General features: G+C 35.0%; 8 protein-coding genes and 3 long non-coding RNA genes across 18 annotated transcripts; 5 read left to right on the forward strand and 6 right to left on the reverse strand.

The window, feature by feature from the left end:
- The first annotated feature begins 4,182 nt into the window (after positions 1-4,182).
- LOC123880638 (period circadian protein) lies at positions 4,183-40,722 on the forward strand. 6 transcript variants are annotated; one of them, XM_045928854.1, is made up of 28 exons: positions 4,183-4,418; positions 6,941-7,043; positions 8,829-8,912; positions 9,148-9,323; positions 10,025-10,113; positions 10,701-10,775; positions 10,978-11,109; positions 11,617-11,692; positions 13,066-13,269; positions 14,188-14,416; positions 15,889-16,000; positions 16,540-16,659; positions 16,955-17,104; positions 18,000-18,118; positions 18,323-18,427; positions 19,407-19,550; positions 19,636-19,807; positions 19,973-20,108; positions 20,463-20,567; positions 20,710-20,811; positions 21,214-21,384; positions 22,096-22,250; positions 26,125-26,268; positions 35,447-35,626; positions 36,047-36,160; positions 36,960-37,061; positions 37,612-37,749; positions 38,205-40,722. In XM_045928854.1, the coding sequence occupies exons 2-28, from the start codon at positions 6,955-6,957 to the stop codon at positions 38,304-38,306; spliced, it is 3,525 nt and encodes a 1,174-aa protein (XP_045784810.1). In that variant the 5' UTR covers positions 4,183-4,418; positions 6,941-6,954; the 3' UTR covers positions 38,307-40,722. The 6 variants fall into 6 exon arrangements, with proteins under 6 accessions (XP_045784810.1, XP_045784811.1, XP_045784812.1 ...); XM_045928855.1 differs by having other exon boundaries at positions 19,410-19,550; XM_045928856.1 differs by having other exon boundaries at positions 11,617-11,677.
- A 1,253-nt stretch (positions 40,723-41,975) lies between these two features.
- LOC123880665 (protein grindelwald) lies at positions 41,976-66,319 on the forward strand. The gene is made up of 5 exons (XM_045928909.1): positions 41,976-42,132; positions 51,731-51,940; positions 59,466-59,531; positions 62,664-62,797; positions 63,497-66,319. Exons 2-5 carry the CDS (start codon positions 51,739-51,741, stop codon positions 63,809-63,811), a joined length of 717 nt encoding a protein of 238 aa, XP_045784865.1. The 5' UTR covers positions 41,976-42,132; positions 51,731-51,738; the 3' UTR covers positions 63,812-66,319.
- Positions 66,320-71,752: 5,433 nt separating this feature from the next.
- Positions 71,753-74,564, reverse strand: LOC123880664 (proline-rich extensin-like protein EPR1). Its single transcript, XM_045928908.1, has 2 exons — positions 74,460-74,564; positions 71,753-73,525 (listed from the first exon to the last, which is right to left on the reverse strand). The coding sequence occupies exons 1-2, from the start codon at positions 74,490-74,492 to the stop codon at positions 72,842-72,844; spliced, it is 717 nt and encodes a 238-aa protein (XP_045784864.1). The 5' UTR covers positions 74,493-74,564; the 3' UTR covers positions 71,753-72,841.
- A 3,409-nt stretch (positions 74,565-77,973) lies between these two features.
- LOC123880667 lies at positions 77,974-79,543 on the reverse strand. Its single transcript, XM_045928911.1, has 2 exons — positions 79,125-79,543; positions 77,974-78,668 (listed from the first exon to the last, which is right to left on the reverse strand). Exons 1-2 carry the CDS (start codon positions 79,130-79,132, stop codon positions 77,978-77,980), a joined length of 699 nt encoding a protein of 232 aa, XP_045784867.1. The 5' UTR covers positions 79,133-79,543; the 3' UTR covers positions 77,974-77,977.
- A 1,828-nt stretch (positions 79,544-81,371) lies between these two features.
- Positions 81,372-82,157, forward strand: LOC123880679. Its single transcript, XR_006799313.1, has 2 exons — positions 81,372-81,460; positions 81,676-82,157. It is a non-coding gene; the product is annotated as an uncharacterized LOC123880679 (long non-coding RNA).
- Positions 81,932-85,482, reverse strand: LOC123880675. Its single transcript, XR_006799309.1, has 3 exons — positions 85,301-85,482; positions 83,333-83,534; positions 81,932-82,239 (listed from the first exon to the last, which is right to left on the reverse strand). It is a non-coding gene; the product is annotated as an uncharacterized LOC123880675 (long non-coding RNA).
- Positions 85,483-85,941: 459 nt separating this feature from the next.
- Positions 85,942-101,986, forward strand: LOC123880674. Its single transcript, XR_006799308.1, has 3 exons — positions 85,942-85,952; positions 97,021-97,027; positions 101,947-101,986. It is a non-coding gene; the product is annotated as an uncharacterized LOC123880674 (long non-coding RNA).
- On the reverse strand, positions 92,785-94,898 carry LOC123880672 (flightin). Of its 2 annotated transcripts, none has more exons than XM_045928917.1 (3): positions 94,715-94,898; positions 94,471-94,648; positions 92,785-93,305 (listed from the first exon to the last, which is right to left on the reverse strand). In XM_045928917.1, the coding sequence occupies exons 2-3, from the start codon at positions 94,632-94,634 to the stop codon at positions 92,999-93,001; spliced, it is 471 nt and encodes a 156-aa protein (XP_045784873.1). In that variant the 5' UTR covers positions 94,635-94,648; positions 94,715-94,898; the 3' UTR covers positions 92,785-92,998. The 2 variants fall into 2 exon arrangements, with proteins under 2 accessions (XP_045784873.1, XP_045784872.1); XM_045928916.1 differs by having other exon boundaries at positions 94,742-94,896.
- Positions 101,602-112,843, reverse strand: LOC123880663. Of its 2 annotated transcripts, none has more exons than XM_045928905.1 (3): positions 112,706-112,843; positions 109,590-109,889; positions 101,602-102,637 (listed from the first exon to the last, which is right to left on the reverse strand). In XM_045928905.1, exons 2-3 carry the CDS (start codon positions 109,869-109,871, stop codon positions 102,143-102,145), a joined length of 777 nt encoding a protein of 258 aa, XP_045784861.1. In that variant the 5' UTR covers positions 109,872-109,889; positions 112,706-112,843; the 3' UTR covers positions 101,602-102,142. The 2 variants fall into 2 exon arrangements, with proteins under 2 accessions (XP_045784861.1, XP_045784862.1); XM_045928906.1 differs by lacking the exon at positions 112,706-112,843 and adding an exon at positions 111,525-111,646.
- Positions 112,844-117,555: 4,712 nt separating this feature from the next.
- LOC123880642 (V-type proton ATPase 116 kDa subunit a1-like) lies at positions 117,556-131,564 on the forward strand. Its single transcript, XM_045928864.1, has 15 exons — positions 117,556-117,783; positions 119,162-119,341; positions 119,687-119,847; positions 122,894-123,059; positions 124,817-124,993; positions 125,445-125,657; positions 126,694-126,844; positions 127,074-127,235; positions 127,491-127,699; positions 128,075-128,184; positions 128,383-128,507; positions 128,676-128,911; positions 129,117-129,324; positions 130,545-130,719; positions 130,980-131,564. Exons 1-15 carry the CDS (start codon positions 117,667-117,669, stop codon positions 131,113-131,115), a joined length of 2,526 nt encoding a protein of 841 aa, XP_045784820.1. The 5' UTR covers positions 117,556-117,666; the 3' UTR covers positions 131,116-131,564.
- Positions 131,565-135,024: 3,460 nt separating this feature from the next.
- On the reverse strand, positions 135,025-137,716 carry LOC123880657. The gene is made up of 7 exons (XM_045928895.1): positions 137,480-137,716; positions 136,954-137,115; positions 136,314-136,494; positions 135,974-136,225; positions 135,815-135,889; positions 135,505-135,620; positions 135,025-135,159 (listed from the first exon to the last, which is right to left on the reverse strand). Exons 1-7 carry the CDS (start codon positions 137,645-137,647, stop codon positions 135,040-135,042), a joined length of 1,074 nt encoding a protein of 357 aa, XP_045784851.1. The 5' UTR covers positions 137,648-137,716; the 3' UTR covers positions 135,025-135,039.
- Positions 137,717-144,179: the final 6,463 nt, after the last annotated feature.

Genomic DNA, 144,179 nt, shown 5'->3' on the forward strand with positions numbered 1-144,179 from the left:
AAAATAGCGAAACCCGACTCGCACTTGAGCGGTTTTTAGGTACCTACTCGTGGTATTTATTGTTATAAATGCTGAATGCAGATTTCGTAATTTCACACTGCTGCTGTATATAAATAAAATAACACGTGCAAGATTTTTTTTTCCATACACGTGAAACCTATTTATTACTAAAAAGGCTGAATGTGCGTTTCTTTTCAATTAGTGTAGAAGTTTTTATTTTAACACAATACTTTTCAATTTGTTTTGTAAAAATCAGCCATTAGTACAGGTAAAATACCTTATTTGGGAGGTAAAAATTGTGTTTTCATTAATGAAACATTGTCCATAACTTTATCTTGGCACTAGAAATGAGGATCGTTCTTGACAGACACGATAGACAGACAGACAACGAAATGATCCTATAAGGGTTCTTTTTTTCCTTTTAAGGTACGGAACTCTAAAAATGAGTAGGTATTTACCTACTAGGTACTCAGTTCGTTAAAAGAATAATTATTGAATTTCCTTTGAATTTCATGACAAGTAGGTACCTATTCAATTTATAACAGCTGTGTACATTGCAATTTAACATTTTTCTTGAATTCATATTTTATATTGTTTCCGCGCAAATGAGGGAAAAGTAGGTATATATACAATAATCTCGGCTGAAATAGAGATTAACCTTCGACCTGGTTTGGTTTATAAGGGTCTTCAGCCTGAGCCTTTTAAAATCACTTTGGAAGTACTCGGCTTCGCCTCGTCCTTCCATTGTTGCCATGCCCATGGTCATGGTACATGGTCTAGGTTATGTAGAGTTATTATAAATCGGTCTGTTTTGACATCAAAATACCTACGGTATAGATTTCAGCCTAAGTAGGTAATAATATACGCTTGAAATATTTTCAACTTGCAAATCAAACTCTAACTTTATAGCTAGAATCCAAAAAAAATTAATGAAAATAAACTTATATACCTGTATTCGTTTTAAGACAGCAGTTGAACTACTGGGACAAAAGTCTCACTAGTTCAAAAGTTGAACTAATCCGTTGTACCAGTGGGAATGAGCGATATCTTAAGCCTACGCGTTTTTATCATATTTATATTTTGTACAAAAAGATTTTGTTTTGTTACCATTCCAATGTATTTAATTTTATAAAGATTATGGTTACCAATTATTATAAATTAATATTATCATCTACCTAGAATGTAAAGCGCAGAAAAAATTCCTTAGAAATTATAATGTTTTATTTGAAGATTAGAAATTAAGTGAAATTTATTAAATTGGTATATAATAATATATTATGAGTGTTAGGGCAAAAAAATGCCACAAGATGTTTCAAATTACCGGTGTACAAATGTATTTGTAGATTGATAAACTAATAAAGCAAAATAAATTCATTGATCTCCTGGATTTTTATTACAGTATCTTGCAACACGTTTATCATAATTTTATTATCATGGATATGCAGCTATTTCGACTTGTGTGACATCATTAATTACTATTTTTACCAATTTGGTACAAGGAAAATGACCAGCATCAAAATCGGTCCACGGGTTTTCATTTTTGTCCACGGGTGAATCGTGTTTTTAATCGTTTTGTTCTATCTCATGAATGTCATCCTTCATCTCTCAATATATCCAGATTTTGACCAAATGGGACTAACTTGACGGTTATAATAAATTCTTTCAAATAAAGAAATAAGTTATAAGTAGAGGGAGGATGGCCAATTAATTACTTATCGAAAAAAATCGTCTATTGAGAATGAAGGTAAGGTACCTACCTACCTGCCAACTTAGGCACTAAATAGGTAAAGACTAAGAACTTCGGTTACCAACTCCGTATAATCCTGATACTCGGTGTTGTTAACTACCTACCCATGATTCAGAGCAGAGCCCTAAAAACTTCAAGTTCCTTCAAGTCAAGAGTGAAAAGGCTTAGACTCCATCTTAAGGCCGATTCACACCAATTGCGTATGCAGCACGTACACGTGACACGTGCGTAATGACGCGCGTGAACCCGTAGACATAACTGCACGTATTACTTCTACGTGAACGTTCACGCCACGCAAGCGGTATGCCATGTCTCATACAGTTCCATACATTACAACGCAATGGTACGCGCTACGTCTACGCTTACGTAGCCTGTGTGAACGAGCTCTTGGACTGCGTCATCACTTACCAGCAAGTTTGATTGCAGCCATTTGGCTGGTCTATAATTTATAATTTTTAAAAAAGAGAGAATTTAAAAAAGGAAGAGCTTCTCAATTGGAATGGGAAATGAGTTTCAGCCCTTCACTAGTGTCAGCTTTACTGACCGCTGGTAATAATACTGTGAATTATCCTCTATAACGTTATCATATACCGGAACCACAACTGGACACTGCTTAAATGCAGCGGCGTATCTGTCAACGAAAAGACTATAATAATTATTGGCTTCCGAGCAACACTTCCTAAAGTCCTCACCGACCTGGGTGGCCAGCTTGGATTAGGGGTCTCACTTTATCGGCCAACTTCGTCTAAGTTCGGTAAAGAAACCCGGGTTAAAGAAGAGGAACGCCTGCGTTAAATTACAGAGCAATGACTTGGTAAAATTTTGGCACGTGCCCTAAAAAGCATGATTTTTTTCTGACAAAAGGACTGTATGCTACGTATCATAACACCTTCCAAAAGTGTGTCTGGTTAGATTGTTTTTTATTTATAGACTCCTATTATATCTACCTACTAAGTGTTTTGAGCCTGAACTATCTAGTACTTAACCGTATTAAACGAAATGCACAAAAACCAAAGAAGTAAATAGGATACTTTGTGTTCCTAGAAAATAAAGCGTTTCCGTGGAAATTATTTTCACGCGGTGGGACCTTATAAATTTCTTTGTGGTATTGCTCTCTCTTTCTGACGCCACGTGCTGGGCCGCGGGGTTGAGCGTTCACATTAAGCTAACAACGACGCTCACGTGTTTAGGAGTGTGAATCTTAGTGATGTGTCATCACCTTGCAATTTACCGATATATAGATCGCAGTTACATAATAATAACCTTAGATATTAAGGTTCATCATTATCATCTCATAAACCCATTACCAGCTCACTGCTGAGCATGAGTTTTCTATCAGGATGAGAAAGGTTTAAGTCACAGTCTACCACGTTGGTCAAGTGCGGATAAACAGACTTCAGACACCTTTGAGAACATTATGGAGAACTCTCAGGCATATAGACAGTTTACACAAGTAACTATAACCATTACTTCAATTTATTTGTTGATATAATCAGGCATCCAATCCTGGCAGGGGTTGGCACTTTACAATTTCTAAATTTCTGGTCTGGTCTGGTGGGAGGCTTCGGCCGTGGCTAGTAGTCCACCCCACTGGCAAATGATACCGCCAAGCTACTTAGCGTTCCGATACGACGCCGTGTAGAAACCAAAAGAGTATGGGTTTAATGAAAACTGCCATACCCCTTCCAGGTTAGCCCGCTTCCATCTCAGACTGCATCATCACTTACCACCAGGTGAGATTGCAATAAAGGGCTAACTTGTACTGAATAAAAAATAAAAAATAAATTAATAATGAGAAATTCGCGTGTACAGTTCTGGAATGAAAAGCCTTGACATAGACTTTTCTTTCACCGTTATAGCGAGTGATATTTAATTGCCAAAAACGCATTAACTCCGAAAAGTTAGAGGTACGTGCCTTGGCTCATGTCCCGAAACTCCAAAATAGGAGGTTGAAGTCTTAAGAGCCTAGTGACTACCACCGCTTCTAACCTGAGTTTCATCATCGCAACAATTAACAGGTCACTGTCTCCTCTCAAAATAGGGAAGGTTTGGCCATAATACAAACCTTTACACATTGAATCATCATCTTCATCATGATTAATTCACTGCCGGCCTACTACTGAGTACGGGTCTCCTCTCAGAATGAGAAGGGTTTAGGTCATAACCTGTTACGCAGACCCAGTATAGTTCGGCAGACTTTACACAATTTTGCAAACATTATGGAGAACTCTCAGCCCTAAGGTTAGTTACATGAAAACCGTATTCTTATACTATAAAGTTTACAATATTAATAATATTTTACTTCTAATAATATTTCTCTCTTCTCTGTGTATTGTAAATAGAATACACATGTGAATTCACTCAACACGTGAAGTAGTTTATCGAGTATCGATACTCGAGCCTCAGTAGCACATCCCTAATATACGTCTGACATGATCGAGGGAACAAAATTAACCAATCGTATAACTCCCGACAAGCAGAGAAGTCGAGTTAAATGTTTACTAACATCAAGTGATTGATTAAAAGATAAAAACTAAATATAATTTTGGTGTTTACTTAATAAAAGTTTAGTATTCCTTAAGTTATAAACGTTTTCCAAATAGCAGTAGAGTAATTTGAGATTACAAAATTAGTGTGGTGAAAGGAGAATGGACTAAAAATTCCAACGCAGGTAAATACTTGATTTTTATTTTTATGAAGTGGCAGTTATCAAGTAAGTAATAGAATAAAATAGTACTTATATACTAAAGATAAGTCATCCAAAGATACACAAAACTGCAATCGAGACGGGTACAGTAGAGACAGGTAACATTAGTAAACTTAGGTAGTAACGCCGATTTTTAGGATACTATCAAAAAGTTTTGTGTAAATATGGTTTATTTCGTAAAATAAGTGATCCTAAAGGTATGTAATTTTGCAACAAAATAATATGAAAAATCGTAGAGGTTTCCAACTTTTATGCTTTGACAAAGTTACCCTAATGTTATGGGTATTTAGCAATAAAAGTTAGTTCTCATCCCACCACTGCCACCATGTCAATTTTGGGATAACTTTGTGAATGGAACATTTTATAATATTATGGTACCTAATTTGTTATATGGGTTTTCCTGGACTTTTGAAAAAAATAATTGCTGTATTTTTTTTAAATTCACTATAGGCAAGCGCTTGACCACCCGCGTCTTCATTCGCGTGGATATAGGTTTTTAAAAATCCCGTGGGAACTCCTTTGTTTTCCGGGATAAAAAGAAGCGCTGTGTTCATCCATGGTATAATCAACCTGCATCCTAAATTTCAGCCAAATCCGTCTAGTAGTTTTTGCGTGAAAGCGTAACAAACATACTAACATACATACACACAAACTTTCGCCTTTATTTATAATATTGGTGTGAAGTGTGATAAGAACCAAGATATTACAAAACTGGCCAAGCGCGTGTCAGAAAGCGCATATTATTATGGTAGAGCTTCGTGCCATACTTGCTAAAAACTTTCATCGTCATGGTCAAGATATAGAGTTACACATAAGTAGGTCTCTTGTGGGTACGAAAAAAATTGTAAGTCTATGAACCAAACTTATTTTTGACTCACCCTTGTCGTATTTAAGAGGTATAAGTTGCCTACCTTGTGTGTGTGTGTGTGTGTGTGTGGACAGGTGGACAGGTGGACAAAGTTATTAAATAACCTTGTCCTTTAAAACTCGAGATGGAGATCTGAGAAAACCTATATACAAATTGGCTATGATGAGGCTTGTACTTGGCTTTGTATGTTGAGAAATATTATCACGTTTTTCAATTTATTGATGTAATTTTTCCGAGAAAAAATCATGTAAAGTAGGTGGCATTTAATAAATAAATAAACACATTTTGAAATACCGACTTATAAAGCTCTTACTCGCATCTAGTAAAAGTTAAGAGGACGTGTGGTTACCACCAGCACGGGACCTCGTTCGTGTTTTCTATAAAATGTATAAAAACTGGTCAAGTGTTAGTCGAACTCACACACGAAGGGTTCCGTATTCCCATTTTGTTTGTATTATTTAATGTTGTACCTGCAAATTGCAATAGATATACATACATATTGTGTGAAAATTTCAAGTCTCTACCTATAACGGTTCACGAGATACAGCCCGCTGGCAGACAGACGGACAGTGGAGGCTTAGTAATAGGGACCCGTTATCACGCTTTGAGTACGGAACCTTAAAAAAATAGTATTTTTTTGGATTACGCGTGCGACTCGTTAGCAATCGATCTTTCCCTGCGTTGTGGCATTGGGCACGTGTTCTTGCTGCCCAAACGTGATTCAAACTTGTACAGATTCTTACTTCAAACTTCAGTGGTGAAAACTCAGACTATAAAAAAAAACTTTCACCTTAGGTAGGTAATTAATTGTACGAAAGAAGTTAACCGGTGGGTCGGAACTTCGTGAGGTTTTTAGTCGAGAAGTCTGACAAAACCACTATGCTCCCCCGTGGCGGGGTGGTATCCATGACGGATTTTTGGCCGGAACAATGGTAGAGGTAATGGTTTTCCGTCTCATGAATAAAGTTAAATTTTTTCTTGCTCTCCTAAGCCTAGGCTTGGTTTCCCTCGTTAGGGAGGAAGTTCCTTACCCTATCTATTCAGACAACATGCAAGAATAGTGCCATCCTGGCCATTGGGTTAGTGGTATAACTGTATAATCTATGACCTAGGTAATGGATAAGGAGATAGATTGTCAATTAGTTTTATTCTGAGTCTTTGCTAATTATAATTAGCAACCTTCACCGTCGTCGTTAGATGGGCATAGGTCTTTACAGGGACTTGGCCATGGTCTTGCGCTGACTAAAACCCGCGGGTCCCTACAACTTATTTGATGTTAACTGTTATGGAGTATATCAATGCTGCCCTTTCTGGATGGTAGTTCCCATTCCAGCACCTTGGAACCCCAGCGCCCATAGGTTCATCGAATTATGTGTTTTGCCTATTGCCACTTTAATATTCTCAACTAGCACTTAAGCTATGTCAGCTAATTAACTTATTAGGTTAGTAAAATATAAATATATAAAGGTAAATAGTACCTTTTCGCTGAAATACAATAAAGTTTCAGACTCCGAAGGCATTGAACTCGGCGCTGCAATTACATGACACTTGTATGTCGATATCTATAAGTAAGTTTAGTTTGTAAGCAACACTTAATTAATGATAATTATGTTTTCAGAAAAAATCACTAATATGGATAACCTGGATGAATCAGAGAATAATGCGAAAGTATCGGATTCCGCTTACTCCAACAGCTGTAGTAACAGCCAATCTAGAAGAAGGTAAGTTTGTGTCGATTATTACTATGAAAGAATGGGTATTACTCAAAGAGATATATACCCATACTTTCGCATAGATATTATGTCTACTCTATAGTTACTAGAGTATTGTAAGTTAGTTTTTGAGTTTGTATATAGGGGATTATTTCCAGCACTACGTGATCTTATGATCTTCACTGAAAAAAAAAATAGGTATCACTTTACATACATAAATTTATTTCACTGATAGATAAGTAGTTACATTTCGTTAAATAGCATCGACTCTACTCACCGCAGAGGTTAAGATTATAACGTTTAGTCATCGATATAGAGTCAAAGTAACAAGTCAATAAAACAAGTGTAAATTAAAAATTTATAACACCCCCGACAAAGTATTTGAGTTTTCCAAAACATCATTTTCAAATAAATAATTATGTATCTAGGCAACGTCCATCTTGACAGCTTGACATTTGTCAATTGACATAATATTATGAACTTAACGGTTATCTAACCTTTTTTTCTTCAAGAAAACTAGAAAAGAGCTGATAGCTCTTACACGGCTGAACCAATTTTTTTGGATTATATCTAAGAACACTCTCGATCAAGCCACCTTTCAAACAAAAAAAAGTAAATTAAAATCGGTTCATTCGTTTAGGCGCTACGATGCCACAGACAGATACACAGATACACAGACACACAGATACACAGATACACAGATACACACGTCAAACTTATAACACCCCTCTTTTTGGGTCGGGGGTTAAAAAAGAACACTATTACATAATCTACGCATTGCGAGCATCGTGGACTCTAACTCTACAAGGAAGAACCCACCATTGGGTTCGGATTCTCTGCACCAACTTTGTACAGTGTACAAGTCAAATCCAAAAATAAAACACAATTTCGATTATGGTTATCTCAACCAGTTTTTAACTGTGCAAGAAAAACTTGCACATGTCCGATATTCTCGCTGAAGGCGAGCGTAATCCAGTTACCGCCTGTTACTAGTTACATACTACTTACCAGTTACCTACTATCCCAAATTATAACTTGAACATAACTATTATTAGAAAAGGAGTATCTACACGTGAAATTGGTCTGTAGATGATTCTATACATAGATTATACACTTCGTCGCTGCCGCGTGACTGAAAACGTGTGCGTGGGTTGAAAAACAGAGCCTCAGTTTTCAGTCTAAAAACCAGCCAAGTATAAGTCAGTTTCGCAAGGGTTTTGCAGCTTGGAAAGAAACATTGAATAGTTGTTTGGTCAAATTAATCTACCATCTCAAAAACAAATCTTTTTTATTTTGAATCTCTTTTACTTTTATTCGCATTGCTGATTAAAAAAACTAGGTAGAGTTGTCGTAACGACAAGGTAACGACATTTTTTTTAACTACGCCAACTGATCACTGTCATTAATTATATTAATTGTTAATCCTCGACCCTAAAAGAGGGGTGTTATAAGTTTGACGTGTGTATCTGTGTATTTGTGTATCTGTCTGTGGCATCGTAGGTCTTAAACTTGCTTGGTCTTAGGCTTGATCGAGAGTGTTCTTTGCTATAATCCAAGAAAATTGGTTCGGCCGTTTGAAAGCTCTTTTCTAGTTACTGTAACCTTCACTTGTCGGGGGTGTTACAAATTTTTAATTAACACTCCTAGCACAAGCTTTACGCTTAGTTGGAAGGGAAAGGGGAATGTTAGTCATGATTCAAATGGCTATGATTCTTTTTTTTTTTTTAAAAAAACACCTTCCGGTACTGGTATATTCCCATTTCAGTGATTTTAACAGTTTTAACTTCTTTTTAGTCGTAGCTCGAAATCGACACATTCTGGCAGCAATTCAAGTGGGAGCAGTGGATATGGTGGAAAGCCTTCCACTTCTGGATACAGGTTTGAAAAATCTTTATATTTACTTAATACAAGGATAATAAGTTAGATGAGATTTAAAAAAAAAAATACCATCTTTTTTGACTTATCCGGTGGTCTCCAAAAGAATTAGACTAATTGGTCGGGCCTTTCTCAAGTGATGATATTTCGTACATGCGGCATTTGAATTTTATTTACATAAAATACTGCTATGGGTGTTCTTTGTATCCGTGTTTATTCTACCAATTGGTTTCTCTAGCATCAACAATGAAAGTCAACCACCAGAAAAAAGATCCAAAGATAAAGACGCAAAGAAGAAAATACCCCTACAGGGTCTCCAAACGGATTTAAAAGTTACTGAGGTCATAAATGAAAATGAATGCGTTCCCGAAATCGCGCCGATCTTTGAATCGTCTAAGGAAGACATCAGTGATGGTAATAAAAGTTTCTTTTCTTTCTAATTTTTTATTATATTCTCTATATTAAGTATGATATGAGTCTAATTGGGAACTTATTTTCAACGGATTTCAAAAAAAGGAGGTTATGTTTTTAAAATCAAGCTTTTTCGACATTTTAAAATTCTTCGCTTTTAATCTGCGCTATTTTATGACGAAAACTTGTTACTGCAATTTGAGATATTATTTTTCAACTCTAATTTATTATAGCTAGGTCTCATAATCAAAATTAGGAATTATACAAATACCTATGTGGAATCAGGGAACAGTTAGGCCAGCCACGTCTTCAAGGCCAACTGGTAATAAAATAAGATACACAATAAGCACATTCATAATAATTTTATAAGTAATTAAACTAGCCCTAGCTACCAACTTAATTCAAAATAATAACGCTATCATCTCTAATAATAAAAAAATTTAAAACAATTATTATTATTACAGAAGTCCAAGGGCCTGCTTATTTGAATATTTCTTCCTGCAAACAGTTTTGTAATATTCACCGGTATATCTACTCGTAAGTTAAGGTAACACACATGATCTAAACAGCTCAGTATTCACAAGTGCACAGGTAATATTACTTTTTGTTCGAGTGACTGTGATTTTTTTTCAGCTAATAATGAACACTCTCTTTCATTTAATTTTCAAGTTTAATTTTATAATGGTATAATTTTTTTCGTGCAGTTGCGCAAACGCAATCGCCCGGGTTGGTGCAGCCAGAGAAGGGGCCTGAGACGATGGAAGTATCTGATAGGACGAGTGGAAAAGACGAGGTACTCCATTATTAGAATAAAGCTGCAATTCGTCCAAGGATGTGATTTCGTTCCCTTTGTTACTAAAACCCTAAACTATACAGGATGTTTGGTGATTAGTATATAATGACGACACGTACCCATGCTACTTTGATCTGATGAATACAATGCTGAAGTATAATGACGAAATAAAGTTACAAAAATTTCCATACAAATTAAAAAAAAAATATGTCCAAGTTTTCATGACCCTAACGTGCTCTAACTCACTGAGATTCCTCCGCCTATTTAAAGGAGGCCAAGGCTCTCAGTGAGTTAGGGCACGTAAGGGTCATGAAAATCTTGACATAATTTTTTAAAATTTTGTATGGAAATTTTTATAATTTTATTTCGTCATTATACTTCAGCATGGTATTTATCAGATCAAAGTAGCGTGGGTACGTGTCGTCATTATATAGTTACTAATTACCAAACACCCTGTATAATGAATCTCACTCGTTTGTGAGTTTTTCTTATATCTCTCGCTTTTCTCATGTCCATGAAGGCAGCCTTTATCGTATTAAAAATTGACGCAGAACGCATCTAAAATTATTTCTGGTTTATCATTCTAGCCCGTTGTGTGCGATACGCCAGTTGGTACTCCAGTAATGTTTGTTACCAGCGATCCAAATTCTACCCAAACTTATGTGAGTATAAAAGATTAATCTATATTTTGTAAGAGGTAGGTTGCTAGCATCGTCACAAATAAGTACTCTTGAGCTCTAGCGTTTCACATGATAGGCCTTTTGCAGGTTTGTCACGTACTGTTTTTTATACTGCAATACCTACCAAAAATATAATGAATTTTGAAGCTAATACACGTATTTTTAATTATTGTTTACCCTCCAGGATGGATTTTCTTGTGTGATATCCTTGCAAGATGGAATCGTAATGTATACGACGTCATCCATCACGACTGCGCTTGGTTTTCCTAAAGACATGTGGATTGGCCGATCTTTTATAGATTTTGTTCACCAAAGGGTAAGACGATTTTCTGGTTATTATTTTGATTAACTGTTTTTGAAGTGAAAACTTCTTTAGATGCGTTGGGTGATTTTGTGATGGGCAAGCACTTCAAGGTTGGGTCACCGACATGTTAGTAGTTGCTCGGAGTGCCGATAAATTAATGTTAGTGGTGGTAAGGTAGTAGCATCTAATTTAATTAAATTAATGCTAGTATTAAAAATTTTAATTGCATATTTGAGAAATTAAAATTCTTGATACTATTAATAATCATTATGTATTTATACGACAACCACGCCTTTATAACTGAATTTATTTTACTTGACCATAAGTTAGCCCTTGACCGTGATATAATATCACCTGGTGCTAGGTGCAGTCAAAGACGGAAACGGGTTAACATGGAAGAGGTCTTTCCATTCAATTAAACCTATACTCCGAATCCATTTCAACGTGGCTACGTGGCATAGACACAGCAGAAAATCTTTGGCAGGAAAGTTTAACTTAAATTCATTTATATTTTCGCAGGATCGCAATACATTTGCATCTCAAATTACTAACGGACTAGCGGCCCCAAAAAGTGTAAATGGTACGCAAACTAAAGGTAATTTTTTTTTTAAATGATCCATGCTGCCAATAGATACAAATTGCTCGCTGCTTATAATATGTGTGCTGCATTATTTGTCTCAACACCATTATCAAACATGATTTACATACGAGCATACTGCTCCTGCAAGTACCTATGTATATTAAACCTACTATTATAATTAGTATGATAAAGTTAATGGTTTTATGGTACAAAGTTTACAGGGTTTTCTGATTTGAATGTGGGTTTCAATCGGCTACAAACTTGATTTCCTGTTGTGAGGTAAAAAATTAGTTCTTTTCAAGTTTTTCATTTATAGTTGCTTTTATGAATTTTGCCGTTGGCAGAACTTAAGTTTCTAATATTTATGTTTCAAATAATAAGTCGTAGTTTAGATTTTGCAGAATGAGTGAAATATATCTACCTATTGTTCGATGTTTGTTTTCAGTGGGATGTGGTTGTTCGTATGTAATTTATTGCAGCGAATATGGATATCGTTAATACTGTTCGTCGTTATACATTATTATGATTGGCACATGGATGACGAAAGAGAACGCTGGTATCATTTTATACCCGATGTTAAACTATTCACATGATTTTTAAATCATCCAGTATATATTAGTTTCATTAGTTTTCCAGATTAATTAAATATATTGAATGGAGAAATTGTATTTCATACGAGATACAGGTAAACTAAATACTAAATAAGTAGTCTTGAATAGGTCCCCCTTGAGCAATAATATAATTGCCAATATTGTTAGAAGTAATGAGTAAAAGTGCTCAAACAATTTTCCTGTAATATGGTCCTTAGTTTAAGATGTCCGATTCTCCGACACATAAACTGCATCTTGTATGGGTATAAGTATAGGCTTGCGTTGATCTTTACATTAAAAAGATTTTACTTGTTTAAAAAATTAATTAAAGCGAAAGTCGAACAAAGTGTAGGCACTTGAGCGATCGATCTCCGCGGTTAGCAACTGATTTTAACGAGAAAATCCAATGACCTAAACAAACAGCACAATCCAAAATAGTCATTAAATAAATAAGTCGTTGTTTCGTGATCATAAAAAAAGGAGACATATTTTTAAGGATTGGAGAGGTATATTATTTGTACCCTATTGACCTTTTTAGTATATTTAAATATTTTAATATGTCGTTTAATATTTTATATAATACTTATAAATTATAAAAATGATCCATCCTATGAAGATTGAAAGAGATTCTAATAATGTTATACCAGTAAAATCAATCTCTTAGATGAATGTCTCGAGGGAAATACTTTTTAACATAATTTTGCAGAACTCATTGTATACTATGATACTAGGTACGATTTTGTGTTATCATTTTAATGCCTAACCTCATTTTTCTATTTAAACGATATTTTTCAACAGCCCCTGATCTTGGGGACCACGTATCAACAATGGTCTGTCGCATAAGACGATACAAAGGATTGAACACTGGTTTTGGAATCAAAGATAGAGTTGTTACGTACATGCCGTTCTTGTTGAAATTCTTCTTTAAAAATATGAACGAAGATGAGGGACAAGTTATGTATTTGGTTATTCAAGCTTCACCCTTCTTCTCCGCCTTCAAAAGTAAGTTACTAAAGTTATTTTAGTTTTATGGTATTTATTAAACAACTATTAAGTTTTATTAGACTTCGACAAATGCTCAACGTGAGCAACCTTTAACATTATTTCACAATATTATGATGGAACTCTATCGATAATACTTACCTACTGCGCTAAAATTAATTATTACTGTTTTGAAAAAAATTTTATGTTCCTCGATGAGACTGGCTAAAATGAAAAACTGCGAAATATATATTATCAAAAATACGGCGAAACACTTCGAGAAAAAGGTACGTAGCGCCACGCCCCGGCCGCCTTTTGGCTCGTCTTGGCGGAGGCACTGCCGTGCCCCCTGATTATACCTACTATCTAAAAATGCTAAGAAAACATGGCACAAACTTTTGACGGGCTTTCTTTATGACTAAACGAACAGTTTTATAGGCTTCTCTTCGCCGATTTTTAACCGACTTCAAAAACGGAGCAGGTTCTCAATTCGTCGGAATCTTTTTTTTTATGTATGTTCCCCGATTACTCAAAGACCCTGGACCGATTTGGATTTTTTTTTGTTTGAAAGGGTATACCGTGCAGGTGGTCCCATTTGATGAATTTGGTGAAGATCTGATGAATATCTTCGGAGATGGAGAACAGAACTCCTCAATGGATAAGAGCAAATTGCTCGCGATCAGTGTAATAGCTTAGTAAACAATATACAGTGGGGCCACTAAAAAATGTGAAATAAAAAAATTTCAAAAGGAAAATAAAACTGACTTTAAAAACCACAAGTTTTAAGTATCGTATCGTAGAGCCAACACCACGTGAGATCTCCGAAACCTTAGAAGTACTGAAATTTACCAAACTGCTTTCCGGAAAATAGTCACGTGCGTGATACTTATAGCTTTCGTGAACACCGATTCTGATTAATTTACTTACATAATTTTGCAGCGCCCAACGAAATAGTTACCAACCCAAAACCTTTTGTTATGAGGCACTCACCCAGTGGAAGGCTCGATTATATTGATCCAGAATCTGTGCCATATCTTGGATACCTGCCACAGGATATCATAGAAAAAGATGTTTTGCTACTGTACCATCCCAGCGATCTTTTTTATCTGCGTCAGGTGTATGAAACTATTGTGAAGGAGGGTGGAGAACAGCGCTCTAAACCTTACAGGTGGGTCTCTAATCACACTAATATTATAAAGGTGAAAGTTTGTGTGTATGTGTGTGTGTGTGTATGTTTGTTACTTCTTCACGCAAAAACTACTTGCCGGATTTGGCTGAAATTTGGAATGGAGATAGATTATATCCTGGACTAGCACATAGGCTACTTTTTATCCCGGAAAATCAAAGAATTCCCACGGGATTTTGAAAAACCTAAATCCACGCGGGTGAAGTCCCGGGCATCCTATTACTAGAGGATTGTATATAAAAACAGACAGTAAAATAAACTACAAGTTGGCAGTTTCTTTTACTGTAAGTTTGCACCGCCGAAACATTTACATACAAACATGTTGAAGATTGTATTTATTTTGCTATCGAAACATGTTGGCATTGCTTTGTATCTACGTTTGTAAATTTTTTGTGTTTATTTAATCAGTATAAACGTGACCAAAACCAAAATTATGTTTAATCAATAAATAATTTGTCCAGTTTAATGCCGTGCGAAATATAAAAATCAATAAGATAACTTATGAGATTTGCATCGTACGACAAGTAGCCAAACAATGTTTTTAGTTTCTATTAGTTAGTGGTCGTATCGCTTTGCAGAATCGCGCAATTTTCAGCGATTGCCAATATTTGTGATTTAAAGCGATTTTCTTAAAACTGCCTGTGTTTTAAAGCGACTGATTTATGCTTTTCTGTGATATAATTGCTTAAATTTCATATATTATAATGAATGAAAATATAGTGATCAACTTTTCGTTGAGTCATAATATCTAAGATAGAATGCTCTGGTCTAGAAGATGACTATTTAGAGCCGATTCACACCAAGCACTTACACGTGACCACGCTCGTAGTGATGCGCGTGAGTCCATAGACATGACAGCACGCTTAACGTCTACGCGAACGTTCACGTCACGCAAGCGGTATGCCATATCTAATGCAGTTCCATACATTACAACGTCATGGTACGCGCTACGTCTACGCTTACGTGCTGCATACGCGTTTGGTGTGTCCCAGTTTTTACTCATGTTTTGAATACTTGTGTCACTAACGTCGAACAGAAAAGTTTCGTGCGAAACCTAAAACCTAAACCGTCTATATATTTTTACTAACCGTTTAATTTGATTTTGATCTATTTGATTTCACTATGAGATGCTTTAAAGCGAATGTATTTTATCATATTTTGCCCACAAATAAATATATTTTAATTAACTATGGTCGACTTGATTCAACTTTTTAATAACTTATTAATGTTTCTATCCCTGTCAATCCTGGAATGAACTCAAAACGTAGAAGCAGTACAATATTTGCTAAAACAGTTTGGTGCAAGTGGGCCTTAGTCATTGAAATCATATTGCCTGCGTTTTATGTTTGTATATAAAATAATTAATCTTTATTTTATATTTATATATTGTATATTTACTAATAATAATAAATGCTAAACTTTTGTGGTTCAATTCTGGTTCATTGTTTATTTAGGATGATGGCGCAAAATGGAGATTACTTGAAACTGGAGACTGAATGGACTTCTTTCATTAATCCATGGTCAAGGAAGCTCGAATTCGTGATTGGAAAACATTTTATAATTGAGGTTCGTGTTATATTAGGTATACCTAATGTACATTGTACATATAACAGGGAGACTAGCACGAAAGTTGTGGTTATCATACTATTGTAACAATCGCCAAATTTGTAATTCACTGAACTTATTGTATTCGTGCTAATGTTAGCCAATAATGAAGCCTAGCAAACATTTTGAACGCGATTGGTTTGTAAGTAAGGGATGCACGTGAATTTGCTTTGCTACTTATCCAATTTTTTTCCCACTACAGACTACACAGCTTTTTGGAAAGTGATATATTATTTTGACAATTCAAAAGTACTTGTGAAAGTTTACTTGAATAAAAATACATTCGTTTCTAATCTATTCTACTTGCTCAAAATATTTGCCGGGCACTAAGAAAGTACCTATCAGTTGATTGAAAGTGTATCACATCATCACAATGTAATTTTCTTTAGTGCTGGGCTGGGATTAATTTAGCTAGCTAGCTAAATTAATCTGGACTGAATGAATGAGTAATGAGTTGATTTTATGCAAAATTGCGATTAATCTTTTTTCTTATATATCAGGGCCCAACAAATCCTGATGTTTTCCAGACTCCAGAGCCTGACAAATTTTTCAAAAAATATACAGAAGAAGAAACAAAGGCTCAAGCTATAAGAGAAAATATGATCAGAATTATGAATGAGGTAGGAAGATTTTTATGTACCTAGACACAATGTTTCTGTTACGTTTTCATAGCTTGTTTCGGGCTAAGATTACATTCTTAAAGGGTAAAAGCGCGCCTTATTAGACAAAAAGTATAACAGAGTCTGGCGGGTATTCATTTTTGCCGATTAAGTAAACCCCTTTGCGTAACGACTTGTTACTCTAACCCATTATTTACCAAAAAAACTTACCATTATGTGATACATGGAAATGTGTCAAGATAGTTAGGAGGTATACAACGCTAAGAGTGCAAGTTAACCTTTTAATGAAATTCAGGTATTGACTAAGCCTGCGGAAGCAGCGAAGCAACAGATGAGCAAGCGATGCCAAGACTTGGCGTCTTTCATGGAAAGTTTGATAGAGGAAGCACCTAAGCCTGAAGAGGAATTGCGTCTCGTCATACAAGACGCAGACCACAGTTGTTATGTAAGTTAACGAACGTAATTGAAAAATGCGACTTTTGGGCACCATTAGTTGAAACTATGAAAACAATATGGCTAATAAAAAAGATCTGTTAATTTGATTTAGTTGAGAGATTCTGTACCATATAAATAGTAACATTGACTTTTAAATAAGTACATTTTATCCAATGGTACATTACATGATGCTTTTTTTTTTTGGTTTCTTATTAAAATTCAGTATAATGCGTAAAAAAAAACTAAATTAAAATCGGTTCATTCGTTTAGGCGCTACGATGCCACAGACAGATACACAGATACACACGTCAAACTTCTAACACCCCTGTTTTTGGGTCGGGGGTTAAAAATGAGTTCTCACACGCCATTTAACTTTATATGTCAAATATTTTGTCGAAAGTGTCATGAATTTAACAGGGCTCTCTCCGTCACTCGTTTCATACAAACATAGTTCCAAATTCATTTGAATACTAAGCAGACAATGTCCATGAAATTTTGCAGATATATTCTAGAAACTAATATCTGTGTCTGTGGTATTTTAGATTTTTCTAGAAATATGTAGTTAAATTACAAGGGCTCAAAGATTTGTATGTGAATTTTTAAGACCGCGTAACTTTGAAAGCGAATATTTTAACAGAAATCTGGAAAACCACAGACATAGATATTAGTTTTTAGAATATCTCTGCAAAATTTCATGGACATTGGTTGCTTAGTATTCAAATGAATTTGGAACTACGTTTGTATGAAACGAGTGGTGGAGAGAGCCCTCTTAAATATAGTTTTTCCAGTTTTTTATAAAATTTCTATTTATGTAGTTATTTTGATTCTTTTACTTCCTCAAAAGCAGTAATATTATATAGTCTATGGTGCTCTATTATTTTATTACCCTAGTTTTATTTTTACAGGAGCGAGATTCAGTGATGCTAGGTGGTATTTCCCCTCATCATGACTACAATGATAGTCATACAAGCTCCGAGACAACTCTGAGCTACAACCAACTTAACTACAATGAAAACTTGCAAAGGTAAATATTTTTTTAAGACACCACCACCCCGACATACAATATTGGTACCTACTGATTCTGTTGGCAACTAAATTTTAGGAAATTTGCCTCCCCTTTATCATTTTAAAATGGCACCCGTACCTATTTTGAACAATAATATTGTTGCAATGCACGTAACTATGGAAATAGAGTTAATTTTTTTCGGTGTATTTTCTCTATTTTCAGATATTTTGATAGCCACGAGCCTTATAACGTCGAAAAAACTGACGCTTTAGCAATTTGCGATCATGCGAACACATCGGAAATGCAAGAACCTGTAGCGGGTACTAGGTAAACAATTTTTTTTACCTAATCATCATCATCATCAGCCTGTGGACGTCCACTGTTGGACATAGGGCCTTCCCTAAAGAGCGCCACCACAACCGGTCCTCAGCCTTCCTCATCCAGCCACTTCCCGCCAGCCGCTTTATATCGTCGGTCCATCGTGCTGGAGGGCGTCCTACACTACGCTTGCTTAAACGCGGTCTCCACTCAAGGACTTTCCGGCTCCAACGGCCATCGCCCCTACGACAGGCATGGTCTGCCCACTGCCACTTCAGCTTGCTAATAGTTTGGGCTATGTCAGTGACCTTGGTTCTCCTGCGGATCTCCTCGTTTCGGATCTTATCCCTCAGGGAAACTCCTAACATAGCCCTCTCCATAGCTCGCTGAGCAACTTTTTACCTAATAAAAATACCAAAACATTCAACTTTATCTAAAGATAACTCGCACTCCATTAGACCAAAGTTTATTACTCGATAACTCACTTTTGGGCACCAACTGTCTATTATAGAAAGTGGCAGTTGTCCTTTAATTTATCACTCAATTTCGTTTATATGTTTTGGTTGCTATAAAAAAAAAATTTCTTTGACCAATAAGATATCGTATTGGGAGTGCAATAGATTTCTAAATCGCTTGTTATTGCTATCAATTTCTTTGGACCCTACGTCGCGATAATCATGGGGAATACCCATATTCTGTCCCTACACTCTGCATGACCGGGGTTATGAGCGGTTATTTCATCTCATCGACTCAGTTTCATCCAACTACTGACCTGGATCAATATTGCTTAACAAGCGTTATTGACTGGGACAATAATTTTTTTAACTTAATGGCGGCTGAAAGATTGGACTTAAAGGTCACTGTCCTTCTGTCCTGTACTAGTGCGAATCCTTTTTCGAAACTCATGTTCAGCATGAACAAATTACATAATATAAGTATTAGGTGCTGATGCAACTAAGCAAGTCTATTTATTTCTTTGTACTTTCAGCAGATGTATTTTGTCAAACCCTGGTGAATTGGACGAAAGAGCAAGCACGTCTGATTCTAATGCAGCCGCAGGCGCCAGTACCAGCCGCGCGGGAACTTCAATTGAATATCCAGCCTTGAGACTGACGGAGTCGCTACTGAACAAGTCAGTATTAATAGTGTAAAAAAATTAACAAAAATAACATCTAACTCTTGGAGTGTTCACAAGTATTGTAATTTTTTATCAACAGGCACAACATTGATATGGAGAAAGAATTATTAAAGAAGCACCGTGAAACTCGGTCTAGCAGCAAGGGCGAGAGAGAGAAAGCTTCAAATGAGAGCAGACAGAAAAAGAAGGAGCATCTAGCACGATGCAATGCTCTATATCAGCCAACCACCGCTGGCTTATCCGCTGATAAGGTATTTTTTGAGAAATAGAAAATTTTGTACGGATTCTTGCCTGTATGTCAGGGTGTAATATGGACTAAAACAATATCCCTCTCAATTTATCAAAGTTTTTAAATAAAAATCCTTTCGAGTAGAGTAAGAAATACATAGAAAATCCATACCGAATTCTCTTTATAGGCTCATGGGCTGAAACGAGCCTCAAAGCAGACGGAAGACGGGACTACACATAAACACCGCTGCTCTTCGCCCAGGAACCGTCGCAGATTTAGCCAGAAAGTCACTAATAGTCCTCCCTTGCAGGCTACCAACAATGGTGAATACTACAGTATTTTATTTAATCTAAAACTCAGCTTTACATATTTCAACGCACGGTTAAAATTTGTATAATGAAAACAAAAGGAAAATGGTGCCATAGAATATACCTACTGATCGTACTTACATTGTACCACCAAATATATCGATAAATCACCCTCTGCGCAGTATAATGGTCAGAGTAATGTTTGCCTAACGCAATCATAAAATTCTAAATTTCACCAAGTCTGTCCGTGTCCATAAAGCAAAGCTGTTATTTTTATGGCTCCCAGTTATATTCTATGGCACTCATTAGAAGTATGTAACTGTCACACCATATTATATTAAAAGTTGATACCAAATATTTACTTTTCAGTACCCTCACCATGGCCACCCAATCCTGTGAATAATATGAACGCATTTATACTTGGTTTGGGCATTCCGCCCCAGATGTCTGTTATGAGTCCTATGACCGTGCCTGGTGAGAAAAATCGTAAAAAACATGTTTTTTTCTGGATCTCATCGCAAAAAGTCATGTTTTAATAAAAATCTTGAAGCTGTCGTGTGCAAGTTCTACTTTATGAAAAAAAAACATATTAGTAATACTAGTTTCATATTTTCAGGAGCCTTACCGATGTATTATACTCCGACGTCGACCCAGCAAATGCCGTCTAGATTTAATCCAAATACCAATCTTCCTCATGCACACTATCATAGATATCAAAGTGAGTAACATTTAAACTTTTTTTTACACACACACACACAGACACACACACAACACACACACACACACACACACACGCACACACACACACACACACAAACACACACACACACACACACACACACACTTTCGCATTTATTATAGCTTTGTAATGACATACAGACATAACGGTTACCTTAGTAGGTCCTTAGTTGACTCGATAACCCGTTTTGAAATTAGGAGACCATAGAGGAAGTCGCCTGAATATCATCTTTATTTACAATTTAACATTATTTATAGCTAGCATAGGTAATCTATTAGTTACTGTACAAATCATACCCGCGTGAAATGTTGCTAGAATACTGGTTTGACCGGTTTTATTGAATCGAAGCATTTCGAAAGTAACATTATTCTACTATTTCAGATGTAAGCACCGTAAATCCCCATATGCAGTATATGCAACAAGGACAAATTAATGAGTCTGATGTGGTATTTCAAATGAACTCTGTATTTGCCACGAGTGGGGAAGCGAATAGAGTCCACCCTAATAACATCCCACCTACTCATTATCAGCAGATACATCAAAGTAATCAATGTGAGTTATACAAAGATTTGTAATAATTTATTTAAGCTAAGACAAGAAAAAAATTATAACCAGAGCGCAATTGTTTTGTTAAACTGGTCCGAGCCCCAACGATTAGAAAAGAGTTGGTGTACAACGAGAAGCAATTGTGTAGTTGAAATATAGTTTTGGTCACTGATCTATGAGCGAGTATGCGAGTGCGATGGGCTAGTACTCGTCCGTCATATTAAATTAATCCTTGTGCAAAGTGCACGAGTGTTCTGACCACCAACAGAGCGTTGCTGAGCGAGTTTTTCATTAATAGCTCTTGCCACTGCGACAAACTAGTGGAGAGAAAGTTCTGGCTGACAGTGTGCACAGTCAGCGATCAATATCTTTTTTTATAGTCGTGGAATCACACATAGTTTCTTGAGTGAGAAAATAGTTGATAGTAAGAGCCGATTCACACCAAGCACGTATACGTGACCACGCGCGTAGTGACGTGCGTGAATCCATAGACATGACAGCAATCATTACGTCTACGCGAACGTTCACGTCACGCAAGCGGTATGCCATATCTCATACAGTTCTATACTTTACAACGTCATGGTACGCGCTACGTCTACGCTTACTTGCTGCATACGCGTTTGGTGTGTCCCAGCTTCCGTTTTCTCTTCGGCGTTAGAACAAGTGCCTCAATAAGTGAAAGTAAGAGTAGGTCCCTAATAAAACATTGTTTTTCAGTGCAATGTATGATGTTGGGACAGACAGTCTATGGGTCTCCGTTCATGTACTCAGCCATAGATCCGCAGATGTCCTACGCATTACAACAAAGTTTTGTACCACAACAAACGCCTAATACGCAACCACTGGAATTGTCAACTAGTAACTATGAAGAGGTAAGCGAAATATTTGTAACTTTTCTAAATATTTCTTTTTATGCTTACATAATATCATTAATATCGCATAGCATAGCTACTAATAAAATTTAACAGTAAGCTATAAATAATATAATGAATTAATTTACTATACCTACAATGTTTAAAAAATTCATAATGTTAATTAAATTCAGTTATTTTGCAAAATATTAATTTGCTCGCATGTATAGAATTTTTTTACTGTTTCCCTCTATGTAAAGATGATGTTAATGTTTTATTTTAATAAGTTATACAGTATTAAGAGTTTATAATTTATGAGTATATTATGTGTGAGCATGTTACTGTTAAGTTAGCTTCATTTATTGTCATTTTATTCTTTAAACAATTAAGTACAGACTCTATGAAGACACGATTTTGTAGTGTGTATTATAGAAAATTGAAATGTTTTGTGCTTTGTGATAGTAATATTATTATGTATGATTATGTTGTAATGAATTCCGATTTGTTTAGAGTTTGGCCCGAGAGCCAGTGGGTATGTTTAAGAAGATCCTCGTAAAAGCCGAAAGTTTGTAGTATGGCAAATTAAAACTGCCACCAGCCTACTGATTACTCTAATCTATACTCTAATTTCGAACACTGAATGATAGGTCACCGAGCGCATTTGATATTAACATTTTATCCATTAAGGTTCTCTACGAAAAAATATTTTAATATCGCTCCATGAAGCAGTTGTAGAACCAACCGATGTCAAATGAGTTCGGTGGCTATCGTTCATTGTTAGACACTGGGTTAGCAAATCACACAGCGGGGTCTTCTCCATCTGACCTAGGTCAAGACGGGGGTACGGGCCTCGAGGCGTGGTCTCCTTGCCCGGGTGTGGCGCGGGGAAGAACACTTCCCCGGTAATGTCCTTTAAGCCGTTATCGGCTAAGGCCTGCCTTCTTGGCTTTGGGCCTCGAGGTCTCGGTTGTGTGTTGGATCCAGGGCCCCCGTAGTATGGGTGACGGGCTCGCCATCGCGCACAGGGGTATTGTCAAGTCCAGTAATGCTTGCGTCGTCCTCGTTGTCATCATCTTCATCAGCAAGTTGCGCTGGTGCGGGTGACTGCAGAAGCTCACGAGGTAGAGGACGCCCATTTGGTGGTCTGTATTGTAGCGGTGCTATCCCACGGAGGTGTATGTACGGTCCATGGTCCGCGCGGGCAAACATGCGCCGCGCAAGTGCGTGGACGTACTCCTCCACGGTGGGCGTCTTGGTGTCCCGATGAATGACGTCATTTCTGACGTACCTCGGAGCTCCTACAATCAGGCGCAGGCACTTGTTCTGTTGAACCTGTAGCCGGCGCTTCTGGTAAGCTGAACAAAGAGCGTACCACGCAGGGGCCGCGTACGTCAGGCGCGAACGGACATAGGCTCCGTAAATTCTAAGTTTGGTCTTCAATGTTAGTCTTGAGGTGAGGACTTGGTACAGCATCGACGTGGCCGCCTTTGCGTGGTTCACGGCGTGGTCTACCGTGGGAACCATGTTTAGGTTACAGTCGATGCGGCACCCCAAGTAGCACACCGAGGTCTGCCACTCTATGTCCTGGCCTCGAAGTTGGAGCTGGCGTAGCGGCTTTCGAACTCCGAACAGAATGGCTGCCGTTTTCCCCACGTTGACAGCCATTCTCCATTTGTCCAGCCATTCAGGAAGCAAGTTCAACAGGCGTTGCATGCGATTAGTGGCAACGATTTGGTGATAGGACGACGCAAGATACGCACTGTCGTCAGCGTAGAGTGACAACAGTACGTCTTCCTCCCCCTCGCGCAGGTGTCCGGCGAGGGTAGGGATATCGTCTGTATACACCGCGTACAGACATGGTGATAGACAGCTGCCTTGGGGTACTCCGGCACGTATTGGGCGAGGCTGGGAGTCCGCGCCTTCCACAGATACATAAAATGACCTGCCTTCCAGGTATGATGCTACCAGCCGCACGATCGCGGGTGGCAAGTTAGTGGAGAGAAGTTTCGCCAGAAGTCCGGCGTGCCACACGCGGTCGAAGGCCTTTTCAATATCGAGAAAGACCCCGACGGTGCAGTACCCTCTGTTCTTCTCACTGGCGATGACACCACATCGCCAGTGAGCAAATCACTTACCTGGTCCGTGGTGGGTTCAAAAGTTGAATGATAGGTGGCACTGCCAAATAATTCAAGGTCGCAAACTTCTATATAATGAAAAATAAGAAGGTATCTAAAAAAAATTCCGAAAAGGGTTTTCAATATAATTATCTGCTTAGTGTAGTTCACCCACATTCTCACACCTTTAAAAAACAAGCATACCAAGGCATGGTTAAAGATGCTATTATCAAGTAACCATCTATTAGAAAGATGCTCAATTTTTGCACCAGCAGAGCTGATTCCCACAAATAGATGAATTTCTTGACAATACCCACAAATTGATGAATTTCTAGTGGGCATATTATTCACTTTCAGCCTTTATCAAGTACCTTCTAGAATCTCTCAGAGGCCAGGTTATATTTAAGAATTATTAAATTTTGCGATTAAATAACTCGAGTTAAGTTTAACGAAGAAATAAATAAATTACCGGCAAAGCTGCCAAGGGATAAAGCGTTTCAGTATGGTGCTACATAGAAAGTGATTAGGTATTGCGTTTAATAATAATTAAACAGCCATACCCTGTCAACGATAGCTTGCTTCCATCTTAGACTGCATCATCACTTATATGTGAGTGATGATGCAATCTAAGATAGGAGATTTCAATAAAGCTAATTTATCATGGAGTAAAAAAAAATATCTTAATTGTATTTTAAGTCGTGGCTATAATTTTTCATTAATTATACTTATTTGCTTCATAAAATAATATTGGCTCATCGCTTCGCGCTTTTAATAACAATGTGTGCAACTTTACTGTTACGAGACTTTGTCAATAAATAAATTAATGAAATGAATCTAACAAAATAACAAGATAATAAATATAGATATACCTAATATTAATGGTACCTGTTATGCTTAGTATCTGGCTAAGTTTATTATAGCCCTCGGCGCAAAAAACGGGCGTTATCAGTGATCGATAAAGCATAGAAATATTCCATTTCTTCACCCAACTTTGGGCGTAACGACATTTTTTGTATTAGAAATCTGTCAAAATATCAAATTTACCCTCGGATTACACTTATTCTACGTAGGTTAAATCGATCCTAAGTAATCCCTCACCTGGCTAGTAACCTTAAACTGATATTGCGGACTTACCTTATGGGTAACCTTAACCAGGATAGTCTGCGGACTAAACTCCCAACTCTGATGTTACACAGCATATGACCGTATTGGGGCCTTTTGATGCGGTCTCGATCAGTATTTGGCTTACAGACAGTGACCAAAGTCTAATGATGGTTACAGGAACATAGTTACAGGAACCCTATTAAACATAGATCCAGATTTTGATCCAGACAAGTAGACATAGTCGAAGAGTAGGGGACATAAAGCGGACCATCTTGGTCTTATAGTGGAGTGGAAGATGGTGGGTAGCAGGTTAACAAGTTTATCTAACGTAAACTCCAAACTCAACAATTCACTTGTCAGTTGCAATTAAAAATTTTAATATTTATAATATATTAATTCATGGATATAGAATAGTAGTTATAATAGTTTACGACGGAAGGGCAGCGCTCAAGTGGCTAGTTTTTTATTGAGATTTTTTTTTCTTAGATAATGCTATGCAATAAGTCTATATGTCTGTGTCTCAGATAACATCCTTTTTATTGCGAAGCGCAAAAGTTAGTATACTTCTATTGTACAAATTTGCATGAATCTATGGCAGTAATGTCGCAACATTTTCGCAAACGCTACCCAAACAATACTTTTAACAAACAATAGCTTAATCAAAGAATACATCACAGGCATGTAAACTAACCATGCCACAGAAGTTGGGCAAATCATATTTTGGAAATATGAGGAGAGAGAAGATGGCCGAGGTTCGAGCAAATAAAGGTGGCCATGGGCGGAACATCATCGGTAGCTCATCTGTCGGCGCCTCAAATCGGGTATACCTTTTTAGACTAGAAAATATTAGTTCTCAATTTTGCCATAAAATAATTTTATCAAGGATAAAAAGACACTTAACATACCTGACTCAAAATTTCACCGCCTGTTGAATATTTGTGTATATTTTATTATTTCATTTTACGGCCGAATTTTAGAAAAACCAAATAAGAAGGAGAAATCAATTTGACTTTTCTGGCGAATTTATACCTCCGTTAGGTTATCTAAACGAATGAAAAATTATATATTCAGTCTTTAATCTGTCTACCTGTGTAGATATCTATACTAATAAATAAAATTGGAGTGTCTGTCTGTAATTTCGAAATAACTACCTCATATTAAGCTTATATGGTTATTTGAACGATACCATAACTGAATCACACGTTTTTAAAATTTTTGTCTGTCTGTCTGTCTGTCTGTCTGTCTGTCTGTCTGTCTGTCTGTCTGTTTGAAAAGGCTAATCTTTGGAACGGCTGAACCGATTTTGACGGGACTTTCACAGGCAAGTAGAGGATTGACCAGGGCGTAAAATAGGCTACTTTTTTAACCGACTTTCAAAAAGGGAGTTGTGTTTTTCTACCTATGTACACCGAAATCTCCGAGATTTCTGAACCGATTTGCGTCATTTCTTTTTTAATCGATAGAGGAACTTTGCGACATTGTTTCATAAAAAATTTGGAGTCCAACTCCTCAATCCTGATGCTGCAGGGGATCTGACCAATCCACGCGGGCGAAGCTGCGGGCATCAGCTAGTATTTTAATATATTTTATTCTTTAAAGTCTGCTGCAGATTGAATTTGAACTGTTGTCATGATTAGACCCGAAGCTCAGTGATCCGCTGGAATTAATCGCAAATCGAAAATAGAAAGGTTAAATAAGATTTATTAATAACTTTTAAGATAAGTACCTAAGATAAGTACTTACCTTAAATATAATATTAAACCGAGCGGCTAAATATTAAATCAGTTACTGCAGCGAAGCATTTTTTTGCAATTAACGATCAGTGTTATTTTGACCATGAATAAATTAACCCTTCAAATAACTAAAACAGCATTTTATTAGTCAGAACTAGTTAAGATTAGTTCGCAAAAATAATAACTGGACACCCAATTTTTCGGTGACAACTTGTTGGCATACAAAAATCCGTGACAATTTTTTCTCTCGTATTTCATCTCATAAAGTGTCTTTTTAAACTTGATAGTACGTAAATTATTTATTTTGAAAGCTGCATGCTGGTCGAACTGAAAGAATCATATGTATTTATTTATTGTAAAGCTTTTGTCATATCTAAAGTCTATTAAATAACTTGACCGTAACTGGAAGCTTTATATTGAGAGTAGCATTTCCGTTTCCGTCGATTTCATGCCAGTTTTCGTACTTTTATTGATGTCATATCCGGTTTTGTGGCGCCACCTGGCGGGGTCGCGCTCAAAGTTTTCGTAAATTGCTCAGCGCGGCCATGGCTTCATTGGCGTTTTGTTTGCCGTCGAAGCAACTTGCAATCAGTCAACACGAAACGTTGCAAGATATTTTATTTTATTTTATTGTGTGGTACTTTATAAAGTGAATTTGGTGAATAATTCGCAGTAAGTACTTATTTTTAATTTATATTACATTATGTAAAATGTAAAATATAATAATATGTACGTGATCAATATTTTTAACGGTTTGTCCGTTCGGATCACAGTACTTTATATTTATTTGCCAGAAGGTAGTTATTAAAAACTTTTCGTACTTGAGACGATGTAACAATTAGAAACCGATTATTAGAAATGAATTTCAAATATTTGAAATTAATATTATTTAGCTAAAATTTACCTTTTAAGTCTGTTACAATATGCTCATTTTATTTAGAGGGTACATGACGATAGTTATGACCCCGATTGCATTTTGAAATGAATCCTCTCGGATTTATACGAGAAATTCTTTTAAGATTATGATATGTCTTTTCTAGTTATTGTTATTGTTAATTCAAATTGTTACATCGAATAGTAATGAAATTACAGGTAACCTTTATAAAAATAAAAATATCACACCTGACGATCATCAGGATGAAATCGAATAACAAAGTTCGTGTTTAGATTTTACTTTCAACAGGTTCTAACCTTTTATTAACTAGGTTCCAGGTTTTTCAGGTTTAGCTAGCGCATCTTGGTTTTTACGTGTACCTACACAGTACATTAAAAAGTCTTTGATAAAACTCAAGGTTCATAGACCTAGAAACAAACAAAGAGGTAAAAAAGTATGATACCTTGCAATTTATAGCAGATAAAGCTTATGCAGCTATCATATACTGCATAAACAAAAATAAGCCTAGGTTTTCCTAAAAATTGTGCTTTCTTGACTTTATTTTTATTCGTATATAAATTAACTGAAAATCAATATTAACTTAAATAATAATATTAAATTAACTAAAATATTGACTGAAATCAATAATCAGACTTCGTCGGGTCTTTCCACAATTAGTGGGTAGCTACAGCATAGAAGGTATTGCGATGCGCTGCGAAATTATCACGAGCCAGGTGGGTCTTTTGGTTACATCCATATGGGAAAAAACGAGTGGAGTTTGTTAATATTTTTTGAGTCGAAAAGAACACATTTATTCAGTCAAAAAGCAATTATTATTAGTCCGCTGCCTCTCGCGGGGGCAAGGCATTGAAAATGTTACCGTTCCATCGCGTGGAACTATTTTGCATACACTATGGTAAATTATTTTGACGATTCAAAAGCAATTGCAAAAGTGTATTTGAATAAAGATAAGATAAATTTATTTGACCCAGCAATAAATAGAAAACACATTGAACGCGTTCGCCGCTTCACAAGCACAGAAAATTATAATTGTTGCCGTTCCATCGCGTGGAACTACTCGACATGCACATTGCTTTTCTGAAAAATGGTCACCCGCCCCTCGTAGGGGCCATGCATTTCAAATGTTACCATTTCAATACATAGAACTGCCATGACTACCTTTGCCGTGCATTGAGCCTATTCAATGATCAATATTATCCACTCTCGTGGGTTGGATACCAGTATGATCAATATCATTCAACCTTCGCAGGGTTGATCCTAACATGAGCAATATTATAACACCCTCGCGGGGTGGATACCAGTATGCTCAATATCATCCACCCTCGCGGGGTGGATGCTAGTTTGAGCAATCTCATACACCCTCACGGTGTGAATACCAGTATGATCAATATCATCCACCCTCGCGGGGTGGATGCCAACATGATCTATATCATACACCCTCGCGGGGTGGAAACGAACATACCGGTAATATCTACAAAGGTCATCTAAAAAGTTCTTATCGTTCCTCAATCAGGACTGGAGGTCCAAAAAGGTAAGTAAGCCACAGCATGATTATTTGCACCCGAATTCTCCAAGACAAATCAGAGAAACTAAACCGACCTCGTTCCAAGCAGGTTATTTAGTGCACTGTCTTTCGCAATGAAAGAAAATAGAGGCACCAGAGGTTATACAGAGGTTATTTCAATGGTATCGCATACCAACATTTAAAAAGCCACCTATTGTTTTTCCCAAGGAACTGTACGCAATAGTGCGTAAAATGAATCATGAAGCTTGCACCGCACGCCAAGCTTCCTTTTCACCTTGTTTCTGGTACCGAACTCCGAAGTGTCATCCCGACCAAGATCACATCTTAGAGTACGAAACAACTATGTATGTTATGGCAGAACATTTCATTTTGATAAACATGCAAAGTCTGTTTTCATGTAGTGAAACAGTCTTGTGTCAGTGCTTCTTATTGAGGCCATACGGGAAAGTTAGATAGATTAGATGATAACCTACCTGCCGTTCGGACTAACCACGGTGTCTATGGGTGATATTAAGAGAATGGTGAAATATGAGTCCTATTTTACTTATCAACTTGTCATAGCAAGTTAAGGCAAGTACAAGAGAACAAGATTATAAGATAAGTACAAGAGACTTAATACATGTACATTTTTTACATGCATTAAGTTAATATCTACTACAGTCGAACTTACTGTTTTTGGTATATAAAATTTGAGAATTGGTTCTTTGACCACGAAAGAGTGAGTCTAACTATTTAGAAATACTATGGAGACCCTAGAAAATGCCTCCAAAGAGGGCTGATGGATGTAAGAACAGTTAGAAACGCTAGTTAACAAACCAATGACCGCTGGATAATCCAAGATCTATCCAATACTGGTAGATCACTATTATCATTCACTCACACTAATTTTGTGGTGTACAATAAAAGTATATTCATTCTATCATTCATTCATTCATCATTCGTTAGACGTCCACGCTGGACATAGGTCTCATAAAGACGACGAAGAGAAAAACTACCACATGCCACGTAATTACACTGCATGAATCCAGCGGATCCCTGCGACTCGTTAAATGTCGTCTATCCATCAAGTGGCGATCTTCACGCTGCACTCCAAGCTGGCAGATGCGATAAATAAATTATAAGGGCTAAAGGAGAAATATTAGCTACCTCCACTAGTTCATGTTCTAGTAACGGATGCTTTGGATCAGGCTTGGGAGCATTAATAAACAATCTTCATCTATCATGCTCTTTGACATGAAAGGAACAAATGCTTTACTCTTATCAAAATGATAGTCTAATTTACCCTTCAGAAGCTTCAAGAAGGCTCACTTCTTACGCCTTAGTTCAAGTCTCATTTAAAGTAACAACGAGACGTTACTCTCTCATTTACTAAGAAAAAGAGGAATGATGTTCATTCTTTCATTCATTCATTTGTTAATAAAGCATATTTACAAGGTTTAAGGATGTTGTTATCCTTATTGAATAAAACATTCCAGATACTGGAATTATGGCTTGACAAATACACCATAGCTTACAATATTATATCCGGTATGTATAGTAATCATGTAAATAATTTGTATCTAATGTCATAGCCAACCTCCCAGAGTGGCAATACGAGCTTGCGTGGAAATAATATTTGCAAAGTGGGTAATCCTGGAGGTCGATCTATTCACCTCGGAGAAAGCATTCGAAGTACACAACTATGCACTCTTAGATTTGATGGACCATCAAGTCCTGTTTCACGATGCTGTATCTCATGAAAGTTTCCATTGGCATAGTTGGTTTACGCCATTATTTTCAATTCTTCGTCTTGACTCTTGACCCATCTCAATTGGTCAAAAGGAATATTTTTTGAATAGTTGATTTAGTTTATATAATTTACTCCGATCGAAAGTGTTTGGCGGGCCTCGACCGTTTATATAAAACACAGCCTCATTGACTCGCAATGGGTCTGTCATTGTCTTAAGAAGTCTAGAAATAATGAGTGGTCCTATACATTAGACACATAAAACCTAAGCAGTAAATCACTGCTTAATTTCAAGCGGAAATCTATCTTGAAACTATTGAATAAGCTTGAAAACGTTGATCATCATGGTCTTTAAAGAAAAATATTGATACGAACCTAAAGTATCACAATTAGCACCAGTTTTGGCACATAATATAAATGCCATAATTTAGAATTTTCATTCCTCTTACACGAATCTGTAATTGGATCAGTTATTGGATGTATGAAATAAAAGTCAAGTAATGTTTGTTAATGCGCGTGTTTTATATGTGCTATATTAATGAATAAAAGCAAATTCACTCAATTATGTATTCATGTCCAAGCATGTTTTAAAATCGATTTCTTCAGAGAGATTTGAAATCCACCCGTTTGGGGTGCTAATAATAACTTATTACTTAACTAATCATTTGTAATATCTGCGTTTTTATTACTGCTTACTATTCAGATAACTTCATATTGCATCAAAATCGTACCTTAGAACGAATGATGTGTATTTAATAAAATTTGATGATTATAAAATTAAAATCTGACATTTGCCCTAAATTCGGCTCAAAATCTGAAATAGACAACCAATCAGAAATTGCTTGTAAAGGAATAGTCATAACGGGTATCTTTACCCTCTTTTTGGATTTATATGTGTAATTGGTAATTAAATTATTGAACGACAGAGTATGATATGCTACAAAATATAATGCTCTATATTTTATAATGGTTAACGGATTAAACGTGCCTCTCGTACAGTAGGTATAGCAGACTGGGTAAAAACCTTTTTGAAAGAAGCAAGCATATCTGCTACTTCTCGTAGCATACACTCAACTCAGGGAAAATCATTCTTATGATGAGATGGCCCATGAAAATTAGCAATCAGCTAATACAATTCAAAATTTTTCTAAATGTAAAATGATTGAAGGCAATGTACTTAGTCCAGGTGGTATCGCTCAACTAACTATTCTTCAGTTCTATGACTGATAGTTAAAATTCTTTTCTTTATTGATTTTGTATTCAAATAAACAAAATTTTGTTTATGAAAAAGAACATAATATCATATAAGTATTCATTATGGTACAAGTGTTATCACATTGGCGTAGAATTCTAATATCTATTATGTGGCGTCACCAGGCGAAAACAAACAGGGTCTCAATATAAAGCTTCCAGTTACGGTCAAGTTATTTAATAGTAGCGTTTTACCTGAAAATAAAACGCATATTAAAATACTTACCTCACTGGAAGCTTTCAGTAATTCCTGCCTGGTGATATTGAGCCAATGAAGCCATGGCCGCGCTGAGCAATTTACGAAAACTTTGAGCGCGACCCCGCCAGGTGGCGCCACAAAACCGGATATGACATCAATAAAAGTACGAAAACTGGCATGAAATCGACGGAAACGGAAATGCTACTCTCAATATAAAGCTTCCAGTGAGGTAAGTATTTTAATATGCGTTTTATTTTCAGGTAAAACGCTACTATTTATTTCCAGTAAATGAAGTTAGTCGTGTCTCTATTTCAGTTTCTAACCCACCTTGACAAATTCTACCTCCACGAGCGGGGTAATTCGTTAACTCAGTGATCATCACTAACTGAAAGCCATCAAAATCATTAGACTCTGGTTGGTTGGACATTGCTGTTCCACTGAGCGATATAAATATAATTTTTTAACCCCCGACCCAAAAAGAGGGATGTTATAAGTTTGACGTGTGTATCTGTGTATCTGTGTGTCTGTGTATCTGTGTATCTGTCTGTGGCACCGTAGCGCCTAAACTAATGAACCGATTTTAATTTAGTTTTTTTGTTTGAAAGCTGGCTTGATCGAGAGTGTTCTTAGCTATAATCCAAGAAAATCGGTTCAGCCGTTTGAAAGTTATCAGCTCTTTTCTAGTTACTGTAACCTTCACTTGTCGGGGGTGTTTTAAATTTTTAATTTACACTTGTCATAGAGAAACTTCAATGGATTAAAATAATATCAAATGAGCTTGGGGACTTCCATTCCTGAAAATCTGTATACGTTAACCGCATGTGGGATTTTCCAAGGAAGCACAATTAATCTAAACTTATATTCCCTGGTCGTATACTTTTATAAAAATCATGTGGCACCATGTGGCACCGGTGATATTATCATCAAATTGTTAACTGATGAGCGTTTTATTTTATAGGCATCACATTTTAGTACAGTTTATACTACTGAAAGAATGGTGGTCAAAATAACGTAAATCCAACAGAATTGAAATAGGTATTACGAACGAAAATTCGAACTGTTCTTTCCGAACTGGCGTGGTAGAGTCGCAAACGTATAGTAGTGACACTAGTAGCCTATATGAAGTAATTAAATTATATTAATCCATTTCTAGCATTGAGTCCTAGTCTTGATACTTACTAATTATATTTTTGTTGGCCTTACGCTCAGGTTTCATATTTTTCCCATCATTCTTTCTAAAAAGCCTGCAAATTCAGACATACTTATATGGTAGGTATATAAACTACTATTACAGCTGTTATACCAGTAATTGTACTAGGTACAAATAAACTCTTCTAGGTATTTATAGAGAAGGTACGTGTGAAAAAATGTGCTAAAGAGCTGATGTCATACACGATCGAGGTAGTCTTAATTATTTTAACTACAGTTAAATATTTTGTAAAATGGTAAAGAAAATATGTCAGCCATTAGGAATTATAATATTAAATTATTTTAAGAAGGTAAGACATATTGCATGTTATTAAATAAGTGGTGTAATTTGAGGCTTAGACATTATGTTTTTTTATCAATATGAGTTTGTTTTAAAAACCTACTTCTTTTGATTTTTTATACTTACGTGAACAGAATTCACCAATTTAACTCTAGTTTGAATTTACTTCTACGTCAAGGTGTAAGTAGTACAGATGCACTGTTAATTAAATCGAGCATCGGAAGCATTGATTCAGTTGCTTCTTAAGATGCACCAAAATGCACCAAAATATTGATTGGTAATAAGTAGTAATAAAACAACAATAAGAATATTTGCAATGGGTATAAGCAAATGTCCCAATTTTTCTTTCGTAAAATTTTGTTATAATTATTGTAAAATTTTAATGTATGAGTATGGATTTTAAATGTGGCAAAGAACCTTAACAGGGCTCTCTCCGTCACTCGTTTCATACAATCGTAGTTCCAATTTCATTTGAATATTAAGCAACCAAAATCCATCAAATTTTGCAGATATATTCTAAAAACTAATATCTGTGTCTGTGGTGTTTTAGATTTTTCTAAAAATATGTAGTTTTAAAATTACAGTGGCTCAAAGATTTGTATGAAATTTTTTTAGACTGCGTAACTTTGAAACCGAATATTTTAACAGAAATCTGGAAAACCACAGACATGGATATTAGTTTCTAGAATATGTCTGCAAAATTTCACGGACTTTGGTTGCTTAATATTCAAATGAAATTGGAACTACGATTGTATGAAACGAGTAACGGAGAGAGCCCTCTTAATTTTACTAAAGTACCCAAATAAGCTGCCTTTAAAAATTTTGCTTTATATAATTATTTTATACATACCTACTTACATTTTTCATCTCATTATTCGTTCCTTACTTGACGTAACTAAACTGTTTTAAGCGTAAATAAAAATATTATAAAAGTACGAGCACATATCATTTTGAACGCTTTTTGTTTTAACATTATGTATATATTTTTTAAATAACTATTTTTATATACTTTAAGCACTATAGATAAACTTCAAGTTAACATGTATACTTAGATGCTTGCAATGTTTAGAGAGTTCCTGGTTCGGTTTTCGAATCAGTGAAATACCTCGAACGTGCCTTAATAATTTTCCACAACCGTGGATTTATTTGACGATAGGAAAATAATGATTGTTTTCCAACAGAGTACGGATACGATGACTGATGAACGTATAAAGAGAAGGCTTGATAATAGTGACAGTAATAATGATAAGACTGATGGAGAGTCGAGCTACTCGTCTTTCTATTCATCTTTCTTTAAGACTGACTCTGGAAGTGGAAGCGACACCAGACACCAAAATAATAAGGAAGATAATAAGACTCCAGTAAGTTGCATTGAAAACTAAGTAACTTAATGTTTAAGTTTTTCATGAATTAATTTGTTTTTGTTTCGTCGCAAATGGAGAAAAATACTACAAAAGCCTCGTCCGAAATAGAAATTAACAATCTCGTTTAGTTTAAAATTACTTAAAATCACCAAAAACGTATTCGGCTTCGCCTAGTCCTTCCAGCGTTACTCGGCCCGCAATTGCTTTATTTCTGGCCTGGACAGTAATGTAGCCCTTAGACAAGATAATTATTTAAATGTGAGTACGTTGGTCGTGCACATGATACCTTACTTAATACGTCTACAAATTGTATTCTCCCCGATAGGAAAAAATACTGTTTATTCCCCCTTGAGAAATAGTGTTGAAAAAATATATTAAGCTTCCATGCAGCTTACTTTAGCTTACAAATTATTACAGTACAGGCACAAAACTAATGGCAAATTCTGGCATAATTCTGACGTTTCTATGACTAATGTCGCTAATGCACGGAAAATCCCTAGAAGAAAGATGGACCCACCATGGATGGAGCAAGTGAGTTTCAAAATTTTTATGTGTATATACTTCGGTATAATGGCCAATGTCATTTACTCTATAATTTGATATAATTACTAAGCAACATCATTAGCTGATGAGTGGTGACTCATCCATCGTTAGTTGGACACAGTCTGAATTCGTTCTTGATTTAAAGATTTCGTTTGCCTTTTATTCATATTAAAAATATTTTCATTGTTGCGACTTCTTTTTCTTGACTAAACCTTTTCATCTCTTCTTAAATTTTGATTTCTAATAGCTCCTCTTTAATTATGATTTCAGAAAATTATTTATTTGATACGTCATTTAATATTTACATTCTCTGATCTCTACACATTATTTGTCCAAGGTTTCAGCAGTAGATTTTTAACGTTAACATGATCATTTCAAGAAAATTCTGTGTCCTGTGTTAGTAGTGACATGATTGTGAGAACCCTTTGAAGTCACAAGAAAAAAAATGAAGTCATCATCGTCGTCTCGAACGATCACCGTACCGGTCTACTAATGAGCACGGATCTCCGACGAATAAGAAGGGTCTATAGTAATTAGTACCATAGTCTACGCTGGCCAAATACGGATTAGCAGACTTCGAATACCCTTGACCCAGGTTTTCTCACGATGTTTTTCTTTACCATTAAAGCACTTAATCTCTAATAACTTAGTTAAATAATAAAATGGCTCCAAAAATGCAAAAATAAAATTCTTTATAATAATTAAGCTTTGAAATGTATCTTTATATTTTTTGTCACGTATTATAGCTAGAATATATTTTATTAACTAACTTTTGTATTTTTTTTAGGTGTGTGTTACGTCTGAACTCATTTATAAATACCAAATTGTTACTAAGAATATCGACGAGGTTCTATCTAGTGATAAAGAGAAACTGAAACAATTGGAGCAAGTGAGTTTATTAAATAGTCCCTATTCAGCGCCATCCACGCCATTTTGTCATTTTGTACTTCTACACCATGTCTCTACACCATGGTTTTTAATGAAAAAAGAATTTAAAATAACATCGATTGCGCCATTCTTAGGTATTATAATAATAGTAAAAACATTTGTTTCTCAATAGTGGGCTTCTTATGCTACTAGTTATATTCTATTTTGATGATTTTATGTCACAAAACTTCTCAACAACAACTGTACAAAGTTCAACTCAATTGGATGATGGATACGCGAACGCAGAGGTACCAAAAGACAGGCACACATTAATTTTTATATAATAATATTTCGGCACTGGTTAGCAATAATCTTAGTACTTAGGTATTAATTTTTATCTATGTTAATATCATAAATTATGGTATAAGTATTGTCTGTCTGTCTCTTTGTAAACTTTTAAGTGTCGTTTGGACTAATTTGCTCATTGTCATTGATATAGAATACTTTTGGACATAAGAGGCAATTTCGGGATTTTGAAATCAATATAAAGAAATTTTTTTCTTACCTTTCAGCCTTCGCTAGTCAATGAACAACTTAGTCAACTTTATTTAGACCTGCAACTAGAAGGTGTTGCCGCTAGGCTCACTTTAGAGGAAGGGATTACCAGCTCGAGCAGCTCAGGCGAAGAATCTACTGCCAAATCCTCTAAGGTATGGAAGTTTCAACTTTCAATCTTTGCGTCATATCCCTCACTGCATCGTTTTGAGGGTTGGATTTCTTTCATCACTTACATAATGCTTGAGGGGTTCAAGTAATCATATGACTTTTCTTGGGATTTCGGATCGGTGGGCTCAACTACCTCAGTTTTGTAGAGCTTTTATGGTCTTATTTAATTTATAAATAACGGTAGACTGAAACCACTCTATCCCAACTAAAAAATATGAAAGACATAATTATTGTTAATGAGATAGGGAACTCAGTCAGTCATTTTTAGGAAACCTGTAATTTCAAGTGTGTTGTGGCTGTTACTTATTAATTTTAGGATGTTTACTAAACTGCTTGTCAAACCAATGTATCGTATTTACAATTTATAGTTAGCTGCATTTGGAGAATATTCGATGTGGATATGGAGATTTTGGGAATAATTCTAGTATTTTTTCTTCAGAGTCGCCGGCGAAAACGAGAGTACAGCAGGTTGGTGATGATCTACGAAGAAGACGCTCCATTACCTCCACCAGATGATACTTGTAGTTCTTACACATCTTAGTATTTTCGTGGAGGGTCAGAACACACGCGATACCGTATGTTCTTTCCTTCTATAACCTTAGATATGATGAGGCGGTCTATGATATTCTACGTCAAACTAGTACGAGCACATCATTACTGAAGGTAGCGTAGGTGCTCTTAAAATACTTTTTAAAGGCGATAATGGACAGCCTGTTTATGAACCGCTCTGAATTTTAGTGTTGTGAGTGAATTGTGTCATAAAAACTTTATTTGTTAATTTAATAGTGCGGAATTATAGACCGACAACTCTTTCTGATGGTCGTTACGGCCTGTGGGCGACGAGGAATATTAAAAAAATACGCTTAATGCATACAGTATACATCTCTCAATGGAAAATTTAGCAATATCTACCGATTACCACTGAATTAACGATATGAAAAGAAAATTATTTCCATCCCGCAGTAGGTATTTCATCCCCCGTGGCCTAGAGACCATGCGTGCCTTCAGAAAAAGTTTGCCGTTCTACAAATATTTTGTAATTTCATGGATATTATATTTTTATACATCTTGTTTAACAAACTATATACCTGTACGTATATTACTATGAATATGAGTTGTGGCGTTTTATTAACATGAGAGCTCATTATAAAAATATTTTTAATTTGAGACAGTATAAGAATTATTTTATTTTTTAATACATTAGTTTGTAAGTTGGATTTAAAGCAAGAATATTTATTTTATGTCACCACCATAGCATAATATTTGATTTATCGTCGATTCAGGATCAAACCGAGAGTTCCCTCACTCTAGTTTCACTCTGCCACTGTCTTGTTTGCCACTGACGAATTATTTTTGTAGTAAATATTTTGATAGTATTTGTTTTTAACCCCCGACCCAGAAAGAGAGGTGTTATAAGTTTGACGTGCGTATCTGTCTGTGGCATCGTAGCTCCTAAATTAATGAACCGATTTCAAATTAGTTTTTTTTGTTTGAAAGGTTGAAAGTTATCAGCTCTTTTCTAGTTACTGTAATCACTTGTCGGGGGTATTAGTAATCTTAATTTACACTTGTAACTCTAATTAAATACTCGTAAAGTAGAAAGTGATTGTTTCTATTGAATTTGTGTTTACCAATTGTTTCCGACCAAACCAAGACAATAATACTTATTTGAATATACTTTATTAAACTTGCTGAAATGATATACTTAGTGCACGTATGTAAACAAATACAAGCACTCAATAACTCTGTTAGTAAATATTTTTATAACTATTATTCGTCAATGGTTGTGGATACAATATTTTTATTGCAAAGCGCACAGAATTTTTATTGAAATAATTTTGTATCTCCGTTATATTATTGAATAATGATTTCGTCGTGTTATTTAATATGATTATAAATTACTAAGGCCGCATCGTGACTGTCGAAGAGGCTCAGAGCTTGTTCTGTAGTTTTAAGGTCCAAACGTACTTACGCTTCGCTGCGCGACGCGGTAGTGCCTTGCTCTATATAAAGTGATATACATAAACTATATTTGCCGCGCCTCGTCACGCAGCGTCGCTCAAGTGCACTTTGCTCCGTACAAACACATATAAGCTATATTTGAAGTGCCGCGTCGCAACGCGTCGAGTCGCGCAGTGCAGTGTAAGTGCGTTTGGACCTTAATAGTTGAATAAATGTGACAGCTATTAAAAAAATATTTTTTTTTTGTTAGAACTATAGGTAATTACTAATTAGTAAAAATAAAATGATCAAAGAAATTAATCGATCAAAGATATTATATTTTATATGTCTACTAGACAATGCCCGGTATGAATTGCAATGCCACTTTGTACAAACAATACGCGCTACCTACACTGATGGTTCTATGTCAGAAAACTTCTTGCAAGTTCCAACAACCACTGTACAAAGTTCTCAAATAAACTTTATGATATTGGAACACATCATTTAGCTCTTAACTTGTATATAAAAATTGATGTGTGCGATACATACGTGTTCGCGCGTTCGTCTTATTGAGTTGAAACATTGTTGTTGTTGGCACTTCCGTTAAGGTTTCTGAGTTAGGAAAATCAACGTGCGATAGGTAGTGAGCGAGTTGAATTGCAACATGCCGGGCATTAGCAAATTTTTTATATCAAATATGTTACATGTTTTGCTTTTTAAAAGTTGTTAGTTTATTTTATGTCTTTGTTCAAATGTTGAATGTTTATAGAAATGTTTTATGTTTCGCTTATAATCTGAGCAGCCGCAGGTAGAACTGCCTTTACTGAGGCTACTCGTATGTATAAGTTTGCTTGTTCTCCATAAAACTATGATATGGACTGAGCTTCATAAGTTGCTTTAGTTGTAAGGTTACGCATTTTATTATTTTATAAATGAGACAATGATGATGATGACAATCTTGTATGAACGTTGACACGATTTGAGTATTTCGGAAATAAAATGATTGAAGTAAATGATATGATTTTTTTTATTTCTCGTAAGATTCTTAAATGAAAATGGTACTTAAATTCTAAACCTAATTCGGCTGTACAAAATCTTTAGATCTCTAAATATAGTGCCATCCATTTCCTAGTGCTCCTTGCGGAAAAGGCAACAATCAGATTAAAGCTCCGACTACACGCTCAGCCGTGCCGAGTGCTTACCTGGACGAGCCTATTTGCGCAGAGTGTGGACGGCAAGAAGGAATTCCACTCAATTTCAAAAGCTGCTAAAGATTGGACAGTCCCGGAATTGAACCGCCGACCTTTCGGAATTCAGCCCGCTCCTCAACCGTTGAGCTATCGAGGCTCTAACGAGTTTATACTGTATTTGGTAGAATATCGATTCAGGATCACACCGAAAGCTCACTCACTCTACATTAACTTTGCTGTAACACATTCGTAATAAATAAATAGGTACAATAAATAAAGCAGATAAATTCTAACGTCATATTCTTGTCCAAAGCAAGGAGATATAGATTTAATTTACCTACCAAGTAGGTATAACAATTAGCTAAGTATCTAGTAAGCGGTGATAATCTAGTAAGTGGTTAGGACATCGGCATCCTATTCAAAGGGTCCGGCGTTCCATCCTTGACACGCACCTGTATTTTTTCGTAGATAATATCCTTACTTCGTAGAACATTCCGTAGAAAATTACCTTGATGATGAAAAAAATCATAGCGAGAAAACCTGCGTGCCATGAGATTTCTCCACATTAATTCAAATGTCGTCTAAGTCTGCCAGCCCGCTCTTTGTCAACGTGCTGGACTACGACTAAAATTCTTTTCATTTTAGGGCAAACACGTGCTCAATAATAGGCTGACAATAGGTTGATAGTGATGAAGTAGGAATACAGTACGATAAAGTCTTGTAGTATTTAAAATCAACCTATTAATACCTATTACAAAGTACCTAATTAGTTTTCTCTACAGGTGTATGAGCATACAATGGTGTAACAAAAAATAGGTTATATCAAGGTATGATTTTCTATAAGAAAATAAGGAGGTAGGTACTCAGTAGGTATCTATGTAGGTAATCGTAATTGTGAACTTACCTACAATTTACAAAATAAAAATCTTCGGTATTTGCAACGAACATCAGGACGTGCTATTGTATGGACTAACTCACACATTCGAACATAAAACCAGTCAGACGTGGATACAATGTAAATAATTACATTAACGCACACAGACGAGTTGTTCACGAACACATACGTAGTTTTACCTGCGCAAGAGTCGCATTCCGTTATCCACCTCGTCGATTGGCCGCCGACGCTGCTTAGCCTCTGAAGGCTTCGAAACAGTGTAAAAATTATTTTAGAAAGTTGGTTGTGTATAGTGTGTTCAACAAAATTAAGGTTTTGGTACAAGATGAGAACGGTCTAAGGTGAGTTGATTTCTCATTTTCCCACTAAGTTTTAAGTTACCTACCTAAGTAAGCGGATTATTCAAGTTTTTATAGCCTTTCCTTATCACTTCAGGTCTCACCATACAGTAACCAGACTTTATAGCTGTTTTAATCGCTGTTTAGCGACAAGTTAAAAATATATACTTTGTTTTGTATAGGTAATTAAGTATGTAGGTGCCTACTTAGTAGGCAGGTATACTTACCTGTTTAATAATTTTTTATCCATAATAAGCAGTGTCCTTGCCTATCGTTGTAGAGGTAATTAATTATGATTAGTCATCATAATGTTATCTAAATTTAACTTATGATCTAAGATGTTTTTCTGAACATTTTTCTTCAATGAGTCATATTTTATAGGTCCATAGGAAGGGATCCACGAATTCTAACACTAGGAAAAATTAGGGTTGGTAGAGCTAATAAGGTTGGTACCTAAATCACGCATAAACCTAGATAAGTAGGAAAAATACCTTTTTTAGTTGAAAATGTTACAATAAACCTTAAAGCTAGCCTTATCTAGGTATATTATAGGTACCTTATTACTGTTCAAATCATACCCGCGATAAATGGTGCCATGCATACTGGCTGTATTTCCGTACAGAACAAAAAATAAACCAACCCTTCTGTCACCAGATGAGGCTATTAACTGAAATGATGAACTGATGAAATATTTTTTATCAATAAGCACCATGACAAACGGAACAAAAATGATACTCCAAATACATTTAATACTACTATTATAATTTCTGCTGCGGATCCTGCTGTCTCCTGAGTGACACGGGGCTAATGTGTCAACGCGTCCTACATTAGGGCCTCGACCGTCCCCTTTATAATACTATCTTGATATTTTTTTTTTTTTAATATATTTTATTTATTTAAGGACAAATTTTTACAAAATTTACAAAGCAGGTGTATTCATAAACTTGATAAGTTTTTCCGCACACCTGTTATAGGTATCGTCGACAATATGTAGTACACGTAACACAGTAATATTATAATCTAGTTAAAATACTTAAAACTAGGTATAACAATTTCTAGTAGTACTTACTACTAAACTTATAAACTAACAACATTAGGCTAAATATGGGTTATTTCTACATGTGAAGTAAATATTATAATGTTGTTAAAATAAAATTAACCACTTTAGGTATCTACTTTAACTACACTCTATCTCTATCAACTTTAACTCTATCTATCTATCTACTTTATAAATACGATAGACCGACCACGCGCTCGAATCTTTTCAGAAATAGCTGGAAAGATACCTAATTAACTAAAGATTATTATTAATTATACTTATTATGAAGAAGTTTCAAATTATAATAATTTGAAAATAACTTGAAACTTTGCAAGTTGCAGCTTGCGTAACAGATATACAGATATACTCACTTTCGCATTACCTACCTTTGCGCCGATTTGCCGCTATCGTGACGCTTCATGAAAGTGGCTTTATACAATTAATTCTATATATATTATTATTGTAATGAGTTTCAAAAGAAATAAATAGAGTATATATTATGCAAATTTAATTAAAACTGACCATCCAGCTTTTACTGTAGGTAGGTAGTTATTTTCCATATGAAAATGTATTTTGTAACGACGTTTATAATTATAAAGTGACGTTATTATTCTCCTATCCAAAATGTTCACAGGTCATTTAGGCTGGATAATTAAAAGGCGGTGCTTCTAATTAGATACGAGGACCGATTTTACAATAATAATTATATTATAGTCCTTTAAATAGAGCTAACTCTACATTTCGGTATCTATAAATTTTTTATCATCAAAGAGTAGTATGTATCAAGTACTTATGTAAAAAATGTGTGGAGTTACAAATTTCAACTGTCTACTTATTACGGTTCGCGAGATACAGCCCGCTGACAGATAGACGGACGGCGGAAGGACGGACGGACGGACGGGGCGGAAGGACGGACGGGCGACGGAGCGGAAGTAAGCTTAGTAATAGCGATCCGATGGCACCCTTCGGGTACGAAGCCCTAAAACCATTTGATAATTTAGGTTTTTCTTTGTAATGTAAGAAAGTTTAGAGTCACTCATAGAAATTTAAGAATATTAAAAAGTCTTGTAAATTTCTTGTACGATGGTACGGAACCCTCCGTGTGCCAGTCGGACTCGCAGTTGACCGATTTTTTATTTAATTGAAACGCATAGTAGCTTAATGAACTTTAAAGTTATTGATTACATTTTAAACGAGTAGGAAACCATTCTAAAATAAGTTCCTAAAGATTCTAAAAGACATGCATTATTTATATATTATTTTTTGATAGGTAATTAAAACACTTCATAGTCCGATGGGACGGCAATCCGACGTGACCGGAGAGAGATGAGACACAGGAAAAACGGCTTTAAGTCCTTTCTGACTCTTTGAGGCATGGAGTAAACACCCCTCCCTAACCCCGGGCTGCTACGGGGAATTTCTTAACAGATAATTAACAGATAATTTCCCAAATACGGAAACGATTTAACTTTTGTGATTCAGAAATATTTAAAAAGGCTGTTTATAGCTGTTAACCTAAATGATGAATCGTTCTTAATGAGCGGATACTGATAAGGTAAAAAGGTGTTGCGTCTTTTATAATTATCATAGTAGGTATCAGAATACTAATAGATAGGCATGTAGGTAGGTAACTTACATAATTTTGTACGGGTACCCTTTATATGATAATCATACATATACATAAAAGAATAGGTGATAAATAAGAACACTAGATGTACCTAGTTATCACACGATTCGTCTCTCGCGGCATTGCAGTCCCAGCGTGGCACCGACTCATGCAAATGGGTTGAAATATCGATAATTCAAAAACATTACATTAATCGTGGTCGTTATTTACATTATAACATGTCGATTATCCACGAAGTAAGCCTTAAATCATTAATTAGTTTATCACACGATGGTAATTAATAACAATAACAAAAAAGTACAACAACAAGTTATGTTGGTCCATGGAGATACCTTTGGTCACCATGGATCCTCTTATTCGCGAGGCGGTGGTCGCTTCTTTTACCTCAATATTCTTAACAACGTCATCCGAAGATCTGTTGCTCCCACTCACGTGCCACCTATACCCACTAAGTAGTACCTACTGGCTTCTCGTGTAGCGATGTTAAGAGACCCGATGGTATGACTATGACGCTCATCCCTTGGAGAATACAATGAAGGAAAGTCGCTTGTTTGCGATGCAACCTGTGCAAGATATGTCTGCATATACGGGTGTTATATGTAGCACCGAACGGGCCACGAAGCGCAAATATGAAAACCTAGTAGAAGCTTGTATTTTATGCCTTCGTGGTGGACATTCTGGGATTATGGGGCCCGGAGGTTTTTGAAGACCCTTCGTAAAGGGTTAAAACGACCACGGTGGGTTTAAAGCTGGCAGCCACCTTGCTAAATCGTTAGTTTGGCCTTCAAAAGGAATAATACTGCCAGTATCTCGGGTATATTACGAGCAGGTAAGTAGGTATGTCTCGCGGTTGGTGAAATCGACATGGTTGTAGTTTTGTAAGTCAAAGTAGTACTAGATATTAGTTTCTAGAATATGTCTGCAAAATTTCATGGACTTTGGTTGCTTAATATTCAAATGAAATTGGACCTACGATTGTATGAAACGAGTGACGGAGAGAGCCCTCTTAAGTTTTAACCTAATTCAAGTAGTATTTTTTGGTTATTTTTAATACAAAACATACAAAGGCGACCCGAGTCAGTTTGGCTCCCCTGCAGGTGCCCAATATGCAAATTTTTTTCGTATATTTTATTTACATCTTTGTAACATGAAAAGCCTACTGAATATAGTTATCATTGCGAACTTGGGAACATATTAAGAGCCTTTTTTGTGCAAGAACAAATAATATTATAACTACCTTATATGTATATTACCTATGTAGTTCTGATATCTAGACAATAGATATAGAGTTAGGCTATATTATAACTACGATAAATGTGAACTAAATAATAATATAGGTGCGTATACTAAATTAAGCCTTAGTGGCATATTATTACCTGAATATGAAACTGCACTTGTAGATAATATAATATAATATGAGCCTTTAAAACACATAAATTAGCATAATCAGGTAATTTGAATACTAGTCTCTACCTACCTATACCTATATATAATATATTATGTTTTTAGGGTTCCGTACCTCAAAAGGAAAAAAGGAACCCTTATAGGGTCACTTTGTTGTATATCTGTCTTTCGTGTCTGTCAATAATCATATGGGGTGTACTGTTGATCTAGAATCATGAAATTTGGCAGGTAGGTAGGTCTTAAGACAAATGAAGAAAACAATTCATACACCAAAAATCCATACTTATATTATAAATGCGAAAGTGTGTCTGTCTGTCTGTCTTTCTGTCTGTCTGTCTGCTACGTTTTCACGGCTCAACCACTGAACCGATTTTAATGAAATTTGGTACAGACTTGCGATACATCCCGGGAAAGGACAAAGGCTACTTTTTGCCCCGGCAAATTGAAGAGTTCCTACGGGATTCAAAAAAACCGAAACTCGAAAACGAAAAAATTAAAAATTGTTATTTTTAGTACGACGGTACGGGACCCTTCGTATGTGAGTTCGACTCGCACTTGATTGGTTTTTGTTAGCACAGATTCACCTAGAGCCTTTAGGAGCCTCAACGGCGAAGCCTCTCTCGCATACAAATAAGACAGAAACAATAAACACACCATTGGCATTCCCCTTGCCTTTGTGTCTCTAAGCTTTCCTCAACGTATCGTCATACATAGGCCAGTGATATTCTTTTAAACTTATTTATGTAGGTACCTACCGCAGCTCAATCTTAAAATTATTAATAAAAACTTATCATAAAGATGACGTCGCGGGCATTATCCATTTGGTACGGCTTGCTTCCTAAAGATGGGCTACTTTTTGTATCGGAAAATCAAAGAGTTCCCACGGAATTTTTAAAAAACTTTTGTTAAAAGTCACGGGCAAAATCTATACTTACCTAATACATATTATAAACCATAATAATATCCATATAGGATTTATTGTATATAGCACACAACTTCTTGTTCCGGAATCAAAGAGAACTCCTCGGGGAAATAAAAACTGACTCTACGTGGACAAAGTTACTATTTACCACCGGCAAAGCAGATTCATACTGAGAAGAACAACAACATCGATGCAAAACCGATTGGTTCCGTGAAACTAAGGTACACCAGCTTACTTTTAACGAATTCATTGCACACTACAATAAACATATAATCGGAGTTAACATGACCAACTGTTAATTATTACGTTACGTCCTTGTCATTAAAATTTTACGTCCATTGATTCGATGATACGTGAGGCACCTTCAGCTCAAGGTGATCAGGCGGTTAGGTCACTCTTCACATGACTCGTACCTATAACTTACATTTAACATTTTTACGTTTTATTTTTATTTTCATTCAGATAAAAGTTAGCTCTTGACTGCAATCTCACCTGGTGGTAAGTGACGATGCAGTCTAAGATGGAAGCGAGCTGACGTGAAAGTGTTATCGCAGTTATTAAATGCATACCCCTTTGGTTAAAATAATTCATTCAAAGTAAGATGCGCGCTGTGGGGTAGGTACCAAATTGGATTCCACTCAATATTTGCAGCACCTGTGGCGGGAACACGAGCACAGCACTAGCCTCCTGTGGAGCCAGAAGTTTCCTTGAGTTCTGAAAACCTACAGTTATAGTCGTATAAAGTGGTCTTGTACAGATGATAAAGACCCAATTATTTTAACTACAAAATAACTATATTTTTCTTAAAATATCAGTCTGTAAAACACTTATTATACTTCGTGATAATATCTACCTTAGGTAGGTACTAGTAACTACTGTAGTATGAATATCGTAGTAGCTTCGTTGCTTAGCAACCACAGTAAAAACTGAACAACCACCCACCGCCGGGTTCTTTAATCATTTCATTACAAAATGGTCAATAGAAATGTAATTCAAAACTCAATGTTTCCCACTTGAGTAGCTAACTGTTACGTGTATTAGTTAAAAGTTTAATATTATTGATAAAAAGTGCCACATTTAGGATGGATGGGAGTTGAAAGTAAGTACTTCCGCTTGACCCATTTAAAACGACGACGTAAGTAGTGCCTAGGTACCTACTCAAAATTTACCATAATTTCATAAATTCGATTTACTTGCTCAGTTACATAGGTATCTACGTTTTTAAAAATAGAGCTTTGATATATTACACCAAGATAGGTAGGTAAGTAATATAATTTAATCATAATAATATGTACTTATAACTATACGCTAATTGTATTATAAGCAGTGATAGGCTAGAAGGGCCCGGGACTTGATCTAGGGCACTTACCTCTAGGTGCCTCTGGTGTCTTTAACTTATCAGAATTATCAGCGTTAAAAAAATTAAATACCTAAGTCTAACCCATAAAACCGTTTAGTGGGCACGCAGGTAATTAGGTAGGTGCCTATACACCTACATTAAATTATTTATTTAAACCACTTTATTGCATATATTACAGAATAAAAGTAAGCAGAATATAATCATTTAGTAAAACAAAGGGCGACTTATCACAAAAGTGATGTCTGCAAGGCAACCCTTTCTTATTAACAGGGCTCTCTCCGTCACTCGCTTCTGCTCGCTTCATACAATCGTAGTTCCAATTTCATTTGAATATTAAGCAACCAAAGTCCATGAAATTTTGCAGACATATTCTAAAAACTAATATCTGTGTCTGTGGTGTTTTAGATTTTTCTAAAAATATGTAGTTTTAAAATTACAGGGGCTCAAAGATTTGTATGTAAATTTTTAAGACCGCGTAACTTTGAAACCGAATATTTTAAGAGAAATCTGGAAAACCACAGACATAGATATTAGTTTCTAGAATATGTCTGCAAAATTTCATGGACTTTGGTTGCTTAATATTCAAATGAAATTGGAACTGCGTTTGTATGGAGCGAGTGACGGAGAGAGCCCTCTTAATATTTTTTTAATTAGCAACTTTGAAAGTGATTTGGCCTAGGTTTGGCTTCGGAAACCGCCAATCAGTCTATTATGCTGTTTAAGCAAATCAGTGTACTGTGCCCAGTTGGACCGCCCAGGGTGACCGACTTTGAAGTCGGTAGGACCTACCTAGGCTATACTCGTACCTTTGCTTCGTGTCTCGAAGAGTCCGTTAACTTTCGTTGGTTCAAGTTTTTGCAAGACATTACACACATACGTGTTTTAAAAATCAAATTTTATTTTATTCGAGACTTATCTCTTATATTAGCTAGTACTTCTATGCAAGTCTTTTGTTCGAGCACCCATTCATTATTTTTGTAATTAATATTTTACCAGCTCTATAGACTCAATTCAATCAATACCTTTAAAGGATTCATAAGAAGACCGACTAATAGAGAGTCTAGATACTAGCATCTAAAAATTATGTTATGAAAAGCTTGAAATTTTTATATTTTTACTCAACTACTAATTAAGAATTCTATTACATGCAGAGTACCTACATTTTTTATTAATTACGGATTCTATCTCTTATTCTGATGAGAGCTTTTATAATTTTATAAATTAAATAGAAACTTAGGCTAATACCTACCTACCCCATAGGTTTTCTTGATAGTCACGACAAATGGACATACGGATAGACAGACAGACAGACAGACAACAAAGTGATCCTATAAGTGTGCCTTTTTCCTTTGCCTACGGAACCCTAAAAATTAAAGTCATATAAAGGTACTTCCTACTACTTAGTACTTACATAAAACCAAAAAATAATCCATCAAACCAAATTACTGTTACTACTACTAGGCACCTAAAGTATGTATCTCTACGTAAGTATGTACCATAAGTACCAAAATTGTATCTAGTGCATTATCTTTTGTGCATGAGATAACTCATGCACCTGTGTTAGAGACAACAATATGGCGGTGTTTATTCACGTTCAAATATTAACTGTCGACGCTACCTGCCGTATGACTCATACCATGCTACACGCACACACTAAAGAAATCCTTTAGAGAAAAAATTGTGGTCGTAAATTCTCTCGTCGAGTTGTAAGCCCCTAATCCACCTATAGTGAAAATTAGTCACGCAAGTCTATGGTCTGGGTTAAACTTTGAAAAATAATACACCTCTTTTGGGGTTATAATTACATTATCAATCAAAACTATTACATAATACCTGTATGTGTCTTTCAATTTGATTGATGCTGTTTCAGATTTCGCACGGGAACTTAGGAATTATACTGATAAACTTGGAAAATAAAACATTATCTAATACGAAATGTCATCCAAATTTTTTGGGCGTTTCCGGGAAATCATACTATCCCTGAATCCCTGAAAATGCAGGACGGGAACTCTAGAATAAAAATTGACAAAGCTACCTATCTTGATAAACTTGTATGTAGGTAAAACAAGTGGGTTGCATTGGGAGTAACTATTCTGTTTTTGTAGATTGCATAGGCCATAGATACCATTGATGTTAGAGAATAGAGACTATATCGACGTAGTTCATCTACTGACCGCTAGATGTAGTAAATAGGTATACCTATTTAACTTTACTGCTGAATTCAATATTAATATAGAAGAAGTAGGAGTAGAATCAGAGTAGAATCAGAACATGTTGCGAACTTGAAATGACAATGGGCACAAAACGTAGTTGAAAAAAACGATAAATGTTGGGGTCTCAATTTGCTAGAATAGTGATCTCGCGCAGCATTGTAGCGCAGCGTTCGCAGACCCTCCACTTCATGCTAGAATTTCTATTCGCCGATAGATGGCGTTATATTATTAACTATTATGAATTCTAAAATATTTCAGAAAAATATTGTATTTTGAAAACTAATTATTTCCATATAATAACTACTAAACTAACACAAATGCTCAAATCTTGTTCTGCACTTTTGCTAAACCTAAAATTTGACCAAGATAAGACTCAAGTCGGTATGAATAGTAAGAAAATGATTACATGTAATTTTATAATATATCACTTAAATTATTTTAGTAAAAGAAAAATGTGTTATAGATTTTATAGAAATTCATTCATCAAAGAGCGATACTTAATTTATTAAATAATTTATCAAAGTTTCACTTTTGTCACCAGAGAGCTAAATTGGCTGCTTACATTAGGCTGCTATGTCACGTCTATGTACAATTTAATGTTAAATATCTTTGGTAAAACATTATCTAAGTATAAAATTTCATCCAAATCGTTAGAACTATTTTCGAGAAATCAATTATAATAAATGCTCGTTTATAGTATTGAGATTAGGTACAATAAATATTAAGCGATAGACGAGTATAAATAATAACTAAAATTATTCCCACTTCACTCGCGTCAAAGAGTTTCAATAATTCGCTGTACCTTATGTCCCTGGCTGTATTTAAATTTTGTAAAATAGGTAAGTGGAATTTTCTGTACAGTTTGAAGGGATATTTAAAAAAAAGAAATACGTATAATGATGATTGAAGAAAGATTTAGAAAACGCGTTGAAGTTATTTAAGTTCGTATGATTTGGAGAATGAGTTCAAAAGTTTATAGGGTTTTTTTCTCTTTCGAAGAAATAGCGGTGCTTATTCATTTACTTATTTGTTGCAGGCAAGAAAATGTCTCGATTCGCTTGCTTCTTGGCCATGGCTGGCGCCACCTCAGCGCAATTAACGCTGGGAGGAATCCGGTGTGGCCAATTGACCTGCCAACTGGAAGAGTATTGTTCCCCGGAGACCAACCGCTGTGCACCATGCAACGTCGTATGCAACATAACCCATCATAATCATGACTCTGGACTCTGTGTTAAGGAATGTCAAGGTAAGTGTCCCTTTACGAGAAAACAATTCCACGATTTTCAAGATAGTTAATTATTATTATAACTTTAATTACAAAAAGTGTAAATTAAAAACTTATAACACCCACGACAAGTGAAGGTTACAGTAACTAGAAAAGAGCTGATAAATTTCAAACGGCTGAACCGATTTTCTTAGATTATAGCTAAGAATACTCTCGATCAAGGCACCGTTCAAACAAAAAAAACTAAATTAAAATCGGTTCATTAATTTACGAGCTACAATGCCACAGACAGATACACAGATACACACGTCAAACTTATAACACCCCTCTTTTTGGGTCGGGTGTAAAAATGACCAAATTTTATAAAACAGTACGTACTATATAGCCATTAAAAGTAGGACAATAGTCGATCATGCCTTTCTTTATCATTACGTTTATACAATATTAAATACACATTTTTGAAGACATGAAATGAAAAAATAGTTAACAAAGGTCATATAATCTAAAAAAAATCCCTGCATATTTTACTGGCACTTCACAATCCATAAGATATACATATTTAGAATCATAAAGTAAAGAAGTAAACATTTCCTAATAAAGATAAATAAATGGTACTCATGCATAAACAATTAAATACTAACCAAAGCTGTCTGATCTGAGCCTGGCCTTTACCAATGTCACACAAGAATAATCAAGGTATTCGTCCAAACCTTGAAGTTGCAAAAAGGCCATTGCTTAGTAGAAAAACGGCATCAAGAGTGATAAAAACTGCCTATTTTAGATAATGTTATCTGTGAATCCCTTGGTTGGCCACCTTTAGTTTTAAGGTGTCACACAATACTAACTTAATATTGCAATGGCCCTCACAATCCACATGACATCTGATAAAGTAAAATTATAATCCAATTTTCTCCAATCTGTAGTTCACCCAAGATACAATATGCTGTCAAGCTAGAGTAGAAGTTTTAGTTTATTTGATTCTGTATTATGATCGAAGATATTAAATATTACATTCTACATAGACGTGACAAAGTAGCTCAATCAGAAGCCAAAAAACCCAAAAATTTGGCCATCTAGCGGCAAGTCAGTGAGGCTTGAATTTTTTTTTTTAATTTTTCGCTCTTCTGGGAAAGACCTTTAAGTTAAGTTATCTGCACACTATATTGGAAGAAATAAAAAGTAATTAATTATACATACATTTTTATTTCATGATCATGATTCATTTAGGTGAAATTTTATTAAATTTTAAATTACTAAGACAAAAATTTTTTAAGCTGTAACTTGTACAAATTAATGACTAGGTAAATTGCTAGATTTAACGAAAGGGCAAAAAAGGATTGGATTTTTGTTAGTTCATTGGTTATTAAAATAGAATAATTAAGTAATTTTCGAAAGATTTTCTGGGACTTTTTACCTATTACCTACTGGAAAACTAGAATTCATTAACGAAAAAAAATCATGTACAACGCCATCTAGAAGCGAATAGATATTCTACATGTAGGCAGTTTAGCTGTCACAAAATAAGTGGCATCGCAGTACTTGGCCTTTGATGGTGATGATGATGCTACTCACTCTTACTACAAATACGCTTAGTTGGAGGGCAAAAGAAAATGTTAAACTCATATTGTTAAAAAATTTAAGAACAAACCACGTCATTGACACTCAATAGTAATTTTTAAAGGTTATGTTTGACTAACATTTGCATAACTTGTGATGGTTCAAGTAAGAACATATTTCGTTCATTTTTTTTAGTATCGACCTCGAATTCGTTTACGTATCTATCTAGCCATTAGGTAGGTATTTGCAGTTCTACGAACATGAGAAGCGGAGTAAAAGCAGAAAAGTTAAAAATTTTACGTAAAGTTTTTAAATATTTAACAATTTTTCGTTTGGTGCGTACTTACGTAAGAAGTAGGGTAGGTACTCAACGTAGTAGGTACCTACTTAATGCAGTAGCAATTGTTGGTTCAGAGTTGAATGATCTGACGCACTTACCTAGGGTAGGTAGGGTAGGCATGTAGGTAGCAATCGAATGAGTAAAAAATTTGAGCAAATAAGTGTAAATTAATATAACACCCCGACAAGTGAAGGTTACAGTAACTAGAAAAGAGCTGATAACTTTCAAACGGCTGAACCGATTTTCTTGGATTATAGCTAAGAACACTCTCGATCAAGCCACCTTTCAAACAGAAAAAACTAAATTAAAATCGGCTCATTAGTTTAGGAACTACTATGCCACAGACAGATACACAGATACACAGAAAAACAGATACACAGATACACACGTCAAACTTATAACACCCCTCTTTTTGGGTCGGGGGTTAAAAATAAGAAACATTATTATAGGGTTTATTCCAATTGTATGAGCTGATTCAATAAGGGTAATATGAAAAAATAAAAGTGTAAATTATAATGCAAAAGTGTATCTATCAAAGCCAACCGTTTGACTGATTTTGACGAAAGGTAGGTTGTAGGTACCTACATACCTACAGATCTCCAGGAAGGACACGTGCTAGTTTTAGTTCCAGTATACCTAAAAAGAGTTCCCACGGGAATTTTAAAAACCTAAATCGACATGAAAGAAGTTGCTGACATAAATCTTCTTGGTACAGAGATAATTTACATCCTGGACTCTGATATAGACTAGGTACCTACTGTTTATGCTAGAAAATCAATGAGTTCCAACAGAATATTTAAAAATATAGGTAATCCCACACGGAAGAAGTCGCGGAAATCAACCAGTAAATATAACCAATCACCAGATTATAGAACAGGCTTATCAATAGCGTAAATAAGTAGAGAAAATGAAAATATCATGACATGCTTTGCTGGGAAAATTCTCGAGCTATGATATTCACCTAGGCATGAGTAATAATGCTAATATTACATACCTATAAAACGGGCCTTACTTTGAAACAAAACAGAGAATAAAACCTAATTGTTTTCGATATAGAGTCACTTATAATACAGCTGTGATGCCAACAACCAGTTTCGTGACCGCAAATCGCTTATCTCGCCCACTCTTAATCATTGTGTTTCACTCACACTCCGGTTAAAGAATGCAAGTTTCAGGTCAAATATCTCTACGTCTCTACTAGGAGCGATTATTATGTACGTACATACGCACTTTAAAGAACAGGTATAAGGGAATATATATATACATATATATATATATATTTAAAAGAATATTAGCCATGCTAATCATGATGCCTTTCCCCTCCAATTAAGTGTAAAGCTTGTGCCAGGAGTGGGTAGACAATAGTTCAACGAGTGGGGTTTGAACTTTGAACCGCCGACCTTTCGGAATTCTCTTTAATTTACTAAAGTCTTTTCTATACGGTCACCGAGTTATTTCAGGAGCGGATCATAAACTTCCTAAAAAGCCGAGAATTGGTTCATCTGATGTCGCAAATCACTTCACCTTAGGTAATCCATCTGCTAGTTTGCCCACTTTTGTCATCACACTAATATTATAAAGGAGAAAGTTTGTATGTGTGTGTGTGTATGTTTGTTACTCCTTCACGTAAAATCACTGGACGGATTGGGCTGAAATTCAGAATGGAGATAGATTATACCCTGGATTAGCACATAGGCTAATTTTTATCCCGGAAAATCAAAGAGTTCCCACGGGAATTTTAAAAAACCTACATCCACGCGAACGAAGTCGCGGGCATCAGCTAGTACAAAATAATAAAAAAGATAACAAAATATAGATATAATGTTAAATAGTAGCGCAACTATGTCATCATTCCGGCTCCTTCTAACAAACTACCTTCTACTTTTATTAACCCCCGACCCAAAAAGAGGGGTGTTATAAGGAGGTTGACGTGTGTATCTGTGTATCTGTCTGTGGCATCGCAGCTCCTAAACTATTAAACCAATTTTAGTTTAGTTTTTTTTGTTTGAAAGGTGGCTTGGCTTGATCGATAGTGTTCTTAGCTATAATCCAAGAAAATCGGTTCAGCTGTTTGAAAGTTATCAGCTCTTTTCTAGTTACTGTAACCTTCACTTGTTGGGGGTGTTATAAATTTTTAATTTACACTTGTAAATACTAGCTGCTGCCCGCAACTTCGTTCCCGTAGATATAGGTTTTTAAAAATCCCGCGGGAACTCATTGATTTTCCGGGATAAAAAGTAGCCTATGTGATAATCCAGGGTATAATCTATCTGCATTCCAAACAGCCAAATCCATCCAGTAATTTTTGCGTGAAAGAGTAACAAATATCCATACATCCATTCATACAAACTTTTGAGTTAATGGGAAGTACCTACCTATGCTAGGGTTTGAATTCAACACCCTTATAAAGCGCTTATGACGCACTTCAATTTGGTAGGCGGATTACTATGTAGTTAGGTATGTATGTAGTTCGTTACATAATCTAAAAGCACATAATGTCTGCTATTGCAGGAATAAATAATTTATTTACATTTCGTATTCACAAACCTAAAATAATACGTTCGTTATGAAACTGACTGAATGTTGCTGAATATTAATTTCGGTTTTTGCATAATTATGCATTGTCAATGATGTAACGTATGATAGGCAGTGTTTTCCTTTTACAATTTTGTAGAGGACCTATCTGTGACTGTAGATTAAATTTGCTGAATAAATACTATGCTATACTATATAATATGCTACTAAATATATACTCGTACCTATGGTGGTCAACTTTGTTCATCACAAAAGAGACGTGGTGTGAACCAATCTACAAAAGATAGACGTATCTGTTAACTCAGTGATCAACACTAAACGATAGCCATCAAACTCATTTAAGGTGGATGCGAAGGGTCCAGTTTAAGAAATTAGCTCTAGTATCGACTAATTTGTGAGTTATAGTCGATACTAGAGCTAATTTCTTAAACTGGACTTTTTAAAGTAAAGATTTTTATATAAACCTGTGAGGATGATACTGCCATTGTCGCAATAAAAATGCCATAAGCCTGCGTTGTCGTATTAGTTTAGCAATTGCGAAAAACCAAATTAAATTTGAATTTCGCGGGCACGCCCGTTTCATGCCCCTTAATATGGGTTGGTTCTACCTTGCTTCTTCAATGAGTGATACTAAAATAGTTTTTCGTAGGAAACTTTCAATGGATTAAAAATAAATGTCAAATGAGCTCAGTGGCTATCATTCAGTATTGATCACTGAGTTAGCGAATCACTCTGTTGTACTGCGATGGCGCTATAAGTCACTTCTGTAGGTTTAATTTAGAGTTGTCATTGTTCAGTGATATTTTTCATAACCCATCCGTTTAACTGATTTTAATGAAATTTGGTAAGAAATAGCTACAAGCTATACTGTTGTAACAGTATAAAAATTTTTAACACCCCCGACAAGTGAAAGTTACAGTAACAAGAAAAGAGCTAATAACTTTCAAACGGCTGAACCGATTTTCTTGGATTGTAGCTAAGAACACTCTCGATCAAGCCACCTTTCAAACAAAAAAAAAACTAAATTAAAATCGGTTCATTAGTTTAGGAGCTACGATGCCACAGACAGTTACACAGATACGCAGATACACACGTCAAACTTATAACACTCCTCTTTTTGGGTCGGGGGTTAAAAATAAAAAGTTAAAACCCAAACACGCGCGGATGAAGTCGCGGGTTTCATTTAGTTGATTAGTAGGAGTTATTCTCGTTTACAAGGGAATCATGATGACACTATTTTAATTACTGTGCCAACAATGAACGAGTCTGACAAAGAGACAATTGCAAGCCAGATTGTCTACGATCGGACTAACATTACAAACAAACTAATAACGCAGCTGCACAAATATTAATCTTAATTAGAATTACTAATACTAGTCATTAATTCATTTCGTATACTATTTGGTTACAGTACCTATACGAGATCGAAACTATACATAGGTGATACTCGCGACTTAGTATTCGATCCGCGTGGATTTGGGTTTTTACAAATCCTGTAGCAACTCTTTGATTTCACATAATGAAAAGTAGCCCATGTAACTCTCCACATCTTTAATTATATCCCATGATTCAATCCATGCAATGATGATGTCCGCGACTTCGTCCGTGTGGATTTAAAAACCCAATGGGAACTCTTTGATTTTTTGATCGATGAAATATAGATTTTTTCAAAATCGATCAAGCTATCAGACAGATAGACGACCACTAGACAGACAGACATACATTTTTTTTAAATATTATTTTATATATATATATTAAATTGATATAAATAAGAAAGAAAAATAATCAGAAACAGAGTTATTTTTGTGTTAGTTTTTCTCACTATACCTACCTAGTACCTACGGTTTGTTCAAAGTCCAACTTAACATTAGGTAATGTAGATAGTTATTGGTCTCATATTTCACAATATAAGCTGATATTCTAGAATTTTATTTTTTATAGTAAATTATTTTCAATAGGTACTTAGGTAAGTATAGTAGTTTAGGAGCTAGAGGCTGGAAAATTCAATACACGTAAAATTGCCGACTTGGCGAATTGTCGCTAACCCCCTTATGTAAATCTGTAAATCTTAAAAATACATTAATTACGAGAAAAATAATATATAATTAGAGCAATAAAAAAATCTCTTCACATATTTTGAAACAAATAAGTAGTATTGAAACCTACTTGCTCATAACAGTTGTACTACGAAGAGTTTAATACTGGTTTTTTCGAAAAAAAATGTGCTAGGAGATTCATGCACGACGAAAGAAAATAAGCCAGCTGGAACACAGTCAACAGGTCATTGGTGAGGGCGGGTGCAACAATGCCCATGAAGTTACGGTCTGTTGACTCGGACAGGTACTACCACGCTGCTACGCATATAAGGTGCATTCAGATAAAGTACCCATGCCACGTTTGTACGTGCATGACTGCACTCTCAAAGTTCAGAGATTAAAAAAATAATTAAATTAAAACCCCCAACTGCGCATAAGCCTGCAAAATTAAAATAAAATTCAATACGAAAGAGTATCTCAGCCGGGGACATACAAAAGTAAAAACTGTTGTTTTTATACATATTCTTGGCAAAGTCGGATTTTTTCTCCGCAAACTTGCAAAACGACTCACGCGCCACCTATTTCACGGCGATGATCATCATCATCAACCCATTGTCGGCTCACTACTGAGCGCGGGTCTCTTGGCTCAGGCCATAGTCTACCACGCTGGCTAAGGTCGTGTGTCGTTTTTTTTGAAACGCTCGGTGTGCGTTTACCTTTAGGCGACTACAATCACGTTTTAGAACTAAGTAGTTGCATTTCTCGTTATTTGCGCACCGTGCTCTTGTATAATTAGTTATTGACATACAAAGACATCTAGTTAATAGTTTCAGACTAATCACGTTCATTTACAGTGGTGAATATGGTAATTGATAGTAACAGTTTTGATCCAATATTATACGAGTAACTCCTACGTAGTTTACACTAGCAAACAACACAACACAGCAACACAAGAAACAACAACAAACTCATGGCATCTTTAATGCTGGATGTTAATAGTTTCTATATTGTTTTTATTTATTTTATTTGTTTTGTATCATACACCATCGATAACCCTTTTATTTTCTATTCTTTTCAGGATATTTGCTTGACTTGAGATATCAGCGCAGGTCAGAGAACTCTGGTCCACCTTCGGACATATCCAGTAAGTACCTTTTTACTTCTGATTCACTTTGCTGACATGTTTTTATGTTGTGTTTTTTTTTGCATCGCGAATTTCATTTATATACCTATCAATAATCGTCAGAGTAAAGCGAATTTCTTCGAGTCTATTTTGATCTGTACATCCATCCGCTTGTCCGTCAGAGCCTTATAACTTTCAAATTAATGAACATAATCAAATCTAATTCACTAATAATGTGTTAATCAATCAGCCAAAGTCAAAAATTACATAAAAGTTATAAGAAAACTTTATAAATGAGAGGGGCGCTCAAATGGCATTAGGTTTGTGAAGCTTGAAATATTCACGATTTGGGGGGTTGGTAATATAATATATCACTATGAACTATTTTGGATCAGGATCTATCTCAAAAATGGCTCTACATTAAAATTTGTAACTTTAAGTGTCGTGTTTTCTGCTGTGTATAACTATGTTCAATGCAAGAGTGAATAATCTTCTATCTTCTAGGCAAGCGCACTCTAACTTCGATTTAATTATTGCATTTCATAAGGCATGATTGTTGTCAAGCACAAGCCTATCCTGTAATTTAAAAAAATGTGTTTCTTTTCAATGTATAAGACTGGACTTTGAACATTATTTTGCGTCATTCAGTCTAACTCTTATCAATTTTTGGCTTGTTAGCTTGCGAATGTATTTGTTTACATACCCTATTCTATGTGCGATAATGACGTCAAATACGTCAAAAGTTCCCCGGCTTATGGTTTCAATATGAGTTTCAAAATCAGTTGCCGAGCGAAATGTATGTAGCCTCAGCTACTATGCAAACAGAGAAGCAGTTTAATATTTTGCAGTGCAATTGCGTTTTAAGGGTAAAAAAAGCCTTATGGCATCACTTTGCAGCTATTGCGTCAAGGCCCATAAAGGGAATTAAAACCTACAGGGCACTACCCGTTCACCTAGAATCATGAAGTTAGGCGGCTACCAATGTCTTACAGCACAAGGAAAAATCCGAAAACTATTTTAATTAGTTAAAGTACATATATAAAGTATATGTAGCTCTGTCATAGTAGCGATTACAAACTTATATTTGCAGATGTCCTTCCGAGGTACGCAACCCTCGGTGCATGAGTCCGACTCGCACTTGCCCGGTTTTTGAAGTACTTATACATATGTACAATGTACATGCGACATCAATAGGTACATATACCTACTAAATATATTTTTGTGCATAGCGAAATTAAGATAAAGGTAGTTGTAGGCTTTTCTCAGTAAAATCTGGCTTAATCTATCATAACTGTACCTCCCTATTTAGATAAATAAATTATAATATTTAAATGATTGAGGAGCTGGCAAACAAAATGCTATAATTGCACAAAATAAAATTTTACATATGAAGCAAAGATCTGAATGAAAACAGTTGAAACTATTATACCGTTCTGATCGATATTTTTGGACCCAATTTTAGTACAGTTTTAGAATTCAATTCTTTTTTCTTAAAAATGAGATGTTTTTAAAATTGATTCAAGATTTGATTTGTGTTCAGATTTGTTTTTTGTGTGCCAAAAACGTCCAGATCACTGGAAAAAAAAGGATTTTGTTTAGAATTAGTGTAATTATTGAAATTATTTACATCAAATGATATTTCAATTAATATTCTATTTCCTATATACTCCAAATTAAATATCAATTCATCCAATTACCTACTTTACTACTCATTACATCCAAATACTACTTACAAAATACATATAGGTATCATAATAATATTTTGCTCTGCAGTATTGATTGCATTAATCAGTTCTAATTATTCTAATATCATTGGTTACGATTGTATTCAAGGGGAAACATGCGAAAAGCCCCAAACTGCACGTCATCGGACGAGTGGAAAAACATGTTTCACAAAAATGATCGATGCAGTTGCCGTTGTGAGGAATTTTTCCGGGAAATATAATCAAATCATCCCGCTGAAATGGACTTGTAAAAGTACCCTGAAGGAAATGTGCCATACAAAATGACAGTCATTTTTGTGCTGATTTAAAATGTCCCACCGAGCGTACCGGCAACTTAAGTGTAAATTAAAAATTTGTAACACCCCCGACAAGTGATGGTTTCAGTAACTAGAAAAGAGCTGATAACTTTCAAACGGCTGAACCAATTTTCTTGGATTATAGCTAAGAACACTCTCGATCAAGCCACCTTTCAAACAAAAAAAAAAAACAAAATTAAAATTGGTTCATTAGTTTAGGAGCTACGATGTCACAGACATATACACAGATACACACGTCAAACTTATCATCACTAATATTTAGGTCCAAGTCCGTGATGCTGGCTGCTGCGCTATCAGTAGAGTTTTAAAATAATGTACACCATGTCTTTGGCTATCAGCGATAAATGACGAAAGTCAAGTTGTTTCAAGAACAGGTCGGCAATAGATATTGCAGCGTACTTTTTTTTTTTTTTTTTTAATTATTTAATTAGAACGGACAAAATTAGTACTTGTATTAGCAAAGCTCAGCGTGTCAGCCTCATTCCGTGATTTGCTCACGCAAATTAGGCATTCTATATTATGAATGAATTCCTGCTTTGTGCCTTTATTCTTTTCTAAAATGATTTTAAAAAAGAAAACAATATTGTGAAGTGTACGGAAAGGGTTTGCTGAAAAATATACAAGCAAAGCGAATTCATGCGAGTTTTGCATTAAGAGCTACGTGAATTTTATGTTATGTTTTTCTATTTTTTTTTAAATATTATTTGGCAGAGTGGCTTTTAGATTCGCAGTTCAATAAAAGGATTCAATAGTGGGAAGGTCAGTTTGGTTGGTATTGTTCGCACGAATCAAATTCGTACAAAAATGCATCGAAAAGCCTTCGAAGACTGTATAGATCGGTCTAAATAATGCACAGTAAAGCATTGTGGGTAAAACTGAACATATTGTGAGTTCTGAAAATATGCACAGTAGTGCAAATTCAAATTAAAAATATTTTTATTCTATCATACTTTTACAAGTTCTTTTGAATCGTCAAAAGCATCTACCACTGGTTCAGAATGCCTTGCAAAAATCCTTCCTTGTGTCTGTATAGCAATTTTGCAACAGTTCCATATAATTGAATATCCCTAATTTTTCTGTTAATGTTTATATATTTATTTTTTATTGCAAAGGTGTGCAGCGACAGGCGCAGACTGCGTTGATTATAAGCTGTGTGGCCCTCGCCGTTTTGTTGCTCATCTTGATTATTATTTGTCGCGGAAGACTATCGTGGCGTTACATCAAACAGAAGCTACAACCATCAAAGGTAATATTATCCACAAATTGTAGTCTTACATAATCCATTGTAACGCAGAAAATAATGACTAGCTTTTACCCGACTACGTTCATGTGGATTTAGTCTTTAATACCTAATCCCGTGGGAAGTCTTTGATTTTCTTGATAAAAAGTAGCCTATCCCACATTCTAGATCCTTATTCATGCAAAAAATCACATCTTTGGTTGTTCTATTGTGGCGTGATTAAAGGACATACCAACAAACCAATAAACAAAGTCACTTTCGCATTTATAATAAAATAAATGAATAGTGATGGTCCACTATCCATACAATTGGACTGAAATTAAGATCATCATAATAAAATTTTATGGTAAATAGCTGCTAAATAAACTGCATGTGAAAAAAATGTAAATGTGAAACTGCAAAGTTTGAAAAATTTGTAAAGCTTTACATTACTTTCTAGACTGTAAGTATAATAACTTGAAGTTTTACCGTGAAAAATCTCCAAATTTAACATTTTTTTTACCGTCACAGGATTACGCGCAAGACACTTGTACACTAAACTTTTTAAAATATTTTAATTCCAGAATTAAGTATACAAAAAACTGACAATTCTATAAAATAAACTTAAATGTAAATTAAAACAATAAATATTAAATTAAAAACTAAAATAAATTAAATATATTCTTGTAGGTATGTATATTTAAATCGAAATATATTTTATTTCAGAATCGCGTCAAGCAGCAGCCGACCGACTTAACGCATTACAACCCGCATGCCGAAATGCCGAAACCGAAACCCGAGCTCAAATTGGAAATTCGAAACCCCGAGCCGCCGAAACGTCAAAATCAACAACCTCTCAACGCTAAAGACCTAGACACGAGAACACAAACTGACAAGAGTCAAGGGGCTACAACTCCAAAGACTATAAGCACAGCTATCAGTAACAGACACCCAGCGGAAGACACTACTTTGGATTTTTCATATGATAATATGGGACTGAACGTCACACCTCCTGAACCAGCTGCTGGCCACAGGTTCTGAACTCATACTGTGGGGGTGAAAAAAAATACAACGAGCATATCAGAATCAATTTGCAGTTTTTAGCAACTTTTCTATAGAAAGACATTATGCAGTTTTTTCGAAGGACATTTTATAAAATAATTTAAAACTAGTTTACAGTAATTTTTCAATGACTTTGTAGTTTCGTACTTGAATCTTTTATATAACTGTTATTGGAATTTCTCGATACTATACCTAATGTGTAAGTAATTGTAATTCTTTTTCAATATTAGTTAAATTTAAGTACTCCCATTTTACGAGTATATTTTATGGATTTGATACAGGCAATATTCAATTTTTCATGGCAGATATTATCTGTTAAACCTTTTATGCTGTTATAACACCTTCGTTAAGAAACAGCAAAAAAAAAACAGCTGAAGTTCCGCTGTAACTTGTCACTTGTATAATACACGAAATAGGAGCGTTTGACTACAAAGGTAAACGGGCACTTTAGTATGGAAAGCATACCGCGGCGGTCGACACAAGCGAAATTAACAGTATGTACCTATCTATGTATATGATCTACGAGTACCTATACTGACATAGGTTGCGTTGTTGTGGGCCACGGGAATCACGAAAAAATTCAAATAATTTTTGTACCATGAAAGAAAAACCTATTGATTTTTACTCTTTTCAATGTTCATAAATTTTTCCCCATCGGTTCTGGATTCAAAGGATACGATATTATCTTTCATTTAAAACTGTTTTGATGCCCGTCAACCGGTCAATTATGCCCCATTCACTTTGACTAGGTAGGTACATATCTATCGCTTTCCTATAAACCCAGCGAAGTACCTACTTTACAGCGAAGTGCCTCTAGCACATTTTCGACGCGAAACAAAAGTGAAATCCCTACACATTTCGTTTAGAGGTTTTAAATCATGTGGGTAGGAAATGGATTCATAGTCAAGTTTGAGAAACATAAAGCATGGCGGATCTTCTGCGGTTTCGCTGTTATTTCGCGGCGATGTGGTAGAGGCTTATTGTGCAATTTCCTCAGCTCATTAGCAAAATTACTGAACATCACATTCGCATAGTTCAATACATCACAATAGTATCAATTAGTAAAGTAGGTACCTAGCTACCTAGACGTAATAATTGTTATCAGTTTATTACATTAGGAAATTGCATTCCTACTACATACAATGCGTGTGAGATATTGATTATGATAACGTGCAATTACTAATTCGTCTGTGTTGGTGTTAGCTGGCGGGCGTGCTCTGCCTTTTTGGAGTGTTTTTTTTTGTTGAAACTGACTGGAAAGCGCTCTAAGGGGGTGTTGTGCGTGTGTCGGCGAGCGTCCTCACAGACGGGGTCCAATACTTGTATAGTTTTCCTAACTTGTTGCAAATAATTGCAAATTTGACATTGGCTAATCTTTGTAAAGCCAGACGAGAGAGAAAAAAAAAGGTATGTAATTTCTTTATACAACTGCTAAATCGCAATACCTGCAAGTGAGTCGTATTTTTTCAGCACTGAAAATATATGTTATATTTTGATCTGACGTTATCAGCTTTTCTCCGATGCAACCGATTTGGTCGGCTTTTTGTAGTTCTTGCGAAGTATTCTTCTTATCGTCTTAAAAGTACCTATTTGTATATTTTGATTAGACACCCAATTAAAATGTTAACATAGTTATAGATTTTACAGTTAAACTGTCTTCATACTTAACAAAATATATACTGTCAAAAATGACGCAATATGTATAAATTAATTAATTTTACCTATATTATCATTTATATTTTAAGTAATTATATGTTAAGGATCTTTCATACTGATATAATATTACTAGGAACACTAAGAATGATAATAATCTTAATCAGACTCGAATTTCAATTTAACAATAATGATAATATTAATTTATCAATACGTGTATTCGTAGAGCAATAACTCATTGCGATGTTAACATAATTGCTGTAAACTTGTTTGATCTAGTTATATTAGGTGCAATCGATGTACTGAGTTTAAGTTTTCAAAGAGTGTATTGGACTTTTGGAGTATCATAAATAGAATAGAATAGAATAGAATAGATTTTTATTCAAATAAACTTTTACAAGTGCTTTTGAATCGTCAAATAATTTACCACTGGTTCGGAATGCCGTTCCTACCGAGAAGAACCAGCAAGAAACTCGGCGGTTGCTCTTTTCAATTGTGCAATTTACAATAATATTCAATTTATAAATCCACTAGATTTGCTCGTCCATACTAAATTAATTATTTCGTTTAGCTCTCAAATCGTAGGAGTTAACTAGGAGAGCACAATAAAGTGAGCGTTTAGGCCTAAAAACAAAGCACTTTTAAAAAGGGAGAAAATGTCATAAAACGTTATTATATATGAAAAAAAAAAAAGATTCCGACGAATTGAGATCCTCCTCTTTTTTTTGAAGTCGGTAAAAAAACTAAATTGTAATGAAATTTGATCTACTTAATCTAATTTTATCTAGGTGTAATCTAATAGAAATCGTGGTGAAATAAAATTTTCAGCTTAGCTGTTTTTTTAATTTTAATGTTTTATCGTTTTGTGGTTATTACATGTTGAGTTATTTATTCTACCGCTATTCAATATTTAAAAGATTGTGCATATCCGTGTTATTTTTCAATTGGTAATTTAGTTACTAAAGCTTGTGGACCATCGAGTTTAATTAGTGGCTTAGGCCACAGTTTTTATTATTGAATTGCCTTTCACTAGCGCACATTAATCGATCTGTAGTCTTGTTTGGTGTGATTTAACTAAATAATGCTGTGTATCGATAACAACAGGAGAAAAGTGATCTTTGTAAAAAATATTTTTCTTCTGTGGCTGTGTTGCTGGTACAAAATCACTCCGACAAGATATTAGATCAGTATTTAGTCTGGAGTTGCAAATTATATCATTTGCTTACATACTAAAACGCCTACGCAAATGTAACGAAATTCGGTATTTATCCCGTTTCAGTCATAATTCTATGAAAATAATATTTAAATTGATAGTGAATAGCGAGAGAATAAAAATGCGCTTATTGTGAGTGTTCAGGGTTCTTGTTAACATTACGCTCTTTTGTTCGTCCTTGTCATTTTAACGAGTGTTGAGTATGTGTATGTATATAATAGTAGTAAGGTATATAATATTAGTAGTGTTTTGTAATATACCTAATATCTATATTATATAACGTAGTTATGAGGGAATAATAGTTATCCATGTTAGTGTACGTTTTCCCTGCTTTTAGTAATATTTAAGAGGGTAGGACGTTTTGCACAACTTTTGATTTTAATGTTAGAAGTCATACAAATATGAAATTAACACAATACATGACTTTCATACTTTAGGTACATTTAACGTGTATCTTATGCCATGTTTAGTGAGTACTAGTGTTAAAATTTTTATTACTGAGTAGTAAATGTCGTTACAGAAAATAACTATTGAACCTTCGCAGTAGCTGATTTATTTGCCTATTTTGGTGGTACAAAGTGAGATGCAATGGCAACGACATCTGTTCCGTGGCGCTAAAGGCTCATTAATTTTGGTTCTCGCCTCATGAAAGTACCCATGGGCAGACCACCAGATCCTCACTAAATAAAAGTCATCAAACTTTTTTGACATTGGTTGATTCTACACTCTACAGTGCTATTTACAACAAAAATATTTTTCGTAGAAAACCTTCAATGAGTTAAAATGAAAAGTAAAATGAGCTTAGCTTGATGGCTTTCATTCAGTGAAGATCACTGAGTTACCGATCCCTCCTGGTAAGTCTCATGTGCTGAGTAAACACTTGCAGCAAATGTAAAGCCGGCTCTACACTCGCACGCGCAGTCGCGCCGTTATTTCACGCCGTGAATGTTTGCCGCGATCCACGCGTGAAATGTGTCCCTCCACACTCGCAAGTCTTGTTCATGACGTTGACGATGCGTTCACGTTCGCGTCGCAAACCCTTTGTTGCGGACCAAAAACCGACACTGATCGGGGAAAGGCGCGAAGCGCGAACGCGAAGGCGTGAACAACATCTACACTCGTGATTCGCAGTTGCCGCGGGCTTTCGCGACCGTTCGCGCCGCGAGTGTAGAGCCCACTTAACAAACAGATCTTGACATTTACATGACAATGACAGCTGCTGCCTTCTGCAAGTTTTATTGCTAGTAGATAGCTTGTTAATAGTATGCACTGCAAAATAATGAAATTTTTAGTTGTATGATAAGAAAATTTAAGATTTTTTTAAATCAAAAATAATGAAGCAATTAAAAGTTTTTCGTGACGTTCAAGATAGTCTTAGTAATTTTGAAATATAAATCAAAAGATTTTTATTCAAATAAATTTTTACAAGTGCTCTTAACTATATAAGTACTAAAGTATAATATTAAGTTTCTTTTCTAGCAAGAGATGAAGTGAAGAGGTATTTAATTGGCATGATGTTTTACCTGCAATATTTGAATATAATATTACTTAGGTATAACATTTTGCAAATAATATCTTTGCAATCTCATCTTGTCGACAACAGGGTAGCTAGTTTTCTCAGAAGAGATACCTACATGTTATCGATATGCATTAAAATCTCTACCACTGCAATATTCTATCCACGGAAAGAAGTTAGTATAGAGCTGTCTCTGTTACGTAATCGTGTACAAATGACAGAGACAAAAACCCACTGGACGTTAACCTTTTTGAGCGACCAACCTATCACTAACAAAACTATGTTTTCCATTTGAAGAGCGCCCTATACAAATTTTTTTCCCTGGATTGAGTTATAGATTGAGAATTATGTGGTGAGAAATAAGGATTACATTACGCTACGACATGGATCTGAGTATTGACGTTGATATTAATAAAATATAACTATATATGAAATAATAGAATTATATTAGAATTAGTTGGATTAGGAGTTTATGGATAACTTCAATAAAATATAATACAAAATCAATTTGATATTTATAGAATAGGGATAAGATTTAAAATGTGCTTATTAAGTATGAAAAATTGAATTTTTCTTCTTCAAGCTAATCTATTTAATTAGGTGATGTATATAAGTATATATATTGTAGAGCCAACGAAAGATTGGGCTTTTGATGGTTCGTTGTCAGATATCAAAGTAATGTGTGCAAGAGGGCACAATACAATATAATACAATATAATTTTGTATGTAACTGACAGATGTCGAAAACGCCATCTCTTTGACTATGCTATTAGTATATTATGCAAACGGCATTCATAGCAGGACTATTTCAAACGAAAATATCAATTCTATGAAGCTTTCAAAATTAGTACGACAGTGGACATCAAATTGTATGCGAAACATGTGCAAAACAGTAAACACGTGGAGATACTGGTAATTATTCATCCATGAGTTAACATGTCTCTTCTAGTACTTAGTACAACATAGAGATCGTCGAATGATAATATAAATTGTCATACAAGTGCAAATTAAAAATTTATAACAACCCCGACAAGTGAAGGTTACAGCTGAACCGATTTTCTTGGAATATAGCTAAGAACACTCTCGATCAAGCCACCTTTCAAAAAAAAAACTAAATTAAAATCGGTTCATTAGTTTAGGAGCTACGATGCCACAGACAGATACACAGATACACACGTTAAACTTATAACACCCCTCTTTTTGGGTCGGGGGTTAATTAGAAGTTCAAGAAAAGAATCTCTGTCAGATAGGTACGTATATAGGCATTATTTTCTGCTCTGCATCAAATAATTCAGCTATCTAACTCTATGAATGATTTAAAGTTACATCCATTTATTATTTTATTTTGCCGGAGTGCTCAGTAAAATATGTTTTTTCAAATCCCTTTGCCTCGTATTTTTAAAGCCAACAATAATTTTGGTTCGTTTTAACGTTATCATGTAACAAATATAAATATAGTTCAAAGTTTTTTTTTTAAACTATCCAGGCGGAAATTAAAACTTTATGGACCCATGTTAATAAATACAGCAAGTTGGCCTGACAAAGTTAATATTGATATGGAATGGATTCGGTAAACCAGCTTTGTGGTGCACTTTCAATATGAATACTACATACCTATCAATAGAATATAGTTGACATTTTTAACCCCCGACCCAAAAAGTGTTATAAGTTTGACGTGTGTATCTATGTATCTGTGTATTTGTCTGTGGCATCGAAGCTCCTAAACTAAAGAACCGATTTCAATTAAGTTTTTTTTTTTTGTTTGAAAGGTGGCTTGATAGAGAGTTCTTAGTCATAATCCAAGAAAATCGGTTCAGCCGTTTGAAAGTTATCAGCTCTTTTCTAGTTACTTGTAACCTTCATTTGTCGGGGGTGTCATAAATTTTTATTTTCACTTGTGGTATTTTGTCAAAGGATTGCTTGCGGCTTCTACTGTACTCGGCCAATGTGTTTAATTTATCCAACGTGTTCAAATGCACACATACGATTCACAGCTATTAACTCCAATAAGATAGCGAAATAGCGATTTTCCTATAATATACTTTTAAAAGTGAAACAATAATGATTATGTATGGAGAATGTGATAAAAAGATAAAACCTAACTAAAACCTATATTATTTTTAGGAATCTTTATAGGCCTTTATGCTCAATCTCTCTACTTATTCGAATTTCGCAAAAAAAAACATGGTAGGTACTTAATAACAATAATTTATTAAAAATATAACGGTTTGTCAATTTTATCAGAGGGATAAACCAAAACCTATCGAACCTATCTTTGTTTATGAAAAAATACGCGTCAAATTGAAAATATTCTCCTTTCTTTAATTTGTTAAAAAAAATGAAAACCACATTATTAATATAATATGAAGAGTACAGATGACCACTAGATAATGTACAAATTCTCTTTTTTTATTATTATTTCATATGATATAAACTATAATATTATTATTATTTTATTTTAAGTTTAGTTGGTTAATAAATTTAACACCGTCCATACGAAACATTCCAATTAGTGTAAAAAAAACTAAAAATAAGAATTTTATTGTAATAAGTAGGTAGCTATCAGAAAGATTTATAAAATCTTATTAAGTACCCCATAATTAGTTATTTATTATCAATCATTATAATCATTGTGTTTGTAAACCACTATAAAAACATCTTGAAAACATTTTCCTTTCCATTTTAATCATTTCATATTAAATTACAGCCAAGTTCGAATTATCAATATACCAAACCACATATTTTTTGATTGGCTGAAATATTCAGGTTACAGTAACCGACAATTTTTTTTAACCAAAACCAACGTACCTAAATAGTGGAGGAAAGTTGGGGCGTAAAGTTTGAAAGAAGTGAAGAATAAAGAAGAATAATAAAAGAAGTGAGTGCAATATTCATCGACGGCCCTTTCACTGCTAAACAGGTAGGAAAAGCGCACCACCACCACGCACCACCACACAAATCCCAAAAACACTCGATGCACGTTTAGACCCGATACCGGAGCATCTTCAAGATATGTAGACCATTGTTGCATGGTAAGATCTTGTTAGGCTTTGGATTTGTGTGGTGCTGCGTGGTGGTGGTATGTATTGCTTGCTTGGTGGTTGGCTTTTCCTGCATGTTTAGCAGTGGAAGGGCAGGCGGTGCATATCACATGCTACATATTATTTGACTGTTTGAGACGATTATAGCAAACTGAGCTTTTGCTGGAATTCCGCAAAATAACACCTGCTTCTAGAAACAACATTTTTTTTATTTGTTTATTTTGGCTTGTTCTATGTGAAAAATAATTATGAGTCCATAAATTAGTAAAGTGAACAAAATATTATTTTTAGCCTAAACTAACAACAAAATACAACAGTTTACCACTGAAAAACGAAGACTAAGCAATTAAATTACCTAACTAATGATAAATTAATGATAATAAAAAGGTGTTTTTATAAAGATAAATAGATAAAAAGATGATGTTATACGTACTTTTTTCATAATTTAACGTAGGTAGTACTTACTTAATCGGCTTTTTAATTTTTATTTTACCAAGCTTTTTTAGCGAAGTAAAGTTAGATTTTAATATTTCGCGGCAACATGATACTTACATAGGATTAGTGAGAATGCAATTTTCTCGATGCATATTTTACTAGAAATGTATTTCGAAATATGAATTCTTATAATATTTAGTAGCGATATAAAATATACCTTACTGATTTAGAAATATTACGCTTTATAAGTTATTTTACTTCAGTAGATATTATACCTAGAAATGTTGGAAAACGGAGAGTATTAAATAAGATTTAATCATAGTACTATATTATTGGTCCATAAAAGTATCATGATTATTTGTAGACATTAGCTATTAGGTAAGTAAGTATGTACATTTATAACGTGAGCCCTCAGGTGATCCGTCCAATTCAAGTAATTGTAATTAAATAAGAGTTTGTATTAGTATGATTAAATAAATATTTAATTATCATAATATATTATTAAGCGTCATCAAGGAAATTAGATTAAAAATGTAATAAATTTGATAATCAACTTTGTATGTATTATTCAGTGGTATTATAAATGTATATTATGTTGGTATAAATTGTGAATTAGTTCAGACTAATTTTATTCATGACGCACAAAATAGATTAAATTTAACAAAAGTTATTGTTTTTTCTCAATTCTAAATAAAAGTAATAGATTACGAATACTTTTTTTTAATAATTTCATCTACCTAATACCAAAACGAAAGAATTGAATCGTAATATCTTTGATACCAATCTCATTGCCAATCTAGTTCAGAGCAAGTTTACAAGTTAAAAACCGTGAAAGCGCAATTGGATAAAGACATGATATTGTTTACCCTGCCCCTCAAATTACGCTGTCAAAACTGATCATTTGAAATAGGTATCTAGGTATCTGTAGTAGCTTATTTAACAGTTCAGTTATTTACTTTTTGTGCGAAGGATCTTATATAAATTACATGACTGGATGGAATTAATTTTATATTTTGCAACCACCTATAGGTACATAATAAAGTAGATGTGATTGCGATTCTGAATTCTTGAACTCGAGCAATGAGATCGACAAAGCTTGATTCAAACTCTTCATTAAATTGAATAGGAATCTTTTCTGCCTTTGCTTTTTATTAATCATCTGTGAAATATTTTTCGTATTTTCGTAAATTTCTATAATTCCTTGAATATGGATAATGTTCATACTTGTCCAATATTTTATGAAGTTTCCGTCGAATAACCTTATTTTTATGTTTTTCAAGCATATCGGCATAGGCATCCGAGAAAGGCATTATATTGATGCCACCATCTTTTGTTACTAGGCCATGCATTCCGGGTACAAAACCTGTCGGAGGTCGTTGGAATGATGGATGATATGGTAGTAAATGAGGAGAGAAAGCGGATATCGGATTAATATGTGAGTATGGATATGGATTTGATGGTATGGATATCAAAGGAGCTGAAGGTGGTGCTGGGAATAGAGGCAACGGTGAAACTCCCGCTATTAGTGACGGATGTGGTAACATGGGTATTGGTTGAGGCAATATTGGAACAGGTGGTGGCATCATTGGAACCAACACTGGAGGCACCGCAGGAGGCGATGTATGAGCTATTGGTGGCTCTTCGGAGCTTACCGGTCTTGCTGTGTTATCAAAGTTACAAAACTCGGGAATATTTCTTGGGTACCAGTAAAGTGGGTTGCAAGGATCTTCACCAGGAGGCACACTTTTAATGGAATTCATTTTAATAGAATCCATATAGCTTACACCAGATATGGAACAGTATACTAGCTTTGACCATAATACCAAAAGTAGTTTCTGAAAAGAAATATCACGATTTTAAGTTTTTTGAATAATGAAACAAAAAGCTCTTAGTGTCAAAGCACACGCGGTTTTTTAACATCGTGTATTCAAACTACGGTTTCCCAGGAAAATGATACCGCTACATAACCATCATAATAGTGAGATGGTGAAACGGCAGATGTAAAAGACGACTGACACTCCGAAAGTTCCATCAGCTACCGTAACTTGACGAAGGCCAATTTGTTTTCAAATAAATTTTTATCAATTTTTGTTTAAACAAAGTATTTATCACTGAATTCCTTAAACTTTCACAACTTCACTTTTGATTAAGATCACAAATTTGTGATATTAACTGGCTGCTATTTGTATTTTTTTCTTCTTAGTGTTACAATTTTTTTTCAGATAAATTAATGAAATTAAAAAAGTCAGGCAAATAACAGCAATGCTATGATTTTGATTATGTGGCGACAGAGCTCTCATAATGAAACCGTAGCTTTAGCGAACATCGATGCTAAGTCTGCGATTAACTGCATCATAAGACATAATGTAATTTTTTTAATAACTACTGTAGGTAATCTATGGCTTTGATTCTGCAACGAGTTTTGGTGATATATTGCATGAATCATATTGAAAGATAGATGCCAGAGCCTCACTAAATCATTGTAACTGTTATTTGAAATTTATCAAATCATTTAATTACCAAAAGGTACGTTTCTAACTTACTGTCGGCTGAGAAATTTATCACAAGTTTCTTAGTAATGACATTGATTTCCGTCGCTGTTTTTCGTGCTAACCTGCGTGGACCCGCTATTGCAGTTCACTTCTCAACCGTCGAAAATATTTTAGTGTCCGAAAAGTCAAAAGATTGCCGATGCTAAAAGTATTTTGTGTGCTTTGGCCCTTAGAGAAAGATAATATCTTAATATAAAAATAGTGTGGCCAAACTTACCCTGAAAATAATTTTCATTTCCATGACTTTCATTACAGTAGTTGATGATAACGATGATTGGAGTTGTGATTTGAGCGAAATTTCTCACTATATACGTACTTTTCAATGAAAGGACTTTTTTGAACGGACAATGGGGCCTGGTTTATTGTTTTCATAGAACAATGAGCATAGAAAATGAGTAAACTTTTCAAGTTATTTGAAATACGACAAAATTCAATAGTAAGGATCTCATGATGGCTTTATCATTTGGTTTTGTGTTTTAAGATTAGACACCGATTTACATTTTTCCTATTGTTTTATATTTATGAATTCATTTTAACTTTGAACATTCAAATGAATGTAAACCTGTTTATTTTTAAAATAGGTAGTTAAATGTGAATTTAATTAAAATCACTCAGTATTCTTTTGTAGTAGATATTTGCTGATTTTTGGGCGTCCCTATCATCCATTTTCAATTAACACGACCACTCTTGGCACGATGAAAAAGTTGAAGATCGTTTGCATGATTTGTGATTGAGAATACGAGTTCACCAAAGCTGGGTTCCAAGCTTTATATGAAAAAAAATCAGGAAAAAATCTAGAAAAATTATTATGATTTCGAAATGTAAAATTATTAATTTATAAAATATGAAATAAGTAGTTAAACTAAACCTAGTAGATCATGGTTTGATTATTAACAGACTCTATTTAATGGTCTAAAAATCTATGAGTAGATAGATATAGATGTTACTAGTCAAAAACAAATGGCAGATGGCCAGTAATTAATACTCTGGTGTAGCGTATTCGCGACACGCTCAACATTGCTAATTAGCGTAAAATGGATAACTGCTTTCTAAAACATAGTCGGATGATAATTCTCAGAAACTGTACATCATGTTAACAAAATTAACACTATAATATCTCCTGTCAACGTATGTTAGCTAAAATCACTTAATTAGTGAGTTAAATCTAATTAGGTATTACTATCTTAATATCATGATTAATAATATCTGTAGGTACAGTATCGAATCCAAAACATTGTTTTTTTGGTATCGAAAGACATTTTATTCAAATAACTTTTGCAAGATATTTTATTGAAAAAACTTTTACAAGGACTTTGAATCTGCGAATCTACTATTGGTTCGGAATGATTATCCTACCGAAAAGAGTCAGCAAGACTATTTACAATAATATGCCATAAAAATAAGTGTTATTCATCGCAGTCCTGACGGCAGCTACGAGTCATGACGCTCTTTTACCTGAAAAATGCATACTTTGAACAGATTATTAAACTTGTGTAAAGGTGAGTCTGAAATTGGTTGCAGAATTTTGTAATAAGATATTACAATCATTTCCACAAACGACTTTTGGATTTTCTTGAGACGAGCGTAGGAGTCACAAGCCTATTACTAGTTTCTAGTTATTAAACTACAAACTATAATAGGCTATTACAGTTTGTAGTTATCGAACTACAAACCGTAATAGGCTATCATATGATTACCAATGTTCTTGTACCTAAGAATATATTTTTTGCCGCATTGTCTGTTTGTCCGGGAGGCTTACCATTGATGGTCCAAGATCCCAGTATCGCCAGACGTTATTTATTTTCTGTGAAATGAAATCTTTGTGATAGAGAAGTAAGTGGGCGCCTACGAAATAAAAGGACCCTTCTGTCAGAATTTCATGTTTCTAACCCCAGTGGCACAGGCCAGCGGTATAGGACGTAGTCGATAGACCAGTCTCTCAGTCAGGACAAATCTTTTTATGTATATAGACTAGCTTATGCCTGCTTCCTATTTTACCCCTATTTAGGGGTTGATTTTTCAAAAACCCTTTCCTAGCAGATGTCTACGTTGTAATATAGCTATCTGCATGCCAAAAATTCAGCCCGATCCGTCCAGTATGCTGAGCTATGTTGATAGATCAGTCAGCTAGTCACTTTTTCCTTTTATAATTCATTATTAGTGAGTAAAAATTTCATCGTGTGTATTTAGACAATGTACAAAATGGAAAAAAATATTTATTGCTTTTTAATTCACTGTAAAATCGAGCTATATTCGGCTATTACGTAGATTGAGTGCTGTAGTTGAGGGCAGTGTGGCGTAAGATAAATAATGTTTTAGTTTCAACGTATTTTCCAGTATTTTTTAATCGAAATTTGGTAGTTTTGTATGCCCCATACTGTAACAGAAAACTCAGCCAATGTCGAAATCATAAAGCTTCAATGTAAATAACATGCTAAAACGTAAGCCTGTGCTTATTTTTAACCCCCGACCCAAAAACAGGGGTGTTATAAGTTTGACGTGTGTCTCTGTGTATCTGTCTGTGGCATCGTAGCTCCTAAACTAATGAACCGATTTTAATTTAGTTTTTTTTGTTTGAAAGGTGGCTTGATCGAGAGTGTTTTTAGCTATAATTCAAGAAAATCGGTTCAGCCGTTTGAAAGTTATCAGCTCTTTTCTATTTACTGTATTCTTCACTTGCCGGGGGTGTTATAAATTTACGACTATATTTTATAAGTTGACGACTAACGATAGGTCACCTTGATAAGTTTTTTTATATTACTTTTTAATTTTACGTATCTTAAAATGAAACCATTTTTACTTGGCGTAATATAGACCACAGCGGGCAAAAGACAACTTTAATCTTTTTTTTTTTTAAAACAAACTCTTCACTCTATTACCATAGATTAACTTTTATTTTTAAAGGCAAAGGAAAAAATATTACTTTCTATCACACCTACGGTCTAATAGAAGAGACCTTACCTAGAAGAGGTACTTATACCAGTTTTATTAAACTCGGTTTCCTACCTACGGTATCTATTGGAGCGCTAAATCGCATGGTAGTATGACTATGCTAGTAGAGTATCTTTCTCCGGTCCAGCATTCCACCAAACCAGACTTGCTAGAATAAAGTGCCTATTATAAAATAAGAAAGCTGACAGTCAGTGGGGACTACCGACAGAAGTGAAAATTTAAAACCATGGAATAACGATGTTTTTTTTTTGGATTTTCAAATAAACAACAGCATCGAAATTTAAAATGTAATTTATTATTTTTATCGGTACTATAAGCACTGTTAACATCAGTACAACATGCCTAAAGAAGTTTCACTTCATCATAATATAATATGTACAATTTTATTACTTTTAAGTCTTGGTTTAAAGTAAAGTCAAAAAACTTAAGAAATTTTACAGATACTTTCAGCCGATTCGAAGATTTTACTTTAGCTCGTTGCAAAAAATATAATATAATATGTACGTATTCCTATTACTTAAGTAGCTTTACAAAATTGAGCTCCAGTTCTGAGGAGTTCTGTTCAACACTCGGGAATCGAGAGTGGAACTTTACTTATTAATTAGCTTCCATTAACGAACAAAACAGAGCTTACAAGATACATTCAGAAAATGCAAAAACCTTTGAGCGTTGTCCACTTGCGACTTTATTTATTTTTTAAACTATAATACATTTTTTCAAATGTAATTCATGCAGAACAGGTTATGAGAAAAGAGTTTTAAAGACAAAGAAAAGCCATATAAATTATTTCAACTTTTTAATTTTTAACATCGCTATTGCGTCATTACTTTTCATAATTCTATCCACAACTAGATTACCATTTTTAATTCTTTTGCGAGTTTTTAATTTCTTTTTTTGGTGCGCATCGTGTTCATGTGTAGTGTTATTAATATCTGATTGTATATTGGTAAGGAAACCTGAATTGTCATAGACTCGTGCAAGTTTTTTAATCATTGTAACACTTTTATACGACACCGGTTGTTTATACATAGCGATGACACCGAGATATGGCGAAACACCCAGAAACGGTACACTCGGAAGATCTTGGACATCTCGTTTTAATAATTCATACAACATTTCATACTGAGACGGACTCTTTGGTTCGTCCGGCAAGTATTGCACTTCAGGTTTATATTCAGCTGTGTAAATTGGGCTATAAACATAATTATAGGGGTGCATTAGCATCGCTGGTTGAGCTGACCTTTCTTTTACGATTCGGTATGGTGTCAACGTCTTCAATCCCGATCGTATTAAGTTCTCAAACATTTGTACGCATTCTTGAGGTAAGTGTAGGGGATGCCAGTAGAACGGATTGCATTCGTTTACATCTCTGTATCGCTGCTCAAAATCAAAATGGTCCATGTATGTCACACCCGCAATGGACGCTACAACGATTTGCATAATGCCATTCAAAAGTATCGCATAAGTGAAAGTTCTGAAAAAAAATCCTGATAGAGTTTTACTACAAATCTAAAGGAAAAGCTGACTGACTGACTGACCGATTTATCAACGCATAGCTTAAACTACTAGACAGATGGGGCTGAAATTGGGCATGCAGATAAATGATGAATTATGATTAGATGATGATGATGATTTTTCTTACGATGAAGTTTTTAGAAAGGATTTATCAATTTCTGTTGGCAGTCCCCACTGACTGACAATTATTATTTTTGCAATTTTTTTTACATTCTGTTATTTACGATCAATAAAAAATATTACTGTTGAATATAGTAAAAGTACCTATAACTAAATTGTATCAAGGATTGAAATTGAACATTGTCCTTTACAAAAACTTTATACAAATGCGTCTTATTTATTCTAATGAATAGACCCATAGAAGGTAGATAAAAATAAAAATTATTGGACTGTGTACAAGAAAGGTTATCCTTACCGTGTCATTTTGCACTAGTCTCTATTGCGGCGAAATGAGTGAAACGTTCAGTTCTCTCAGTGGCGCATTGTTAACACCTGCGCTTAGTTTCTTTTGCTCGTGTTTCAAACAATGCCAATATTGACCACCTGATTGTTATATAATGTACCTACTGTATAACGGAGATCGCACAGCCGCGCCGTACTACTCGTTTACTCAGGTACTACGCTTTGCCGATCTAGGTAGGTATATATAAAAATCGGTCAAGTGCGAACCAGACTCGCACACGCAGGGTTCTGTACTACCGTGCAATAATGCACTTTTATTTTATTTTAATTTTCATGGTGGCTATTTTGAAACTTTTATTATTTACTATAGCGGCAATAGAATTATATTCTCTACTATTATGGTTCATCTCGCTTACAGACGGACGGACGGACGGATGGACAGCGGACGCTTACTAATAGGGGGGACCCTACCCTCCGTACCCAAATGGGAATTTGGGTACGGAGTCCTAAAAAGTGGTTAAATGCAAAAAGTAATTTTTGATTTATCGCTAAAAAAGGAAAATATGTTGCGTAGCACCAAAGTTTTCTGTTTATTTATTTTTAGTAGCAAACTTTTTTAGAAAAAATAGTTTCCTTAATTCCCGTGTTTTTGGCGTTTCACTCTAGTATTTCTATTTTTTAGATGTCCCTACTTACATTTGAAAATTCTGATGACAAGTTTCAGTTTTAATCTTATTTTTATACAAATATATTATTATGTTAGGTACGTAGAAAACTAATTGCAGCTAATCTCATTTGGAGTAGAATTAAAATTATTTTATTTTATCTACTTTTTGTAACCTTTTGAGGGTATCTGTAAATTTTGATAAAAACTGGCAAGAGAATAATTGGTGGTCGATCACAGTTTGTTGTACATTCTGAAAAAGAAAAAGAAAATTGCCGGCTTATTTGCTCTATTTCATTTTAGTGTAAAAAATAGCAACACCAAAGGTACAGATACCACACAGATACCAATCGCCAAAGTGTTTTTCTGTTTGACAGGTGTTTATTAAACATTAGATGATACCCGCGGCTTCATCTGCGTTGTTTCAGGTTTTTCAAAGTCTCGTGGGAATACTTTGATTTTTCAGGATAAAAGTAAGCTATTATACCTACTGTCATCTCTGTACAAATCAGATGGTGACCGGAACTTCGTTTATGTGGAGTGGGCTTTTAAAACTCCTCAGGAACTCTTTAATTTTCCGGGACCATAGTAGCTAGAGTTCTTCCCCGGAATGCAAGCTAAGTTAATCAAAATCAGCTATACGTATGGGCCGTGAAAAGCTAGCAAACAGACACTTACACTTTTATAATATTAGTATGGATTTAATTTATTTCATAAATAGATGCCAGGTAGCCTTCGTCTGTGTTGGTGTTAGCTGGCGGGCGTGCTCTGCCATTTTGCAGTGTTTTTTTTTTGTTAAAACTGACTGGAAAGCGCTCTAAGGGGGTGCCGTGCGTATGTCTGCGAGTGCCGTCACAGACGGGGTCCATACTTGTATAGTTTACTAACTTGTTACAAATAACTACAAACTTGACATTGGCTAATCTTTGTAAAGCCAGACGAAAGAGAGAAAAAAAATGCCAGGTAAAACTCTTTCTTACCAGTTACAGCTTCTGTATACTTGTAATTTGTTTCAGTGACTTCTACGCTTGGTAAAAAAATACACAATTTGAAATTGTTTGTTAAACATTATAAGATTATTAAAAAAAAACTTAAAATCTTACCGTCTACTGGCTGTGAATCTTCGATAAATTCAGTGTAACCTACACATTAAGTAAAGTATTAAGTATAATATCTACAATAATCTATACTTCAATGATGTAACACAACTTTTTAATGTAGGTAATAAAATATTTTACCTATGCAACAGGATAAAATATTACTTACTACTGCCATTTCTTGCAAAATTGATTTCTATAATATAAAAAATATATGAAAAAAATAATTTCGTTAGTAATGATAATAATGTAATCTTTAATATTAATATAATTTAACTGTGTGTGCAATTGTAATAAACAACACTTACTGGTTTTATTTACTTCGTGATTATTTTTAATGAATACCAAATTAAGAAAAAAAATAAAAACAGTCGATATTGTCCAATGCATAGTAGAGCTATTTTTATTAGAATCTATAAAAACTGAGTGTATTATTTATCAATTTAATATTAATAAAAATAATGTAATATATATATGTAGCACATAATACACGTTGATAAGAGAATTCAGTACCTTTGTATTTCGTAACAGCAAACAGACGGCGGGATTAGATATCCGACAATTGAGTGATTATTATTTATTATTACCGTCAGTTCGCATCAAGAAAGAATACCCGGCTGAGTTTGTTGTGGGCTCTTCTCAGACTTGGGCGCGTTTGGAACCCTCGTAGCTTTAGTTTTAAGTTAACGTAATTAATTATCACCACAACATCATTCAAACAATCAGAAAGTGCACAATAGTACCCAATTTGAATAAATGACTTTGACTTTGACTTTGAACATTAAACATTGTATGTTTGACAGGTCATCGTATATATGACGAAATTCATAACATGTTTTGTTGAATTTCTGTTGCCACAACAGAAATTGCACATTTTCAAGATTTCATTGAAATGTCAAACAAGTACCTCTTCAACAGATTAGACGACAATGCAAACGTAAAAGTTCGATACATACAGAGATTTCAACATGTTCTTATGTAAATGTTTCGTTGGTGCAAACTTACGGTTAAATGTAAAATACTTTTGGAAAAACATTTTACCGGGAAATAAAATATCAATTAACTTTACAATTTAACGTTTTTTATTTTACTTGTTCGTTCAAGAACCTCTTCAAACCTTTTACTAGTTATGAATGTAGGTACTTTCACTGTTATTGGTGGACAGCAACAGTCTTTTTTTAATTTTTTTGGATCGCCTATAATCTCCCCATTTCTTCTCTTTCTAACCAATGCATCGTTCCTGCTTTCACTTTCATTTGTTTTCAAAAAGTCTTCTTTTAACTGTCTCAGATCTTCGCTTTTGATTAAACCCCTTATAAGCAAAAAATGTAACATATCTTCGTTAAACTTATACTCCATAGAACACTCTAAAAAGTAATAAGTATATGTTTAAATTAGTACCTATGACATAACACATTCGATACCGGGAACAGATACCCAATTATAAAATGAGCTTTTTACGTTTTCTCTTCTTTAAGTATAAAAATAGCTTTAAGTATCTCCCATTTTTTTTTGTTTTTTGTTTATGCGTTCCTTGACAGAGGCGAAACTTTGCACAATTAAAACTCTATTTAAGGAATAGTATTTTAAACACAGATTCGCACGCTTTTGTGTGTAACACAAGAGTTTAGTGACAGTGACTACTTATAGATATTAACGCGGGATTTACACACCTTTTGACACCTCCAAGAGTGCTTCAAAGAATGGCAACCCGTTACCAGGGTTGTACCTATTATGGCAAAAGTTAAGTGAGATTTTCTCCTTATTTCGGGCTAAATGTAGGGTGGAACTAAATTTTAAATTGTAGGTACTTTTAACGGGCAAGAGGAATAATTGACGGAGATAGCGCAACAAGGACAAAAGTTTTAACAACTGAAGCGGACAAAAGTTCCAGCTATGTCTAGAATACTTAAATGGCGATCACAGCTGCAGTAAGTATCTATGGCAAGAATTGAAATACTCATTCACTTAAAATACGGTAAGAAATAAGAATTAAATTTTATTTACCGGACATATTCTATTGAACTTCAATTAAAACAGTTTGCTTTGTCTCACGTATTTAAAATTAAGACTAAAATGCTATGGAGCGTACAGATTACATAACCTCTTCATAGTGCAAACTATTACCTACTTTCTCAAAAACAAAGATTACTCCAAAGCGTATTATAGAAGCAGGCGTTATTTTGCGGAAGTCCATGATATAAAAGCTTAATTTGCTATAATCCGCCAAACCAACGAAATCTGTATGGTACGCAGCACCACACAAATTCCAACACCACTCGACGCACGTTTCGCCCCGACACCGGAGCATCCTCAGGAGATGTAGACCTTACAATGTCTAATTGCAAAGTGACTTTGTATACTCCAAAGCAATTGAGTTATGAAAACTAAAAGACAAACAAACACTTATTGAGAGATAAGGATAACAAAATAGTAAACAATAACATGGTGCACACTAACCTTTATTGGGAGGACATTCGCATACAATATCTGGATATTTTACTGGCATCAAGTTATTATATTCATGCCGTCGAAAGTTATATTCTATTGGTTCTTGGGGTAATGACCATGACCACCGAACCCATGGTAATGGGCCTTGAATTTCAGCATAACTTATCGACAGTAGTATAAATAATATCATAAAGATATAATTGAACTCCACCTAAAACATTATGCAAAGTTAAATGTTCATCTCAGTGAATTTCAGACAATATCCACGGAGACTACCCGATTACGTAGGAGATAATCCACAACTTTTTGGTTGAGAGCTCATGATCCATGGCTGAATAAGCTAAACACTAGACCAACAAGGATTTCATATGTAATTAATTGATATTACAGCAATAAACTATCTAAAGTTATATACGTATCAACGTTGCACAAACCATTGGTTCTAAGGGCGAATACATACCATGAATACCTCGCAGTCACGGTTTAGATTGCTATCTCAATGCTCTATGCAAAACAAATGTGTACAAATACACACGCACGCAAATGTACTTTATAAATAAATAAATAAAAAATAAAAAATTCAAATTGTAAATAAAAAATAAAATCTATGAAAACTTTTGTGAAATACTGCAATACATACTAAATATCTTTAGCTATCTTTTCAAAGTATTCACATTATGGTTGTGAAGGTTACACAAAATAAATAAGCGTTTGTCATAATATTTATTTAGAAACATCAGTCTTTTTTTGATCTGGAAGGCCACAAGGTTCGGTAATTTTTTTCTTTTGGAAGCTGATATGAATTTGAAAGATACTTAACGGTGCTTAGAAATTTATTGTTTTGTAAGTTATGCAGAAATACGAGTTTTCTCGTTCTAAAAACGCTTTTGGTTTTAAATGCATAAGTTACTTCAAAATCTACTTTGCTAACTTTAACCTTATGCCCACAATGTGGACTTAGATTAGGCGGTCTCAAAGCTTCTTCAGAATCATATACACTGCAGGTGGGGCACGTTGTAAAAGGTGCTTTAGTAGTTCTTTTTCGAAATGGAGCATGATCTGATTTTGAATGAATATTTTCATGGTCTCGAGAGTAAATTTTTGGGTATATAGTTTGACTTTTTTTCTGTCCAACGTAAATTGGAAACAGCATATTAAAGTTGCTGATGTTTGAGCTGTTGCATCCTCCATTGCAAATTCTAAACGGTGCCGTAAAAAGCAAATATTCCGGTTGTTCTTTGGGCGCTAGAAAATGATTGTTTCATAAATTATGCTGCTGACAAATACTGATTTCACGTTTTAACAGAGCTCTCTCCGTCACTCGCTTCATACAATCGTAGTTCCAATTTCATTTGAATATTAAGCAACCAAAGTCCATGATATTTTGCAGACATATTCTAGAAACTAATATCTGTGTCTGTGGTGTTTTAGATTTTTCTAAAAATATGTAGTTTTAAAATTACAGGGGCTCAAAGATTTGTATGTAAATTTTTAAGACCGCGTAACTTTGAAACTGAATATTTTAACAGAAATCTGGAAAACCACAGACATAGATATTAGTTTCTAGAATATGTCTGCAAAATTTCATGGACTTTGGCTGCCTAATATTCAAATGAAATTGGAACTACGTCTGTATGAAACGAGTGACGGAGAGAGCCCTCTTAAATGAATTAGCGGACTGTTTCAAAACCGTCAAATTTTTACCTGACGAATGTACATGAGATTAGGAAAGGTATTGACGGATCTTTGTGAATATATTGACGTTTTGGTAATAATCTTGTATGGAAATCAAATGTCTTTATTCGTCAGATGGTCAGATGAAGTTAATTTGGGATTTGTGCAACATGCAATGACTTTTATATTTACTGCGATTGTAATTACGTAAATACATGATCTATTCACTGTATTTTTAACATCAATAAAATCAAATTATTTACGTTTTTTGTTTAAATGAATTATTTTATGGTAGTAACTTACTCTCCCCATTAACAACGTTTTTGAAAAACTTTTCTCCATCGACAGCATCATTAATATTTTCGGATACCTTGTACAAGTTTTCTTTTTCTGCTGAAGGAGATATAATGCGAACAAGACTGAAAACTCCAACCATAAATAATAAATATGCCATGTTTATAGAAATCACTGGAACTTTACCGTTATTGAAATTATCCAATTTTTTTTATCGTATTTAGGTAATAAAAACTTTTATGTACCTACCTATTTCAAGAAGCAATGTTCACGATTGTGTGGGTGGTAGCAGACGTACTTAGCTGCTACAGATTAATCTTCTAATAATTTCAAGTAGGTAAATTCAACCTACCAGCATTTTGTACTAGATAATGCTCTCGTGTGCGTTTGGAAACTTTTTGATTCACCGGACTAAAAAATAGCCATTGTCCGTCTCCGGAAAACAAGTTATCTTTGTACCAAATTTCGTCACAATCAGTCAGATGAAAGAACTGTGAAAATGTAATAAACAGACAGACATAGACGAATCGATACACTTATAGATTTAAACTATTAGTATGGATTATCCGTCCAGTTCGCTTTTAACAGAATCAGCTTTTTCACGATTTGTTTAGTTATTTTTTTTTAATTCGACATCATCAAGATTTTGAGCATGTTTTATGTTTTTCAAGTATACGTTGCACTTGAAAAAAATAATAATAATAATCACTGCCACCAAAATTTTGCTAGGCACTATCAAGTAAAATTTTCGTAATTTTAGCGAAATATAAATATACCTACTACTAACTACTAGATACAATTGTCACACTAATATTATAAAGGAGAAAGTTTGTATGTGTGTGTGTGTGTGTATGTGTGTGTGTATGTTTGTTACTCCTTCACGCAAAAACTACTGGACGGATTGGGCTGAAATTTAGAATGGACATATATTATACCCTGGATTAGCACATAGGCTACTTTTTATCCCGGAAAATCAAAGAGTTCCCACGGGAATTTTAAAAAACCTACATCCACGCGAACGAAGTCGCGGGCATCAGCTAGTCACACTAATATTATAAAGGAGAAAGTTTGTGTGTGTGTGTGTGTGTGTGTGTGTATGTTTGTTACTCCTTCACGCAAAAACTACTGGACGGATTGGGCTGAAATTTAGAATGGAGATAGATTATACCCTGGATTAGCACATAGGCTACTTTTTATCCCGGAAAATCAAAGAGTTCCCACGGGAATTTTAAAAAACCTACATCCACGCGAACGAAGTCGCGGGTATCAGCTAGTTAGGAATAAAGCCGATTTCATCACAGATTTCAACAATTAATACAGTAATTGTATTTGTAAACTATCGTATTGATCAGTGAGATTATTTCATGTATACAAACAAAATATTCGGTCTTTATAATCGTGACACTTTATATAGTTTAGAAAGTTTTAAAATGACTGTTTTAATAAACGATTTTATAGAATCTTTGAATTATTTTAATATTAACACCAAAAATCATATTGTGTGGTTCACTAACTATAATTTTGTACTCACGTATTTATTATAATTTTCTTCTTGGAATTATACACAAAATGAAATTCTCACTTGTTAGACGATCTTTTTTCAGTTTTCAATGAAACATTAGACTAATAAGATAGGAGTTTCTTTGAGCGTAAAAGTATCCTGCACCAAAATATTTTATGATATTTACTTTAGTCTAAGTATTATTGCCTGAAATTAGAATCGACTCTTTGAAAACGTTTTTTTATTACCAAGCTCCCTCGCACTCGTTATGGTGCGTATATTTTTGCTTTCAAATGGGAATTTTAAAGGTTTTTATAATCTCTTCACTGCAAGCCCAAAAAACGAAATTGCGGTTTAATTAATCCGACTGTGGTAGTTGTTACCTATTCATATTTGTATTTGAATAACCAACATTTGAAAAAATATACGCCGTAAAATAACAATAATTATAATCTTTAAGTTTTTTAACATCACCCAATAATAATTATTAAAAATTTAAGAGGTTATATATTTTAATCCAAAATATAAGGATAAAGTTGGCCAAGTGCGAGTTGGACTCGCACACGAAGATTTCCGTACCATTGTAGAAATAACACTTTTTAATTTTTTACAATTCTTAAGGCTACCATTTTGAAATTTTTACTAAGTATTATTACTGTCGTCTTAGCGGCAATGTACATACACATTCTGTGAAAACTTCAACTTTCTACCTGCGGTTCACGAGATATAATCCGCTGACATATAGACGAATGGACGGACGGACGGACGGACAGCAGAGGCTTAGTAATAGGGCCCCGTTGGCGCCCTTCGCGTACGGAACCCTGAAAAGCATTTCTTCAAAATGTTACGATACTAATGTGATGCTATCTATATGAAGGTGACACTAATGTGAGTCAACATACAAAATCCATCTTTTTATTTTGAGTGCATTACCTCGACGCGGGTGTTGTAAAATATTTATGCACATTAATTTATAACTGTCATTGATTCAAACTCTTTCCAATTGGCGAAACTGTTCTAGACTTCTTGACAATTGGTTTGTGAGCGAGATAAAAATAGTCGTCCAAGACTCTGGCCTAGAATGAGGGAATGTTACTAAACACATCTTCACATGTGACATAACGAAAACCGTGTTTTTAGGATCTAGCTAAACGTCTGGGAATCGTTCAAGAAACTGGACAAAGTCGTGACTCTTATAAAGAGTCGCGGAAAATAAAATTCTAACATTGTCTTCTTCTTCTTCTCTCTGGGCTGGTTCCGTCTGTATTCTAACATTGTATAAAGAAGTTATAGCTTTCTTTGTGAAAGGGTCGTGGACCTGCTATTTTTTAATCGATGATAGATTTTATTTTTTAGTTAATACAATCACAATGATTTATTAGTATAAAGTATGTTGGGCACGCAGTTATATATGGACAGAATATATTGTGTATTCTGGTACACGGTGGCTTAAAACTGAAATATTCTGGTATAGTTTCTGTCATTATTTACTAGACCTGTAAATTCTATAGGCAATGAATCAGATTGAATTTTTTGAAATTTTAGGGAACAGGGATTTGAAAGAATTTATATGATTGCTAATCGACGCCGCAGGCGGTCTTATAACATATTATAACTATTACTTGAAGATTTATGGCATAGTTTTGATGGCACGCGACGAACCTACCATGTCATCTAACTAAATTATAGCTGCTTTTAATCATAATGGGTAAGTATGTGTAATTGTGAAATGTGAGATTAAGTATGGTTTAAGGTAGTGTTTTTCCGTATGGTTGATGGTTGTTAATCTCATGATTAAGAGGGCTCTCTCCGTCACTCGTTTCATACAATCGTAGTTCCAATTTCATTTGAATATTAAGCAACCAAAGTCGATGAAATTTTGCAGACATATTCTAGAAACTAATATCTATGTCTGTGGTTTTCCAGATTTCTGTTAAAATATTCGGGTTCAAAGTTACGCGGTCTTAAAAAATTTCATACAAATCTTTGAGCCCGTGTAATTTTAAAACTACATATTTTTAGAAAAATCTAAAACACCACAGACACAGATATTAGTTTCTAGAATATTTAGAACCATCAAATGTACTAAATCAACATAGGTACCTACTCGTAATCCATTATCATTAATGGATTACGAATAGATACCTACGTTGATTTAGTACAAGGTTTTTACAATGTAAGAAAGTGAAACGTTGTCAACTACATATTGCGATACTTTTACTGAAATGTTGCCACAGCTTAAATTATGCTGTCACTAGCTTATTGCGCGTGGATTTAGGTTTTTAAAAAGCCCGTAGTAACTCTTTGATTTTCCCTGTAAAAAAGTAGCATATGCCACTCTCCAAGCCTTTACTACAGGTGCTCATGCAAAAAAATCACGTCGATCTATTGCTACGTTGCGGTAAACAAAACACAAACACTTTCAAAGAACATACCAACAAACAAACACGCTTTCGCATTTTTATTATAAATAAGTATCGGCTGTGATGGGTAGTGATAAGTATCGGCAATTTATCTATAATATCAAAGTCAAAGTCAAAATAATTATTCAAAATAGGTAACATCATACATTTTTTTTGATAGTCACTTGTTAGATTTATAAGATAATTATTACGATATTACATCATAATAAGGTAAACCTAAATTACACATAAAATAAAAATACAGTAGGTACTTTGTAACTACAATTTTGGTACATGAAAATAAAATAAATAAATATAGCTTTCAGGATTCTTACGTAATATTTGTTGTTTATTTTGTTATTTTGGTTCTTTGATGAAGCAAGTGGGTACATAATAATGATGTTTAGATCCGTTATCAATTTATATGAACTCTGCTCATTAGATCAGACACATCAAAGGAGGAATTATTTATTTGTATCGATTTTCTTCTATATGAGAAATAAATCTTTTCTGCGAATCTTTTTCTCTTGTAGATGGCTCTTTTATTATTATAATGTATTAGCAATTCATCATTATTTATTTGTTGACATCATTTGTTAGAAGGTCGCCAACACGAGCATCTTTTGATGTCGTAGCCAAAAACATTTAAGATTATTTGATTATTTTAGAACTAACAATTATCGGCTACTTGACCTAAAGCGAAATAATTTCAGAAATGTCACCGTGCATTACAAAAATGCCTCCATCGTTTAATATGAAAATAGATTTAATTTTATTAATCAGCACTGCGAAATTTCTTATAAATATACCTCCCTTGGAAGGCTTCCTTAGAAGTAGTAAAACTGACTGCGATTTGTATTGCATCAGTATATAAACAACAAATATTATGTACAGCTCATCTACGCAACTTTCAGATTATGTAATTTTAAACAGAGCTTATATGGCTGTAAAATAATCTAATTTTGATGTTAAAAAACCAATTCATTAGTTTGATTCAATATTATGTAGTAAACTGTGGTAGCAAACAACTTTTTTGGTGTCTACGCTTTTGGTTCTATGCTTTGACAAATCGAAAGACATCTCACTGATTAAAATCTATAATTTAGCCGTTGGTATGCTCCGAGGAATAAAGAACTCAACATCCACACCCAGATAGGGCTAAAAACAACCCTGTTTTTGCGATCGTGCAGTCAGGTAAAAAAACGACGTATGTCAGTGGCAATGTTACAAAGCCAAAAGGCTGAAACCGCCGTCATAGAGGCCACCGCGGTGTTATAGTGCACGTCGGCTTTTTTACTGGCTTTTAACCCCCGACCCAAAAAGAGGGGTGTTATAAGTTTGACGCGTGTATCTGTGTATCTGTCTGTGGCATCGTAGCTCCTAAACTAATGAACCTATTTTAATTTTGTTTTTTTTTTGTTTGAAAGTTGGCTTGATCGAGAGTGTTCTTAGCTATAATCCAAGAGAATCGGTTGAGCCTTTTGAAAGTTATCAGCTCTTTTCTAGTTACTGTAACCTTCACTTGTCGGGGGTGTTATAAATTTTTAATTAACACTTGGTTGGATTGGCCATAGTCTACCACGCTGATAAAGTGCAGACTTCACACACCTTTGAGAACAATATGGAGAACTCTCAGGCATGCAGGTTTCCTCACGATGTTTTCCTTCACCATGATAGATGATGATGATACCAAAGCAAGTGATATTTAATTACTTACAATGCACATAACTCCGAAAAGTTACAGATGCGTGCCCAGGATAGAAGCTCCGACCTCCAGTCTGGAGGCGGACGTCTTAACCACTGGGCTATCACAGCTTATTTTAAATAATTGTGGTTCTAAAATCTGGACTGTATCAACAAAATAAGGGCCATTGGTAAAACATCCCGTCACAACTCATGATTCATTTAATGGTTTTAGGTAAATATGTATTCGAATGCAAAAACACTTGTGCGATGTCCAAAATTACTTTATGCATCAGTTTTGATGTACGAGTAGATGTAGATACTATAATAACTAATGAGAAGGCACTTATCTGCTGTAGCATCTGCGGTCTGCGGTAAATAGGGATAAGCCGTGCCCACATTGAGCGAGGCACGCATGTCTTTCTCGAGAGCTATATGCTTGGTCGTTCAGACGAAATGATAGTTCGAAGTTTCAGATATGGATTGCGAATTCAACATAATGAATTATCTGCCGGGTAAGGCGCAACACCTATCAGCAGAATGCAGCTGACATGAAGCGTCTTTTTCATACCAATTCAGCTCTAAACAGTTTGGCATATGTTTCAAACTGTTGTAATAATTAAACAAACCACAAAGTCGCCTATACTCGCTGCGCTGCGATTCTTCTTGCCGCCATTCGGTAGTGCCAGCTTCTAAATGGTTTTGTCAATTATAGGTTCGTATAAAATTAATTACGTTTGTCATACGAGCCATACCTACTCTGCGTGCCATTACGCGATCCTGCTACTAGACCTGGCTTGTTCAATGTAGACACGACTATAAACAAGTCATGTACACACGGCTATAAACCTAGGTATCGAGAAGTCACTATTGAGACTTTTAATGGATGGCAAAGTATTGAGTTTCTATTTTTGTACCGTTAATACCTATCGTAGTCTGGGTCCCCTTGGTCATTGTAATATTTAATTATGTTCAATTTGGCTGATTGCCTGCTCTACCTGATAGGTAGCCTAACGCCTTGGCCACTGTCCAAGCGATTACATTCACTGAACTGTCAAAGATAAGTTATTTTCTACGGTTATTTTAGATATCGCGACATTGAAATTTTTCGGGCTTTCTGTTGTCACATTGGCGTGAGATAAATTATGTGTATGATTTTAAATGTTCGAGAGTACTTTTATTCGTGTACGAACGAGATAAATCTCTCTATAACATTACGGGAGTCAGAAAAAGAGGAGTGATATGGCAAATATTTACCATCATTTTTATCAAAGAAATTACTTTTACACATAATGTGTTATACTCTACAAATCTGGTTACTTTTACGAAATGAATCAAAATAGTAAGTATATAGCGCGAATACATCACATTAGTTAAAGAAAGTATTAGGTAACTTCTACGCGCGATATTTAAAGTACCGGGTCGGAAGTAAGATCGATTGGTGTAAATATCATGAATAATATTAACTAATAGGTTTTATTGACGTGAAGTTTAAAACATTTAAAATACTTAATATAATTTACTTTTTTTAATAATTTTGGTCCATGAACCAAGTTATATCCTAATATATTTATTACGCATTAAGAATTTGGACAAATTGATATTTTATGCTATTATGATAAGTTAATTCTCTACAAATTTAAAACGTTTTAATTTCAATATAAAGTTTATTAATGTGACTTTAAGATTTCTAAAAAATGTCTGCATGTTTTGTTAATTATAATTAGACGCTACTGACATCGCTTTGCATTTTCTTGAGGAAATTAAATCGCTTTGCATTATTAAAGTTTCATAAAGATAAGGCAAACTCTCTGAGCAAGTTAATTATAACAAGTCAAAGGTTTAATTAAAAGCTATGTCAGTCACAACCTAGTTACAACGCAAGCAAGGTATAAATGAAAACAAAATTATAAACTTAAGATTTATTCTTCATTCAAATAAGAAGACATCGAGAGAGGAATGCGGACGACTCTCAGTCACACAGTCGTGTCGGTCGTTCTTCTAAAGCGAGCGCCGGGTGTCGGATCACGACAAGGAAATCCTGTAACATTGACACAAAGTTCACGATGGGAGTCGAAGACGGGGTCCGCGTAGCAACTGCAAGCGTGTGTTAGTGCGAAGCTATAGGTATACAGCGTTACTAATTCCAAGCTTGGAATACTTCCTCGAGATAAGGGACTTGGTATGGGTTCGCTGGAACTTGGCGCCGACGGAGATGTGCGACATGAGAGAGGTGTCTCTGCCGTATTTCTTGAAGCTGTAGCTGTATCCCCTAGACATGTAGGTGCGGAGGGCGCGCTCTCCCCACGTCTGCGGAGTCGGCCTCTCGACTGGTATGCCGTGGTTGCGTTTGTCCAAGTAGTTTATAAGATCATCGTAGTAGTTCCTCTGGTAGTCGTAAAGATAAGTGTACTGGGCGAATTTTGGCCTGGAAATAACAAAAATTGCTGTCAATTTTTTTAACTATAGGTTTCTATATATCTACCTGTTGCTTTTATTGTCATCGTCATCATTATCTCAATACATGATGGGCCCACAAATGGGCACCGGAAAGAGTGTAGGCTCCACCAGGCTGGCCAAGTGTGGATTAGCAAACTTCATACATCAATTGAGAATATTGTGGCATGAGGCATAGGGCATTAGGCATGAGGTTTTCTCACGATGTTTTCCATCACCGTTGAACCCAGTGGTATTTAATTGCTTAAACCGCACATAACTTTGAAATGTTAGAAGCCCAGGACCAAACTCTGCTCCCAAATAAAATGTCCAAGTCTCAACTCGCTAATCCAATCCAAACATCATGTCCAAGTCACTAAACTATCGTCGTTGTTTTATGTTGTATTTTATAACTTAGACGATGTCTGCGACTTCATCTGCTTAGATTTCTGTTAAGATTCCTTGGTTTTCCAGCATAAAAAGTAGCTTATGTCACTCTCCAGGACTTTAAATATATCCACGCAAAAAATATGATGCACTGTCTCTGCGTGATTGAAGAAGAAGCCAAAAAAACAATCAAACTTTTGTATTTATAATATAAGTAAAATATTAAGTAATGCTTATTTTTACTGTAACTCTAAGCAGCGAAAAAGTTAAAAAAAATGTATATAACATGTAAGATGATAACTATAACACAAGGTACCGGTCAGAACTGGACATGAAATTCCTGACCACACTAAAATTATAATAGAGAGTAATAGGTATAGCGTTCAAAAGTCTTTATTAAGCCCCGAAACAAAAAGAGCGGTATTATAAGTTGACATGTGTATCTGTGTATCTGTCTGTAGCATCGTAGCTCCTAAACTAATCAACCGATTTTAATTTAGTTTTTTTTTGTTTGAAAAGTGGCTTTGATCGAGAGTGTTCTTAGCTATAATCCAAGAAAATTGGTTCAGCCTAGTTCTAGTTACTGTAAACTTCACTAGTGGGGGGTGTTATAAATTTTTGATTTTCACTTGTAATAAAATTATTGAACAAATTACTGTGAAAATTGTATTTCATGAAATAATAACAGATTTCCAAAAACTGTCAAACCCCCAAATTATTCCTCAGATAAAAGTTATTTGACCATTGCATCGGCCCTAAATGATACTGACCTAACCCAGTGTCTGCAAACGAGTCTCTTGTCTCCAATATTTTCTCGGCTCTGTGGCGGTGGGGGCTCGGCTTCCTCAGGCTTGGCGTCCGCCGCGGGCGCATCTCCTGCGGGCGGCGCATCTCCCGCTGCGGCTGCAGGGGCCGGTGTCTCTGCATCCCCCATGACGGTGGGTTACTCTGAGATCAAAAGCCACTATTATTGTATGAGAACACTAAACCACCAACTTGTTTCAGAACATTCACTGCAATTGTAACCACTGTGCGACGAACCTAACAGGAGGCGGAATCGAAGAACGTGTGAAGAGGTTGGCTGATCGTCTACGACTAGTGCTGGCGTTCCCTGGTGGCTCGGCAGCCACCCGATATATCTCCCTTTGACCCCAACTGACTGTCGTAAGCGCTGTTGGGGTTGGCTGCCAATGATTTTCTGTCGAAAGTGTCGACCGGCTGTGCATCGCGAAATTCTCATGGCTAATTATCTTGCCAATTTTTGTGTTATGCTTTGATGTATTTGTGCAAATCGTGTAACTTGTAGGATCCATGTCAATTGTCGTACTAGCTTTGTCCATTAAATAAATTAATGTGCCAGTAGATTTGAAATCTTGGTGATTTGGAAAACATATTTGTGTTTATTTATTTTTAAAGATGTGGAGATAAGCCAATTTTTGTTGTGAGATGATTATTTGGCTGATTGCATTTAAAGTATTAAGTACTTAGTATGATATTAATCACCTGGTCATAGTCGTAGAGTCGTAGCTCATAAGACACTGTCTGTTGAAATCTGAAACGGAACCTTGAACTTAAAAGGAAAAACCGGTCAAGTACGAATCAGACTCGCACACGAGGGATTCGGTACGATCGTACAAGATTATATAATGTTTAATAATTAATATGGCGGACAGACGGACAAACAACGGAGGCTTAGTAATAAGGTCTTGTTGGTTTTCGGGGTTATTCTTTCGTGGTTTGCGATGTCCTAGCTCGGAAAACAAATATTTCATACACCCAAAATCTGATGTTCCTAATTATTTACAGTTTTAATATTATATTTTATATAAATAATATACACTACATTGAAAGGCGCGTCAGTACCTTTACTTCAAGAAGGCGTGAAAGAATTTTTGAACGAATAGACCTCAATAATACGATAGGTAAAAAAATTGTAATAACTTTGTAATGCACTTCTATTTATAATAACTTATAATAATAGGACATAATTTGAAAGCTTCCATAACATTTATTTATATGTGAAATTTTATTTTGTTTTTATTTAATGACCGTTTAATTAATTCATAATTTTTGTTATTCATATTTCATAATTCTCGTAATTGGAAATAAATGTCGTAAATGGAATTGTAATATTACCTTTAATTTATTTACAAATGTTAGACTTTGCAACGCCCTGACGGGGCTTCATGTTGTAGTATTATGATATCTTTTATGATGTAAGACATGAATGCAAATAAAGAAAGAATAGCGTAACCATATTGTATCCGATTTTTTTAAGGAATTCTTTAACAAAATCGGATACATGGTTACACTCTACGTAAAACATGGCTACACTTCTAAAACTAAACTCTAATGAATGATTATTATTATAGGACACTTTGCATAAACCTTGGATAATTTAGTTTAAATTGGTATGTAGTAATCGAGCTTGACAGATGAAATTTATGAATATGCATCTAATCTTGACATCCGTCGATCTTGGCACATACTAGACCTAACCGCAGTGAACTAGAGTGAGTGAGCTCTTGGTTTGATCCTGAAATATTGGGTAGTAGATCCCGTGGAAACTATTTGATTTTCCGGGATAAAAAGTTGCCTATGTCAATGACAGGGACTCAAGCTACCTCAGTACCAAATTTCATACAAAATTCATCAAAAATTCAAGGTTAAACGGATGGGTTTTTGGGAATCCCGTGGAACCTTTGATTTTCCGGGATAAAAAACAGCCTATGTCCGTTCCCGGGATATAAACTAACCCTGTACCAAATTTCGTCAGAATCGGTTAAACTGTTGAGCCGTGAAAAGGTAGCAGACAGACACATTTTCACATTTATAATATGTACTTATATATGTATGAAAGTATGGATTTGAGTACTAGGGCTGCTCTTTGCCATGCTGCTGCCACGAAGGCCCATGCTCAAATTACTAGTCTTTTCAGTGTATCGGTTGGTCGGTGGTCTTAACTATTCTGTAAGTAGGTACATAGTTTTCTATATGATAAGTAAATTGCGTTTAAATCCACTGAAAATTCCAAGTTTTAAGTAAATACATAGTTAAATGCTGATTGCGGCTTTGTTATACTACTCATAGATCACAGAGAAGAGACAGAGAGGAGAATAAAATTGTAACAGTATGTACTAGTTGCAAGAAAATAAAATACCTATTGTCAATTATTGATGCAATACACGCTTCCCTGCTAGATTAGAATCCGATAAACTTACTCTAATAGTACCTACTATAATTATCTCTAATGGTCCGGAAATTGGTAGGTATAGGTACGATTGTAGCAGTACAATTACAATACAATAGTATATCTAGAGCATGTAAGTTAAATAACCTATAGTAACTACGCTGTAGGAAATCATTTGCCTTTTCCTTCACCGTAAAATGCACATCAACTCCGACAAGTTACGAGTAGAATTGCGTGCCCATGTTCCTACCTCGGACCTCATATGTGCCTTAGATGACATCGCGAATAGAAAGTCGAAGTTTTAACCCATGCCAGTACCAAATCAAATAAGCAAATAAACAATTTTTCTTTTACTTTTCAAGGGATTTTAGAAGGATTCCTTTCAAAATCACTTGAGAAGTCCTCGGCTTCGCCTCAGCCTTCCAATATGACTCGGCCAGTAATCGCTTTATTTCAGGCCTGGACTGTATGTACTATTATGTATGGACTGGATGTACTATTATTTGGGACTATAATGCAAGTAAAAAAAGTTAAAGATCACAATTCCTAGCCTAAAAACACACGGCTTTCCATGCATTTCTACTGAGAAAACTGCCGTCATTTCGCTATAAGTAGTTAGATACGCCTTCCTGAAATAGCACTTGTAATCCAGTCCCAACAGATACAGTTATCTAATTACTTGTTGATCATCTATTCCTATTAAAATGATCACGTATAGGCATTTAGCGTACACTAGCTAGGCATTTCTCGTGGCAATAGGCATTTGCCTTGAATAACGGATTGTTCAATTCAGTACATAACTATCTAGGTACATATTACGTACTTAGATACCTATGTTATGGATATCGAGTTAATAATATAGAAATTTAATATCATTACACCTATCATAATTTAATTATGTAAAACTGTGCTTTTAGTCCTACGCGACAATGGATCGTCGTAATTTTTTGCATGGATATAGTTAAAGACGTGGACCAAAACGTAGATTAATTTTTATTATGCAAAACCAACGAATTCCCACTTAATATCAGTTTTTACCGAATAAGTATAGGTACCTACCAGGATTTTTGAGGATTTTATTTTTATGTACCTACCAAGCAATTTTCGTGCTGAATTATATACCTACAGATTCTTTGTGGAGATGAAATTCATATTAATTACTTCTTTAAACAAACCTCATTCAAAGTAAGTAAACATATTATTTCTTTAAATAAATCTACTTTTTGTGCCATAAGAACATCTTTAAAGTAAAAAAAGTAGTTTGGTTCTCTCTATTCAATAAACTCAGTAAAAGTTTGTAGACGTACGTACCTATAGGGCTACCATGGGCTACTCCAAATAAGAATCGTGTTCTTTGAAGCTGTCAAAATTACTATGACATAAGACATAACACTGGACATTAAAGTAAACTAGGACGTCCACAGCTATGGTAGAAGTCGTGGCTTGAAACACAAGTGTAAATTAAAAATTATAACACCCCCGACAAGTGAAGGTTACAGTAACTAGAAAAGAGCTGATAACTTTCAAACGGCTGAACAGATTTTCTTGGATTATAGCTAAGAACACTCTCGATCAAGCCACCTTTCAAACAAAAAAAAACTAAATTAAAATCGGTTCATTAGTTTAGGAGCTACGATGCCGCAAACAGATACACAGATATACACGTCAAACTTATACATACACCCCTCTTTTTGGGTCGGGGGTTACAAATCACGGAGCAAACTTGAAAGTTAAAGTGAGCACGTATATTAATGTAAAACTCATACGATTTTTGTGATCTTTTATTTAAGCCATTTTTTAATTTTCTAAAAGACCTTCAGTATATTTTTTCAAGATTCTTATCTTTGGCACGTAATGATTGATGGCAACAATACATAGTATTGACGAATAACTTGGCTTCAATCACTGAGTCATTACACTTCGTTAATGTGCGAGTACATGCCAATTTACAGGGTGTTTCAAAAAATTATATCTTAAAAAAACTTTCTCTAACAACAATAGTCATAAACTAGAATTTGGTAAATATTTAAAATTTAATTTATAAATATTATGATAAACTAGCCGATGTCCGCGACTTCGCCCGCGTGGATTTACGTTTTTCGAAATCCCGTGGGAAATCTTTGATTTTCCGGGATAAAACGTAGCCTATGTGCTAATCCAGGATATTATCTATCTCCATTCCAAATTTCAGCCAAATCCGTCTAGTTGTTTTTGCGTGAAGGAGTAACAAACATACACACACACACACATACATACATACATACATACATACACACAAACTTTCGCCTTTATAATATTAGTGTGATGATTTTTGCCACCATTCTAGTACCTTAGGACCCCAACGTATACCGGTTTTTCGAACTAAGAGCCCTGCCCATTGCCACTTCAGCTTTGCAACTCGTGGAACTATGCCGGTTACTCTGGTTCTCTTAGAATCTCCTCATTTCTTATTTGATCACATAGTCATACAGAAACTCCAAGCATAGCTCTATCGCCCGCTGAGTGACTCTGACCTTTTTATGATGCCCATAGTTAGGGAACATCTCAAATCCATATGTCATCACGTGCAACACTTACCCTTAACCACTAGGCACGAAGCTTCCGAACACTACGCGACCGAGTTGGATTCGACGGTTAACTTTTTTCTCAAAATTTGACCTATCTAGCTGGATTATAAATGTCCCAGGTATATGTTATAATTCCAAGGTATAATATAATTTCCTATCATCATCATCAGCCTGTGGATGTCCACTGTTGGACATAGGAACCACACTCGGTCCTCAGACTTCCTCATTCAGCCACTTCCCGTCAGCCGCTTCATATCGTCAGAGTGCGTCCCACACTACGCATTGCTTGTACGCGGTGTCCACTCCAGGGCTTTCCTATGGTCTAATCTAATCTGTGATAGTGGTATATTACCTAAATTTTGTGTTACGAGCATAGAGTAGTTACAAGTAGCTAGAACTTTGAAACTTCAATAGCTTAGCGGTCAGGGAGTGGGACATAATCAAAAAGTTTGTTACGTTCTTCGTACGTTACAACAAGTGTAAATTAAAAATTTATAACACCCCCGACGATCCATAGTATCAGAGTTTTCCAAAACATCATTTTCAAATAAATAATTATGTATCAAGGCAACGTCCATCTTGACAGCTTGACATTTGTCAATTGACATAATATTATGAACCTAACGGTTATGTAACCTTCTTTTCTACAAGAAAACTAGAAAAGAGCTGATAACTCTTAAACGGCTGCACCAATTTTTTTAGATTATAGCTAAGAACACTCTCGATCAAGCCACCTTTCAAACAAAAAAAACTAAATTAAAATCGGTTCATTCGTTTAGGCGCTACGATGCCACAGACAGATACACAGATACACAGATACACAGATACACAGATACACAGATACACAGAAACACAGATACACAGATACACACGTCAAACTTATAACACCCCTCTTTTTGGGTCTTCTTCTTCTTCTTTCTTAGCCTTTGTTAATCCATTGTTGGACATAGGCCTCCTCACGTGCACGCCATTCCTCTCGGTGTTGTGCGAGCCTCCTCCAAGTCTTTCCCGCCAGCTTGGTAATGTCGTCTGACCAACGGGAGGGCTGTCTTCCAACGTTCCTCCTTCCGGTGCGTGGCCTCCATTCCAGCAGCAAACGAGTCCATCGCTCGTCTGTAGTCCTACACACATGCCCTGCCCATCTCCACTTCAACCTGGACACTTTTTGGGTCGGGGGTTAAAAATAACAATTAACGAACGCGCAATGTTTTGAAGTGAAAACTTCTTTAGGCACTTTGAAACTAACTAACTTTGATAAAAACTCCATGATCGCGTCACCGACATGCTAGTGTAATCGAATTGTTGTCGAAATGCCAATAGAGGTAAAAAAAAATGATACTAAGTCTAATTAAATTGAAAAAAAAAACCACTGTTTTTATTTCATTGTTTACGACCATATTATCCATATCCATAACTAGTGCTTTCATAATATAAACGCGAAAGTGTTCCTCTCACGAAATTTGGTAGCGAGATAACATGCGTCCCGGGGATGGACATAGGCTACTTTTTATCACCCAAATCGAAAAGTTTCCTAGGTTTTCAAAAAATTTAAATCGTTTGAATTCGCGGGCATTATTGTTTGTTCGCGACATCTGCCTTTCTAAAAAGCCGTCTCTCTAAAAATCTGCCTAAATATGAGAATCTGTCCTTATGCGAACAAAGGAAAGCTTGGTATACCTACTACCAATTGGTTTTATCAACAAACCACAACTTTGGCAATTAAACTGATTTTGTAATTGATGTTGATACTATCACACTAATATTATAAAGGCGAAAGTTTGTATGTGTGTGTGTGTGTGTGTGTGTGTGTATGTTTGTTTGTTACTTCTTCACGCAAAAACTACTGGACGGATTTGGCTGAAATTTGGAATGGAGATAGATAATATCCTGGATTAGCACATAGGCTACTTTTTATCCCGGAAAATCAAAGAGTTCCCACGGGATTTCAAAAAACCTAAATCCACGCGGGCGAAGTCGCGGGCATCGGCTAGTACTTAATATATTTTGGATTAAGTTGATATTTCTATTTAACTTACTAGCTAAACATTGGATTTGCGGCGTCGCTGGCATTTGTTTTATCAGAGTATTTAAAATAACAAATATGATTGAATTATTTACGAACGTTACCAAATACAAACATCTGCTGAATTTATTAAAGTTTTATTTATAATATAAGAGACTTAAATAAAACAAGGTAAATACAAGTGCTTTATTCTATACCATAAATATAAAAGAAACACTGACTAGAACGTGTTTAAAATGACAAATGCAGGATACACAGTCTAGTAATAATATAATTAATTTATCTAAACCTAAACTCAGCTGTATACATTAACAGTTTGGGTTAAACTCAGATTAGGGATTTATATAGACGGAGTGACTAGATACCGTGCAGTACGTGAAAATAAATTAAAATCTACGCTATCCGTAATAGCAGGCGTAGTGGTTAGTTATGGTATAAAGCTGTACGTAAATAGATTACCTAAGAGTGTATTTGCTTAGTCCGTCTATCTTGTCCTTTAGTCTGAGGGGATTTAAAAAGGTGCGTTCAGATTATGTAACATGTTAAACTTTCTATTTATAACACGTCCACATTCTTTACTCTACTAAAATGTTATAAAACCATGTTTTAAAACATATTATGTTATATAAGTCTGGACGCACCGTCGGACCATTTGTTAATGTCTAGAAGGTGACTTGTTTTTTCTCGCGTTCTGAGCGGATGCTTAGTTTAGAGGAAGCAACATTGGAGGTGGTGACAGTTGAGTCAGATTCCGTGTCAGCCACTAGCGCCCGGAGGCGGGCGGCACGTTTTTCTCTAGCAGCAGTTCTCTCGTTCAGCTCTGTCATCTCGTCTTCAAGATCCGTGAGGCGGGCTCTTGTCGCTTTCGCACGCTGAACAGCTGCACTTTCATCATCAAAATCCTTTAGTGCGGTCCACTTAGTTAATCCATTCTCCTCATTTATTCTGCGGGCGATGCGTTTTTCTGTGCGTTCCTCATTCTCTTTTAAAGCACGTCGCGCACTGCTGATCTCCGTGCTACCAAGACCCACACTTTCTAGGATCTTATCGGAAATCTTTAGCCGGTTCTCGAGGTTGGCAACGCTGTTATCAAAGTCGACGTCTTCAGTGATCCGCGAAGCCTTTTTAGCACGTAAGCGCCTCAGTGACTCTGTGACCTGAAAAGATTTAAGAAGATGGGTATTAAAACCTGAGCTTATAGAGATAGAGTCAACGAGGGCCAGGCTTTCGTTATTTTATAAAAGCTAAGTTTTTCCGCGTATTGAACCCAACACAGGGAGGAGCCAATATAATGAGAACTGAATATCCCTCCCTTACCAAACCACCCTCAGCCACATGGTGGTCCTGTGTTGAATAGGATAAAAGAATGTTAAAGCCCACATCTTGCTAATGAAAACCCATGATAGAAAGTCCTGGTGCTCAAAGAAGGTCCTAACTTAAATGTAATAGGACAAAGGCAAGAGAAATAAGAAGAAGATAATTAATTAAAATGAAATCATAAAACAGCACTCCTTTCTATGCTTGTAGTGTTTAAAGTTTTATTTTACACCAGACTAGTTTCTAGACGAATATAATAATATTGGAAGTGACGCTAGACGTGCTCGCGCTCACAAACGGATCGACAAGCAAACAATAGACGACGATATTAATTAACGGAGGATTCAAGCAGATTAATGAAAATGTATTGATAATAATTTATCCAGCAGCTGAAAGACCTAGTAGATTGGCTTATTTCGCTTAAGATGCTGAGTTTTAAAAAATTATATAGGTATATGGAACAAATAATCTTTGCATACGTATCTAAAGTGAAAACTCAAAACTACGACTCTTGGGTCACATTTGTAGAGTGCTATTATCTTTTTTTCTCGTTCGTTTTGTATCTACTGTCTTACTCATCACCGACAACGAATTATGTACGCCATGCTATATGAATGTAATATTATGTGGTATAGTGTCATTATATTTATTAAACTTTTAGTATACAACTATCACTATACCCATATAACAAATATGAAAGTGGGTTTGTTTGTTGGTTTATTGGTTTGTTGTTTTCAGTTGGTTTGTCCTTCAATCACGTCGCATTAATAGATTGACGTAGTTTTTTGTATGGGCATAGTTGAACACCTGCCGACTGATATATGCGAGTGGCATATGACTTTTTATCTCAGAAAATCAAAACGTTCCCACGGGATTTTTAAAAACATAAATTCTTGCAGACGACATATTTAATAATTTTTAACTGTAGCGTTACTCATACTTTTTGGACCGTGATGGGTATTTGGTTCCCTCTCGCATGCTTGGCACGATTACTAATGTTAGAAACATACTTCTTATACGCCAAATTACATGAGTTGAGTTAAATAAAATAATAATTACTCATAGTAAAAATATACAAAAAAATCATAGACATATCCATTCCGTTTATATCACCATGTAATATAAATGTAATGAATATGTGTATGAATTTTTTTTTGTGCTCGGTGATAACATAAAAACGCACGAAAGTAGAAAAGATAGCGTTTCAACAAATATGACCCAAGTATCGCAGTTTATTGAAAAGCACGGTGCATCGTGTATTAGTGATGGTTTTAGTGGTGCACAATAATATTATTAGCATTACTGATTTTACTCAAAACGCAAAATAGCGGCGTAGCGTGTGATAAGTACGCTCGACCTTTAAGCGGTATGTATGTATGATACAACTTCGTCATGTGGAGGTGTTTTATAACAAAGTTACGGAAGTTGTTCAAGCGCTTTAAGCTAAAAGGCTGAAACTACATTGTTTTGCCTAAAACGTTCAGCTAGCGCGCTTTAGTATGACTTTTATAAAGCATTTTAAGCAGAAGTAGAAAATTCCTGTTTGTTAATCGCAAAAGTTTTATGTAATCCGAAAAGCTTATTACAGAAATGTCATGGCAGTAAATGCAAGACAAATAAACGTACTTCTCACTGTATGAGACTGTATTTGAGTTAAATATTAATATCATTTAATAAGTTGTATGTACAGGTACATATTAAATTTGTTGCCCATCAACATTTGCTTGGTCATTTAGGCACTTTACAATGTTTTATATAACTTTATGCTGAGTGCTGTCGTGGCCTCTTCTTATCGCGTTTATAAGGTAGTGTACATTCTGTCGAGCAAATTTAAAACCAACGAGAAAATAATTGCTCAAACGATATCATTTAAGTACGGTCTTGGAATGAAGCTGCAAATCATGAACGTGAAACATTAGTTAAGTATATCAATGATTCTTTTAATGTATTTTTAATGATCTTTATTAATAATTAATGTCTTTATTTTGTATCAAAAATGTTCATTTATAAACTCAGTAGTTTACGTAATTAAACGTGTTATAAAATAATAGGTACTACGTGATACAGAGATAAGACAAGAATAACAAAAGCTGTAGCAACAAACACTGATGCAAAACATATATTTGTGGCTTTGAAATAATCTAACAGATATACACATGTCAAACTTATAACACCCCTCTTTTTGGGTCAGGGGTTAAAATGGCAGCTTAATCAATTGACTGAGTATTATAATGGATTACTAATTAGTTTGAACCAGTAGGATAGTTTGAAATCAGTATCTGAAATCTTGATAATCTTGCTTGCTTGATGCGTAGGTACGGCTTTGTAACTCAATCAAATTCTCCTTCCAATTAATTCTAGATCTAAATCAGTATAAGCTTATAATATTATTATTTATTTAATAATATCTAATTAATCTCTTAAAATTTATTTAGATATTTGTAAATGAACTTAGTTGTTTATCAGACTTCCTTTTGTTTGCAACTTTGCTCGCGTGATCTAATAGCACTCAGAAATAATGTACCTACCTTTTATCTATCAGTAAAAGAACTTTCAGAATCGAATCATATAATGTTCCGGAGAGTACCCACTAAGTACCACATACTACTACCTGCTACATACAAACAAACTCACTAACTCACAAGTTTAACCTTTTAATATAGGTACAAAGGTAAGTAAGTTACAAAGCATTTTCATACCTTTTGTTTTGCAATGATACCTACACTATTATTGTGCGTATAATTAACAATTAATTATTAGCAAGGTTCTAACGTAGAAGTCCTTAGGGCATACCTTGAGAAGAACTAACGATATCGTGTTTATTACAGTATAAGAGCCCACGCTAACACTATCATATTAACATCCATATAGGTAATACTTATACCTGGAACTTGATAGTGTAACTAGCTAATGCCCGCGACGTCATCCGCGTGGATTTAGATTTTACGGGATAAAAGTAGCCTATGTCACTCTCCAGGTCTTTAGATTTTAAGTTTCTTTTAGACTTTAACAGGGCTCTCTCCGTCACTCGTTTCATACAATCGTAGTTCCAATTTCATTTAAATATTAAGCAACCAAAGTCCATGAAATTTTGCAGACATATTCTAGAAACTAATATCTGTGTCTGTGGTGTTTTAGATTTTTCTAAAAATATGTAGTTTTAAAATTACAGGGGCTCAAAGATTTGTATGAAATTTTTTAAGACCGCGTAACTTTGAAACCGATTATTTTAACAGAATTCTGGAAAACCACAGACATAGATATTAGTTTCTAGAATATGTCTGCAAAATATCATGGACTTTGGTTGCTTAATATTCAAATGAAATTGGAACTACGATTGTATGAAACGAGTGACGGAGAGAGCCCTGTTAAATCCTTGCACAAAATTACGTCAATCCTTTACTCCGTTGCGACGTAATTGAAGTACAAATCAATAATACAACAAACCACCAAACAAACGCACTTCCCAATAATAATACCCATAGGCAGTGATAGGGATTAGTGATATGGTTAATGTCATATTCAATCATTATCATACATGTTAATAATAGAATAATAGTACAAGCTCGCTTTACAGTCCATTGCGCATACATTTTAATTAGATGAGTGTACCGATAGGAATAGATACGACGACGTGTTACCCAAAATAATTAAAAGCTGAATGCGATGCCAAATTCGAGTACATTGTCTGTCGTACTCCTACACTACATGAGTAATGGATCATGAAGTATTAATCGCCAAATATGGACACCCATTTTCTCTTTTCCAGAACCTACCACTGAATCGATAAAACTACATGTGAGCTATACTAGCTAACTCGCCCCGGCTTCATTTAGGTGAAATAACTAAAGTCTTTCCGAGGTAGTGAGATGAAAAATATAAAATTACTAGAAGATGCCCGCGTGGATTTAGGTTTTTAAATATGCCGTGGGAACTGTTTGATTTCCCGGGATAAAAAGTTGCCTACGTCAATTATAGGGACGCAAACTACCTACTCCGGTACCAAATTTCATACAAAGCGCTTAAGCGGATGGGTTTTTGGGAATCCCGATTTTCCGGGATAAAAAGTAGCCTATATCTGTCCCCGGGATATAAGCTAACCGTGTACCAAATTTCGTCAGAATAGGTTAAACTGTTGGGCCGTGAAAAGGTAGCAGACAGACAGACAGACACACTTTCGCATTTATAATATTAGTATGGATTGTTTTCGAGTAATGACTTATTAGGGTATTTGACAGGTTTCTAAAAACTGTTCTACGTTAATCATTGATGTTTAAGTAATCTTTAGAAAATGAATTGAACGTTCCATTACATAGGCACGGTGGAAAAAAAACGAAAGCAAAAAATATTATTTAAATATCCCGTGGAAACGCTTTTCTTAGAATATGGCGTCGAATATGTCATTATGACGTCACCTGCTTGTAAACTTTGTTTGTTATCTACTCTGAGACTACGAAACTACTGTGAGACTACGAAAGCCATAAAATGGTATTTTTATCACTGGTATAGCAAACCACGGCTATATTTAGCTAAATCTCCTGTTTTTAATAAAAGACTCACACTTTACACGCTACTGTTTACAAGTGATTGACGTCATCAACCATTCGGTCAATCACAGTCGTTTACGATCACGTGACTAAAGTAGACAAAAAAATCATTTGCCTTGACAATTTTCTCTTAAAATATTATTATTCAATTTTTGTTCTGACTAGAATGTTCATATTCAATACGGGTACCATCAAAAGATCCTATATTTCACATGCTGTCAAATAGCCTATTGTGTATTAGGCACGTTTAATGCCTAAGTTTGCAATATATAATATGTTTACCTAATAATTTAAAAAATGTATTTTAAAATGACGTATAACTAGAACAAAATTAATATAAACGTAATTTCATTTTAATCATGGTTTGTTAGTTATAAAAGCTTAAAAACAAACCTTGTTCATGTATCAGTTGAAATATCAAAATAAGTGTACAATTAAAATAACATCATAATTATTAATACTGCGAACAATTATTCCCATAGTTGCGGCATTTGATTTCAATTAGTCCATACTTGTAATGATATTTAACATTCACGAATCACCCCGCAGGTTATTATTAAATTAAATTGAACATTTTATGAGAAGTAAATAATGACATAATTATTGCTGTTTCAAACCAACTGCATATAAAGTTCAAAAAGAGATTAAACGATTCGACACTCAACGAGAGCAAACATTCGGTGCAATTTTTAGGGTTCCGTACACAAAAGCCATGGAAAATCGGAGCCCTATTAATGTCAATCTGCTGTCTGTCTGTCCGTCTATCTGTTCGCGTGTCACAAGTCACTAGCTCGTAGACTAAATGAGTTGCAAACATTAAATTTTGGTATTTAATGTAGAACGTGAACCCAAAACCAAACATTGAATTAGAAATTTAATAAAATTATTTTTCAGGGGCTAAAATACTGGGGGGTATACATGAAACAGGAGCCGAAAAATTTTTTTTCTTACCCTATCATGTGGGGTATAATTGTTTATAGTTCATTTAGTAAAGTGCGAATATATTTTTAATTGAAAGAAATGGGGGGCCGTCAAAGTTGTCAGTTTTAGACCATTACCAAACATAAAAAAATAACTATCTCGGTTTCACAAAAACATATTTTTATAAGTATTGTAATGTTAAACGAGTTAATTGACTGTAGGCTTATTTGTTATTATCAGTTGAAGACTTAAAACTATGACAGTTGAGTCACATTTGTAGAGCACTATCCCTTTTATTCACGTGCATTTTGTATCTTCTTTCCTACTCATCACCAAGCGTGAATTTATAATAACATACGCCATGTTATGTGAACGTAACATGTCTATTGTATTAATGTGTCATTGATTGACGCATAAATTCCAAGATTAGTGCTTACTGGAAATAGAAATGATCTAAATTTGGTACCTAACATACGAAAATGTGATGCCAAACTTGAATACGTACATTCCTAGCATTCTCCCACGCTACGGTGATCAGTAAACAGAATGACTATTGGTCTATAAACATAATATTCAAACTCATACTAATACTATTTTTACCTTTTATTTGATCAAAACTATTTTTGTCGAAGCTTATTGTTTTTGAGTAGTGTCATATAAATTTTTTACTTGCCGACTACCTGTTGTTTACTTTTATTTACTATTAATTCTTCTATTTCAGTTTTTAGTGTTCGTGCAGAGTGTAGACATACCTATTATAATTTTTAATTTTATTTTTAAAATTTTTGCTATCTAATTAGATAGCAAAAATTATAACACTAATTAGTGTACAAATAACGCCCTCGTGGAATGGTGCCTAGAATACCTACTGACTGCACTTCCGCACTGGACAGCCAGGCTGATCCTTTGCGCAAAAAATTGAGCCAGTCTTCTATAACCAGATTCGAGGCTAACCGCGGTGAAATGTCTATTATTCAACTTGCACATATTAAAAATATTTGAAAATAAAAGAGCTTATTATTTCTGGAGAGAGGTTTTAGAATCTTTTTTAGGAGAATAATACATTCTCGTATGGAGGTTATGAAATACTTCAAAGTGCATTCATGTCGTCCTCTTGTAAATTAGAATGCAAGATAAAATGCTGGACTCTGAGAATGCAACGAACTCAAGGCGAATTCAAGAGCTCTTGTACGTACATGAATGATTTTGAATATCAAACCAGAGCCACTTGAGAAAATACTTTCGAAAGAACGCTTAAACTTATTTGATGAGTGCTTTACAATATACCTACTGAATATCTGGTCTTTGGTCAGTTATATCTTACCTCGTCATTAAAATCTTCATCTTCAAAAGCAGAAGACAAAGGTTTGCCTCTAGACGCACGTGCACCTCTTGAGTCGAAAAACTCGTCTCTGGCTGCTTCTACCTCGTCTAGTGCGCTGCGGAAGCGACTCTCCATGCCATTTTTGACCCGATCATTTTCTGGTTCACGGACTATCGGTGTCTTGCCATCAAGTCGGTCTAAAACTGGTCGGTAATAGCTCTCTCCTTTGTTATAGTTGCAGTCATAGACGCGTGTGCGTCTTCCTCGTCCAACGCGGCTCATCGTGTGCTGTCAGTGAATCTGTGAAACGAAAGGTCATTGATCAATTACATTAAAAAAAACTTATAAAATATTATATGCTAGAGTAATACTATAGTAAGTTTGACCTGATGCTAAAATCACAACAACCTAACTCCTCCACAACTTAAAGTACATTTCCTACGCTCCGCCTAAAAAAAGGTCCAAAAGTCATTAATGGGAATGGATATGATCTTTTATAATAAAATTCCACAATCCATATTGGACTTGCCTTTACACAAGTTCATAAAATCTATTAAAAATATGCACCTGAAAAAAGCATATCATACAATTGAAGAATAAGTAGATGATAAAAGAGCGTGGATTTGACCTGCAGCTCTCTCCAGCAATGCACGGGACTTCAATTACTTTTATACATGGCATATTATCAAATCTTTGAAAAGAGCAACTACCGAGTTTCTTGCTGGTTCTTCTCAGTAGGAAATGGTAGATGCAATTGAGGATACAAAAAAAAGGTGTAAAAGTGTAATTGAATAAAAATATTTTTATTCTTATTTAATTCCGTCGTGTTTAAGCTCATTCCTTTGGTCTCATAACTTATAGATAATGTACACAGACTGTACGCAATCTGCTGTTGGAAAAGAAAGCTGGTGAACACACAAGCTGCAATAATACTATAGTAACCTTGACCTACAAGCAGGACAATCTGAGGACATAACTCCTCGATAACCTAGAGTAGATATGTCTAATTTATTCTCATTTGGTTTTAACGAGTAGTTGGCTTACGATGGTTCGATGTTGGAGTAGGAAGTTGGTAAGTCATTTTTCAAAAGTAAATCCATACATATCATACTAGCGGGTGATATAATTTTTAATTCATAAATCAACCCATCGTCGCCTCACTACTGAACACGGGTCTCCTCTCTGAGAATGGTCTGGATGACCAAAGGCTATGAAGGCTACCACGCTGGCCAAGTTCGAATAGGTAAAAATCTAATGAATAAAAAATCATCGTCTTCACTTGAGAACTTAATTATTATTTTCTTCAATAAATTAATTGTATCTTCTACTCGATTAATACCTTGAAATGAAACATTGCATAAATTATGAGAAAGCCATTCTATGATACTCATGGTCATGAAAATATGACCCTATAAGAAAAATCAGAGTCACTCAGCGGACGATGAAGACAGCTATACTTGGAGTTTCTCTACTGTATCAAATCAGAAATGAGGATATCCGCAGGAGAACCATAGTAACCGACGGAGCTCAAAGAAGTGCGAAGCTAAAGTGGCAATGGGCAGAGCACATAGTTCAAATAACCGATGGACGTTGGGGTCCCAATGTGCTAGAATGGCGACCTCGAACCGCAAAGCACACCATTGGAAGACCCCTAAATAGGTGGACAGTCTACAAACAATCAAGTACTACCTAATACTACTACTATGAATCTATCAAACAAGTCCCAGGGAGGAAGGTTGGATTCAAGCGGTGCAAGACCGTGGCGTGTCGAAGACAAAATACCTATTTCCATAACAACGATGATATCCTCAGAAATTATTTTGTTTCGCATCCGTTTTCCCATTCGGATTATTTGCGCTTGAAAGTTAGCTGAATTTTTAATTTGAACTGTTTTTTCCTTTGTGTTACTGCGATATACAATGCCCGCTATCTCACCTGTTATTCTTATTGCAGTCTGCTTCTATTTTGATGGTTTGGCATTTCAATCTCGCTTTGAAATTGGAAAAGTTTCCAAGTTAATTTTATTTAAAAACTCGTGCAGTGATATTCATAAAAAATACAAAAGTAGGATTCTGTGGTCATCCTTATAGAAACCGAGTTATCGTAGATATATCAAAAAGCATAACTAATATGATAGAGTCAGAGACTAGGAACTGTATTATAAGTGCGCTAAAGCTTTTACTTTAATTAAATTGATTAAAAAATATCTTCACTCCAAGGTAATATGCTACAATGTTTTATAAATTAGTGCCAGTGGCATCTAAATTCTTCATCCTTGAATATCTAAACGTGTTTAACGACAGCCATAAAACTACGCATTAGTTTTTGGCAACAATAGGAGAAAATTGATAGATTGTACGAAACACAAGATTTTAAAATCACGTAATATCCTGTTTCAATAGCTAATGTAAAATCGTGATATTATGTGATGTGCTAAAAATGCAATTCAATCAAAACAGCGAAAAATCCTAATCCATTATATTGTATCACCGGATAAATAACTCAAGGTATAAACACATTTTGACGTAATTCTGTAAAGCTACGCACGATAAAAAGTGAAAACTTGGCATGGGAACAACGAGGTGGATATGAATGAGATTTCTTTCAGCGTGAATGGAATTTAAGGTATAAACAGATAATAATAATCGAATACTTCATATTAATAACGAGGTACACCATTCAAATTCTCAACATATTTTCAAAACCTACCTATATCCGTCATTTTCTTCTGATTGACAATAATGCACTTCAAGCATGTGAGTATGCGACGTTAACGAAGAAGAGTGGAACAATTTCCAAAATAGATATCGCAAACATTCGATATGGGGATATTTTTAGTTACGAAACCCGGTTTTTGTTCGGACAGGAGTATTGTATGCACTCCGCGAATGTTAAACGGTTAGACCAAAATAAACGACCATCCGAAATTTGAACACACAAAATGTTTGAAATTTCAAAATTGAAAACAAATATGTTAACATTGCGCGAATGTAAACAAAACATAGCACTTGGTACAATATAGGACTGGACATCGCACTGCAATTGGAAGGCGTGCTAACGTGGAATTCGCAAACAGCGTAAATTAATAAAGGGTGATTTAGATTGAATGTACTGACCTGTTGCGTGTAAAGGCGTCGAGGAGGCAGATGGGACTGGGCGAGCGGGTGCCGACGATGGCGGCGCGTGAGTAGCGTGGGCGAGACTATGTTTAACCGTGAGCCATACCGAAATATACTGACTTTTGTTTCCACTGGTTTCCTTGTCGGAAAATTGGTTCATCTTTGTGAGCCAACCTACTGTACTCCTCATCCAAATGTTTCCATAGTAGATCTACGAGTAACTAACCTTGACAATCATTTGGAATAGCTAACCAGCTGACGGAACTTATTGACAGTAGAATTTCTGAAAATCCTTTGTTATAGCTGAAACGAAATCAATCTTATCTATAATCTGTTGATAAGATCGATTGAGGTACTTCTAATACTAAGCAACGTTTTATTATTAAATTAAGATGTTTTATGACAAGTAACCACCTGTGTAACAATTATTACTGTGTTCCTAAGTGGGTATAGATTACATAGTTCACTAGCTATTCATTAACCTTCGATGGGATTTTATCGTGAAAATTTTGCAGATATCGTGATAAATATGTTTCAGTGAGTACAGAACGTGTGTAAGCATATTATTAAGTTTCAAAGTCAACTTTATTTCGTTTCATTTAACAAATTAATAAAATATACCCAGATTAAAATGTTCCATGAAAATATCAATCCATGTTTCATAAAGGTTTCATAATTATAAAAGTGTCATGATGTAAAAGCACAAACACTTCCATTAATAAACAGAACCGACAAAGGGATTAATTTTTGTGAAATGTATTACTTTGTTGCAACAGGGATGATAACTTTTTGTGAAAGCTTCACTCGGATGTGGGTAGACTGATTGAATGAAAGGTAAACGGGTACTTTAGTATGGAAACCATAACCGCAGTGACGCACACAAGCTAACAGTATGTATTCAAATACAGCTTTGATCTACTCTGGCATAGGTCGCGTTGTTGTGGATTATGGGAAGTACGAAAAAATTCAAAGAATTTTTGTACCATGAAAAAAACATATTAATTAAAACTCTTTTTCATGTTTAATAATTTTCCCCCATCGATTAAGAATATTTATATATAGATTAGATTATTATAGGTTACAATGTTATCTTTGATTTAAAACTAATTTGGTTCATGTCCGCAAAACGGGTCATTTATGCCCGATTACCTTTATCTACCTTAAGTTGCAAAACTACAACTCGCATCAAACAAGTGTAATTAAAAATTTATAACACCCCCGACAAGTGAAGGTTACAGTAACTAGAAAAGAGCTGATAACTTTCAAACGGCTGAACCGATTTTCTTGGATAATAGCTAAGAACACTCTCGATCAAGCCAACTTTGACACAAAAAAAACTAAATCAAAATCGCTTCATTCGTTTAGGAGCTACGATGCCACAGACAGATACATAGATATACATATACACACGTCAAAGATCAACATCCCTCTTTTTGGGTCGAGGGTTAAAAATCTTGTCCAAAACGGCCACTTCAGTGTATAATGACGTAGAGATCGTAAACGTTTCGAGCTGCAATCCAAGAAGAAGTAATGGCATGAGCTATCAGAAAAGCGTCGGCTGTTTCTGGCAATGAGCTAAAATTGCGTGTTATCGTTGAAATGTTCCACACCGGTGCTAATGATTTGAAAATTGCAACTTTATTTTGTGTACCATATAAAATTATATGAATTGTTATACCTTAGCTGGCAGTTTCGACGAAGACAGTGAAGGTAATGATGATTAAAGGACTATAACCATCATCATCAACCACTAGGCGTCCACTACTGGACATAGATCTTAACAGTGCTCTCTCCGTCACTCGCTTCATACAATCGTAGTTCCAATTTCATTGCAACTAAAGTCCATGAAATTTTGCAGATATATTCTAGAAACTAATATCTGTGTCTGTGGTGTTTTATATTTTTCTATGTATGTATGTATGTAGTTTTAAAATTACAGGGGCTCAAAGAATATTTTTACAGAAATCTGGAAAACCACAGACATAGATATTAGTTTCTAGAATATGTCTGCAAAATTTCATGGACTTTGGTCTATTGCTTAATATTCAAATGAAATTGGAACTACGTTTGTATGAAGCGAGTGACGGAGAGACCCCTCTTAAAGGGACTTCCACAGGCCACGGTCTTGCACCGCCTGAAATCATCCATTTCGCATGCAGATAGCTATCAACTATGACGTATACATAAGCGAAAGGTTTTTTGAAAATTAAACCCTTGAGTAAAATAGGGGTTTGAAAGTGTAATCCACGTGGATGAAATTACGGGAATAAGCTTGTCTTGAGATATAAATATCAACAAAATAAGCCGACACAAATGTAAATTAAAAATGTATTTCACCCCCGACAAGTGAAGGTTACAGTAACTAGAAAACAGCTGATAACTTTCAAACGGCTGAACCGATTTTCTTGAATTGTAGCTAAGAACACTCTCGATAAAGCTATCTTTCAAACAAAGACAAACTAAATTAAGATCGGTTCATTAGTTTAGGAGCTACGATGCCACAGACAGATACACAGATACATAGGTACATTCGTCAAACTTATAACACCCATTTTTTTGGGTCGGGGGTTAATAAAATGGACTTTTAATTTTAACGTTTTGACTTTATTTTATTTGTAACATAACTTTTTTATTCACGTTAAATTTTGTATTCTACCTCTCTAAACACTGTAGGTTTTTAATTACAAATACCAAATTCAACTTGGTCACCTTAGTTGTGAATTATCCACGAGCTTGCGAACTAACCAAAATGTACACTAGTTAACAAGCATAATATCAGATTCGCCTGGAGATGTAAACTTAGTCTTACAAGAAAGGAGACATTAATTACAAACTTGTATTGTATCCGACATAGTTTGTCTTAAATTAAGATCTAAAGTAATCAATTCGTTGGGAATTCACTAGGTATAAATGTTGGATCGCTTAGTTTCAAAATTTAAATTCAATAAAAATACACCCACACTCACTGAAAAACAACTTTGTGAAGTAAAATCGAAAGGGATAGATTTAATTCTAATAAACTTTGATAAGTGCTGCTTTGGTATAGTTTAGATTCAGACTTTTGAGACTAGGTAATTTGTTGGCTTACATTGCTTATATAAAATTTTTCTATATGAAACACATTTAATTATATTCAAAATAATGATAAACACACACTAATTGATGTGAGTGACTAAAAGCTTTTTGAAACAAATTCAAGCGTAAAATTGCACCAAAGGCTTTTTACCTTCGACAAAGAGTTTCTGATAATAATTATTATTGATGTTTACGTAAACACAGTGCAAACAACAACTCCAAATTTTAAATTGGTTCACGCGTTTAAAATTTCCCGAACCGTAATAAAATAATGAAGCACGTTTAAAAATAGATTTCGAAAGCAGTCCATCAGTATGTACCATAGATATATTAATACCGGCTGAGCTTTCAATTACTCACAAGATGGTGTAGTTGTATTGTTACATATTGTAACTTTTTATGTTTTGTGTAGTATGATTAGTAAGTGCTGTGTTTCTTGCTAGCTCTTCTCAGTAGGAGAAGTAGAGTAGAAGAGGTGGTGTGCAATAAACTTAGCTATGGAACTATAGTTATCCTACATGAAAGAAATGAATAGCAATAATCAAGTTCCTTCAAAAACACGTCGTCAATTGAATAATATGTAGCGTAATTTAATTATCACTATAATTATAATATTATGATATCTATGTCATTATAATTATATCTATGGTACATTAATATTCGTACGTCAGTTATAAGTCAACTGCGATATAGCTAATAGTAGTTTATAAACGCATGAGTCTAGATACTTATATTATTTTCTACCTTTATCAAACACATGACAGCAGTGATGGTGTTTATGACTTTTTATTAGCTTTAGGTACTTTTATATCGCTCTTGAAACAAAAGGAAATATTATTTATGTTTAGCTCTCATTTATTTATTTTTTATTTTACCCTATTTTTAAAAAATGTTCACAAAACTAAAATAACAGAAACAACAAACAATAAAATAAAAAAACAACAGAAAAAATTACAGAAACAAAAAATTTAATGACAGAAACAACAAAATAAATAAATAACAGAAACAAAAGAGAAATAAAATAACAGAAACAACAGAAAACTAAAGTAACGGAAGAAAAAAAAGGTTATTATTACTTCGTTCAAAGTTAGTATTCGCTATTGACTATGATGTGTGAGCAGAGAATAGACGAACTGTCCTCTGGGAGACCCCGAGCCCACCTCAAAAGTTACTACTGTAACAGTAAATTATTAGACTGCCCGCTATCCCTCGGGACTTTAAGAATAACACAAGAAGGTTGAGTTAGATGGAAAATCAACCTTGTTTCAACAGCCTTTGTTGGTTCATCGCTACGATACAAAAAACTCGGTAACTTAGGCAAAATTGCTTGAGCTTTAATTCTATAAACGCTAAATTATACTATTGTTGAACTTTTGGTGTTGTACATAAAATGTTTTAAACCAAGCACCTTGGTAGAATTTAGTAATAATTTTATAGATACCTATTCTACACAATTTATAGCATTTAGTGTAAACAGTAAATATTATAAAAGATCATATGGTAAAAATACCTATTACTAATTGTAGAATATATATTTTAGAACTTGGTTATGACTTGTGAACGCGGTGAAAGGGACAAGCACCGAGGATCAGAAAAAAATCAAATTACTGACCACCTTATAAAACGCGCTGGTCGCTTATTTGCATGTTCATATCTTGGATGAATTAAACAACTGCATGTAAAAAATTGATCGCACTTATTCTTTATTAAAAATAAAAATTCAGTAAAAACCTAAAAAACCATAAAAACAAATTGAAAATGACAAGGAAAAGTCAATCTCTTCACATTGATTCGTGCGAGATTTTATAAAAATCTTGTTTATCTAGTAGGTATTTTGATTATCAGTATTAAAAACAACTTCTCATATTTTCATAGTTTCCGAAATGGGTTGTATGTTGAGAAGTGACCCAATGACATTTTGTGATATGTTCCTCCAACCTGAAGCAGCGTTTGAAGTAATTGGCCATCTCGGCGAAATGGGATGTGTGCAATTTGTAGATGTAAGTACGCTATAAACCTGAAACACAAACCCCGGCCCTTCAAGGCCAAAGTGAACGAGCAGGTATCTTCTAGGCAAGCGTGCTCCAACTTAGAACAATCTTATACATCATCGAGGCTCCTCTTTCACGAAATTGGTCCTACCTATAGCTGGATTGTGTGTCCCGGGTATATATTATAAGTACTTACTCGTCTACAATTTCAAGTGTAGAGCTCTCAACGATAACTTACTGAATCTATACTAATAAATAAAATTGGAGTGTCTGTCTGTAATTTCGAAATAACTACCTCATATTAAGCTCATATGGTTATTTGAACGATACCATAACTGAATCACACGTTTTTAAAATTTTTGTCTGTCTGTCTGTCTGTCTGTCTGTCTGTCTGTCTGTCTGTCTGTCTGTTTGAAAAGGCTAATCTTTGGAACGGCTGAACCGATTTTGACGGGACTTTCACAGGCAAGTAGAGGATTGACCAGGGCGTAAAATAGGCTACTTTTTTAACCGACTTTTAAAAAGGGAGTTGTGTTTTTCTACCTATGTACACCGAAATCTCCGAGATTTCTGAACCGATTTGCGTCATTTCTTTTTTAATCGATAGAGGAACTTTGCGACATTGTTTCATAAAAAATTTGGAGTCCAACTCCTCAATCCTGATGCTGCAGGGGATCTGACCAATCCACGCGGGCGAAGCTGCGGGCATCAGCTAGTCTTACATAAAATCATTGCTTGTCTCACAATAAAAATAAATAAAATAGAAAAACTGGCCAAGTGCGAGTCAGACGTGCGCACTGAGATTTCCATACTACAGAAAAAGAAAATTTAAATAAAAAAATAATACTTTTGTTAGTTTGTAAAAATTTATAAAAAGGTATGCTAGCTAGAGTATTGGTTTTGTTTTTCCTTTAAAATATACATACATTTCTATGGACTATAATTATTATTTCTGATTTTTCGATTAGTAAACTTCTGAGACAAAGGGGGTATTTTTTTGATATTTTGCACGATAAATCAAAAGCTATTATGCATGAAAATACATAAAAATCTGTTCGGTTAAACGGATGAGCCGTGAAAGCTAGCAGACAGACAGATACACTTTTGTGTCTATAATATTACCTAGTATGGAACTCTTTTTATCACACTAATATTATAAAGGAGAAAGTTTGTATGTGTGTGTGTGTGTGTGTATGTTTGTTACTCCTTTACGCAAAAACTACTGGACGGATTGGGCTGAAATTTAAAATGGAGATAGATTATACCCTGGATTAGCACATAGGCTACTTTTTATCCCGGAAAATCAAAGAGTTCCCACGGGAATTTTAAAACCTACATCCACGCGAACGAAGTCGCGGGTATCAGCTAGTTATAAAATATTTAACAGATGACGCCTGAAGTGAAGCCATTTCAAAGAAATTATGTAACGGAACTGTGTCGTTATGCTGAGTTGGAACGCAAGCTGGTCTATATGGAGGGCGAGATGAGCAAAGATCGAATCAGTGTTGTCGAATACAATAGTATGAAACCAAAGCCATTGCCGCTCAATGAACTAGCAACGCTGGAGGTACTACTTAATATCACCAATCTAATATTTCATTATAATCATCATGTCAACCTACCACCAGCCCACTACTGAGCACGGGTCCTTTCTTAGAATGAGAATAGTTTAGGCCATTCGAACGCATGCGAAGTTCGAAGTTCGAAACCTGCATGGTTTCGAACGTATGCGAAGTTCGAAACCTGCATGGTTTCGCACGCACAGGATTCCGAAAGTTAAAGCTTATATTATATGTACCTATCTATCTTTGTCTTATGCCACTAAAAGTTCTATGGGTACGTATTTAAAATCTTTTCAATAAATGGAATGGCATATTTTTTATGCATTTCAATAAAAACTTATTATTATCAGAACATATTAGAGAAATGGGAAAATGATGTATTGGAAATGTCAGAGCATCAAACAACGTTATTAAAGAATTATCTAGAACTGACTGAAATGAACTATGTCCTAAATCAAATTGGACCATTGATGGGTGAAGCGGAAATGACTGAGGAGGCAATTTTTGGAAGGTAAGTTTTTTATACTTATTTCATCATCATCATCAACCTGTGGATGTCCACTGTTGGGCATAGGCCTTCCCTTTAGAGCGCTACCACACCCAGTCCTCAGCCTTCCTCATCCAGCCACTTCCCGCCAGCCGCTTTATATCGTCGTTCATCGTGCTGGAGGGCGTCCCACACTACGCTTGCTTATGGGCGCTACATACCTTCAGTTTTAACTGTGCGATTTAACTGTACAGTCAAACTGTACAGATAAATCGTTAGGTGTATAGAACGTACAGTTGAACTGTACAGTTTAACTGAGATCTAATCAAAATATCAATAGATAAATCTGCACAGATAGAACTGTACAGTGATATTATTTCTTCTATTTTTTTCGTTTTCTTCTATTTTCATTTAACACACACATTAGCCCTACGATCGCTAAAGCGTCGTCTCTGGAGGCCATATTGATAAAAACTGAAAGGTCGCGCGTTTTTGCTTGAAGGTGTGTAAGGCTGTATGGACTTACGATTTATCTGTACAGTTGGACTGTACAGTTAAATCGCAGAGTTAAAATTGAAGGTATGTAGCGCCTATTAAACGCTGTCTCTACTCAAGGACTTTCCGTTTTTATACTTATTTACTTTATTAAATGGTACAAATAACAAATTCCTTTCAAGGAAGCGAAAAGGCCATTGTGATTGTCTGGTTTGTTCTAAATTATTTTATTCGCGTGGGAACAAGAGTTGGATGCTGACGCCTACCCACTCCGCAGAAGAAGACGTGGATAAGAAGGAGACGTTATGCTCACCTTCTTCCGCCTTTGGAAATTGGTGTAAACCTGAGCTGGTTAAACGTTGGGACCTCTCAGTCGCATCCGATACCTACTCGGGATCCTGAGACCCAACATTCCTTACGCGGACTGTGCCGTGTGGATTCCCACGTACCCGCTTTTGTGCGAGATGCGTAAGTGCATTTCCCCAGCGAAACCAAAAAAAAAAAAATGGTAGAAAGATGGATCAAATTTATTTTCACCTTACCTCCCGCAATATTCAATTCTTTGAATGTCCAATATGTCCGTCACACCCAATTCCCGGAAAGTCTGGCTGCTTGATCCAGTTTCTCGAATATTCAACTCCCCGAATGTCCAATTCTATACCAAAAGTTTTTAAATCTCTCAAATTTTAATATGTTCTTAAATTCAAAAGGTCTCTTAAATTTTAAGGTGTTCTTCATACTTATTTTATTGTATTAATTGGAGTTGGATTTTAAAAGCATTTTTAGTTGCAGTGTAAAGCACGGCATGCAAGCATGAGTAAAATCTCACAGTTAAAGATTTGTGGAGTCGATAAATAAATCGAATTACACTATTTTTTACTATAAAACTGATTTTTGATGACGCAACTGAGGAGTCGGATTTCCTATTCAAAAATTGTCAATACGCTAAATTAATTCGTGACGTGTACAGATTATTTCGTGATCCAAAAATATGTCCTTAATAAATTCCAAAATAAAATAATACTCGTAATGTTACTTGCATTTTGTTAGTACAGTACCTATACAGCCACGCTCTAACATAAGCTTACAAGAATTAAATAGTTATTATTATTTATAAAGGTAATATAACATCAAAATAATATTTTGATTCTCAAATTATACAAATATTAATTAATAATTAAATCTGGTGTAATTATGTTATGTTCTCCATAATTATTCAACAGCAGGATTAATTACAAATATTATTATTTGACGATGTATTTTCATTTGAAATTCTGGGAATATCAATTAATGTAGTTTTCAAATATTTTAGGCTACATTTTGATTTTAAAATACCTATGTTAGCCAAATCATGCATGTAGGAATAAATGCTTACGTATTAGTAGAAAATATAATGGAATTACTTCAGTAAACTCAGTTTGTGTTCGCTTTGAAACTCTACCATCGATAAATAAATAGTATCAATATTATGTTATCAAACGGCAAAGGTTGCGGAATTGTAATTACGTTAACGGCGCGGCGCGGTGTTGGAAATTTAACTTACCTTTTCTTTTTAAAATATGAATATTGAATATAAACTGGTATTGATTTACGCCAGTTTTTTCTTGCTGGATAGAAGCAGGGTTATTTTGCGGAATTCCATGATATATTTTATAAGTTAACCATATCACTTAGAATTATTAATAATTCACTGTAACTGAAATCCGAGGTTCTCAGGTAATTAACGCCCCAGGCGCTCTACAATATTGCATACATATTGAACTGTCAGCATCGATGATCAGAATGAGAATAAAATTAGAATATGTTGGAGTAAAATTAGATCGAAAATATTTCAAATAATATTTATTTCAATCACACTAATCACACTAATATTATAAAGGCGAAAGTTTGTGTGTATGTGTTTGTGTGTATGTTTGTTACTCCTTCACGCAAAAACTAATTGACGGATTTGGCTGAAATTTGGAATGAAGATAGATAATATCCTGGATAGGCAACTTTTTATCCCGGAAAATCAAAGCGTTCCCACGGGATTCGAAAAACCTAAATCCACGCGGGCGAGGTCGCGGGCGTCGGCTAGTTTAAGATAATTTTAATAAAATTTTAAAGTTTGAGGCAGGAAAGCGGAGGAAGAGGAGAATTGAGGAGGCTGGGCGTATACTGCTACTTACTGCTGCGATACTTTTACTTATTACTTTGTAGATGATGCCCGCAACATTGTCCGCGTGTGCTTAGGTTTTAAATTCCCGTCGGGATTCAGCAACAAAAGTAGCGCATATCCATTTCCGGGATGCAATCTATTTCTGTATGAAATAGGTGATGCATACAAATTCACCCTCGTGGTTTTTTTTTTATTCCCTACGAACTCTTTGATTCCCCGGGACAAAATCTGTTTCCGTTCCCGTGATGCAAACTATCTCTATACCTTTCGTCAAAACCGGTTAAACAGATGAACGGTGAAAAAATAGCAGACGGACAGACAGACAGAGAGACACTCTTTAGCGTTTATAATATTAGAATGGAAGTATGGATAGTATGGATTTATCAAAACAAATTAACGATTTTTTTTTCATATTAGATCTGCTGGTGGTGACACCGGTTTACTTGGGCGACTTTTTGTGTTGACGGGTGTTGTGAAGAGAAGCAGAAGTTTCCCATTTGAGATGATGATGTGGAGGGTGTCGCACGGAAATATTTATTACAAACGAGCTACTCAGGATGCTATATTACAAGATCCCCGTTCTGTAAGCTAGTATTCAGTTAATAGATGTTTTATTGTCTGTTTGTTTCCTAGTTACTTTTTAGGGTTACATACCCAAAGGGTGCCAACGGAACCCTATTACTAAGTCCACGCTGTCTGTCCGTTTGTCTGACAGCGGGCTTTATCTCGTGAACCGTAGTATTATGTAGAGAGTTGAAATTTTTACAAAAATGTATTTCCATTGCCACTATAACAACAAATGAAAAGAAAAACAAAATGGTCACCATAAAAATTAAGTAAAATTGACAAGTGTTGTTTCTTGCACTGTATGAAATCCTTCGTGTCCTACTCGTGTTTGATCAATTTTTTATTTCAAATCTCTAAATTTTTAAATATTACTAGTGGCTCTTACTAAACTTAGGCTTGTACTGTATTTTGACTTCATTCAGACTTTACTTTGTCAGAGACATAAAAATAATTATGTTTAAGTACTTGTTTACCTTGGACTGTATTTATATTCAATAATTTTTATATTGGCTGGTAGGTAGTTAGTTTCTATTGAAATTCTAGACTTGTGTAGGAAGATAGATTTCGAGAGTATTCCAAATCTTCAATTTTATTTGTAAACTAATTTATTCAGCGGTTTCAAAAATGTTTAAAACATCAGACACGACCAGCTTAAAAATTGTGATTCCCATTATAAGTCGATTTGCACATGGACACATAAAAACTCCAGTTAATTTTTTTTATGCTGTCACTTTATGTTAACCATAATATTATGCTCTTGCAAAACGTATTACAAAATTCAACTGTTCTTGTGCAAGTAGACTTAAGATTCATGATCGAATTGTAGTCAAGGGAAATTGTGTGCCGGATGTGATATATAATGAGGAAATGCTGCATGGTACGGGAACTTAGTTAGTATCGAAGATGTGGAGGACAAAGTAATTAAGTCTCTAGAAGACAAGGTTGTTTGAAGCGCCCATACAAAATGTTAATACCGTTTCCTATGTGCCCTAGTAAACGAAGCCTGGTAAACGAAGGCAAATATCCAACCTTTAACGTCATCATCCTGAAAGATACGAGTAGAGTTCATGGAATTGCCGGAGATTGCTCTATATTATTTCATTGACTTCTCGAAAGGGCATTGCTTTGAGCTAAATTAAGTACTTATTGCTTAAACTTATTTGTTTGGATACTCAAAACAATGATAACAATAACATTTTTAGGGTTCCGTACCTCAAAAAAAAACGGAAGCCTTATAGGATCACTTTGTTGTCTGTCTGTCTGTCTGTCTGTCTGTCTGTGGATGTAACCACAAATTCGCGGCAGCAGTAGTATATTATGTAGTTAATATACTAGATACCTATTTGAATTTTCTTGATAAAAAGTAGCTTATGTGTATGTTAGGGTATTTAGGGTATTATAAGCTGTTTCCATTCCGGATTTCCGTTCAGTCATTGTGCTGTAAAGGACTAACAAACATCCAAACATCAAAATTCACACATTTAGCCCTAATTCGCACGAGTGTTAAAAAAGCGTTGCGTTAAAACCCGGCGTTGCGCTGATAATACAAAGTGCGAGTTAAAAAAGCGTTGACGTGTGAACAGATTCTTGGGAATGCATTTGTTCTATTTAAATGCTTTTTTAACGGACGTTTAAAAATCTCTCGTGCGAATGAGGCCTTATAATATAATTATAATCAGAATTAGGATTACGATAGTACCCACACTAAGCGCGTGATGTCAAACTGGTCCATAGGTGAAATTGCGCTATCGTGGACTATTCCAACCTTTTCAGGGCCAAGACATTCGAAAGGTGGCATTTATGGCAGTATGCCAAGGCGAGCAATTATATACCCGGCTGGAAAAAGTCTGCAGTGGGTTCCATGTGAATCTTTACACCTGCCCTGAGAGCCATGACGCAAGGATGGACATGATGTTGCAACTCAGTGTTAGGATTGATGATTTAGAAAAAGTAATTAGTTTTTTTTTACTGTAATGAAAGTGTTCATTTTAGACAACTGTTAGTTAATTTATCTCTGCTTCGTTCTTCATATTTCTGAGGGCTAACTATTATTTAATGGTTAGAAGTTCGATTGCAGGAACGCACCCCTAACTATTCGATGTAAAATGTGCGTTTTAAGTAAATAAATATCACTTGCGTACTTAGTGTTTCCTTTCAATATTTATTTTTTGTTTTCCTTATTTTTCATATGTAAATATGTCTAGATTAATGGCGATAATATAAAAAGCTTCATTTTAGTTCTATACCTATAAATATGATAAAGCATTGATTCCGAGTACTTTTGACAAGACAGTAGAGCCACCGAGTTAAAATGGCGCGTGAGAACTCATTTTGTACGGTCTATATTCGTATTTGATGTTACAACTGCTACTTGGAGTTATATACAAAATATTTCACTTAGGTTATGAAAAAAACTAAATACTACCGTTGCAAGGCGCTACGTACCGTTAGTAAACAATGGGACTCGTGGATGGTGCAAATAAAGAAATCGAAAGCGATCTATCATACCATGAATATGTTCACCCTTGACATTACGAGGAGATGTCTGATCGGACAGTGTTGGGTGCCTGAACTGGATTTTCCCAAAGTGGAAGACGTTTTAGCAAGAGCAACGGTAAGACATTCTAATGATTGAACGAGGTTTTGAAAATAGCTTATATGGTACATTTATGAATGCTGTGGTCTTATTCAAGTAATTGGGAAGTCCCGGGTCCAAATTCCACAACAGGAAATCTGGAAATCTATAATTTTTGACCAACCTTCTAGCAAAGACTTGCCGCCAGGTAAATCAGTGTTGCGATATGATCCGAGTAAAAACTGTTTAGAGACAATAATGGCCATATGGCCTATGGGTATGATAAAACTATCATAAGTCTTCCAGGATGACACACTTTTATCCATTTTTTACTGCATCGTCTCCACCAGAGGAAATCTAAGTCAAGGGCCTAACTCTTCAAATGAAAAGGTCGGCGCAACTTATCTATATGCACAAGATTCCAATCTAAATTTAAAAAAAAAGTTTTTAGCAATAATTTAAAAAATCGGTTCAGCCGTATGAAAGTTACCAGCTCTTTTCTAGTTTCTGTAGCCTTCACTTGTCGGGGGTGTTATAAATTTTTTATTTACACTTGTTTTAACTAGAAGAGGTAATAGAATCTGTTCGCGACAGGTCGAGATGGTAATTTTCTAGTGAGGTTTGACATCACATACCGGGTAATCGATATCGTGTTTTTTTATTAAGTAACAAAATGAGATTAAAGCACCTTTTTAAAGTAATATTTTATTCATCACCACCAAAATCAAATGAATATTTGCGAGGTGATAAATATTTCTTCATTAGTACTTCAGTTTAGGAACAAAGAATGGTTAAAAGCCCTAAATTTTTCTTTTCGGTAGCTGTCCTCATATGTTTCAGTATAATTTCCTTCATGAAACAAAAACTATTGATTATTTAGGTTTATCAAAACTTTTATTCAAATCGTGAATAGTGATAGTACTATCACGAAGTAACTGTTTAATAACACAAGACGCATTGTAGTAACTCAAGATTATATTTTATTAATGAGCTAACCACCAGTCTAAAACATAAAACAAGCATAATAATATTTTGCAGAAACTTAAAATAATTACTTTTTATTTCATAATAAAAGGAGGAAGCTGGGAGCACTGTAGAGTCCTTCATACTAAAGTCTGACGATAGTGACGAACCGCCAACGTATCATCGTACTAACAAGTTCACGAAAGGTTTTCAAGCCCTTATCAACGCTTACGGTGACTCTACATATAGAGAACTGAACCCAGGTAGGTATTATTTATGAAAACTTTTAATTACTACCTGATGCCCGCGACTTCGTTCGCTTGGATATAGGATTTATAAAAATCCCGTGGGAACTCTTTGATTGTCCGGAATAAAAAGTAGCCTAATAGTAAATGTGTTAATCTGGGATATAAATTCCAAATTTCAGCCAAATTTCGGAACTAACAAACAGTTTATTAAGATAAAATTTATTGACCTTGTTCGATTTTGCAGGTCTCTACACAATAATAACATTTCCATTTCTGTTTGCGGTCATGTTCGGTGATATATGCCACGGAACGATATTGTTAGTGTTTGCTGCTTGGATGATATCAGTCGAAAAGCAGCATATGGACAAGACTTCCAAAAACGAGATATGGAATATATTCTTTGGTGGTAATATTATTAAATTGAACGTCAGGCAAGATTTTCGTATTACATGACATTCGAATCGACTGCTTTCGAATTACAAGTGTATTACGTCTCACAGAATTAAGAATATTATATAGAGATGGTAAAGGATCCCGAAATATAGTAAAAACACTGGTTCTATTATAAAAATATATGTACCTACTTATTTATCAGACATTTTCCATCTTTTTTGAACCTTTATGTAATAATATATGCATACTGCCATATACTTGTTTACAGGTCGTTATATTATACTTATGATGGGGTTATTTACCATGTATACTGGCTTCTTATACAATGTATTCTTTAGCAAGTCTATTATGCCCATGAAATCGTACTGGATGAACACTTATGATAAAGAGACGGTAGAAAAAAATCATTACATCGAGTTGAATCCAGTTTTTGAAACCAACCCGCCGTATATTTTTGGGGTTGATCCTGTTTGGGCGGTAAATATTATTTTGGAAATTATTCTACTCTATTATTTTAAATGAAATGACTTGATAGAATCATCCGAATGGCTACTTTAAAAAAATTTTTGAAGTCATAACTTCCTTAAATTTTAAGGTCACGTCACCTACATTCTAATTTTAATAGTGATTGAAGTATCGATAAATGTAAAAAGTTAACTAATGATAATGGTTTTAACTCATAAATCAAGAAACTTTAATTTTTGATGCTACAATTAATTTGGAAATCCAAAAAAAAAAAAAACATAATTTTAAGCTTTTACTTTTGTCGGTAGTTTCCACTGACTGACAATTTTTTTGGCATGTATAGGTTCACGTAACATGATTTAAAAAATATTACTCTGTTCTTTTCAGTTAGCGAAAAATAAAATAATGTATCTGAACTCATTGAAAATGAAAATGTCTATCATAATTGGAATAGTCCACATGATGTTCGGATTGTCTTTAAGTCTTTTTAACCACATGTAAGATAGTTTAAAATTTCAACCCAAAAAAGGAAAAGTGGTCCAATGCACTCTAATTTACTAAATTGTAATAAAAAAAGTAACCCAAATTGGACTCTTTTCTTGTCAAAAATATATAACCTGATATATTATAGAATATTATAATGATTTTTTAAACTAACTTTTTTCGCTTAATTTTTTTATTTGAAACTTTTTCAGATATTTTAAACGTTATTATGCTATTATATTAGAGTTCATACCGCAAATTCTCTTCCTGACATGCCTGTTCTTTTGGCTTGTCACGTTGATCTATATGAAATGGTTCATGTTCAGTGGGAAATATAGTAAGTATTAGACAAATCAGGAAAAACTTGAAAAAAATACTATAATTCTATACTACTACTGAATTATATATAATTATAGGTACTATAGTTCTGGCTTCTATGCTCAATATTTTTAGGTTTATCATTACTCTGGCGGATTTCATAAAAAACTAAGCATTTCGTTTGCAGCTGAAGTAAAAAGAGGCGCAGGCTGTGCGCCATTAATTTTGATTCTGTTCATCGATATGGTACTTATGTCTACATCGAAACCCGTGGAAGATGAGTGCGACGCGTACATGTTTGAGGGACAAGAAAGTTTCCAACGGCTTCTAGTCTTTATTGCAGTAATTAATGTACCAATTTTGCTATTTGGGTCACCGGTATACCTTAACCATATCTACAAAAAGAAGAAAGAAGAAGCATTGGTAAGATTGACTGTAGCCACGACCATTTTATTTTTTCGATTTTTTTTTGTCAAACTTGAGACGTATGAATATCATACAAAATACTATTCCGTGTTTGAGGCGTTTTTATAAAGCATATTAAATCCCTCGCAAATAAAGAGCATTTTAATGAGCATTGATTGGTAACGCATTGGTGAATTCTTAAAACCTTGAATTTTAATTTTAGAAAAAAATAAGTCAATTCCGAAGGTATCAGAGAAGAGATTCGGATAAGCACACAGAGGAAAAAATTTTGAAAGATATCGCCAAATACTCGACGCCTTTTGGAGAATTGATGATACATCAGGCGGTTCACACTATCGAGTTTGTTTTGAGCACCGTCTCCCACACTGCGTCTTACCTCCGACTGTGGGCCTTATCCCTGGCTCATGAACGTAATTGTATTCTTTACTTAAAATTAAATCGTGGGCATCAACTTGTCCAGTCAATATTGTTGCACGTGTGCGGTTAGCTAAAGGTACGCAACACAGGTAAGTATATTAGTATCCAATCCGAACTTACTTCGAGAAAACCAATAAAATGTATGATACAGCAGCAAAATGTATGGATTATATCACATTTTCCCATCACTACACGTTTTAGAAAATAATAATACTTTCCGTGAAACTTTCTCGTGAATCATAGATTTCATCTCAATTAGTAAATTGTTTTATTTAAGTACCTCTTAAAACTGTTCTAGCGATTGTATTTTATAATAGTATGGAGGACTTTTTCAAGTATGCTCGTTGCTCATAGGAAATAAGAAAATAATAACAATTTTTCAGATAGAATAATATTAAGTTCTCTTGAACATGAGTAATCCTATAAACATTTCAATCAAGAGAAAAATTCTAATGCTGAAATAATATTGGAAAAAGAAGGCGATTCGCCATATAAACGTCTGTAAAAACAAACGTTACTACAGTGAAGATATAAAACTATAAAGTTGATTTCAAACTACGGAATATAATATGTTCACACTTAGATGTAATATTATTACATCTAACAGTGTGAACAGTGAAATTTAAATGTAGGGTGAGCGATATTTACACATTATATTATATTCCGAGTTTAAAATCAACTTAACGTATTAAATTCAAACTTGTATTTCCTTTCTTGCTTAGCGAAAAAAGTTTTTATAGGCCATTATTACAAATGCCAAAGTATGTGTTCTGCTAGCTTTACACGGTCCATGCGTTTAACTAACTTTGACGAAATTTAGTAAAATAAAATTAAATTTCGTCAAAATTAATTAAAAAAGTACAGGGATACTCGTAGCTTGCGTCTCGAGGAAAGACAAAGGCTACGATTAGTCACAGAAAATCAAAGAGTTCATGGATATCCATGGATTTAGTTTAAAAAAAACTAAATCCATATGGACAAAGTTGCGGGCATCATCTAATTGGTGCATAGTAGCTTAGGTTCTGGAGATGGAATAGCTTACTTTTCATCCCGGAAAATCCAAGAATTATGCTACCTAAATCCACGCGGATGAAGTTGCGAGCATCGTCTAGTAGATATTATGGTATAGGTAATATCATTGCTGCAATGATAGTCGAAACCTCTAAAGCAGAATAAAATTATTGTATATAGTAATTAATGTATTTGCTTACAGAATTATCAGAAATGCTTTGGGTGATGGTGTTTGCCAAACTTGGATTACGTGAAACATCGTACTACGGGGGTCCAAAAATATTCATTATATTTGCAATTTGGGCGAGTTTCAATCTCTCTATCTTGGTAGTTATGGAAGGACTATCAGCATTTCTTCATACACTACGGCTGCATTGGTTAGTCTCATTTTACCTCGAGATTTGTGTATTTTGTTATTTAAATACTAGCTTGTGCCCGCTACTTCGTCCGCGTGGATTACTTAGTGGAAATTTTCACTGAATGAGTTTCTATTACCACTATAACGACAAATAATAAAAAATCAAAATGACCGCCAAGCGACCGAATGAAAAATGTTATTTCATATACCATACGGAACCCTTTGTGTGCGAGTCGGACTGGCACTTGACCAATTTTTAACTCGTCCTGTAATTTACAGGGTTGAATTTATGAGCAAGTTCTATACGGGCAGTGGTTATCCTTTTAAGCCTTTTAGTTTTAAGGCCATTTTCTCTGGCGATGGAAAGGACGACCAATCGGAGGCCATGTGCAAAAAGAAAGTGGTTACCTATTAATAGTTATGCTCTTTTTACAATTTCATTACGCTACATTCCCTATATCAATGCCCTCTATGTACTGCATACTAGAGTGGTCATTCTGTACAAAAAAAATTGCAGGCTGCAACTGCATCTGTAACTCGCTTTTTTAATTTGCTGGTCATAGTTAAATTAATTTTGACTATGACCAGCAAAGCTTCCTAGAACACGGTTATGTTCGGAATGACTCACTTACCAGAGTGAACTAGAGTGAGTGAGCTCTCGGTTTGTTTCTGAATCAATATCTGTCAAATGTTAGTGTATTTGAGCACTAGGGATGACGTAAATCAGAGATTTAAAGGTATTGTTATATTCAAAACCCTTTATCACGCTGCCACGATGGCCTATGTCACCATGACACATGCACATGTCTGGTGGGAGACTTTGGCCGTGGCTAGCTACCACCCTATCGGCAAAATCTTGCCGCCAAGCGATTTCACGTTCCGGCACGATTCCATGTAGAAACCAAAGTGGTATGGGTTTGATAAAGACTGCCCTATCCCTTCCAGGCTAGCCCGCTTCCATCTTAGACTACATCATCACTTACTACCAAGTGAGATTGCAGTAAAGGCTAACTTGTGTCTGAATAAAAAAAACCTAGTCGTTCCATGTTTCATAGCTTATATTTTTACGCTTGCCAGTGTAAGTCTTGAGGTTTTGTTATGATTATATATCATAACTGATGTGCGTAGTACATAGAGATCTTACACTTATCTTACCTATACTTTTAAGTTTTTGAAGCGAAAGTTCTTATCAGACGTTTTGTACGACTATTGCCGACGTTGTGATTTGATCCAACGTGCGTCGCATTAGGTTTGTTATTTGGCGTGTTAAGTGCGCACCTGTAAAGTAAAGTTGAAACACAGTATTTTTTTTGTTAAAAACTAAAAACGGATAGGGGTGGAAACGTGTAGCGCGCCGATACATACTTTGATGCGCCACACGCCCATAGAATCTCCTTCGTAATTAGTTTAAGTTTAAGCAGATTTAAATTTTTTATAGTAAAAGGCAACCACATCTTTGCTCCACACTACTCCGTGGACCGTATGCGTGGCGCCTTAAAAGTATATTTTCTGATGTTTATGTGTTAGGGCCGGCGCACATATGGCGGAGCGCAGCACAGAGCATGCCCGCGAAATTTTCTAATCGCGTGACACATTACGCGAATTTCTACCAGAGAATGCGCGAGCACGCGCGGGACTGCGCGCGGATGCGCGAGTATCCGCACGGATGCACAATTGATTTTAGATATTATTTCAATGAGGACAATGTCGATAATATTTTGACAGTGAAAAATGCTCTGCGCTGCGCTCCGCCATATGTGCGCCGGCCCTTATTCTAAAATACAAACATCTTTATTAAGAAACATATTATTATGGTTATTTTAATTCCTGCAATCAATCCCAATGTTATAATTGTATGTTCGCTAGTGAATATTTTAGTTTGTTAAATAAGAAATAGTTAATTAGGAAAGGTTTGTGTTAAGTTAAATATTACTTACTATTTAATAAAAGATAGTGTTTGTTGATGTCCTTGTTCTTATTTAACTAGTACTTAGCTCATACGCCACTGGGCCATTGAACTTCTATAAGTCTGTCACTACTCTAAGGCCCTATTCAGTGCGACGCGGACGCGGACGGACGGACGGTAAAATGTATGAAACCTCAACAGCGCGTTCAGAGCGACGCGGAGCTGTCCGCGTCGCGGAGTTGTTGAGGTTTCATACATTTTACCGTCCGTCGCGGACGTCCGCGTAGGTCATCCGCGTCGCACTGAAAAGGCCCTAAAATGGATTAAACGCTGCGTAGGATATGCGTAGGTATAGCAAGGTTCTTCTAGTCAAATTACGATGGTTTTCCTTTTTCTCTTTGACGTATATATTATATAATGACCTTTTATAGTGCAAGCTTTAGTGAGTAATTGTGGACTTAACAGGCACATGCACAACCTTAAACTCCAAGACACAGATATCTGCAATTCTGCAGACTGTTTCAAGAGTCTGTCAAAATTCTGATGCATATAATTCATAAACATAGCATCCATTAATCTAGAGGGAAACACATGGTGCACCCTGAGGAAGCTACTCTTATTATTCCAGTGCTAAGTGCTAAGGATCTGGCAGCCACAAGTATTGGCATGGAACCGTAAAATTGGGGTCACAATGGATTGGAGACGGTCGAAATGATACAGGGAATCCAAGGATCTGCATAGCCCCAACTAAGAAAGAATAATATGAAGATGGACCTACTGACAGACTCTGCTATCGCTAACCGACTACGTTAACTTTTCAAGTTAATGTTAACTGGGCTTGAGTTTAGAGTCACTAAAATCCATAAACGTACATATTATTATATTTTTTTAATAATCTTGCTATCCTAACATTATCCTAGATCAAATTATAACGTGTCAACGACTCTCGCCGCATCTGACGATAATAACGACGTTAAAATTAGCTTGTCTATTCCTGGATATTTATCGAGATTGAGATGATATTCGATTATCCAAGCTGTTCGGTAAATATCATATTGAAATACCTTATTTTGTAAGATATTCCAAATATTTTATATACCTACCTTCAGAATTATTATATCTATTCATTCGCCCAAATTATTCACGTTGGCCCGTACTATAAGCTTATATATATAGCTTCAAATCTCCATCATAACTGAAAGGCTGCTATTCTTTAGCACCTAAACAATAGGATTAAGCCATTGTTAAAATACTACAGAAAAATTCAAATTATTATACAAACAGATTTTATAAATCATCTCATTTGCTTCAAGCTTTTGTTTTATGATAATTTATTTAAGAGTTTGCGGTAGAGACGGCAGAATGACACAAAGATATTTGAAAAAAAGTATTCTACCTGTTTAGGATTCTACTAGCTATGAAACATTATCAGGAGTTTGGGCGCCTTCAAATTAGCCTCAAAGTGCCGCGTAGAGGCAGCGTGGCTGCAGCGTTGCGGCCGCACTGATTTGTAAACCCATACCTATTTAATTTCGATCGATGAACACTCACTGTTTTTATTTATATGGATTTACAAAGCAACGCAGCGCGAAGGCGCCCTTAGAGTTGCATTTTGGAAATTAATTTCCGATCAGTTCCTATTTTCAGCACTAATTATTTATCCTCAGCTGTTGAACTATTGGGGTGCAGGTATAACCTAATTAGGAAGAGTTAAACTGATACAAACAAAAAACAACAATCTAAATCGGTTCATCTTTTCCAGCTACGATGCCACACACAGACACACATAAACTTATAACACCACTCTTGTTCAAATTAAAAACGTATGTTATAATTTATTAATAAAAAGCCGGCTGCATATGAAGACTTTTATTACGCAGTTGCGCGTTCACATATAGGTACGCCTCGACAGCCTTACGAACATTCCATTGAGTTCTACAATTGAATGTATCTCAATCGCAGTCCATTTTTATTGCATATGACGCGCTTCAGCAGTACAAAGATTTTTATACAAAAGTTGTAATGGAGTGTACAGGAAACATCACAGTGGAATCGAAGTAATTATTGTCTCACAGTTGAGTTTAATTGCATTCAGCAGAGAGATGTCATATTGTTACTAGAGGAGCAAATCTTATACTTACAGCAGGATTAATTTAAGCGCTTCGAAGTCTTGGTTATAGTCTACGAGAAGTTTAAGAGTTCGTAGAGATGAGTGGAACTTTGTCAACTGTTACCGTTGACGTACTGGTGGCAGCAGTCGACAAAGTGCTCCTCGTTTATAAGAAAATTTGAACAAACGTAAATTTTGAGAAATTTCCATTTTTGACAACAATTTTGAGTTAATCAATTTAACTAAGGCTCATAAATTTATAAAATGTACGTAGGTCGTGTAAGCAAAAATAGACATCGTCTGTATTAAGAATGCAATAATATTTAACTAGCTGGTGTATCTTCAGCATGATCATTATCACTGGATTCAGATATTTCTGGCGTTACAGTCACGTTGCCAGTGCTAAAGTTATTTTCACTTGGCAAATATATCCCAAACCTGTCCTGAAATAGAAATAAATTAGTAGATAAGAAAGCAGCCTTGCTTCTAAAACTTAATAGCATGGGAATGGGGTCATTCAAGTGGCGGACCAACAAATTCCTGAAAGACCAGCAACGCATCGGCGGTACTTCTGGTGCTGCAAATGTTCCTGGGCGGCGGTAATCACTTAACACCTAGTAGGTAGCCCACCTGCTAGTTTGCTCATTATTTTTTATCAAAAAAATTTAAACATTAACGCACAGAGCTTTAAAAACAGTTCAATTTGCCAACATAGTTAAGAAAAAACGGACTTTACTTTTATATACTTATCGACGTTAAAGTATTTGTTAATACTAAGGTTTACCAACCTTTGGATATCGGTTATAATGAAATTGCGGGTGGCATATGCATGGGCGTGGAGGTGGTACTTTATAGCTCTCATGGGATGAAATCTCACTTTTAGGCGTAGGTGGCGTTTCGTATCCTTGAAAAAAAAGCTATTTGATATAATTAATTCCTTGAAAAGGTGAAAAACTATTCTAATATAAAATCAAATCGATTTCGGAGTAGGGCGTTTCGTAGCCATGAAAAGGAACTGTGATAAATCTAATTCTTGGAAAAACAGTAAAACTGCTTTTATATTATAAAATCAAGTCGATTAATTAGGAGGATTTGTACCTTTAAAATTGTCCAAACGCCTCAATGTTCTCTTTAATTTCTTCCTCATTCTTTTTTCCCAAGCAATTTCGGCAGCTAAAATAGAATAGTCAGCATTCAGAGTCTACAATTTTAATGAACTGATTTTTGTAATAATTACGAGTATGTTAGTTTCCTTACCAATCCTTTCTTGTTCCATGATTTTAAATTCAAACATATCATAGGCATTCTGTAGAAGTTCAGCGATGTCTAATCTTATCTCAATCACCGGTATCTCCATAGCTCTCTCAACAGCTTTAGATAGTTCTATGTAAGCTGTATCATAGTTTAGAATCTCGTCGTCGACTCTGAGGAATATCGCTTTATCAACGGTGTTCGAGACAAAGGAGAACAATGTTTCGGAGAGCGTCATTTCAGGCGTTGGTATGGGTTCTTAAAAAATTAATAATATTATTATAGTCTCTTTGTTCAACAATAATAAATAACTGACAGACTTTTAAAGAGAGCAAAGGTTTATTACCAGGAGTAGACAATGTGGTGTCTGATGTTTGAATGGACATAAAAGATGACGATTCCGTGTTTATTGTTGATGCCACAGGAGTAGACAACTTTGGTGAGTCAGGTTTATCGTAAACGTTTATAAGCTTCCTTAAATCATCCATTAAATTTTTGTCGAAATATCGTTCTGGTACGTTCATGCCCTTAAAAGTAATAAAGTCTTTTAAGTCATCCTGAACGAATTTTGGTCAACAACGATTGAACCACAACGGAGACTACACAACTACGATACAAATATGTATACAAGTATGTGCAAACACAGACACACACACTCCACTCTCCCTTCTCATGTCTGAGGAGTCAGCAAGGTAATCCAACACGATCACAGAGAGACCAGACGTATGAGCTATGGCAAATAGCTTAATAAGCTCTCATGCATGGTGATGAGGCAACACCGACTACTTATAGCAACTCTATGCTGTTAGTATGTTTTAATACAAAAATACAGAGTTTTTTAGCCTGAACCAGAACTGGAAGCTCATGGTGGAATCTCATGTTCGACAAACGAGACAGTTGAAGCAGCAAATGTTTTTATAGATATCAATGTGAAGTGCCCAAGCTCTTCTCAATAATTATGGTTAGTCCCAAACAAAATATAGTACCTGTGTATATGGTCCTTGAGAACGTAAATTAAGCCTTTCAAGTATTTCTCTATCGAGCTCCGCGGTAGGTCTAGTGAAGTGCTCAGCAGCCTCTTTTAAAACTCCTTTCCTTTTGTTCTTTTGCGTCATTTTGCCAATAAACAGTTCTAGCATAGCTTTTACCTGTTAACCGGATGATTATTATTCATGCTTGTAACTTTATGATTTACTATCATATATATTTAAGTACTTAGTAACTTATTAATTAAATATTAATAAATGCCGCAGAATTGCGATCGCTACTAACGTTGAAAAATTAGTGTCTGTGCTTCGGAGAGCACATTGACTGTTGTTTCCGAATATTATTTCTAAAAAAAGTTACGAGTCAAAATTTCGCACTCTTAGTCAAGTTATATGCGGGGGAGTCTGGGAACCATCCGCATTATTATCCCAAGACAATTCCTACCACTGTGTGATAAATGCATAGTTAATAGAAAGTATTAAGAGGAAACAATGAGGAATGCGACGGATAGAAATAAGTAAGTACCTCAGGGTGCCGCAGCAAATATGTTTCTTGTTCCAATTGCAAGGTATTGCCAAGTCTTTGAATGCATGCGAGCTGGTACGGATTCAAAGCCTCCAAGTCTCGGCTCATCAAACCATCTGCGGGTAACTTGTCGCTAGGCAATCCTTTCATTTTCTTTTTAAAAGGCATTTTCCTTAATTAATTATTCCTTTAATAATATTATTTTGTAATATTTTGTACTTGAAAAACAGATTTGTGTCAGTTGTCAGTTGACAACGAGTATTTATTCGTCCAAGTTGACAACATAAATATTATTTATCAAAGTCGATTCTTAGATGGTTCCATGATGATGATGTAATTAATTATTATGTTTAAGAACTCGATTGGTCAATATTTTATTTTTTAATTAATTTTTATTCGGGTTTAATCTTCAACTCCACCATCACGATATCTGTGGAACTTGGCACTGATCTCTACTTAATACAAGTACGCTCGACCTGCGATTGCTTACCTGTTTTAGAAGCAACTTAATTTTCACCATTTTGGCGCTGATAGATAGCACCAGTGAGCATCATGTGTGCGTACTCTAAACTAAATGTTAGTGTTTAGACATCTATCAACATAAAGTCAACATGAATATTTCAGTAAAAAGTGTCAATTTCAATTACCGATACGCTCGGGGGCGCTTTTTAATCGGCACAAAAATAACTCCCATTTTGTATGGCTCGCCTTTTCAAGCGTGCTATTATAATTTGTCCATTTCAGTGTACTACCACCACTGAACTATACACCCACAGACTAATTAGCATTTGTATTTTGAGGTTAAAATAGTTAACTACTTTATAACATGTTAATATTGATACATGTTATTTAATGGGGTTTGATTTGATAATGGGTTGATACTTAATATAATTATATTGATGCAAGTAGGGTAAGATCATTTATATCAAACTAGCAAACCCGGCGAACTCCGTTTCGCCACTTGGTTTGTAGTACATGCTATGAAAAAAGATTTTCACGCTTTTCTGTTGAAATTTTTCCTGAATTTTCTTTGCTATAAACCACACGGAGCCCGAGACCTTTCCAACGAATGCAAAACCGTGGAAATCGGTTCGTGCGTTATGGAGTTATAGCGTCAGGAAGGAAAACCCGACTTATTTTTATATAGTAGAAGATGGGTCAGATGAAAATTCAGTCAAGACCATAGACTTATTTGGCCAAGACAAAAAATTTAATAGAATATTTCTCTTTTTAAAATTAATTTAGGACCATCGTGGCACTCACCACACGGTTTTATAGGTTTATGCACACGTGCGGTGGTATTTTTATCGTCCGGTGGTAAAATTTACTTTTTAGTTACTAAGCGGGAATCAGCCACTCTATGAGGAAATATATTGTGAAATTATAATTAAAGATTCAATCAAAAACTATGAACCCTACGAAATATTCTTCTGTATATTTCTAGCATCATGAGTAAATTAAAATTGTTAATATTCTAAATCTATTAATCAAATGCTATGTGCAAACGATATCTGCGTAATATTCTGGAACATTGATCCCCAAGCATTATGTCGTTAACAATAAACCAACGTATAATATCCTGGTTAATATCCTGATTTTTACGTCTGTGGTTATTTAGGGTCCTAAATATATAACATATTTTTTGGGACGTGTGTTGTTAGGGCGTTGCGTAGGGTTGGTCCGCTGTTATGAGAATCACATTTAGCGCAGATCACTACTAATATAATATTACAATGTGAAATGGTGTTTGTTTGTTAGTTTGCCCTTATTTACACTGCCGCTGCAACGGAAAAACAGATTGATATGAGTTTTTTCAGACCTTAAGTTATTAACAAAAAACGGTCTCTGTTTACTCAGTAATTTTGTACAACCTAAAGATTATAAAAAGTTGCCATGTCCATATTATTATTTATAGATGTACAGTTAAAGAATGTTTGTAATCTTGGCGCCGCGCCTCGCCGTTGAAATAAAGCGGGTCAATAGTTCTTAACTTTGATAAATAAATAATTTATTAGTCTGCCGGGGTAACGCGAGCATGCGTAGATATACTACTCGAAAGTAAATAAACTTTTTCGAGATTGAGATTAACGGCCGAAATTATTAATAACCAATCCTATCTGTAATCTGTAGTAAGTTACTGAATAATAATATGTATATAATTAATAAATGTTTATTTCAGACGTTTCCATTCATAAATTGTTAGTATGTTAGTAACAATTTTTCCTTAATTACCTACTTAGTTAGTATTGGTAGTTTATTAAAAGGTAAAGTTACTTATACACAGTGGTGTAGTATGGGGCAGTCGGGCCTGGCAGAAATCACCTTTAGGACAAGACAGACAAAAAGATAGACAGACAGACAGACAGACGGACGGACTGACGGACGGACGGACAGACAACAAAGTATTCCTACAAGTGTCCTCTGCCAGAGTACTTGTAAATGACCATTTCAGTACCTTTTGGTCGTATCCTCGTATCATAAGCAAGTTGCTGACGCGATAATCTTTTGTTTTGAAAGCGATTGTGATTTATGATTGCAAACACATAAAGTAATTAACCCCTTGTTCGGAGGAGCGGTAAAAATACCTCCCAAGTACGAGCTATCGGCTGCAATAACTCCCAGTTGGATCAATTAAGGAAACAACCTTCTCTCATATTCATTCATGGGTGTATTTCCCTAATGGGCGAGTCGAGCCGTAGCTAGCCAATTAAAGACATGGATCTGTTCAATTTGTTATATAAAACTCGCAGAACAAAATAGTTTGTTAAGTTTATCGTGTTTACCATCGATAAACTCAACAGTTCAACTGTTAAAGAGCGGACTGAATCCCGAAAGGTCGGCGGTTCAAACCCCACCCTTGCACTATTGTCGTACCTATTTTTCACTTTCACTATCACTTTACGCTTAGTTGGAAGGGAAAGGGCAATAATATTAGTAGTAATTAGCATGGCTAATATTTTTATAAAAAAGAAAAAATCTTAACTTACCATTTGTCGCATTGTCATTTGGTATAGCTTAAGATCTGGAGAGTGACATTATTATTTTTTATCCTGAAAAATCAAGGGATTTCTACGGGATTTTGAAATCCCAAAAGGCACGCAGATGAATGCGCGGGTATTAGCTAGTTTCAATAAACTAACATAGCTAATGGTAATAAATGGGGAGTAACGGACTTAAACTTTTTTATTTGGACATACCCATATAATCTGAAAACTAAACCGTTCGTTTTTTATTGCATCCAAGGGGTGAATATTAAAGTTTTAACTAAGTAGGGGACTGTTTGGCAACCGGGCAATATTCGAATAATTGGATCGACACAACCGGGCAAATTAGTTAGTGAAATATGCATAACATTACAACTTGTGCCGCGACGGCCTATTATTGTGAGTTTTAATTATTCATACTTCCTTTAATGAAATGAAGAGGGAGAACTGCAATAAAACACATTAGAAAAACTAATATAATTTTTTTAATGTAAGTAAGGTGTGTCTATACATACCTACTCAAGTATTACAATGACGGTTTTTATTATGTGATTTTTGTTGTGTCACATTTGCATTAGAATCACGAAGTGTTAGGAACGAAATCTAGACTTGTTTTTGTTGTCTCTTTGTAATCTACAGATGCTCAATTCTTGTAGTTTAGTTGGACAGTAGCCCTGCAGGACAAGAATTCAGGAGTATTGAAAATCTTAAGATTACTACCAATTCTTATTATAATAATGAAAGTGGAAGTGGAAAGTAAGCAAAAAAGAAGGAAAAGAAGAGTAAAAGAAAATAAAAGTCAATGAAAACATTTGTGTAAACTAAACTGTAAATGTATACGTTACAAATCTCAATCATCTACAAAAACAAGGAAAGAATTGGTTTACCATAACATGAGAAAAAGGCGAGGCGAGGCACCTGTCAATTTTTCAGCATCAAAATTAATAATCAAAGATCTCTCATTCAATTTATAAATCATTATTTTTCCATTACACGTTATTGATACGTTAAGGTTTTCCTCGCCATTCGTTAATTACTGCTGATAATTAATTATAAAGTTTCATTAAAATAAAGTCACTTTGAGAGAGCTAGTTTCGAAAAGTGCTGCATTCAAGTTTTCCTCAATAGGTAGAAAACCTATTCAAGAGGGTTCCATCGTTTATAACTACACTAGTGACCCGTCGCGGCTTTGCACGCATGTAATGTAGACACTTATGTGGTGTCAATATGGCTATCTCTACTATAGTATGAAACAAAGTCGCTTTCCGCCGACTTTCCCTCTGTACTCACAGATCTTTAAACTACTCAACAGATTTTAATACGGTAGGTGCAGTTAAATAATTATTTTGTATTAATTTGTTGAAATATGTATAATAGAGTGTTTTACTCTATGCAGAGACTTTATAATATTACGCCGTGTGAAGCCAGGACGTCTTGACTAGCAAAATTTTAATAACACCAGTTTTGCATCGGGATGCACTTATTTTCCTTGTACAAGACTCCCGTAACTTTGATTGAAAATGATGATCAAGATGATACTTGGCAGTTGGCAGTATTATTTCCTGCTCTCTTCTTTTATAAAACACTCGCAATAGCTTGTCTATTTCTTAATTTCAACGTGCCTAATGTAACCTCTAGACAAATTAAGGTCTAACTAAAGGATGAATCTAGCGGAATCGGGTTCGGGGTCGGGTAACAAAATCAATTTTTAGCGAAAATGTGAAATGGATTTAGGTTTTCATTGTAGAGAATCGAAAAATAAATGGCAAAAGCAAGGGACTACTGCTGGACCAAAAATTCAAATTAAGTATATATTTTTAAAAATAAATTAAATTTAAAAGCATAAAACAGTTGATGTTTTTGAAAATTGTTATTATCCGTATAAGAAAATGTGGAAAATATTTATTCTACGGAATCATTTACGGATGTTTACAAAATCAATCACTGTTGCAGATTAAAACTAAAAAAATATAGATATTTGGAGCAGTTTTTTGAATTTTTTCTATCGATGAAACTGTACTCAATCGTTTTTTCATTTTATGATGAATTAAGATAAAGCACTGTATATTTGATAAATAATATAAGAGCTAATGTATTTTTAGTTTTCAAATTACGTAGGGCTTCCAAAAGCCGTACAGTTTTCAATATGGGGTCTTAAGATCAGGGACTAAGCAACTAGAGTAGAGTTTATAGAATGCAAAATTATTGACCTTTGAAAACCTGAACCCTTTTTATTTTAATATTGATACAAAGTAGATACTATCACAATCATAGGGTTTTAATTTATAGTTCTTAATTTATTTTGCATTTTTAATTAATGAAATTTTTGTTAAGCTACAATGAATTTATGGTAAAGTGTAATGGAAAACTACATTTAAGCTTAAAATGAATTAAAGTATGACTAAAAGCCATACTTTAAATTCATTCCATTTAAGTTGGTTCACCACACGCTAATTAAATTGAATTCTCAAAGGAGCTGTTTTAATTAAATCTAACGTCGTTTTCACTATATTATATTTTACTAGCTGATGCCCACGAATTCATCCGCGTCGCATTAGTTTTTTAACCGGGCTCTCTCCGTCACTCGCTTCATACAACCGTAGTTCCAATTTCACTTGAATATTAAGCAACCAAAATCTAAAACACCACAGACACAGATATTAGTTTCTAGAATATGTCTGCAAAATTTCATTGGCTTTGGTGGTTTACTATTCAAATGAAATTGGAACTACGATTGTATGAAGCGAGTGCAGATGGAGAGATCCCTCTTCAGCCTGATTCCCTCTGAACAGACCGTGGAAACTCTTTGATTTTCCGATATAAAAAGTAAGTATTCCTCTCTCTCGTTCCTAAACTATATCCATGCAAAAAAATACGCTACATTGCTCCACTACATCTTCTAGCGTGATTGAAGGACACGTGAATCAATTAATAAACCAACAAACCAACTAACAATGGGTATAGCGATTATTTTGTTCTTGTTACGATCTTTTTTTTTCTCTCGTCTGACTTTACAAAGATTAGCCAATGGCAAGTTTGTAGTTATTTGTAACAAGTTAGTTAAACTATACAAGTATGGACCCCGTCTGTGCCGGCGCTCGCCGACATACGCACGGCACCCCCTTAGAGCGCTTTCCAGTCAGTTTTAACATAAAAAACACTCCAAAAAGGCAGAGCACGCCCGCCAGCTAACACCAACACAGACGAAGTCCTGTTACGATCATAACAATCCGTCAAGATTCATTCGATTATGTTGTTATTCATATCACCAAACTTAATTGTTATGTATTATAGTAGAGATTTTTTTAAAATAAGTAATGAGAAATTAGAAGTTCAAGTTCCTGTTTTCTAAAATACTTAAATTGTTAATTTTTTACACAAGGTATACCTAGTCCCTAACTCTTGTTGAAGGTTCTTAACCAATGCAAATAAAGCCTGAATATTATACCTATATTGATGATCAATTTCAAAGAATAGTGAACGTTTATTTTGTATGAAATAAAACATTTATCTAAAAGAAAAAGCTCGCACGAACAGCTCTGTGCAGGCCAGTCACTGTATAAGTATCCACAAGTCAAACAATATCGGGGCGCACGGGAGCCGGTGAAATTGAGCCAGAATCATTTATAAATGGGGGGATAAACGGGGAGTGAATAGGGGAAGGTGAGCTGCATTTTGCATGAGCTGTGTTGGCTGCCCGATCTGGTTTTACACGT

Source organism: Maniola jurtina, chromosome Z (assembly GCF_905333055.1).
Source record: "Maniola jurtina chromosome Z, ilManJurt1.1, whole genome shotgun sequence".
NCBI lineage: Eukaryota > Metazoa > Arthropoda > Insecta > Lepidoptera > Nymphalidae > Maniola > Maniola jurtina.

Coding starts and splice junctions, on each gene's coding strand:
- LOC123880638 (XM_045928854.1), top strand. CDS start 6,955: ATGGATAACCTGGATGAATCAGAGAATAATGCGAAAGTATCGGATTCC. Junction 13,270..14,187: donor CTTCTTCTCCGCCTTCAAAA/GTAAGTTACTAA, acceptor ATAATTTTGCAG/CGCCCAACGAAATAGTTACC. Junction 20,568..20,709: donor GAGTCCTATGACCGTGCCTG/GTGAGAAAAATC, acceptor TCATATTTTCAG/GAGCCTTACCGATGTATTAT.
- LOC123880665 (XM_045928909.1), top strand. CDS start 51,739: ATGTCTCGATTCGCTTGCTTCTTGGCCATGGCTGGCGCCACCTCAGCG. Junction 59,532..62,663: donor TCCACCTTCGGACATATCCA/GTAAGTACCTTT, acceptor TTTATTGCAAAG/GTGTGCAGCGACAGGCGCAG. Junction 62,798..63,496: donor AGAAGCTACAACCATCAAAG/GTAATATTATCC, acceptor ATTTTATTTCAG/AATCGCGTCAAGCAGCAGCC.
- LOC123880664 (XM_045928908.1), bottom strand. CDS start 74,492: ATGAAAGTCATGGAAATGAAAATTATTTTCAGG. Junction 73,526..74,459: donor AAATGAAAATTATTTTCAGG/GTAAGTTTGGCC, acceptor ATTTCTTTTCAG/AAACTACTTTTGGTATTATG.
- LOC123880672 (XM_045928917.1), bottom strand. CDS start 94,634: ATGGGGGATGCAGAGACACCGGCCCCTGCAGCCGCAGCGGGAGATGCG. Junction 93,306..94,470: donor GTTTGCAGACACTGGGTTAG/GTCAGTATCATT, acceptor TGTTATTTCCAG/GCCAAAATTCGCCCAGTACA.
- LOC123880663 (XM_045928905.1), bottom strand. CDS start 109,871: ATGAGCCGCGTTGGACGAGGAAGACGCACACGCGTCTATGACTGCAAC. Junction 102,638..109,589: donor ATGAAGATTTTAATGACGAG/GTAAGATATAAC, acceptor AAATCTTTTCAG/GTCACAGAGTCACTGAGGCG.
- LOC123880642 (XM_045928864.1), top strand. CDS start 117,667: ATGGGTTGTATGTTGAGAAGTGACCCAATGACATTTTGTGATATGTTC. Junction 124,994..125,444: donor GGATTGATGATTTAGAAAAA/GTAATTAGTTTT, acceptor TATTTCACTTAG/GTTATGAAAAAAACTAAATA. Junction 128,912..129,116: donor AGAAGAAAGAAGAAGCATTG/GTAAGATTGACT, acceptor TTTTAATTTTAG/AAAAAAATAAGTCAATTCCG.
- LOC123880657 (XM_045928895.1), bottom strand. CDS start 137,647: ATGCCTTTTAAAAAGAAAATGAAAGGATTGCCTAGCGACAAGTTACCC. Junction 137,116..137,479: donor ATTTGCTGCGGCACCCTGAG/GTACTTACTTAT, acceptor TCCGGTTAACAG/GTAAAAGCTATGCTAGAACT. Junction 135,890..135,973: donor CATGGAACAAGAAAGGATTG/GTAAGGAAACTA, acceptor ATTCTATTTTAG/CTGCCGAAATTGCTTGGGAA.